We start from the raw sequence: 123,044 nt of genomic DNA, 5'->3' as shown, positions 1-123,044 counted from the left end.
GTGTGTGTGTGTGTGTGTGTGTTTTGTGTGTGTGTGTGTGTGTGTGTGTGTGTTGGAGCTCATGTACGTTTATATATATTTGACTGTGCTTTCATATCTGTGAAACTGCGTTTTTGGGGCATATCTGTTATGCATGTGTGGGTGTATGTGTGAGTGTGTGTCTTCATGTTTTATATTTATTTGCTTATTTATCATCATTGTTGTTTTATTTATTTAATTATTTATTTATTGTTATTATTATTTTATCATTATTTTCATTACTACTATCTTTTTTTATATCATAATTATCATTTATTTATTTATGTATGTACGCTTATCTATCTTTTTTTTTTTTTTTTTTTCTCAAGGCCTGACTAAGCGCGTTGGGTTACGCTGCTGGTCAGGCATCTGCTTGGCAGATGTGGTGTAGCGTATATGGATTTGTCCGAACGCAGTGACGCCTCCTTGAGCTACTGAAACTGAAACTGAAACAACACAATACATGTCAACATTCGGATGGCTATGGGAACGCTATACAATACAATACAATACATGTCAACATTCGGATGGTTATGGGAACGCAATATAATACAATACAACACAATACAACACAGTGCAATCCAGTACAATACAACACAATATATGTCAACATACGGATGGAAACGCGAACCCATCCAGCATGCACAACCCGGAAAATGAAGTCTGGTTGCCTAAACGGCGGAGTAAAAACTATCGTAAACGTAAAAGCGCAATCCCAGATTCGGGTGAACGTGTCAGCGGTAGCTAATTCGTGAAATGACAATGAGAACAAGAAGAAGTAGAACAACAAAAACAGAAAAAAGAAGAGGAAGAAAAAGAAGACAAATTGAAAAGAAGAAGATTGTCACAAGCCCACAATGAGTGTTTCTGTGATGTGACCAACTGATGGTTACGCCAATTTTTAAATTGATCGTTTTTCTTGTTGCTACGTTTGACATTTTTACGGATCGTTGATTCCGCTGCTCTAGTTTATCCTTTGTCTTCTTTACATCCCCCTTCAGCCTCAGTCCCCTCCCTCAAACCCCCAATCCCCCAACCCCACCCCCAAACACATACATGACACGTCTGTTATCGTTCAAAGTGAAAAAGGCGTTAACTAACTCAGTACGGCCAGTCCTCTCTTCTCCACTACACAGACCCCTCGTATGTCATGCGGGTGTCTGAATGACCCAATCTTTAGCTTCCGTCGTCAGACTTGTGGTATTCTTTGTCAACATTCACCTCTTCAGTATAAGAGCCTTCCGCTTGCAATATTTTGATGATGGTAATTGGGCTGAAACGCTGTTAACGTCGTCTCTTTCGCCGTTCGTATGGAGAGAGTTAACGAAAGAAAAGGAGAGGCGTGGCAAAAGAAAAAGAACAGATCAGGGAGATCACCTATGACAAACGTGACCCCCGAGCTTTGAGGCAGGCGAGGTGGGGGTATATTGCTGTCCCTGGTGACATCAGCGAACAGGTCAGGGTGAGGGGGGGGGGGTAACCACTGCTGTTTACACAGTGCTGTAAGGCTGCGTGCTGCACACCTTCCTTCTCCTGTCTCCTTTTGTCATTTGTCTCTTTTTTTTCTTTCTTTCTCTTTACCTTTTTTTGTCATCCTTTTTGGCTCTCTCTCTCTCTCTCTCTCTCTCTCTCTCTCTCTTTGTGTCTGTTTCTTTCTCTTAGTCTCTTTGTCACTGTCTCCCTCTCTTTCTTTCACTTTATCTTCCCCCCCCCCTCTCTCTCTCTTGCTGTCTGTTCTATTCTTTCATTCTCTCTGTTCAGAGGAGATGGTGCAGAAAGGAAGAGAAGGGTGTGTGTGTGTGTGTGCCCCTGTGGGTGTGAAAGAGTGTGTTGTGTTGGGCTGACCGTGTGGACAGTGGAGAATTAAAACGCACGTGAGCAAACACCCGGACACCACGTACACTTCACAGACATTCTATCTGTTGGTTGACAGTAAAGTACTTTTCCACTTACACCGCTCGTTGCTTTTGCGTTACCAGCAAGCCTGTCGGCTCATTCATTTCCCTCAATACCTGCATGTCTGGGGAATCTATGTAATCCATGTAAGCTTTTGCATCCAGATGCAGTGCATTGCCTCCTGCCACTCTGGGCTCCCCATTCCTCTCTCAAAAATTGTCGCAAACTCTTGATACTTTAAAAAAAAAAAAGGTCTTGTTCATCATTTGTCACAAAATGACCAACCATTTTGACCTTGCGATCATATCCACAGCTTTACTGAACAGTTATTCAAACCACTTTTTTTTATATAATTTGTTCATGATTATTGTGACCATAGAAACGTGACACACATAAGCAGATATTCTTCAAAACTGTTTAACAGAGTAAAATGAAATGAAGGTGGAAGAGCGAGAAAAGGCATAGCAGACTTCACACTCACTCACTCACTCACTCATTCCCTTGACCGTTGGGGTCGTTGGGGGTACATGATGAAGATGTCATAGCTCGCCACGCCGTTCTGTTGGCAGCTGTCGTGAGGAGATCTGGCATCGTCATTTTGGTCCATTCCTTGACGTTGTCGGACCAGCTCTTTCTCTGCCGCCCCCGTCTGCGCCCTCCCTCTACAGTCTCTTGCAGGATGGTTTTGGAGAGGGTGTTATGTCGTATGACATGACCAAACCATGCCATCTTCCGTCGTTTGACAGTCGCCAGCAGTGGTTCTTGGGGCCCAACAAGCAGACTTCACCACCCTTCATTTCTCAGGGTTTTTTTCCCCCGAGACAGCAAAGTGAATATTTCCAGAGCCGGAAAATAGACAACAAATAAAAACATCTGGGTTGACTGTGTGTGTAGGAAGGAGAGGGGGGTTCAGAATGTTTGAAGCGTACTTGAATATGAAATGTCTTTGGAAATTATGTATGGCTTGTCCTTCCTGTTAATATGACGTCGAGGCTGAATGTAGCTTTAAAATATCCTTCCTTTTAACGTGGACGAGGCTGTAAGGTTGGTTGTGTAGCTTTAAAATGTCCTTCCATTTAACATGGACGAGGCTGTAAGATTGGTTGTGTAGCTTTAAAATGTCCTTCCATTTAACATGGACGAGGCTGTCAGGTTGATTGTGTAGCTTTAAAATGTCCTTCCATTTAACATGGACGAGGCTGTAAGATTGGTCTCCTGAGATGCTTCCCGGATGTACCCAGAATAAAGTCAGTTTCACTGGCTAACTACACAGGATACAGCTTTGGGGTGAGGCAATGATTAAATGACTGTAGCACCTGAACATACATGCCCTCTCTGTCGCTCTCTCTTTCTGTCTCTATCAATCTCTGTATACCTATCTGTCTATTTGTATGTGTGTGCGTGGGGGTTGGGAGTCATCTATTTCTGTTTCTAGCTGGTCTGCGTGCACTTTTGTTGACCTGAGAAGTGGGTAAAATCCCCATCCTTCACTGACCCATTAAAGTGAATCGAACCTAAAAGTGAAGGATTCGAACTGTCGACCTCAACAAACTTGGGAATAAAAAAAAAATATGAGGCGCCGTGACCAACTTGGCTATCATGTCCGTAACGGCCATCCTCCATGTTGCCACTTGACCTCGACTGGTGGAAAATCGAGGTCCCGTGTACAACAAACACTTAGCGCACGTAAAACTACCCTCGACAACAAAAGGGTTGTTCCTGGGGAAACTGTGCAGAAAAATCCACTTTGATATGGGTGGCGCTGTACTGTGGCAACGCGCTCTCCCCGCGGAGAGCAGCTCAACTTTCACACAGAGAAATGTGTTGTGACAAAAACTTAAAAAAATTATTAAAAAATAAAAAATTGTATATACATAGACACAGTACATTACATGAAATCAGATACTTTACAGATATAACACATGAAAGACACATGTCATTATTTTTGTTTGAACGTTTGTTTATTAGTTGTTTATTCTTCTGTTTCTCCTAACACCAAGGCTCGATCGAAGGCGTTCCATGAAGTGTGTGTGTGTGTGTGTGTGTGTGTGTGTGTGTGTGTGTGTTCGTTCTTTGATTCAACGTCTTTTCTCACTTTGAGTGATATTAGACGTGTAGGGGGGGAGCGACTGGGACTTGGTGGGGGTGTGGGGGTGGGGGGTAGGCGTGTATGCCGTGTCAGTGCGTCCTTGCGTGTATGTTTGTCTGTGGCTATATCTGTGTACGTGAGTACGTGCGAAAGTGCTTGCTTTGTTGCTTAAACTTTGTTTCTGTTTCTGAAATTAATCATTTTTACCAGCCGTTTCTAATATATATATATATATATATATATATATATATATATATATATATATATATATATGGATAGATAGATATTACTACACATTATGTTCTTGTCTTTAAATGAATATCGAGCCATTGCATGTTTGTGTCAATCATTTTACAATGTTGATTTCAATGGAATGAATGTAGTGTGAAGTTTTAGCATTCATGTCTTCAACGTTAATAAAACTTTACTCCATATAGAATAGCCCTTTTTTTTCTTTTTTTTTTTCTCAGTCCTTGGCTATTTCTGTGTTATTGCTCTGACCTGACATAATTTTTTCTGCATGGAGTGATAAAACACAAATTTTATTGTTTCCTTATGACCCGTACGGTAAACGATTTCCTCACACACACACACACACACACACACACACACACACACACACACACACACACACATGTTGAAAGGACAGGTACTACGTTTCTTCCCGGACCCAGAACACGAAAAACCCACAAACTGTGACGCAGAGAAAACGGGGCGTGTTGGGTGAATGGATGCTTGCGGAAGCAGACGGCAACCTACCAGCCCACGGTCAGGATAAAAACGGGCTCTCCTGTCCTCTAACTCACAACACAACACTGACCGCTCGCTTGTTGTTTATTCAGCGTAACTTTCCAACATTTCTGACTTGTCCATTTTTCTTTCCCCTCGGCAGTTCGTGTCAACCATGGGCAGAGTTACCTACCTTTGCGAACTGACTGTTTTCCTGTTGGTTGTCGTCTGCTCAGTAAATTCTCTCAGTCGATGTGAGTTTGTTGTTATTGTAAACAGTTGTTGTGGTGGTGATTTTGTAGCTGTAAAAGGTGATCGTTCGTTTGTCAAGTTGGGTAAATTCCAGATATTGCATCCTGAATTATTGCACCTATTTTACCGGCAATTTTTGTGCATGTATGAAACGATATTACCATTAGCAGACATTGTAACCCATTTTTGGTGACACCACATTTGTAAAATTTCTGTAAAATGAGAATACTCACTTTGTGTAAGTTGTGAAAAACACAGGGTTTTTTTTCCAAAATATCATAAATCAGTCAGTCATGCTAAAGTGAGTGCTTTGAAACTTTGCCAAGTCTATCCAGTCTATTCATCATGTCAACAAAAATTTCACAGCTGAATGTACTTGCATTTTTTTAAATAGGTATTTTTCTTATAGCATAAACAAACGGCCAGTACAGGGACTGTAAAGACGGAAGTCATCGGGCAGTATAGAATGAGTTATGGTGACATTGTTGTCAGCCGTTACGTCGAAAAAGATATATCAACATCGTTCTATTATAATTGTGTCCTGCTCAAGGTGACATTGATGTTAGCCGTTACGGACACGATAACCAAGTGGTCCTGTTGCCCCCATATTTCCATCCTTGAGGTCGGAGTTCGAATCCTCGACTGAAACAGCTTAATGGGTAAGGGAAGGATGGGGAACTCCCCCCCTTTCCCAGTGTCATTAACCCTTTCCATACGAACGGCGAAAGAGACGACGTTAACAGCGTTTCAGCCCAATTACCATCATCAAAATATTGCAAGCGGAAGGCTCTTATACTGAAGAGGTGAATGTTGACAAAGAATACCACAATTCTGACGACGGACGCTAAAGGTTGGGTCATTCAGACACCCACTGGACATCCGAGGGGTCTGCAAGCCATATGTGGAGGCTCAGAGCTTCCCCACAGAAAGTCAGATTGCTAATCTCTTGTTTGTCTCAGATAAATTCATATCTTTTTTTTCCCCCTCAAATTAGAACTGTGTAGAGGAGAAGAGAGGACTGGCCGTACTGAGTGAGTTAAACGATGGTGGTGAAAGTGAAAGTAAGCCCACATTTGATTATTTTTCTTCCCAGCAGCAAGTTAGCGCCTTGAGCACGTGCACAAACACTGAGACTGTTGGTGTATAATAACAACAGCTGCGTTGCCACTTACGTATCGCAACTAACATGTAAAAATGTAAGGATTGCACATTTATAAACTCAGTCACGTACTGTTTTCCGGATAATGATTTTTCGGAATGGATGGCCTTTCATCTGTTTGTGTGTAATCATAGCACAAATGTCAACGTAAGTGCATGCAGGCCTGCTATAGACAGAAATAGATAACACCCCCATTACCCATCCACCACACTCAACACAAACACATACACACAGAGAGACATGAAGACTGACAGAGACAGAGAGCAGGTATAGACGTGGATGCTAAATATGCGACTGACGACTGGTGTGAAGCTAGTTATGTGACTGATAACTGTTGTTGTAAAGCTAGGTATGTGACTGATGCCTGCTTTTGTGAAGCTAGGCATGTGAATGATGACTGGTGTTGTGAAGCTAGGTATGTGACTGATGCCTGCTTTTGTGAAACTAGGTATGTAAATGATGAGTGGTGTTGTGAAGCTAGGTATGTGAACGATGACTGGTGGTGTGAAGCTAGGCATGTGAATGATGACTGGTGTTGTGGAGCTAGGTATGTGAATGATGCCTGGTGTTGTGAAGCTAGGCATGTGAATGATGACTGCTTTTGTGAAGCTAGGCATGTGAATGATGACTGGTGTTGTGAAGCTAGGCATGTGAATGATGAGTGGTGTTGTGAAGCTAGGCATGTGAATGATGAGTGGTGTTGTGAAGCTAGGCATGTGAATGATGACTGGTGTTGTGAAGCTAGGCATGTGAATGATGAGTAGTGGTGTGAAGCTAGGCATGTGAATGATGACTGGTGTTGTGAAGCTAGGCATGTGAATGATGACTGGTGGTGTGAAGCTAGGCATGTGAATGATGACTGGTGTTGTGAAGCTAGGCATGTGAATGATGACTGGTGGTGTGAAGCTAGGCATGTGAATGATGACTGGTGGTGTGAAGCTAGCCATGTGAATGATGACTGGTGGTGTGAAGCTAGGTATGTGAATGATGACTGGTGGTGTGAAGCTAGGTATGTGAATGATGACTGGTGTTGTGTGGTCCTGTGCACGGAACAGACCCCCCGGACAGACCTGTGCAGTGTGGGAACGTGTGCCGAAGGTACTGTCCTAACGGCTTCCAGACCGACTCCAGAGGCTGCCCCGTCTGTAGATGCAGTGAGTTGGCAATGTCCGTCATGATAACAGTACTGTGATAGCATTGACAACAACAACAACAACAACAACAGCAACAACAACAACAGCAGCAACAACAACAACAACAACAATAATAATAATAATAATAAGTTTAGTTCAGTTCATTTACTCAAGGAGGCGTCACTGCCTTCGGACAAATCCGTATGCGATATACCACATCTGCTAAGCACATGCCTGACCAGCAGCGTAACCCAACGCCCTTAGCCAGTCCTTGAGGAGAAAAATAAAAAGCACAAGCAAATAAATGGTTACATCATTGAATTAATGAATAAGTAATTAAACAAATAAAGAAATGAAAATGAGCAGATAGATAATGAATATGCGGAAAAAATGAATAAATAAAAATAATGATAAAAATGAAATAAATAGATATTATAGTAAAGACAATAATTGATAACAGTAATCATCATCATCATCATCATCAAGTCTCTTCGCTGTGACAGAAACAGAAAAAAAAATGAATAAAAATAATGATAAAATTAGAATAAAAAGACATTATGATAAAGACAATAATTGATAACAATAATCATCATCATCATCAAGTCTCTTCACTGTGACAGAAACAGAAAAAAAAGAATGAATAAAAATAATGATAAAATTAGAATAAAAAGACATTATGATAAAGACAATAATTGATAACAATAATCATCATCATCATCATCAAGTCTCTTCACTGTGACAGAAACAGAAAAAAAAAAGAATGAATAAAAATAATGATAAAATTAGAATAAAAAGACATTATAATAAAGACAATAATTGATAACAATCATCATCATCATCATCATCATCATCAAGTCTCTTCACTGTGACAGAAACAGAGCCCGTCAGACCGCCGTGTGGGGGCATCTGCAAAAGGTTCTGTCCCAACGGGTTTCTGAAGGACGGGCGTGGCTGCCCTGTCTGCCAGTGCAGTGAGTTCAGACTTTAAATCGCAATTCTGTTGACGTTTACGGGGAGATGGGTGGGTGGGGTGGGGTGGGGTGGGGGCGTCTGGGGGCCCCGTGGCAAGATCTGTCGGGTGTTGTTGGCCTTGTGATTCAGTGTTCGCCAGTGGAGTGATGGCCTAGAGGTAACGCGTCCGCCTAGGAAGCGAGAGAGAATCTGAGCGCGCTGGTTCGAATCACGGCTCAGCCACCGATATTTTCTCCCCCTCCACTGGACCTTGAGTGGTGGTCTGGACGCTAGTCATTCGGATGAGACGATAAACCGAGGTCCCGTGTGCAGCATGCACTTAGCGCACGTAAAAGAACCCACGGCAACAAAAAGGCTGTTCCTGGCAAAATTCTGTAGAAAAATCCACTTCGATAGGAAAAACAAATAAAACTGCACGCAGGAAAAAATACAAAAAAAAATGGGTGGCGCTGTAGTATAGCGACGCGCTCTCCCTGGGGAGAGCAGCCCAAATTTCACACAGAGACATCTGTTGTGATAAAAAGAAATACAAATACAAACAAATCAGGGTTCAAGGCCCCGTTTCGACATGGTGTTGTGTCCTTGGTAAAGGTGCTTTCCTCCGATTTTCCTCACTCCAGCCAGGTGCGAAATACACGTGAGAGCATGGGGGCGATTGTTTGTGTAGCTTATATGCAGGGGGTGGGTTGTAGGGGTGGTGGGAAGGGTATGCAACGAAATGGGTGAGACTGAGTGAAAGTGAAAGTTGAGTGCAATGCATTACCTGATTGAAGATACGTGTGTGTGCATGTGTGTGTATGTAGTGTGTGTGTGTGTGTGTGTGTGTGTGTGTGTGTGTGTGTGTGTGTGTGTGTGTGTGTGTGTGTGTGTGTGCATTCTGTGAATGATCTCAGCTCCGCGCTATGGACAGTGTGTTCAGCATTGAAAACATCAAATTGCCAGACGCTTTGTGATGACATGATTGTTGGATCACTTGCAGGGCCATGTCCACTGGTCAGGTGTTCCAGGCACTGTCCCCATGGTTACCAGACTGTCAGAGGATGTCAGACGTGCCAGTGCAAACGTAAGGACCCATCTCTTTGTTGAAATCTCTCTGTTCAGAAAACTCATTGCACATGTAGGGCTACACATTAACAGCAAAGCAACAACAAGCTCATATCGTGCTCAAGCACGTGAAAGATTGTTTTGCTTGGTTTCGTTTGACGGCTGATGAAAGTCACACAAATGTAGTCATGTTGAAATGCATGTTTTCCAAGTGTACAGGAATGACAGTCATTGACGTTAGTGTTTCTTTCTGTGAGCGATATTTTTGCTGGAGCGAAAAATGACTATTTCTATTATTTACCACCCCCGCCAACCTCCCCTCCCCTCCCGAAACAAACTCCACATCTATTTGTATTTACAAAATAAGAATCACTCTGCAGAAATATTACTTCCCATGTCTGAGGGTGTCAGACTTGACCTGACCATTGCCCCAGACACAGAGTCTCAAATAGGTACCTGCAAAGTTAACACACATCGATTTCATTTTTGAAGTAACCCTTTACATTTGTTTCTGCAAGAATACCAAAGAGGTAAGAATCTTACTGTTGCAGGAAAGTGGACGATTGTATGACAGTCAGTCGTGTACCACAATGACCACCAGAACAGCAGAGAAGGCATCTGCTATCCTGACTGTCTGGGCTAGAATTTGAATTGGTGGAGTGTCTTCCCCATGTCACAACACACACCACGTCACAACACAACACACACACCAATCCTCAGTTCCAGGATTCCTACAGAAGTGTGACAGTCATGTCCAACTGTGACCACCAGACCGGCAGAAGAGGCAACTGTCCTGACTGTCTGGGCTAGAATTTGAATTGGTGGAGTGTCTTGCCCAAGTTATACCCCCACTCTCTCGGCCAAGAGGATTTGATGACAGTTGGCGTTGGGATGGTTCCCAAAGGCCAACTAGCCCTCAAGGCTGCAGCACAAAGAGCCAGTGCAGTCTTGCCTCCTAATTTCAGAGTCATAGTCCTTCACAAAAACACTAAGCTGTAAATGTCTTCCCATTGCAACGTATTTGTATTTGTATTTCTTTTTATCACAACAGATTTCTCTGTGTAAAATGTAGGAGCCATTGATCATAATTGTAGCTCTCAGTTTGTTGTTGGCCCAACTGTAAGCTTATGTCAATCTTTAAGCTTTATTATTTTCCAAATGGATGAATAAAGATGTATTGTAATCTGAAAATGGCTTTTGTAGAGAAAAGCGGTCTCGCTGGAGAAAGAGGAATAGCGAATCTTATTCTTTCCCATGGATACCTGACTTGAACTTCCAAAGGAAAGAAAGCTCAACTGGCAAACAAGAAAACCACATTTCAACAGTCAAACAACTTACACGCCTTTCTACGAATCATGACAAACATCGACGGGCGCAATAGCCGAGTTGTTAAAGCGTTGGACTGTCAATCTGAGGGTCCCGGGTTCGAATCACGGTGACGGCGCCTGGTGGGTAAAGGGCGGAGATTTTTACGATCTCCCAGGTCAACATATGTGCAGACCTGCTAGTGCCTGAACCCCCTTCGTGTGTATATGCAAGCAGAAGATCAAATACGCACGTTAAAGATCCTGTAATCCATGTCAGCGTTCGGTGGGTTATGGAAACAAGAACATACCCAGCATGCACACCCCCGAAAACGGAGTATGGCTGCCTACATGGCGGGGTAAAAACGGTCATACACGTAAAAGCCCACTCGTGTGCATACGAGTGAACGTGGGAGTTGCAGCCCACGAACGCAGATGATGATGATGATGATGACAAACGTGTAGGCTATACATCTCATTATAACCACGAGACAAAAGACCTATATCCTTTTGCCTGTATATCAGACTTGCACCTGTACTCAGAAAGGAAAGAACTGTATTGCGAGAGAGAAAAAATCCTATCAGTTGCCCAGGAGCTCGGTACTTCAAAATAAAGCAGAAACAGTTACCCCGGTTGTTAAAAAATACCAGAACTTCACTGACAAAAGCAAGCATGTCGGTACAGCCTTACCTCATCGTTAGTGCCAAACACGCACGTGTAAAAGGTCAGGTCCTTTTTTATTTGTTGATAGTTACGAAGAAGACCGTTGATAGGTTGTTGTCATTAGAGACTGTTGCTAGGTTGTTACCCTGACAGTTGACGTGAAGGTGCCAATGTGGCCATGAAGATCGTTGACGTGTTTTGTCGTTAGAGACTTTTACCAGATTGTTGAGGTTAGGCACGTTACTAGGTTGATACCTTACGAGTTGACGTGAGTGTGTCTGTGTGGCCATGAAGGTCGTTGACGTGTTTTGTCGTTAGAGACTTTTACCAGACTGTTGAGGTTAGACATGTTACTTGGTTGTTACCTTACGAGTTGACGTGAGTGTGTCTGTGTGGCCATGAAGGTCGTTGACGTGTTTTGTCGTTAGAGACTTTTACCAGACTGTTGAGGTTAGACATGTTACTTGGTTGTTACCTTTCGAGTTGACGTGAGTGGCTATGAAGATCGTTGACGTGTTTTGGCGTTAGAGACTGTTACTAGATTGTTGAGGTTCGAGACGTTGTTGGATCGTTACCCTGGGAGTTGACGTGAGTGTGTCCATGTCTCCAAGAAGGAGACAGTTGACGTGTTTTGTCGTTAGAGACTTTTACCAGACTGTTGAGGTTAGACACGTTACTAGGTTGTTGCACTGATAGTTGACGTGAGTGTGTCTATGTGGCCAGCCCGTCCTGTGTGTGGTGGCCCCACCTGCCGCAGACACTGTCCTCACGGCTTTGTCAAGGATTTCCGCGGATGTTCCCTTTGTAGGTGTAAGCCTTCCCCAGGTGAGTTTGAAGAGTCTGGGCTGTTGGGTATGGCTGTTGCATCCCATGATAACTGTCTGTGTCTCTCTCTCTCTCTCTCTCTCTCTCTCTCTCTCTCTCTCTCTCTCTCAATCAATCAAAGAGTAGGGTGTTGAAAATGGTATCGTTGATGACAGTAAACATAAAATCAAACAAGTTTACAAAATAAGTCTTTGGACTGTTGTCAGTTTGCGGAGAGAGTATTACCTTGACAGTCCAGGGCTGCCCAGGCATCTGCTTCACAGAAGTGGTGTAGGGTATGTGGTTTGTCCGAACGCAGTGAAGCCTCTTACTGAAGCTGAACCAGGACTGCAGGGTTGACTTAAGCGATCTCAGCGACGCTAAGTTTGTTTAGCTTTAGGAGATTTCCTAAAGGTGCCATTCCCACAGATCTAGGAACATTCCTGATGCTATGGAAACTTAGCGTCAGCTGAGATTGCTCGTGCAACCCGGCCCTGAAAGTCTGATCCTGAAAGCCTCTCGCAAACAAACGTGTACTCCACTTCTGTATAAGTTACACTGGCTTCCAACTGCTGAGAGAATCGAGTTCAAAATTGCTTGTATATGTTGGATCTGCACCGTCGTACCTTTCTGACCTGGTGAAAATGTGTTGTCCACGCCAACCTGGCTTGCGTTCTTCGTCTGATACACACTCATGTATGAAATCCCACGTTAGAGACCAAGCCCCCATGGTTTCTGAACATTAACACAGCATGGAACTTGGTTTTGGAAATTTCTACCACAAAATATCAGACACAGTTTTATTACCAAATCTGTGGAATCTGATCATAAAACATATTTATTCAAACAATGTTCTAAATTGTAGATCCTTCTCCATACAGACTCTTAGTGCTTGACTGAGTATGCGTCGATGTGTGGGTTAGGAGTGGGGGTAGGGGGGTGGTGGGGGTGAGAGGAGTGTTACGGTGTTGTGGGTCATGATACACTGCTTTTAGAATAGTGGTTTTTGTGAGCTTGTATCTTAGCAATGTCATTATCATTACAATTATTATATTCTTGTATCTTATTCATAGTACACGTTATGTTGAATGCGTTTAGAACCGCAAGGTAAACACTGTATAAATGCACATTAGTAGTAGTAGTAGTAGTCGTCTTCGTAGTAGCCGTTATTATCACGGTCATCATGACTGGAGGGACGGACAGCACGTGCAGTGCTGCAGACTGACGTGTCGCTGTGTCCTCCAGACCGGTAGTAGTAGTAGTAGTAGTAGTGTCATCATTATCGTCACTGTCATCATGACTGGAGGGACGGACAGCACGTGCAGTGCTGCTGCAGACTGACGTGTCGCTGTGTCCTCCAGACCGGTAGTAGTAGTGGTAGTAGTAGTGTCATCATTATCGTCACTGTCATCATGACTGGAGGGACGGACAGCACGTGCAGTGCTCAGTGCAGACTGACGTGTCGCTGTGTCTGTCCAACAGACCGATGCAGCCGCCGCCGCTGTTTGGTGTCCTGCCTCCTGCGAAGATCCGTTCCTGCCGGATGCAGTTGCCCCCCTTGCAGCATGTTCCCGCATGTCCGTAAGCCGTGATGACCTGCCCCTTCCTTTTCCCAAACCTTCCGTGAAAAGGACTCGGCTACTGTAAGTCACTCACACTCTGAAATCATTGTTGCTGTCGTTGATGGTAGTAGTGTTTGTTGTTGTAGTTTTTGTTGTTCTTGTTCTTGTTGGTAGTAGTAGTAGTAGTGGTAGTAGTAGTTGTTGTTGTTATTGTTGTTGTTGTTGTTGTTGATGGTAGTAGTCAGTAGAAGTAGTAGTAGTTGTTGTTGTTGGTTGTGGTGGTGGTGGTTGTGGTAGTGGTAGTAGTTGTTGTTGTTGTAGTAGTTGTAGTAGTAGTTGCTGTTGTTGGTAGTAGTAGTAGTTCTTCTTGTTGTTGTTATTGTTATTGTTGTTGTTGATAGCCGTCGTCATCGTAGGTGATGGTGGTGGTAGTGTGACTCGTCACGTGTAACTCCCTAACCTTCAGAAATTCTTGTTGTTACTGTTGTTAGTAATAGTTGTAGAACTAGTTGTTGTTGTTGTTGCAAATAGTTATGATTTTAATTGTTCCATATTATTATTACTTACTTTGATTATTGGCAAATATTTTTCGTCATTATTATTGATTAACAATATCAGTCATTATGGTGTCATTATTATTGATGATATCAATAAATTCGCACTGTGAGTTTACTCACGATGGTGTTAGTCAATGTACATATAATACCCGTCCATTGGCTTTGCTGTTTTCGTTGCCTTTTGATATGGATACCAGTCGTAACCATACCATATATTTGAATTTTTTCAATCAATGGATAAATAACACCAACAAAGGGGGACAAAAAACTCACCCACCACTGTCTTAATGGTAGAGGAGACAGGTACGGTCTGTTGAAAACATGTTTGCCTCTCATATGTAAACAACTAGTGTGTGTGTGTGTGTGTGTGTGTAATCGGCCAATGTATGTATTAAATGTGTGTTGCAGAACCTGGGTGTCAGAAAAGAACACATGAAAATCCACATCATTTGCTCCAGTCAGAAGACGTTTCTTTCTTTCTTTTTTTTTCCACAGCGACTTTTGTATCTACCTCGCTATTTTTCGTCATATATTTTGGACGAATTGAAAAAAATCTTTGTACCGGCCTATTTATACAGACGTTTTTAATACCAATTATTTGCAAATTTTGGCTCAGGAGCTCAGGCAGAAGGGTTAAAATTGCTCAGGAACTCAGGGCTCAAAGGGTTAAGTGAGCGTTTTTCGTTGTGTTACTTTGGAAAATAAAATAGAAGAAAAGTCCAGTGTTTGTTTGTTAGTCTTCTCTGCTAGTTTACGTTTTCTGCTTTGTATTTTTTCCACAACGTTGTGTTTTTTCCTTATTAACGTTAAACTATCGTCTATAATTTGTTTTATGCATCATTATATATTGACACATTATGCAAAAATTAATGAAAAAAAAAATTAACAGTCGAGTATACCATCTGTTTCTACGTTTTGTTCTGCTCAAAACAGAATTAAACTTTTTAATAATTTTGAGATTTGGATATAAAATAATTGCACAGTATAATATCTACACACACACACACACACACACACACACACACACACACACACACACACAGAGAGAGAGAGAGAGAGAGAGAGAGAGAGAGAGAGAGATCCAAGTAGATTCCAGATTAAATATAATAAACTGGAAACAACACAGGCAAAAAGATACAGCCAATTCATCCACATACATAAAGCAATGCGATTTACTTTTCACGGCATCGTACAACGGGTATCCTACAAGAGATTCGAAACAAAAATCAGTCACACGACGACCATGGATACAAACTGGCATCGACAGAACAACGTGAGCAGTGCTGTCAGTGACTGGTCACCACTAGACAGGGACTGTTTAGCTGTGAAGTCAGTGACTGGTCACCACTAGACAGAGACTGTTTAGCTGTGAAGTCAGTGACTGGTCCCCACTAGACAGGGACTGTTTAGCTGTGAAGTCAGTGACTGGTCACCACTAGACAGGGGCTGTTTAGCTGTGAAGTCAGTGACTGGTCATCACTAGACAGGGACTGTTTAGCTGTGAAGTCAGTGAGTCAGGGACTGGTCACCACTAGACAGGGACTGTTTAGCTGTGAAGTCAGTGACTGGTCACCACTAGACAGGGACTGTTTAGCTGTGAAGTCAGTGACTGGTCACCACTAGACAGGGACTGTTTAGCTGTGAAGTCAAGGACTGGTCATCACTAGACAGGGACTGTTTAGCTGTTAAGTCAGGAACTGGGCTCCAGACAAGCCAGGCACGGACTGACTGGTTCCTACACTCAGTCGTGTTTTTGAGGTGGCGTCAGTTCATGTGGTGCAATTCTCTGCATGCTTTAAAGACACCGCGAAGCAATGATATCTTTTTTTTTTCTTTTTTTCTTTTTTTTCGTATTTCCGGAATAACCCGCCTAACGCTGACATGGATGACGGGATCTTTAACGTGCGTGTTTCTTCTTGTGTACGCGTATTTACTCGAATTTTGCAGATTAAGGCATATATATCAGGCCTGCAAATGTTGACCTTTGGGGGGAGGGTGGGGCGTGTCTGTCATTAAATTTGGCACACCTGGGTCAGTCGGATTTGGAGCAAGGGAGTCAACTCTTACACCACCAGGACACAAGTCAGACGCTCTAACTCAGACTTCAGACCTCATCATGTCTTCATGAACTGAGGAAACTGTCACTGCAGGCACGACATAGCACAAAATACAAACACAGACATACCCATTGGTGCCCTGCCCTGTGGACTGAGGAAAATCAGGGTAAAGTGCTTTCCCCAAGGACACAAAGCTATGCCGAAACTTAGCCTCGAACCCCGATCACTGGTGGACACTGGATCAGAAGTAAAACGCCTAAGTAACTGATTCTGTCTCGGCGCCCCCTAAAATTAATGTGCACCTACGCACCATAACATCTGTCACTTGGTTTCTCTCTCTCTCTCTCTCTCTCTCTCTCTCTCTCTCACACACACACACACACACACACACACACACACACACACACAACATGGTTTATTCATATAATAGGACAAGGCCCCTTATGAAGAGGTATGTGAACACAATATGGCGGAAACACAATAATGCAACATGCATGGAAATATATAGCATCACTTCCAAACGTAAACTAGGCTTGCTATGAAACGTAATGCAGAATAATCCGGCGGTAATCTCATGACGTAATGGTTTCTCAGAATTTGAAAACTATATATAGATACAAAGAAAGGTTTCTAACAATTTCACAGGAGGTTGAAGACATTGATACGTTCAATTCAAACATTATTTGGTTGTCTATAATATTTAGGTTCAATAAATGTTTCTCGAATGTTCCTCAGATCTGGACAACAAAGAACAAAGTCCATTTCATTTTCTGTCGAATCTTTGCACAATGGACAAATCAGATCACTGTCATTACACGTTCTATATCTATAGTGGAGAGAGGGTGTTCTCCATTGTACAACAACGAAATCTATCAGTTCATTGCTTTTGTCATTGTGTGTATGGAAAGACAACACAGAACATCTCAAAGAAACACCAGGTTAGGTTCCAACATGAACTGATATATTCCGTCTTCCTGCGTGTATGCCAGTCATGGACATGGATTTAGACAGAAAAATCCAAGGAGTTGTTAACGCAAGGTACTGAACATCAGGTAAAACTGATCGCATCTCCAATGAACAAGTACGCCAATTCATCAAACAACACATTTGACCGAATGGTGATCTGCTGACATCAATAAAGAAAAGAAAACGATGCTCAGTTGTACGTAGTATGGCCACGTAACAGGATCCAATGGTAAGACGTAACAGGATCCAATGGTAAGACGTAGCAAGATCCAATGGCTGATCCAATGGTAAGACGTAACAAGATCCAATGGTAACTGAAGACGTAACAAGATCCAAATAGTAAGACGTAAAAAGATCCAATGGTAACTGAAGACGTAACAATATCCAATGGTAAGACGTAACAAGATCCAATGGCTGATCCAATGGTAAGACGTAAAAAGATCCAAATAGTAAGACGTAACAAGATCCAATGGTAACTGAAGACGTAACAAGATCCAAATAGTAAGACATAACAAGATCCAATGGTAAGACGTAACAAGATCCGAATAGTAAGACGTAACAAGATCCAATGGTAAGACGTAACAAGATCCAATGGTAACTGAAGACGTAACAAGATCCGAATAGTAAGACGTAACAAGATCCAATGGTAAGACGTAACAAGATCCAATGGTAACTGAAGACGTAACAAGATCCAAATAGTAAGACATAACAAGATCCATGGTAAGACGTTACAAGATCCAATGGCTGATCCAATGGTAAGACGTAACAAGATCCAATGGTAAGACGTTACAAGATCCAATGGCTGATCCAATGGTAAGACGTAACAAGATCCAAATAGTAAGACGTAACCAGATCCAATGGTAAGACGTTACAAGATCCAATGGCTGATCCAATGGTAAGACGTAACAAGATCCAATGGTAACTGAAGACGTAACAAGATCCAAATAGTAAGACGTAACAAGATCCAATGGTAAGACGTTACAGGATCCAATGGTAAGACGTTACAGGATCCAATGGCTGATCCAATGGTAAGACGGAAAACGATGGACTGTCGGAGACAACGTTGCAGAATGGACACGCTGAGGGAAGTTTGCAGAGAGACTCAGGCTTTGAAAGACAACGGCAAACCTGGAGGAGCTGCTCCTCCATCCCGGCAGTGCCCCAGTGAGTGAACCTTCACGGAGTTCAGCGAGAAGAAGACAAAAACAAGACGAACAGCAGCAGCAGTTTAACAATAATACTGATGATATCTGGTAAACAGTAACAGCATCAGGTGAGCCAGGAGCAGCAGTAGTAGGCTATAATTGTGGTTGTTGTTGTTGTTGTTGTGGTCGTTGTTGTTGTCCACGTTTTGGGTTTGTTTTTTTTTAAACATGTTTTATATTTCCATTTTTATAACACATAGACAGTTGACACAAATGTAAATGAAAGTGGAAAAATCACGACAAAAGGGACGCCGAAAACACGATGAAAGCAAAACATAATGACAAATATGTATAGTAATCTAAGCGATACAACTGTGAATAAGTGTATATATCATGTTCACAACCGGCTGAGTCATCGAATAAATAAAAGATATCCATACCACCCAAAATGTCTCAGTTTTACGTAGGTACATCTTAACGTGCGCACATGAAATAGGGGAGGGGGGCGGGTCATAATCAAGACATGTACTAGAAATCAAACATAAAAAATAAATCATCGTGTTGTTGTATGTTTTGGGTTTGTTTTTTTTTTGCTGCTGCAGAAAGCGAGAGCGCGCGCGCGTGTGTGTATGTATGTGTGTGTGTGTGTGTGTGTGTGTGTGCCGTGTGTGTGAGTGCGTCACTGCGCGCGCGTTTGTTGTGCTGGTGTTACTGATGTCAGTGTGTGTGTGTGAGTGCCACGGTGTGTGTGTGTGTGTGTGTGTGTGTGTGTGTGTGTGTGTGTGTGTGTGTGTGCCAGTGTGTGTGTGTGTGTGTGCCAGTGTGTGTGTGTGTGTGCCAGTGTGTGTGTGTGTGTGTGTTCGTCTTCAGTTTAACGTCTTTCCACTTGAAGTGATATCAGTGTGTGTGTGTGTGTGTGTGTGTGTGTGTGTAGCAATATCCACAATTTTCCAACTCAGTCATGAGTCACTGGAATAATTATTGTTCACAAGGCGTGTACGTTTACTCCGCCAGTCACACAGAGGAGTGGAGGGGAAGAAATGTGGATAAAAAAGCCGTGTGTGTGTGTGTGTGTGTGTGTGTGTGTGTGTTGACGGTGAGTGAGAGACTTGAATAAGAGGGGGAAGTCAGTCGTGTGTGCAGTATGTGTAAGGTGTACATTGATGGTGACTGGAGAAAAAGATGTGTGTGGAGTGTGTGTGTGTGTGTGTGTGTGTGTGGGGGGGGGGTTACAGTACAATACAGTATCACAATATTGATCTCTGCACAAGGGAATTTTTGTCTGGGCAAACACACAGGCTGACGTCGACCGCACGAAACACATGAAGTTTAAGGTGGGCTATCAGCACATGCTAAAATAGATGCAGTATATGTGTTCAGAGATAAAAGTATACGGGGTGTAAAGGTTCATGAGCTACTGATTACTAGATTAATACACTTTTGAGAAACTGAAACTGGATCACAGCTGGGTTTTACCACTGTCGTGTTCATTTTTGAAGTGCTAACTCCTCATAATCTGATAAGAAGTCATCATTAAGAGTAACCTCCCCTATCTTCGTTGGCACCACAGTTTGTGACTTTGTGGATATATGATCAGTGTCAACGTGCATTTCCTGGTATTTTTACGAGCACAGTGATGGTACGTTGTCAGTATTTTGCTTTCATTAACGTTTAATGCAGTATTATAATGTACAGTCAGTTTGTTATTGGTAGTTTAGACGAATAATGTCATTTTCAGCATCAGGTAGGGTTAGTGTGGGCTTTTGCGACAGTTATATTTTTGGTCTCTACGGGAAGACCGTTTGCTCAAAATAGATACGTTACTCCATTGGCTAGCGATTATCAGGTTCAACTGTAGCCTCTTCTGATTGGCTAGAGTGATGTCTGCGATCTCAAAAGCACGTTTGCTAGACAGTATAGGTGTTAAAACAGCCTTGGGGTGGGTATGTTCAAATACGATACTGTGTGTTCAAATACAACAGGGGTATGCTGGCAAATACGTCATGCATGTTCAAATGCGACAGTCTACCTTCTGGGTTTTATTTTACTTAGGCCTGGAGTATAAGGTAGGCCTATTTCGTCCCTTTTCGCAACCTACAGTCAGTATTCTAAACATATGCGCTGTCTGTCGCATCGAAAAAAAGTTGCATCGTTAAAAAAAAATCGCAACAAGTACTGAGAGTTTTCATTTGCCACTTTGAACATGAACAAGTTTCAGATGTACTGTGGGATTAGGGTTAGAGGTTTAACCATAATTCTAACCCTAACCCACTGTCACTAAATCTGTTTTTTTGTTTTCGGTGCAGTTGATTTGGATGCGACGGTTCCTGCTGGGTGTGAGGGGGAGTTGAGAGAGAGAGAGAGAGAGAGACAGACAGACAGACAGACAGACAGACAGATGGTGCACAAATAGGATTAGGCTAAGCTGTTTCATACATACATACATTTCATACTGACGTACAGTTCTTGCAGTTGCACGCAATCACTCAAAAGATCGATTTCAGACTGGATAATTTTAATGTCTTTCAGTCATGACAAAAGTAGAGTGCACTTAGGGCCTATTTTTTAATAAGATGTTTGAGACTCTGTGTGTGTGTGTGTGTGTGTGTGTGTGTGCGGTGTGTGTGTGTGTGTGTGTTTGTGTGCGTGCTTGCGTGCGTGCATGCGTACCTCTGTTGTGTGTGTGTGTGTGTGTGTGTGTGTGTGCGTGCTTGCGTGCGTGCATGCGTACCTCTGTTGTGTGTGTGTGTGTGTGTGTGTGGTGAGGAAGGGGGAAAAGAAGAGAAGAGAGAGAGGTTCGAAGAAAAACTAACAGGGAGGCAGAGAGACAGAGAAATTTTCTCATTTCTTTTTGGATTTATTTGTTTGGGTCATCTTCTTCAGCATCCGTTGCTGCTTTCTTGCTTCCTTCTCTTCTGCTTTCCTTACTTTCTCCTCTTCTTTTCGTTTTTTCTCCATGATGACTTCATCACTGGTCATCAGTCGGTGCGTAGTTATGGCTTTTGACTTCCGTTTCGGGGTTGGTGTTGGCTTGGCAGATGGAGGTGATGCAGAGAACAGCTCAGCTACTGCAGCATCAGGATCTGGCACCACCTCAAAGTTGAGCTCGGTGTCAGACTGGGTGACCATGCTTAACAAATTGCTGATGTCGGAAGCTACTGGTACTGCCCCCAATTCCATGTTTTCTCTTTGGAGCACATCCTTGGAGCCAAGGTTATCAGGGTCAAGAGGAGAAGTTGAGAAGGACAAGGAAGAATCAAGGGTACAGACAAAATCCAAGACAGCTGGCGAAAGAAAGGGGTCTGAATCGGACATCTGGCTGGAGTGGCCAGATTCGGAGGCAGGAGTGATGTCTGCTGTTCCGATAGTGCTGTGTGGTGAGGAGGCATTCCAGTTAAGTGTTTCATCTGCTATCAGTGGAGCTGCAGTGATGGACGCCGTGGATGTTGATGGCAGAGGTACAGGCTGAGGAGCTGCAGTAATGGTCGCCGTGGGTATTGATGGCAGAGGTACAGGCTGAGGAGCTGCAGTGATGGTCGCCGTGGGTGTTGATGGCAGAGGTACAGGCTGAGGAGCTGCAGTGATGGTCGCCGTGGGTGTTGATGGCAGAGGTACAGGCTGAGGAGCTGCAGTGATGGTCGCCGTGGATGTTGATGGCAGAGGTACAGGCTGAGGAGCTGCAGTGATGGTCGCCGTGGATGTTGATGGCAGAGGTACAGGCTGAGGAGCTGCAGTGATGGTCGCCGTGGATGTTGATGGCAGAGGTATAGAAGATGAATCTTCAGCAAACATAGCTTCGCTGGGTGCAAATGCTTCCTTGGGAATGACCTCAGGTTTGAAGGGGTAAAGGCCTGTTGCAGCAAATGCGTTTGTGATCACCTCCTGCCTCATCGTGGCTGACCATGCCAGATTGAACAATTTTGGCCAGCTTGTTTTGTTCACAGCGTGAATGGTACTTTGTGACAGGAACTCTGTGCACTCTCGGTTGTAGTGCTTCTTTAAGGGGCCGAACACACCTCGATCGAGAGGCTGTAGAAAATGTGTGGTGTGGGGTGGCAGAGCCATGACGTGGATGTTTTCCTGTTGTGCCTTTTCCAAAAGGTCAATAACTTCATGCGAAGAATGGCCATCCAGCAGTAGCAACTGTGGTCGTTCCGGACCACAGAATTTCAGAAAAACATCATCAAACCATTTCTTGCTGATGTTCTCTGTCATCCAGCCACTAGCCTGGTACGTCCACACAGACTGATGTGGGGCATCGTATGTTGCAAATTTGTGCAGCGAGTTGGACGTTTTGCCTTTGGCAATGATCATAGGCGGCATTGCTTGGCCAGCAGCATTGATCGTGGCCATTATGGTTATGTTGTCCCTATTCTGGCTCGTCCCAGCACTCACTTTCGAGCCTGCTCCGGCGACCACCTTGACGGGATCATGCTGAAAGGTGATTCCAGACTCATCGGCATTCCAGATCCTCTCTGGATTTTTAGCAATGCCCAGCTTGTTTACCAGATCCCCATAGTCACGAAAGTAGTTTTCAACAACTACTCTGTTCATCATCCGCATCCTTGACACAGAGAGGGATTCTGCAGACCGCAGCCGTAGCTTAGGGAATCTTTCCTTCAGACCACGCCAATAGTCGTTGCCAGGAACACCCCGGAACTGAGTCTTCAGCTTCAGAGTTTTTGCTAGTGTTCCCATTCTTATGAGGACTTGTCGTTTTGTCAGGGGGAATCCACTTTCAGCAGCGGCCATTACCTTATCCACAACTTTCTTTTCAAGATGTAGAGGAATTGAGCATTTTCTACCCCTTTTTGGTGTGCTGGTACGTTTTCCCGTTTTCCTGTCAACAATTGTAGTTCTTGGGACACCAAAAACTTTGGCGGCTCTACTGGTGCTCATTGCACCAGATTTCACAGCTTCAACAGCTTCAACCAGTGCTTCAGGGGTGTATTTTCTTCTTCCTGGCATCCTACAAAACACACAAAACACATTAGATGAACTGAAAATACGGCTTTAATTTGAAGCAGAAAGAAAACATATAATACTGGTAAAAAAAGGGGGAAGACAACATGATTACAGGGTATTCATTCTGATGTCATCACACAACGTCTCCATCTCTTCCAATTCTTTCTCAAGGCCTTCCATCACTTGGTCCTTGAGTTCTATATTCTGAAAATTTTGACACACATGCTGTGCCAAACACACGACGCTCTTGACCAGGTCCGGATTGTCAGCCTCCTCGGCTTCATATCTGGCTGTTTCCATTAAAATGCAGTCACGAACTGCAGTGCATGTGCTGGCCAACTCCTTTAGCTTGGCACAGATGACCCCCAGGTACCCATGGTCAAAGTACCACTCGTCTCTCAACAGCTTGTCCAGTGTGGATTGGGCATGCAATGTGAGGGGGTTAGCCAGGCTGGAAACGGCACTATACTCCCGTTGGCGAAGCGCTTTCAATAATGACATGTCTGCACCTGAAATAATAGATGGAGCATTGAGAGGGGTAGGTAGGGGAAAAACTGGACAGAAAGATCAAGAACGCAACAAAGCAGAGGGGAAGGCAGAGTCAAAGAATAAGATTCAAGCTCAGAACTTTCAGAAGGAGGATTTATTTGTGCAACCTTGGGCCAGATTCACAAACGAGCACACACACACACACACACACACACACACACACACATACACACGAATTAAGCGCAAGATTCAATGAGATAAAATAAAATGAAAGTGGCTGTCGCAATTGCACACATTGGCTGAATGTGGTGTGTGCAATTGCGACAGTGTTTCAGACTTTAAATATAGAAAAACCTTGCATCAAAATCTCATGCATACTACATCAAATTAGACTTCAAAGCCTTAAGAATCGAAGACAACAGTTTATTACACATGCCAGTGAACTAAACTTACTTTTGATCCAAACTGGTGCAGGTTTTCAGGACCGTTGAATTTTTTTGCAAGTGGCTGCAGTAGCTCGTGTCACGTCGTGTGCAGTAGTCTAGTCGCAAAACACACGTGCTGCGAAAAGCGCGCAAAACTTTTGATAAACCTGATTGGTGGAAAGAAAAGATGATTTTATTGGCTACTAAAAGCTTCAACGCCTGGCACTGCTAGCCAAGGAGCATTACAGATACATTATGTTGAAAGTGAAAGTAGGGAGCTGGTGCCGCATTTGAACACATGTCGTATATGCCCACACTAACCCTAAATTGTTTCGTTGCCATTATTGCCTCGAGCACAGACATCACCCCGTCTTCTGCTAGACGTAATGTTTTCCGCTTTTAATCTGATTGAAAAATCTTCTCATTATGAACAGGATTAAAACATGTATTTTGTCTTCCCATGTCGCTACTCAGTGGCTGACAGTCTTTATTGCTGAAAAATTAGAACGTTAAGCAGATGTGTCGATCGACAATGGGATAGTTTTTGCTGACAGTGGCAGACAGCAGGATCTGCTCACAGCAGCTTCCTCCGACCTCTCTCGTTTACGACACACTGGCCTTTACTTCACCCCGCAGTTCCGTCTCATTTTCAGTACGCTGTTCTTGATAATGTGAGAATTGTTGCTTCACGTTGAACACAAAGGAAGTCGGGAATAGACCAAGCGGAACGGCAACTGACCTTGAAATGTTGTGTAGAAACATGCATCACTTCATACTTAGACTGTTATTAGTCATTGTTGTTCATCGGACTGGAAATTACAACAAGCCCTCTGGTATAAGGAATGGAACTCCCAAACTGACAATACTGAAATAAATTGTTATTGATTCAATGATTGATTTTAATTTTTATTATGGTGTTGTAATGATGATGGTGTAAATTGTAAATTATGTAATGATGGTGATGATAATTTAACAAAGCAGTTGTAGTCTGGTGGGTAATACTAGCAGTTGTAGTAATCAGGGTCTCAGTGAACTTGACCTGTGGTAATGATTGAATTAATTTTTGTCTTGAAATTAACTAATTCATACTGCTCGATAACTTCCTTAATTATACTCTGTGTCCTGGCAATAACTTCCTTAATTATACTCTCTGCCCTGGCCGTTTGTTTATGTTACAAGAAAAATATCTATAAACAAATGCAATTACATTCAGCTGTGAAATTTTGTGATGATATAAAGATTAGAATGGACTATCATATTTCGAAAAAAATCGGTATTTTTCACAACTGACATAAAGAGGTTGAGATTTTCTTATATTACAGAAATTTTACAAATGTAATCTTTTGTAGCCATAGACACTTCCTAATTGTGGCAAATGAATGGGCAAATGTGTATGCACAGTGGATATCCACTATAGAATCAGTTTGCATTCGACTTTGAGCCACAGTACTTGCCGAAGTTGACGGAGACGCCATCTTGTCAACTGAGCGAGCGAGCATGAATGGTGACTGTATGCTCGCATGTACTGTATTCAAACAAAGGCATTTTCAGCCACAATAAAAATACAGGTGCACTCTTGGGTGACTGTAGAACAGAGCTGTGCCATTTAGTTTCGCACAAAACTGTTAACCTGTGGAACTACAAATTTTTTAATTTGTGGTACGCTATAGCGTACCACAGTAACAAAGCATTGTGCACAAGAGGTATGCTACAGTGTAACTTAGTATAGAAAGAGTTAATGTGTTCACTATGCATTCTTTGATTGTGATGTATCCCAGCATTAACCAAGCTTGAGAGATAAGACACTTGCAGTGTTGGTATTGAAATTTGGATAATGCACCAATAGACACTTCCGTAAAGTGGGTGACCCTCAACTGTATTGCCTCAGTCTTCCAATTTAAGCCCATAGCACACTTAACTCTGGGTAGAAGCCGACCATGGGCCGAAAAAAACCACCCCCACCGAGAATCAAGCAGGTCTGCATCTTTCCAGCCATCAGTCTTCAACATTAACCACTTTGCCATGGCAGCTAGTGTTATTATTGTTATTATTTTAATGTGTTATGACAAGCCTATTACAGTATTAGTAGTAAACAAGATCTAAGCTTTTTTTCTTCAGTATTTTCCAAAGACAGTTCTGTGTAATTAAGCAGTTCTGATATATCTTTGTCCTCCACAGTTCCAAACTGCTTTTCATCCATGCCATCCAGTGAATGTTTCTGTGTATGACACTTCTGCATGTCACATCACCCATACACACACATACGCACACCCCCACCACCCCCCACCCCCACACACACATACGTTTACATACAAACACACACACACACACACACACACATGTGCACACGCACAGACACACACGCACACGCACACGTGCAGCTGAACAGGACTGTGGCTTGTAGTGGCAAAATGGCTGTACTGTGCATTGATTATGTGATGGACAAGTGTTTGAGACATGTTCACTGGGTGAGTGTGAAATGAAAGCTTCCAGGTAACAGGTCTGTATGAATGGACAGGTGTTGACAGCTGTGAATGAGTGACGGATGTGGCTTTGTAAGAATAGCCAGATAAGAATTAGTGATATTTTTTTCTTCCTTTACAACTAGACAGGCTGCATAACCACAAATATCAGACTGGTCCCATGACTATCTTTCTGTTGTTTTTATTATATTCACCACTGTGACTGCGTCTTTTGGATGGAAATTGAAGAATCTTGTCTGGGAAATCATGACCAAAATGGATTGAAACCGACAGCTGAAATGTTGTTATTTTCAGGTCTTCATTACTTCAGTTCATCTCCATTGCTCTTTGGACAACTTAGCTAGACTTCAATATATATTATTATTGATGAAATATTCATATTATTTAGCAGATATGCAGGTAGCATGGGTTTAAGCAGAGATGTTCCAGCCTGCAGATATGCAGGTAGCATGGGTTTAAGCAGAGATGTTCCAGCCTTCTGGTGTGCTGCTTGACAACATGGAAAGGGAAATTATAATCAGTAATTTAAAATTCTGAATTTGATCATGTATTTTAAACTTTTCTTTGCTTTCTGTCTATGTCTTTCTTTCCCTTTCAATGATTCAGTTGAACAGCACGGGTGAAAATGAAGTGCAGGTGAACAACTCTTTCTAACTTCAGGGTGAAAATTACTTTGCAGAGATCAACTTAAACTTGAAGATGGTTTGATTTTAGAATTTAGAAATGAATAGGGGCAGGAGTGGTGGTCAACTCAACGACAGGAGACCATTTGTTGCTGTCAGATGGAGAGAACCATTTTGTTGTCTGACATGATTCTGGTTTTTACCCTCCACGCCAGCTCCCCTCCTCCTCCTCCTATGGAGAATATCAATAATCAGAGATACTGCTACTACTATGACTAATAATGATAAAGATAATAAAAGTAAAATCAATGTATTTATAGCACTGAATCTTGGGCAGACATATGTATACATTTAGTGACTGAAACATATTTTAGTGGCAGAAAAAGGTCATTGTCTAGTGATGCTGCTGGCAAAGGGTGATAGAAAGAATAGGAAGATTTTTTTAATATAATTTAGAGATTTATCATTATGAATATGATATATATATATATATATATATATATATATATATATATATATATATATATATATATATATATATATATATAATCATGTTCAAAATAAACAATAATTCTTAGGAATTGAATATTGAAAAAACAAAAACAAATTGTTTAATCCTGCTCTTTGCACCATCTCTATGCTAGGGGTTCCAGAGGCCTGTAAAAGGTTGCAAGGGAGGTTAGAATATGTGTACAGCACAACTGGTACATGCATATCTGTATCTGAAGAGGCTGTGTGTGTGTCACAGAGTGTGTGTGTGGAAAGAGTAAGACTGACTTAAAGTTCACTCAAGACTGTGGCTTTGTGCTCTGGGCTGGCTTACAATAAACTGTTAAAAAAAAATATGCAAGGGGAAAATTGTGGTGGCATCATTCCAGAGTGTGCAAAGTGGGTGAAAAGATTTGCTCACTCCGACTCACTGGGTGGCTGGGCTGGAGGCCAGACAAGCAACCTGGCTGAAGTGATACTTCTACCAACTGTGCAGTCAGTCATATCTACATACTGGTTATACATGTATATATATATCTGTCTTCCAGACGACTGTACGGGGGCTGTGCAGCAGATAGTGTAGAACTAGAACAAGGTAATCAACACTCGAGGCCAGTGAAGTGGAGGAAGTAGCTGTGGTAACACTGACAAAATTCATGGAGCCTTTCTGCCCAACCAAATGCACACCCCTTTCATTGTTATCCGATTGTTTTATACAGTGTTCTGTTTTCAGGTGGTTTGGTTTCGATGAATGCACAATTTTTATCAGAAAATGTAGAAGTTATGCTCAGACATATAAAACACTCAAATATAGTGAGATTAAAAACAAGCAAAAAAAAAAAAGTCATTGTTGAGAAAGTCAACGTGGTGAAATTAGGTTCTATTAAAAAAAATATATGCATGTATTGGAAACGTGCATCCCAGTGCTATGCAAGTCTGTGACAATAGTTTGTGAATACCAGTAGCTGTGTTTGATAGAGAATTAGGAACTGCCGTTTCTGGTTTTGTTAAAGGTGCAATTTTAATTTGTGCTCATCAAGTCATGTTATTAGAATTTGTTACTATTATCATAACTTTGAATCAGATCTGGTCTCAGCCTCCAACCTTTCAAGCACGGCATTTAGGAGATGTATTAGGGGCAGGTGGAGAGCGTTGTGTGAACGGTCACAGGCCCGGCCTGTTGCACACCGAAACTTCCAATCGCCAAGCCTGAACGAGTTTGTGACACTTCGCGACCTTGCCCTTGGCAGGGCGGAAATTCAGTCAAGGTCGTTTGTGTGTGAGGAGTGCACAGGGCGGGTGATGTTGGGGTCGGGGGACTGTGGAAGATGGTGGATCCTTGGTGGCGCACGGGGCATGTGGGTACAGTACGTTTATGTAGTACTGTAGTATTACTGGTAGTGGTTGTAGTATTACCAGTAGTAGTTGTAGAAGTCATTTTCGGCTTTAGGTAGCAGAATGGGAGTGGGGTTTTTTTGTTTTGTTTTTTTTTGGGAGGGGGGTTGGGGGGGGGGGGGGGGAATATGTCACTGCTGTGCATGTGTGCATGTGTCACTGAGTGTGTGCCTGTGTATATGTCTGTGTCTGTCACTGTGTGTGAAAGTTAAATGCATTTTGGCCATAGGCATGTACACATTAGGAGTTTGGGGAAGGGTTTATAAGCAACTAGCAAATGATAATCTGCATAAAGACAACAAACACAGTTCACTAAATAACATCAGATTCACATACACGATAAGAAGCAATTCAGAGAGAGAGACGTTGCATGTGGTACTCTCCTGTCGTGTTACAGTGTATACATAATGGCTGAGAGACTGCCTGAGCGGGTTTGTTTCAACTTTTCCCCTTTCTATTTTTCTGAGAAAAACAACAGCATTGCCTTGGTTTCCATGTCAAAGAGATTCATGTCTCGTTTGGCCACTGTACATGTACATGTGGTGCTGCAGTGTCATATTTTATAGGCCATACCATTTTGTGTGGGTTTTCAGTGGTGATGAACTTGGTTTGTTTTCTTCCCTGTCCATCTCAGTTGTCTGTCTCTTTCCCTGTCTTTCTCTCACCTCCTCCCTCACCACTTCTTCTCCACCATCCCTCTGTGTGTGTGTGTGTGTGTGTGTGTTTATGTGAATCATACTGATACTCAGACTTCATTTGTCACGCAACCCATCAAATGAATTCTTTACAGTGTGTGTGTGTGCTGCATGCAGTCTCTCTGTAATATTCCATTGTCTGATTTCAGCAGGATGGGTGTTTTTCTCTCTTTCTGAGCCTGTAACAATTTGTTTATATTCCTGGTGTCTGGGGCTATGTCTGTTCTTTTTAGGAGAGAATATTGGAGGTAGGGGGAGGGAAGTTGTCTGTGTTTGTCTATCAGTATGAGAGAGAGAGAGTGTGTGTGTGTTCCTTTGTGTAAAACATGTATATATATATATATAGTATGCACGTATGCACAGTCACTCCACTATCATCCACCACAACAAGACAACACACACAGTGACAGAGACCACACACACACACACACACACACACACACACACACACACACACACACACACACATTGAACTCAAACTCAAGTTGGGGGGAAGTAGAGAGAGAGAGAGAGAGACTCAGAGAGAGAGGGAAGCTTTGATTGTGGCCATGTGAATGTCGGTGAGTGGGTGACTGACTTTCAGCTGTTTGCCCCCTGCTCTGAATTAGGTGGGTGAATCAATAGACACAGATCCTGGGCTGTTGCTCCCTGGGAAAGGGAGACTGTGGTATTGGGGGGCTCAAGGCTGCATTCCTGTCTCTAAGTAGTGTTGTACTGTAGTCTGGCCAGCCAGACATATTGTGTACAAGTGCATGAAAGGTGTGTTTACTGAAGTTTGCTGCTTCAGTTGTTCCCAGCACAGTGTGTGTGTGTGTGTGTTTGAGGGTGAGTGTGTGAGAGAGGAGGGGAAAGGTTTGGAAGAGAGCCCACAGGCTAGTATCACAGAATCAGAGTATGATAATGTCCAACACAAGTCACAAGTTGGAACCATTCAGCCATTCCTATACATAGCTGGAGTATGTATCACTTTTACTATCCCATGCCCTTTGTCATGATTAGTATTATTATTTGTAAAGGACTTTTCTTCAGCGCATGTCATTATTATCATTAATATTGATGATGGAGTCTCCCGTCGGTCCGACGGATGAGTAGGCAGGCAGGCTTAGCTGTCGGTGTGTGTCCTCATGTGGGAGACGAGGCCGATTGTGTATGCACAGCACTTCCTAAAGGTGCATCATTAATATTATCATTGTCAATAAAGGATATTTCTATTGTGCACATCATTATTTGTATTGTCATATTTATTGAAAGATGCTTTACTTCTAGAGCACATTACAACACAGCACTGCACACTTCACAATGATACAAAGAAGATTTTTTTTTTAATATACAAGCATAAAACCTGCTGTAAAAATAAAAGGATACTCAATACACACCCAACTCCATCTTTGAAATACCCATGTACACACACAATTTGAACCAATCAGAAGGTGTATGACTGTCCGTCGCAGGTATGGGCGTGAGGGGAGTGGAGCAGGCCAACAGAGTGGTGGTGGTGGCAGTGTGGTGAGTGCGGGGCCCCTGGTGGATGGACGTGAATGGTAACCCAGCAGACATCGGTGGAGAGGTGAACCCCACTGACTTCAACAGCAGCGCATCTCACTTCCCTCCCCCCTCCTCCCAGCCCCTGGCAGGGGAGAGCACTAACACCAACTTCTCAGCGACACCCCCCAGCATGACGAAGGACGCACCAGACTCGGACCTGCCGTCGCAGGACCAGGCCAAGGAGTTCTACGCCAAGTATGAGCCCCGCGACATCCTGGGCAAGTGAGTGCTCCCTGGCTGGCTCTGTCTGTCACATTGTTTTCTTTAAAAAATCTATTTTTGGTGTCCTATACTGTACCATGTCAAACTGATCCAACAAGGCCTATTGGTTTGCTCTGCTTGACCAAATTTCACACTGCTACTTTTTTTTTTACATATATATATATATTATATATATAATGATGATAATAATTAGTATTTATATAGTGCTAAATTTGGTGCAGAGACAAATCAAAGTGCTTTCACACCAGTCAGTCACAGGCATACATAACTCTAAACTGGAAAAAAAAAAAAACCCAACTTATTATGAATTATATATAGATAGATGGTCTATTCATGTCTGTGATATCAAATGAAATGAGATGTGCTTGTATGACTGCCTGTTTCAAGTTCCTTGTTTTGGTTTATTGATAGACTTCAGTACATTCCGCTAGATAATTACATAGCAGGGATTCATCTGAGTACCACTATCAATCATCAGATGCTGGACTGATCTTGAAAATGACCGAAACGTTTTCAATCAAATTGGCACCTGGTCAGAATGATTTTATGCCAAGTCAGACACGGCAGCCAGTGTTTTAAAGTCTAGTCCATACCAGTTGATCAAGCCAGTAATCTGAGGTTCTTTTTAAGTTTGATGTCTAACTCTTAAGTTAGAAGAAAAACTTTGAAAAATTGTCTATATTTCAGTTCAGTGAAATGTACCGGTTACAATCTACATTGTTGGAGGATTTAAAAATTTTTTTTTTAATGTATGTGAAAAGTGTTAAAAAATAAATGGCAAGAAAAAGATTTTTCCAAGGCATCTGGACACTTTGTCCTGCAGAATTCCGACTTGTCCTGTTGATTTTCCTTGAGCTAGGACATGTCCTAAGCCTTAGAATTTTCAGATGAAACCCAGATTATATTTGAACTTTTTTTTTTTTTTTTTTTTTTTTTTTTTTTAGATATAGTCTAAATCAAACAATATTAATTCTTGAATTTTTTAATCACTGATTATTAGAATGAGTAGAAGACACATTTTTTTTTTTTTTTTATGTTAAAAAACCCAAACAAGTCTTGTCTCACATTTTGTATTTAACATTTTAAGTTAATTCCATGCAATCACTGCAAATGCTCCTTTTGCATTCATTCTGTCTGTCTCTATGTCTATCTAACCTGTCTGTCTTTCTGTCCCCTCTCTCTTATTCACACACACACACGCACGCACGCACGCATGCACGCACACACACACATACACACACACACACACCTTTTCCCTGTGACATTGTTTCCAAGTTTAAAAAAACAAAACAAAAAAAAACAAAACTTTCATTTCTCCGATTATTTTTTCTGCTTCTTTTTTAATCAATCATCAGAGCAAGTGACCCACAGAGAGAGAGAGAGATGATGTCAGCAGATAAAGCAGGAGGGAGCATGATGTCATGACAGTAACCTTTGGGATCAGGACTGCTACTGTTACCAAAACAAACTTTGATTTAGACTGTGTGTGTAGGTAGATAGGGTCATCAAGCGAAAACAAAGAGAGGAAGGAATGTCAGATATTTGCTGTGACAACAACCCCAGATGACTTTTATATGGTGTTTTTGGTTGGTGATTTTTTGTTGTGTTTTTTTCAAGTTGAAGTTCTCGTATACAGCTGTCAAGCTGCTGTGTCAAATTGCATAGGGCGACGTGTGGTGTCAGTGAAAGTTGTTGTGTTGAAGGACATGTTGGCTTGTGCCATGAAAGTCATCAAGTTCGTTCAGTCATGGACACTTACATCTCATTCTAGTGTCTGATTCAGTGTTTGAGACCTGGTTTTGTGAAGGTTTCGAGGGAGTGGGGGGAGGGGAGTCCTAAGTATATATCATGATGGGAGGGCCCAAAGTACAAGAACTATTGTTTTCTTTCAGAGTCCAGAGTTGGCATCCTGTCACATTCACAGGGTAGAATTGTTTTGTCAACTTTCTTTATCACCCCACCCCCACCTTTCTCTCTCTCTCTCTCTCCCTTCGTCTCCCACACATACCCCAGAAATATTACTCTCAGCCTTCTATGTTTAAAATAGTTTTGCTTATGACGTCACGTCGTGAAGAAGAAGTCAGACAGTTTGCAACCTATCTACACAAAGCATTCAAAATCCGGTCATTTAGTTGTTCCTGATTATCAGTCTAGGTATTGTTTTGTTTTTATTGTATCATATACTGTATGTCATGCTTTCGAAATAAGTCTACACACCACCCCTAAGGCCTTTTTGAATAAACCATCCGAATCCGAATCCGAATCCTTCGTCTCCCACACAGCTGTCCGGCCCCCTACCTCCCCAACCCTCCACCCCCATCGGCCAAAAATAAGGGTTCAAAGTAAGCGTCCCGTGTGCCGCCCTGCTTTCATTGGTTGGTCTCGGCCGCTGTTGAACCAACCAGAACGTGTTGGTGGGGCGCACACCACCTCTTCTCGCGGGCTGACCCAAGATGTTTTGTTTGTGTTGACGCCCGGGGGGACAACAGCTGTGGCTTGGCTTCACTCGCCACATGGCCGCCAGCTGTGGATCGGACCGTTACGTCATGGTCACTGCTTGGACTGGAAAGTGGGTCAGTCGCGCGCGCAGGCAGACTGGACTGCCGGACGGTGCGCGGTCCTCTCTGTTGTGTGTACAGTGTAGTAGTCCTGTGTGTCCGTGTGTGGGCGGCTCGCCGTGGCGTTTCATTCACTCAGCAGATCCGGTTTGGGGGCAAGTTACTATGCAGACCACCAAGGAGAGGCCTTCCGTTCAGCTGTGTTGTGTGACGAACATGCGGCTGTGGGGATGTTTGTGTGTGGGGAATCCATCTTCCAGTTTTCGGTGACGGGAACCAGTTGTGTGTGTGGAGGAGTTTGGACTTGTGTGTATGTGTGTGTCTTTCATTGACAAATCAGTGAGGCGAAATGGATATAATTATATCCTCGTGTGAAATAGTTGAAGAAATGTATTGTATTAATAGATCGAAAACAGACCGTAGAGAGGGACCACAGGTGCCAGCTCTGTGTTAGGGTGTGGACAGAAAAGGCAGTCACACTGACAGTGAAGCTGACAACGAAAAGAAAAAAAAATCATTCACAATGAAATTATCAGCAAAAAGAAAAGAGAGTCATTCACTCCAAAACTGAAAGCAGGACAATGTTAGAATATTAGAATATTTAGATTGTTTATTGTTTTTTTCTTTCTCGGGGTTGTCCCTTATCAGAACAGTACCGAAACAACAGTCAGTGAAGGCTTACAGCCATGTAACTGAATCACTCTCTGATTAGATTGTGCTGATCCTCTTTGTCACACTGTCCACATCTGAAGTAGGGATTAAACATCCAAGAAGCAGTCCCCCCAAGTCCCCCCCCCCCTCCTCCTCTCAAGACCCCAACCAGAGGGTTCACTCTGGTTGTATTGGATTGTGTGCTTTTGTGCTGACTCCATCATGGGGTCATGGGGAGTGAATCAAATGGATGATCAACAAGATCTGTCCGATGATGAGAACCAGAGGGAAATTGACCGGATCAGCTCTGAACCACTGCTCACCCAGAAATTCTTTCTGAGGGAGAGACTGGGGAGGTGCGTGAATATATACTATAATATATATATGTGTGTGTGTGTGTGTGTTTTTGTGATGAACTGAAAGTGCATTATACTGTATAAATGATTTACATAAAAAAAAATAGACCTAGTCTAGTGTATCAACTGTTGCGGACGTTTTGGATGAGAGGAGACCAGACAGATAGTTGACAAGACTGGGCTGTCTGTGTTAAGTGGAGACTGCTAGCAGATTTTGGAAAAAAGGTTGTGATCACATGAGTGGATCAGGGGAAACAAGAGAGATGACACTGGAGGACATAAAAAAAAAAACAACACGAAAGACAGCAGCAGCTTGGGCATTTGAATTCTGTGTATGAAAGATAATCTATTGAGTTAAAATTGTATGCCTAATATGATTTTTATAAAATAGATATTTTTTATATATATATAAAAAAAAAATGCCAGTTCCTGTTTTTCTTTTTCTTTTCTATTCTGTTCTTCTTTTGTTGTTGTTGTTGTTGTTGCTATGTTTTGTTTTTGTATGGAAAGCTGAACATTCCTGTTTGTCATGTTGACTGCACCCCTGCCTGCCTTCATGTTAGTTATAATTATACGCCGCGCGAAATTTGGCCAAACAGAGCAAACCATAGGCCTAGTTTGCATCAGTTTGACATGGTACAGTATATGACACCAAACATGGAGTATAATACAAACTCCTCCTTTTGCAAATATATAATGTATATATATAGATATATATTATACAAACTACATTTCAGAACTTGGTGAAAAACCTGAGCCTGGCTGAGGCAACCATGACGACCATGTGTCAGTTTTCTCAAAACAAATCCATTTGAAGTTCACACTTCTTAGTGTCCAAAACTGATGATGAGATCAGTAGATGTATTAATGAGTTTATGATTTTTCTTTCCTCCTTTAATTTTTTCATCAGAAGTGACTTAGGGTAAATACACTTCCGGGGCTGGAAAAGTCTTGGAAGTTTCTAATGTAATAAAAGCCTTTGATCAGTTTCATTCAAACAAAGAACTTATTGCATTCATTGCATTGTATTAAAAAAAAAATAATAATAATAATAAAAAAGACAGAAAGAAAGAAAAAAAGAAAAGAAAGAAAGAAAAAAAAAGTGGTAAAAGAGAATATTGAAATTTTGAATGTTTGAAACTCTTTCGTCAGAGGTGAAGCAGATGAATTTTTGATTCCATTTGGCTTTGTGTTTGTCATGGAAAAAGTTTCAGTGTGGTATGAAAAAGGTCTGGAAAAAACTTTAGAAAAAGTATTGAATTTTGTCACATCAAATGGGCCAACAGCAGCGTGAGAGCTGCATGATCAGTGGTTAGACTGAACTATGCAATAGCAGTTTATTTACAGCTTAGTCTTTTGCGAAGGACGATGACTATCAAATTTAGAGGCAAGATTGCACTGGCTCTTAGTGCCGCAACCTTGGGGACTAGTTGGCCTTTGGGGATCATCCCAACACCCGACTGTCCAAAAGCCCTCTTGGCCAAGAGAGTGGGGATGTAACTTGGGCAAGACACTCCTCTATAATCAAACTCTAGCCCAGACAGTCAGGACAGTTGCCTTCCTCTGCCGTTCTGCTGGTCACAGTGGGACATGACTATCACACTTCTGTAGGAATCCTGGAACTGAGGATTGGTGTGTGTGTTGTGTTGTGACATGGTGTGTGTTGTGTTGTGATATGGTGTGTGTGTGTTGTGACATGGTGTGTGTGTTGTGACATGGTGTGTGTGTTGTGTTGTGACATGGTGTATGTTGTGTTGTGACATGGTGTGTGTGTTGTGTTGTGACATGGTGTGTGTTGTGTTGTGACATGGTGTGTGTTGTGTTGTGACATGGTGTGTGTGTTGTGTTGTGACATGGTGTGTGTTGTGTTGTGACATGGTGTTTGTGTTGTGTTGTGACATGGTGTGTGTGTTGTGTTGTGACATGGTGTGTGTTGTGTGGTGACATGCTGTGTGTGTTGTGACATGCTGTGTGTTGTGTTGTGACATGTTGTGTGTGTTGTGACATGGTGTGTGTGTTGTGTTGTGACATGGTCACAATGGTGTGTGTGTGTGTGTGTGTTGTGGCATGGTCACAATGGTGTGTTTATTGTGACATGGTGTGTGTGTGTTGTGACATGCTGTGTGTTGTGTTGTGACATTGTGTGTTGTGTTGTGACATGGTGTGTGTGTTGTGTTGTGACATGGTCACAATGGTGTGTGCGTGTTGTGGCATGGTCACAATGGTGTGTTTTTTGTGACATGGTGTGTGTGTGTGGGAGTGTGGGTGTGCTGTAACATGGTGTGTTGTGTGTGGTGACAGAGGCATCAGCAGCACGGTGCGGCGTGTGATAGAGAAGGGCACAGGGCGGGAGTACGCCGTGAAGATCGTGGACATCAGCGGAGAACGTGTGGACGATGCTGTCGCTGTCCATCAGACCAAGGTGGAGACTAGGCGTGAGGTCAACATCCTGCACATGTGTGCCGGCCACCCCAACATCAGTGAGTGCTGTAGTGTGGTGTGGTGCTGTGTAGTGATGTGATGTGTTGTGTGAGGTCAACACCCTGCACATGTGTGCTGGCAACCACAATATCAGTGAGTGCTTTGGTGTGGTGGGGTGTGGTGCTGTGCTGTGTTGTGATGTGATGTGATGTGTTGTGTTGTGATGTGATGTGTTGTGTTCTGTGAGGTCAACATCATGCACATGTGTACCGGCAACCCCAACATCAGTGAGTGCTGTGCTGTGCTGTGCTGTGTTGTGCTGTGTCATATTGTAATGTGTTGTGTTCTGTGAGGTCAACATCCTGCACATGTGCCGGCCACCCCAGCATTAATGAGTAGTGTGTTGTGTTGTGTCATATTGTAATGTGTTGTGTTCTGTGAGGTGAGCATCCTACACATGTGTGCCAGCCACCCCAACATCAGTGAGTGGTGTGTTGTGTTGTGTGGTGTATTATGTTGTATTATGTAGTGTGTTGTGTTGTGTGAAGTCATCATCCTCCACATGTCTGCCGGTCACCCAACATCAGTGAGTGGTGTGATGTTGTGGTGCTGTGTTGTTTTGTGTTGTGTTCTGTGAGGTCAACATCCCCTGCACTTATATATGTGCCAGCCACCCCAACATCAGTGAGTGCTTTGGTGTGGTGTGGTGTGGTTGGCAGTGCTGTGTTGTGATGTGATGTGATGTGCTGTGCTGTGTTGTGTTGTGTTCTGTGAGGTCAACATCATGCACATGTGTGCCAGACTCCCCAACATCAGTGAGTGGTGTAGTGTGCTGTGCTGTGTTGTGTGGTGTTGTAGTGTGCTGTGTCATATTGTAATGTGATGTGTTGTGTTCTGTGACAGTGTGAAGTCAACATCCTGTCGGCCGCCCCAACATCAGTTAGTGGTGTGTTGTGTTGTGTCGTGCTGTGTTGTGTGGCGCATTGTTATGTTGTATTATGTAGTGTGCTGTGTTGTGTTGTGCATTGTTATGTTGTATTATGTAGTGTGTTGTGTTGTGTGGTGTATTGTGTTATGTTGTATTATGTAGTGTGCTGTGTTGTGTGGTGTATTGTGTTATGTTGTATTATGTAGTGTGCTGTGTTGTGTTGTGTGGTGTATTGTGTTATGTTGTATTATGTAGTGTGCTGTGTTGTGTTGTGTGGTGTATTGTGTTATGTTGTATTATGTAGTGTGCTGTGTTGTGTTGTGTGGTGTATTGAACAAACACCATCAACCCACCCCTTCTGCCTGTCAGCAGTAGTGTACTATAGGTCGGCTCTTGCTTGCTTTCTTTTTTTCTTTTTTTTATGAATGTTATTATTATTTTAATGTATTGACTTCTTGCTGTGTTCAGAGCTTTTGTGTTGTCTGTCTCTTCCCGCCTCTCTCTCTCTCTGTCGCTCTCTCTCCCTCCCTCCCTCCATCCCATCCCTCCCTCTGTCTCTCTCTCTCCCTCCCTCCCTCCATCTCTCCCTCCCTCCCTCTCTCTCTCTCCCTCCCTCCCTCCATCTCTCCCTCCCTCCCTCCCCCTCTCTCTGTGTCTCTCTGTCCCTCCCTCCATCCCTCTGTCTCTCTCCCTCCCTCCATCCATCCCTCCCTCTCTCTCTCTCTCTCTCTGTCTCTCTATCCCTCCCTCCATCCCTCTCTCTCTCTCTGTCTCTCTGTCTCTCTCTCTCCCTCCATCTCTCCCTCCCTCCCTCCCTCCCTCTCTGTCTCTCTCCCTCCCTCCCTCCCCTCTCTCTCTCTCTCTCTCTCTCTGTCTCTTGGCCTTCCCTCACTCCATCTTCCTGTCTCTTTCTCTCTCATGTCAGGAGTTGAATTCGACCCACTTCCCTTCCAACCTGCACTAAACACTCGCCACTGTCTGTCTGTCTGTCTGTCTGTCTCAGTGTCTGTGCATCAGGTAGACCTACTTCCCCCTTCCATAGCTTTCCCCACGACTGTTCTTTTCCACATACACTGAAACACACAAGTCCCGATATTCATCAGTTCTGCCCATTTTGCCAGAGAGGTTTGTGCTGGCTCTGTGTGTGTGTGTGTGTCCTTTCTGACTCCCTGTCTCTATATAAATTGTCTATGTCTCTGCCCCCCCCCCTCTCTCTCTCTCTCTCCCTCACCTCCCCCTCTCTCTCCACCCTCTTTCCATCCTTTATTTTCCCCACCCCTTCTCTCTCTCTCTATTTCTTTTTCTCTCTCCCTCCCCTCATGGTTTTTTCTCCTCTCTCTTTCCCAACATCCCCCCTCTCTCTTTCTAATCAGATCAGCACGGACAGACTGTAAGCACAGACCAAGACTCGAAATTCAGAGGCTAGCGCCCTGTTGCTCTCTCTCTCTCTCTCTCTCTCTCTGCCATTTCAGTGTCCATCAAAACTTCACTTCTTTTTAGTTGTGGCTGGGGTCTCTTTCCCTCCCAAACCTCTCTTATGCTTCTCGTCTCGTCGTGTGCGCACATGTGAATGAATACATGTGTGCGCGCGTGGGTGTGTGGGTGTGTGAATGTGGAGTTTAAGTGAATAAATATATATAAATGAACACACACACACACATATATACATGTATGTATATATATATATATATATATATATATATATATATTTATATATATTCATGCAAATTACATGAGATAAGTTTAGTCACCAGTTTGTTTCGCTCTTTCTCACCCTCTTGTCAGTTGGGCGTTTTCTCTCGAACGTTTTCACTGTCGTACACACACACACACACACACACAAGGAAACAAAAACAACAATAAACACACAAACACACACATACACACAGAACAGACCACCGAAACACACACACACACACACACACACACACACTGCTGATCTCAGCCAACCACCACCGCCACTCCTCCCATCCCCTCCGCCCCCCCATCCCCTCTCTTCCTATCCCCACCCTCACCACACACCACACCATTCCGCTGGTCCAACAGCTTGGCCTCCAGCAAAAACTCCGAGATAAGAAACTGGCTGGTAGGATTGAACTCTGAACCCTCCAAACAAAAGGGTGAGGTGGGGTAGGGGGTAGAACAGCTGACAGGGGCGGCGTCATGATCAGGAATGTGCTGGCACAGTTCGAACTTGAAGACTGTACACAGTTGATAGGTCATGACTACTTGCTTTCCTTTACTACATACCTCTGTGTGTGTGTGTGTGTGTGTGTGTTCGTATGTGTGTGTCACTGTACGTGTGTGTGTGTTTGTGTTCCGGTGGTCAGTTTCTTGTGTATGTCTTTTTATAGTTGTTTTTGTTTACTTCCTTTTGGAAGGGATAGTGTGGTTCTCGTTTAATGTTGTTTGTTTGCTTGTTTGTTTGTTTTTTTGTTTTGTTTTGTTTTTGTTTTTGGGTTTTTTTGTTTTGTTTTGTTTTTGTTTTTGGGTTGTTGGTTTTTTTTTGGTTTTTTTTTGTTGTTTTTTCACAGTGACCTAACTGTAAAATGAAAAAAAAGGCAGCTGTGCTTACCTCACTGTCTCGTCAAACGAATATTCGTTTAGTTTGCCCCTATGCTGCAGCTGTAACATTAGCGGGTGGATGCTGCCCCTTGCTTATACTTTGTTTTATAGTATACATACATGTATACATGTTTGGACCTGAGGACGTGCTCAGCACTCCACTGACGTGACCTCCTCCACCCTCCACCCCACCCATCCATCCACCCCTGCACCAACTGTTGTCGTTTGGGATGAGGGTGAGCCAAGCTGTATAACTTTGACTGTTTGTACGGTCGTGCAGAGGAATGAACTGTGTTGTGTTCGTCAGTGGTCCCTCCTTCCTCACAGTCACTTCTGCACATAGAACACACACACACACACACACACACACACACACACACACTACGCTTGCAAGGCAACTTTGACCTGTAGCGCTAATGTGTTGTGTCCAGCCGGCCGAGAGAGCATAATGTAGGACGTAGCGGCCTTGAGTGTGAAATACAGATCATTCTATCGTGTCTCTGCGAGGGTTTCATAACATGCACACGTGCCTGTGTCCGGGAAAAAAAAAAGGAAAAAAAAAAGAAAAAAAAAGTCGTGACCTCAAGAGAAGAACGACCTTATGGGCAGTGGTGGAGCCAGCAAGGCCAGTAATAAAACACTACGCATATACTACACGGGAGTGGAGTGACAGACTCGGTTCATGGCGGACGATCCCACTGCTTCACAGGCCAAGGTCGCCGGGACACGGCAATGGCCTCCCTTCCCTTTCCTCACGGTGCACGCCCCTGGGAGAGAGACCATCGAGCTCAATAATAGTACATTTCAGCTCTGTGAGAGAGACAGTCCCCTTGACTTGAAGTGTCCAGGGGCAGGCGCTTGTAGCACTGAGTTAAGTTCACGGACTTAATAAAGTTATAATGTTGTATAGTCCGCACACACACGCGCGCGCGCGCGCACACACACACACACACACACACACACACACACACACACACACACACACACACACACACGAGCCGGGATATTTGCTGTCCCTCCCACCCCCAGTGACTGGTGGTCTGGGTGCTTGTCTTTTGGATGAGACACATTGCAGCTCAGTTGAATTTCGCCAACGTAAAAGAACAGCAACAAAAAGCATGGCAACAAAAGGGTTGCCCCTGACAAATGTCTTAAAGAGAAGTCTTGTCTGTATGGTTGAAACAAATACACTTACAAACAGAAAAAAACAAAACATATTGGTGACTCTATACTGTGGTGGTGTGTTCCCCCCCCCCTCCCCCCCCCCACCCCCCCCACCCCACCCCCGGGGAGAGCAGCCCAAATTTTACACAGACTACTCTGTTTTGATAAAAAAAAAAAAAATAAATAAATAAATAAAATAACACGTTACAACAACACAACACAACAGGAAACGTTTGTGTTCTTCACGATCCTTTTGCTATGACTGCTTCTTCTTTGTCATTGGTCTTGTGTCTTCATGTTATACGTCCTTGGTCATTGCCGTCAGCATCATCAGCATCATCATCATCATCATCATCATCAGCATCATCATCATCATCAGCAGCAGCAGCAGCATCATCATCATTATATGGAACCAACACTTCTCCCCACCACCATCCCCCCCACCACCCATGCCCTCCACCTCTTCTTTCTCTCCATCAAAAAATAGAAAAATAAAGAAAGTTAGTGCCTGTTAACATGCACACACACAATACTCTGTGTGCATGTTCGGCGCACGTGTGTGTTGTGTGTGTGTGTGCATTGAATGTTGTGTGTTTGAGAGAGAAAGAGGGGGGGGGGGGAGAAGCCTGGGGCCAGGGGTGGTGGTAGGCTGAATAGGTGAAACAGGAATGATGACTTGGGGGGGAAAATAGACACACTCTCAAGAGGCCATTAATGAGGGTGGCACAATCAAAAAGTTGGCGAAAACGTGGATAGGCGAATGGGACCTGCTCCCATCATTAATGGTGTGTGTGTGTGTGTGTGTGTGTGTGTAGGCATACATGTATTGTACTTGTATACATAGCACATGTATAGTATCAGTCATTGTGTGAAGTTGGTCCCGTGTCCATCCGTTTGCAGTCTGTCCTGTCTTTTTCACTCTGCCTGTCTGCAGCCCCCTGTCCTTTCCCCACTCTCTCCACCCCTTTCACCCCAGCTCCACCCCCCACACTCTCCCCCCCCCCCCCTGCTACCCCCCCAGGTAGACAGACTTGTTACACTCTCACTGATCTTGCATGTGCAGAGTGCAGACACCTTGGTCATGATGAAAAATATTTCACAGTCTGAACGCGTATCTGTGTCTGTCTGTTTCAGTTGAGCTGCATGATTTCTTCCAGACTGAAACCTACATGTTCCTGGTTTTCGAACTGTAAGTATGCTTGTACATGTGTGTTTTGTTGTTGTTGTCATTTGTTTTTGTTTTTTGCTGCCTCATCATCGGCATCGTTTCATTAGCGTTACTCCTGCATCTCATTCCGGGTTGTCCCATACCTACACCTGGGTTGGTCTGCCGCATTCACAGCCCACAGGGAACTGTCGTTGTCAGGTGTACAGGAGGCCACTTGCCTTTTTGGGATATTGCTAGAAGTGAAGGAGATCGGGTTGAACATGCTAGACTGCCTGAACAGCCTTTCCCAGGACCCCCAAGGAAGAGCACATGGACCTCCCATCCGGACAGACACCCACGACTGGGGAGCCAGTGGGCACGGGGTCAGCTCCCATATAAGGACAGGATTTTTTCACACACACGCTCCCCTCCTTCCTCTCTTTCTCCACAAGACCTATGGTGGTCTGGGCGCTGTCTTTCAAATGAGATGATAAACTGTTTCTGTTTGCAGCAGCATGCACTTGGTGCACATAAAAGAACCCACAGCAACGGATGGGTTGCCCCTGCAAAATTCAGTGGAAAAATCCACTCGCATGACTGTAAAACAAATTACACTTGCCGACAGAAAACTGTTGGGTGGCGCTGCAGTGTGGTGACACACACTCCTGAGAACGGCCTGAATTTATTGCGGAGAAATCTGTTGAGACAAGAAGTAAGAGCGCAACAGTACCATACCACAAGACACCAAGGAGAACAACAAAACCATCAGCACTGAACGACGGTCATTGACGATCATGGACAGTCAGTGTGTTGTGCATTGACCACCCCCACCGTCCAGACCTAAAAGAGACCCTCCCTTCGGGGCTGAAGAACAGAAAGGAGGAGTCTGTGCTGTGCAGACTGCGTGCGGGGCACACATTTTCTTTACTCACTTGTTGAAGGGGGAAGAGGCCCCTCGATGTATTCCCTGTGATGAGCCTCTCACCGTGAAACACGTGCTCCTTGACTGTTGGGATCTGCATGACGTTAGACACAGACATTACACGGCGGTTTCTTTGAAGACTTTGTTTCGTGATGTCCCTCCTGGGCGCTGATGGACTTCTGAAAAGAAGTGAACATTTTTAACCAGATTTGAAGGTTTTGAACTATGGAAGTTTTTTTTAAACTTTGGAGTGGAAAGTTTGACTCGTTTTAATTGTTTTTTGGGGTTTGTTTTTTTTTATCCTTGTAGTAGTTATTAACGCGGCGATAGCCTTGAGATGGCCTTAGTGGTCGGCGAGGCTCCAAGCACCATAATTTCATTTCATTTCACCACCCCCACCCCCTCACCTGGCCTGCCCTTTTCCTCTGGTCATCATCAGTCTGTCCCCGTCTGGTGTGTGTGTGTGTGTGTGTGCATGTGTGCAGGGGGTTGCTCACGGCAAATGCTCAGTTGCCGTCTTGTGTATTTGAATACTTGCATAACGGATGAAACTTATTTGAATACTCACATACTGGATGAAACTTTCAAAATTGTGTTTTGATCAACTGCTGACCATTGCTCTCTCTCTCTCTCTCTCTCTCACACACACACACACACACACACACACGTGGGCTTACGCACGCACGCAACACACGTGGGGAAGCACGTGTCTGCACGTTGCCTTGAGCACAGCTCACACCGTCAGCAGTACAGTACAGTCCGAGCACTGTTCTGTAGTGTGGTGAGTGTATGTCGGCCGCTGACCGACTTAGCCCCGTTCCCCACCCTTCCTGCACCAGCTGTCACAGCCAACAGCCTTGACCTCTCCTCGCACTCTTTGCGTCAGGAGATTGTGGCCACTGTTTGTGGGGGGAAACGGTGTGTGTGTGTGTGTGCGTGCGTGCGCGCGCGCTTGAGTTGAGAAAGTGTGTGTGTGTGTGCGTGTGTGTGCTTGAGTTGAATAAGTGTGTGTGTGTTTGAGAAGAGAAATTGTGTGTCTGTGTGAGTGTGAAAGGGAGACCTGTGGGTCGGGGTTAGGGAGGAGTGGGTGTTGGTGATAATGATCATGGTGCACAGTACTGAGACAGTCCTCAGTCAGTTCATGTGGTGATGGAGAGAACCAACCGCCCAGCGTGGTTGTAAAGCAGTGTTTGTTTTGTTTTGTTTCCAAGGACTGGGGAAGTTTGGGGGTCATCAGTCTCTCCCCCCCCACCCCCCACAACCCTTTGGCCTCCTCCCCCCCCTCCCCCTCCCAGAGCTGTGTTTCCCCCCACATTTTGTTTTCTGGGTCAGTGTTTGTCCAGGTCTGTGGCCACTTGTGACCGCAACGTGACTGTGCTCAGATTGTGTTAGGCTGTGCATTATTTATCATCATGTCTTGGTGAAGAAAAAAAAAAAAGACACTTCCCCCCCCCCCCCCCCCTCGCTCTGTTCTCTTTCTTTCTCTCTCTCGCACTGTATCTTTTCCTGTCTCACTTTGTGTTCTTCCTCTCGCCAGCTCTCCTGCTCACCCTCCCCTCCGCCCCCCCCCCCCCCCCCCCCCCCTTAACCCTCCCTGAAGTGTTTCAACAGAAACTGACACTGGCTTGTGTAGAGAACACTGACATCAAGTACACTGGCACCTACATACACTGTAACACACACACACACACACAACACACACACACAGATCTTTAGGATTTGCCAAGTCTCCTCCACACCACACAACACACACATACACATAATTGTGAACCAAGTGTGTCGCTGTCGGTGGGTGTGTGGGTGGGGGGGGGGGGGGGAGCAAGCATGAGTGTTTGGAAGAGAGAGAGCGAGCTTCCGTCAGCCACTCCAGTCTGACTTTGATTCTAATTAATGTTAATCATAATGATAATGTTAATGATAATAATAAAAGGACATTTGGTATGCCCAGTCTAATGATACAAAAGCCCTGGACAATTACAATGAACAATACGGTGATGCATGCATACTAAAAAAAAAAAAAAAAAAACCCACACGGATACACCCACACGCACAAATCATCCCGCTCCAACTCCAACCCACAAACCCACACCCACTCCACACAAGATGTAGAAGAGACACACACATGCACACACAAGCACCTCCACATAAATATGCATATAATTATGCATATTATTACACACACATCACACAGGCTTGTCACTGTCAGTATGTGTGTGTGTGCGTGAGTTTATGTAAGTTTGTGCCTGCCCATGTGTGCGTATGTGTTAGGGTAGCTGTTGGATACACATGTATTGTTAAAATGTATGTATGCAGTGTGTGTGTGTGTATGTGTGTGTGTGTAGTCACATTTTGGTGTGTGTATGTAACATAGATGTAATGTTTTATGTTAACAAAGCGTTTTTGTAAAGCACCTAGAGCAGATTTCTGGATAGTGTGCTATATAAGTATCCATTATTATTATTATTAGATGAGAGCAATCATGTAGGTTTGGAAGAGAGAAAGAGAACCTCCACTACTCCCGTCTCGAATGCTAGTCATGCGGATTTCACACACAAACAAGCTGACCAACACATTCACATCAACACTGAGAGAGAGAGAGAGAGATGGCGGACACACACTATGACAGAACCTGCATTGACATCTCTCCAGCAGGCCTTTCAGGTGTGTCTGTGAGTCTGCAAAGTGATGTGTGAGTGTGTGTGTGTGAGTGTGTGCATGTGTGTTTCAGTGTGTGTGAGCACTTGTATGTGTATGTAATTGTATACATGTTTATTCTTGTTTTATTTCTATCATTTGCCTTTTATTCATTTCAGTCATTTGCCTTTTATAATTGTCTTTCTTTTTATATATTTTTCATGCATTTACTTATAAAAAAATTGCTTGGGTTTGTTTTTTGGGTTGTTTTTTTTTTGTCATTTTAGGTGAAAGTTTACAAAACATGCTACAGTAGGCCCTCAAGGCCTGACCAGTGTGTTGGGTTTATGTGAAGGTCGGGCAGTTGTTCTTTTTATTTTTTTATTTTTTTCTTTAAAGCAGATGTGCTGTAGTGTACGTGGATCAGTTGACAGCTGTGACACCTCCATGAAACTGAAACTGAAACTGAAAGCTGTGAGGGAGACAGTGGGGAAGAAATGCACGGTCTGCACCCAGCGCCCTGCCGTGGTGACTGTAGGAAGGCAGGTCACGACATGTCAAGTGTAGTGGCTCATGTCTGGTTTACACTCCACTCTATGGGCGTAACAAGCTGAGTGGTTAAAAACCTTGGACTTTCTGTCTGAGGTTGCTGGGTTTGATCCCGGTTAATGAAATCCTTTTTTTCTTTCTTCTTCTTCTTCTTTTTTTTTTTATCTGTAAATCAAAAGGTCTGATGTTTCAAGTCTGGAGATTTTTCTGTGATCTGTAATAGTGTAAAGTGCAAGGTCTTGTGTCCCAGGTCTGGAGATTTTTTGGTGATCTGTAATTGTGTAAAGTGCAAGGTCTGATGTCTCAAGCCTGGAGATTTTTTGGTGATCTGTAATAGTGTAAAGTGTAAGGTCTCGTGTCTCAGGTCTGGAGATTTTTCTGTGATCTGTAATAGTGTAAAGTGCAAGGTCTCGGTTCTCATGTCTGGAGATTTTTTGGTGATCTGTAATAGTGTAAAGTGCAAGGTCTGATGTCTCAAGTCTGGAGATTTTTTGGTGATCTGTAATAGTGTAAAGTGCAAGGTCTCGTGTCTCAGGTCTGGAGATTTTTCTGTGATCTGTAATAGTGTAAAGTGCAAGGTCTCGTGTCTCAAGTCTGGAGATTTTTCTGTGATCTGTAATAGTGTAAAGTGCAAGGTCTGATGTTTCAAGTCTGGAGATTTTTCTGTGATCTGTAATAGTGTAAAGTGCAAGGTCTCGTGTCTCAGGTCTGGAGATTTTTCTGTGATCTGTAATAGTGTAAAGTGCAAGGTCTCGGTTCTCATGTCTGGAGATTTTTTGGTGATCTGTAATAGTGTAAAGTGCAAGGTCTGATGTCTCAAGTCTGGAGATTTTTTGGTGATCTGTAATAGTGTAAAGTGCAAGGTCTCATGTCTCAGGTCTGGAGATTTTTCTGTGATCTGTAATAGTGTAAAGTGCAGGGTCTGATGTCTCAAGTCTGGAGATTTTTCTGTGATCTGTAATAGTGTAAAGTGCAAGGTCTGATGTCTCAAGTCTGGAGATTTTTTTGGTGGCCTGTAATAGTGTAAAGTGCAAGGTCTGATGTCTCAAGTCTGGAGATTTTTTGATGATCTGTAATAGTGTAAAGTGCAAGGTCTCTTGTCTCTTGTTTTCATATAATGTCTGGAACTGCACCTCGGTATGTCCTTTTATTATTATTTTATCATGTTCCTTCAAAAGTCCCTCTGCTCTTCTGCTGATGACATCTTTTTTTGTGTGTGTTCCTAAGTGTAACAGAGAAACAAAGCGGGAAAGCTGATAGTTGGTCAGCTGTACAAAACTTGAAATCCACTACCTTTTTCAGTCCTTCACAGTCCCTCACTCACATCCTTTGAAAGAAAACTGAAAAACAGTGCCTTTTGTAGCAGTCTCTGCATGATTAATTCACTCCATATTATCTATTATCTGTCACTCTGTGGATCCACATTTATTTCTACCATGTATATGTGTGTGTGCATGGGTGTGGTGGCAGTTGTGTGCGACTGCTGTAGTATTATAAAGTGCTTGGAGATGTCGGAATGATGCAGTATGAATGTACTGTTATTAACATCACCTCCCAGGTCAGTCAACTGCAAAACTGCAAATGCCTTTATAACCAACACATGTGATACATATTTCAAAGATGCCAAAACCTGTGTCAGTGTGTGATAACATGTGTTACATAACACATGTCAGATACCCCAAGACGCATATTAGTATGTGATAACATGTGTTAAAGATCCCAAAACCTAGTGTGTGATGATGACACGTGTCAGAGATCCCCAAACCTACATCACTATCAGTGTGTGATAACACATGTCAAAGATCCCTAAACAGTTGACAAAGGTTTTAGGTGAGTGAAGGATGGGGTGTTGCCTGTTACAGGTGCAGGAATGGTGAGCTGTTTGACTACCTCACCAGAGAGGTGTCCCTCTCTGAGAAAAGAACCAGGTGAGTCATTAGGGAGATGTGGGGGGGGAGGGGGGGGCGGTGTTTGTGTGTGTGTTTGGCATGTGTGTGGTGTGTGTTAGTGTGTGAGATGTGTGTGTGTGTGTTGGGGGGGGGTGTAGTGTAGTTGTTTGTCTTTATAAGTGGGGAGGTGTTGGGGTGTATAATTTTGTGGCGTGTTATGTTTGAGTGTGTGTGTGTTTGGTGTGTCGCTGTTTGGGGTTGTTCATGTAATAAGGAATGGAAGGCAAACTTGAAACTCGTAGTCAGAATGTTATTTATGATTGATAAATTTGTATCTACATTACCTGTATTTATGGCTGTACCTGTTTGAGGTGTAGCAGATGTACATCATGATGCCTGTAGGACCTTGAAGTGACTCGTAGGTGCCAACAGCACTGACAGTGGTGTGTTCTGTCCTTGAAGTGACGGTGCCGACAGCACTGGAAGTGACGGTGCCGACAGCACTGACAGTGGTGTGTTCTGTCCTTGAAGTGACGGTGCCGACAGCACTGACAGTGGTGTGTTCTGTCCTTGAAGTGACGGTGCCGACAGCACTGACAGTGGTGTGTTCTGTCCTTGAAGTGACGGTGCCAACAGCACTGACATTGGTGTGTTCTGTCCTTGGAAGTGATGTTGCCGACAGCACTGACAGTGGTGTGTTCTGTCCTTGAAGTGACGGTGCCGACAGCACTGACAGTGGTGTGTTCTGTCCTTGAAGTGACGGTGCCGACAGCACTGACAGTGGTGTGTTCTGTCCTTGAAGTGACGGTGCCGACAGCACTGACAGTGGTGTGTTGTGTTCTGTCCTTGAAGTGACGGTGCCTGACAGCACTGACAGTGGTGTGTTCTGTCCTTGAAGTGACGGTGCCGACAGCACTGACAGTGGTGTGTTCTGTCCTTGAAGTGACGGTGCCGACAGCACTGACAGTGGTGTGTTCTGTCCTTGAAGTGATGGTGCCGACAGCACTGACATGTTGGTGCCGACAGCACTGACAGTGGTGTGTTCTGTCCTTGAAGTGACGGTGCCGACAGCACTGACAGTGGTGTGTTGGTGCCGACAGCACTGACAGTGGTGTGTTCTGTCCTTGAATTGATGGTGCTGACAGCACTGACATGTTGGTGCCGACAGCACTGACAGTGGTGTGTTCTGTCCTTGAAGTGATGGTGCCAACAGCACTGACAGTGGTGTGTTCTGTCCTACAGGTTCTTCATGCACCAGCTGCTGGAGGTGGTGAAAACCCTGCACAGCCGTAACATCGTGCACAGAGATCTTAAGGTGGGTACATGCTGAATCTGTACTGTCTTAAGGTGGATACACACTGAACCTCTACCATCTCACTCTCAGGGTGGGTACACACTGAACCTATACCATCTCAAGTGGGGGTATACACTGAATCTGTACTGTCTTAAGGTGGGTACACATTGAACCTGTACCATCTCAAGTGGGTAAACACTTAATCTACACCCTCTCAAGGTGGGTTCATTCTGAAAATGTACCATCTTAAGATGGGTACACACTGAACCTGTACCATCTCAAAGTTGGTGCACTCTGATCCTGTAGCTTCTCAGTGTGAGTACACTCTGAAACTATATCATCTTAAGTTGGTTACACTCTGAACCTGTATGGTGTACCATCTCAAGCTGGGTACACACTAAACATGTACCATCTCAAGGTGGGTACACACTGAACCTATACCATCTTAAGGTGGGTACACACTGAACCTATACCAACTTAAGATGGGTAAACACTTAACCTGTACCACTCAAGGTGGGTACACACTGAACCTATACCATCTTACGGTGGGTACACACTGAATCTATACCAACTTAAGGTGGGTACACACATAACCTGTACCAGCTCAAGTGGGTACACACTGTACCTATGCCTTCTCAGTGTGGGTTTATACTGAAGCCAGGGGTATTAGATTTGGGTGCTGTCTCTCTCAGATGGTCTGTTATGGTTTTGATTCAACCTTGTGTTGAATGCCTGAGGAAGCTCCTTCAAATTCCCTGGATCGAGCACAGGACCAATGAACATGTACGGAGCAGAATTGAAAACCTTGCTGGACCTCAGGAACCTCTCCTTTCAACTGTGAAGAGATGCAAGCAGATATGGTTTGGACACAATGCTCAACACACCAGCTTGCCCAAAACAATCATGCAAGGCACCATCGAGGGCGGGAGAAGAAGAGGAAGACAGCGGAAGAACTGGCATGAGAACATCAAACAATGGACCGGACTCCACACACGTGAGCTGCTGCCGGCGGCTGCCGACAGAGACAGATGGAGAAGGGAGGTTGCGTCTGCGGTCCTCAGGCTTCCCCCAACAACTACTTTGTAGTTATGGGCCTGAGATGGAGATGGAGATGTGTTGCCTGGGCTGGTCTGTCTTAATGAAGCCTGAGCCTTGTTTCTACCCTTGGCGCTTTGGACACAGCTTTGCCTCTGATGTGGTGCTAGTCGTACATCATGATGATGAATATGATGAATGGTTGATGGTTGTGATGAATGATGATGATTGATGAATGATAATGAATGTTGGACTGACGATGACTTAAAACTAAACCATTCAGTTTATTTGTATAGTGCTTCCAATCAGCTTTGAGTACTTTGCAATATGTCAAGACACAAATCTCACCGCACACACGCTCACACATCTTTCCCTTCTCTACCCGCCTTCATCATTGTGAAGATTCTGTAGATTGAAGTGCACACGCACAGGCACACACATTAGTGTTGCGACTACAACACAATGACGATGACATCACAGAAGACAGTATAGTAGGTATTGTGACGATGATGACACGTGTCTTGCAGCCAGAAAACATCCTCCTGGACGACGGACTCAACGTCAAGGTGTCGGACTTTGGCTTTGCCACCGTTCTGGGCCCCAACGAACAGCTGACAGGTGAGTGATGCTTTTCACCTGTGTTGTGTTGCTACAGCTGCACACCTTTGTGGACAGTGTTGTGTTGTGTACAGTTACACACCTGTGTGGACAGTGTTGTGTTGCTACTGCTACACACCTGTGTGGACAGTGTTGTGTTGGTACAGCTACACACCTGTGTGGACAGTGTTGTGTAGGTACAGCTACACACCTGTGTGGACAGTGTTGTGTTGGTACAGCTACACACCTGTGTGGACAGTGTTGTGTAGGTACAGCTACACACCTGTGTGGAGAGTGTTGAGTTGGTACAGCTACACACCTGGGTGGACAGTGTTGTGTTGGTACAGCTACACACCTGGGTGGACAGTGTTGTGCTGGTACAACTACACACCTGTGTGGACAGTGTTGTGCTGGTACAACTACACACTTGCCAACCAATACGACTTTCGTGATCAAGTTCAGCGGTAGTTATTAGTAAAGTAACACTGACTGTGTTGTATTATAGTGAAGGGCAGAGAGAAATAAAGTAATAAATGTTTCTTGATTTTATTTACTGTTCACAGTTTGTTTGTTTTTTCTTTTTCTCAGACCTTTAGCACTTTTATCTTACAGACTGGCACATTGATTGACAGCACTTGATTTATCATTTTTAAGGAAACTGTTTGGTCTGCTTAGTATGGAAGTTACACTGATGCACCCATCTGCCAGGGACAGGAAAGTTCTGTCAAGTAATGGGATATCAGTTTGGATTTATATTTTGTTAGATTTTTTTTTTTTTTTTACACAGATCTGTTGTGTTTTATACTGTGACTTCATAAAGAGCTGTTGTGTTTTATACTGTGACTTCATAAACAGCTGTTGTGTTTTATACTGTGACTTCTTAAACATGTGTTGTGTTTTACACTGTGATTTCATAAAGAGCTGTTGTGTTTTACACTGTGACTTCATAAAGAGCTGTTGTGTTTTACACTGTGACTTCATAAACAGCTGTTGTGTTTTATACTGTGACTTCTTAAACAGGTGTTGTGTTTTACACTGTGATTTCATAAAGAGCTGTTGTGTTTTATACTGTGACTTCATAAAGAGCTGTTGTGTTTTACACTGTGACTTCATTAACAGCTGTTGTGTTTTATACTGTGACTTCATTAACAGCTGTTGTGTTTTATACTGTGACTTCATAAACAGATGTTGTGTTTTATACTGTGACTTCTTAAACAGGTGTTGTGTTGTACACTGTGACTTCATTAACAGCTGTTGTGTTTTATACTGTGACTTCATTAACAGCTGTTGTGTTTTATACTGTGACTTCATTAACAGCTGTTGTGTTTTATACTGTGACTTCTTAAACAGATGTTGTGTTTTACACTGTGACTTCATAAACAGATGTGTTTTACACTGTGACTTCATTAACAGCTGTTGTGTTTTATACTGTGACTTCATAAACAGCTGTTGTGTTTTATACTGTGACTTCTTAAACATGTGTTGTGTTTTACACTGTGATTTCATAAAGAGCTGTTGTGTTTTACACTGTAACTTCATAAAGAGCTGTTGTGTTTTACACTGTGACTTCATAAAGAGCTGTTGTGTTTTATACTGTGACTTCTTAAACAGTTGTTGTGTTCTACACTGTGATTTCATAAAGAGCTGTTGTGTTTTATACTGTGACTTCATAAAGAGCTGTTGTGTTTTACACTGTGACTTCATTAACAGCTGTTGTGTTTTATACTGTGACTTCATTAACAGCTGTTGTGTTTTATACTGTGACTTCATAAACAGCTGTTGTGTTTTATACTGTGACTTCTTAAACAGGTGTTGTGTTTTACACTGTGATTTCATAAAGAGCTGTTGTGTTTTATACTGTGACTTCATAAAGAGCTGTTGTGTTTTACACTGTGACTTCATAAACAGCTGTTGTGTTTTATACTGTGACTTCATTAACAGCTGTTGTGTTTTATACTGTGACTTCATAAACAGGTGTTGTGTTTTACACTGTGATTTCATAAAGAGCTGTTGTGTTTTATACTGTGACTTCATTAACAGCTGTTGTGTTTTATACTGTGACTTCATTAACAGCTGTTGTGTTTTATACTGTGACTTCTTAAACAGGTGTTGTGTTTTACACTGTGATTTCATAAAGAGCTGTTGTGTTTTATACTGTGACTTCATAAACAGCTGTTGTGTTTTATACTGTGACTTCTTAAACATGTGTTGTGTTTTACACTGTGATTTCATAAAGAGCTGTTGTGTTTTATACTGTGACTTCATAAACAGATGTTGTGTTTTATACTGTGACTTCATTAACAGCTGTTGTGTTTTACACTGTGACTTCATAAACAGCTGTTGTGTTTTATACTGTGACTTCTTAAACAGGTGTTGTGTTTTATACTGTGACTTCATAAACAGATGTTGTGTTTTATACTGTGACTTCTTAAACATGTGTTGTGTTTTACACTGTGACTTCATAAAGAGCTGTTGTGTTTTATACTGTGACTTCATAAAGAGCTGTTGTGTTTTATACTGTGACTACTAGGAGGAAGGTGGCAGAATGGTTAAGACGCTCAGCTGCCAATACAGAGAGTCCGTGAGGGTGTGGGTTCGAATCCCGCTCTCGCCCTTTCTCCTAAGTTTGACTGAAAAATCAAACTGAGCGTCTAGTCTTTCGGATGAGACGATAAACCGAGGTCCCGTGTGCAGCACGCACTTAGCGCACTGAAAAAGAACCCATGGCAACGAGAGTGTTGTCCTCTGGCGAAATTACGTAAAATGAAATCCACCTTCATAGGTACACAAATATGTAAGCATGCACTCAAGGCCTGACTAAGCGCGTTGGGTTATGCTGCTGGTCAGGCATCTGCTCAACAGATGTGGTGTAGCGTGTATGGATTTGTCCGAACGCAGTGACGCCTCCTTGAGAAAGTGAAACTGAAACTGAAACTGAAACTGTGACTTCATAAAGAGCTGTTGTGTTTTACACTGTGACTGTGACTTCATTAACAGATGTTGTGTTTTATACTGTGACTTCATTAACAGCTGTTGTGTTTTATACTGTGACTTCATAAACAGATGTTGTGTTTTATACTGTGACTTCTTAAACAGTTGTTGTGTTTTACACTGTGACTTCATTAACAGCTGTTGTGTTTTATACTGTGACTTCTTAAACAGTTGTTGTGTTCTACACTGTGACTTCATTAATAGCTGTTGTGTTTTATACTGCAAACCAATAAGCACCAATGGCAAATTAAGTTCTTGGATAAAAAATCAGGATGTGGATTGTATTGTTGGTTTGTGAGAATAAGTAACAGAAAAGCCGGGAATCAGAATGCAACTGAAGTTTATAAACAGAGTGCTTTGTGCAAAGGCCTCATCACTTTGTGGGTAACATTTAGAAAAGACCACCTTTTTTCCTTTTCTTTTTTAACCCTTTGAGCCCTGACCACCACTTTACCGGTGGTGGGGAGGGGTAGCATAATGCCTGGCCACCGGTTGAGTGGTGCGTAAACACTTGTGTCGTGTTTTGCTATTGGTTGACTTATATTGAAGAGCCATTCAGAAAAACCGTAATATTCTGACGTCAGCGAACATAGTACCAACATGGCCGCTCCTTTTCACTGTGTTTTGTGCATGTGCTTTGGATAAAAAAAAGATCGATTTCTACCATGAAGCGTGCAGAGTCTCAACCTGACACGCCTCCTTTGATCAACTGATTCTGCATGCTCAGATTCATTTTCAACATCACTATCTGTAGCAAAATCATCCGATTCGAATTCCACCTCACTATCAGAGTAATCATTGTCATACTCTACTTCCGATAAATCATCAAGCATATCAATTACTTGCTGCATTGTGTACAGTTGTTTTCTCACACGTTTTGTCCCTGATTTCTGCCCTGACGGGCCAGGTTGAGACTCTGCACGCTTCAAGTGTTTACGCACCGCTCAACCGGTGGCTGGGCATTATGTCATTTTTCTCTGCCACCGGCAAAGCGGTGGTCAGGGCTCAAAGGGTTTAATACCAATTATTTGCAAATTTTGGCTCAGGAGCTCAGGCAGAAGGGTTAAAATTGCTCAGGAACTCAGGGCTCAAAGGGTTAAAAACACATCTACTTACCTTGCATCATAGTGAATGATCCAGTGTGGGTGTGTGTTTGTGCCTGTGTGTGTGTGTGTGTGTGTGTGCAGAGCTGCTGGGCACGCCTGGCTACCTGGCACCAGAGACGCTGAAAGCAGCCACTGATGAGTCCAACACTGAAGGCTATGGCATGGAGGTGGACCTGTAAGTTGGGTTGGGGGGTGGGGTGGGCGGGGGGAGGGAGAGGGGGGGAGGGCTGGGGGGTGTCAGTACCTGCTCTGCTCTACTCTACTGTGTTATTCACTTCCTTTTTTTTTTCCCCTCCACAAGGTCTGACTAACCACATTATATGTGTTGTGTGTGTGTATGTGTTTGTGTGTTGTTTGTTTGTGTGGGGGGGTGGAGGTATCATGGTTAAACATTTTTTATTCACGCACAAGTATACGTTGATGGGTTTTTTGTTGCTGTTTTTTGTTGTTGTTTCTTTAATTCCTGCTTCTTTTGATTTTTTTAATGTAACCAAGCGCTCTGCTTGGTCTATTCTTTTAATACAGTAAATCCTCCTTTAGTTAGATCTTTTGTACCATCCCCTATTAGAACCACTCGGTTCAGTACACGGCTACAAAAGTGGCATCGCTGACAGGATTAAGATCCTTCAAATTATCTTTATGACAGGATTTTGATCCTTGAAAATATTCTTACTGTCCCATATTAGAACCACTCGGTTCAGTACACGGCTACATTCAAATGTAGACATGGAGATAAGGCTGTTTTGTATTTTTTACACTATGTGGACATGCATTGTTTTGCTTGATAATTTCATGAGTGCAGTTTGTTCTGTTACAAAATGCAATATGTATACATACATTATTTTTACTTGATAATTACTTGAGTACAACTTTATTAAAGGGAGTATGTATTCCATAAAGAATTATTACTTCCAGACTGAAAAAAAAAAAGCAACAACGACCAAACTTCTGAAAACTTGTCAAATGATTTTATTACAATAGCTGTGAGAAAGTTGATGGAAGACGAATGTACAATTTCCGTTTGGGGTGGGTGTTCCCTGATGGTGTTGCTTTGTTGAGTTTTGTAACTTGAAATGTGTTTCTTGCTGACTTGCTGTGATGACGGGGGTGTACATATTTCCTCCTGTGTTTCAGGTGGGCTTGTGGCGTCATAATGTACACTCTGTGAGTACCACTGTTCATTCTCATCACAAGTAGTTTGTTTACCTGGGAATACTATATTTTTATGTCGTCATGTTTTGTTTTGTTTTTTGACTCACTTGTGTAAACAAAGTGAGTCTATGTTTTAACCTGGTGTTCGGTTGTCTGTGTGTGTGTGTCTGTGTGTCCATGGTAAACTTTAACATTGACATTTTCTCTGCAAATACTTTGTCAGTTGACACCAAATTTGGCATAAAAATAGGAAAAATTCAGTTCTTTCCAGTCATCTTGTTTAAAACAATATTGCACCTCTGGGATGGGCACAAACTTTTTTTTTAAAAAGAAGCCTAATTATATGCAAAGTGCATTTACTGTTATATTTATATTTTTTGTATTCTCTAAACTTGGCACTTTGATCTGATATTCTGACCCAACAACAAGAGCAGTCATTATTATCATTTTTTGTTCAAACAGGAACTTCTTTTGCTAAGCATGGAAGTTTTTATTTTGCAAACGTTTTGGTGCATATAGTAAAAAAGGGAAATTACTCTGTAATTAATGCTAGGGGACTTAATTCGAATCTGGTTAGGACTTTTTTTTTTTTCTTTTTTTTAACGTGAAGCTTTATAATAACAAATACAGAACACATTTTAATGATTAGATTTTTTTTTTTAAAGTGTATCACAAGTGAGTCTTGAAGGCCTTGCCTCTTTTGTTATGTATTTGTCGGCTTTTTTTCCCCCTTTTTTTCCTGTTGGTGTTGCAGGCTGTGATGTGGGTGTTGCAGGCTGTGTGCTGTTGGTGTGGGTGTTGCAGGCTGTGTGATGTGGGTGTTGCAGGCTGTGATGTGGGTGTTGCAGGCTGTGATATGGGTGTTGCCGGTTGTGGTGTGGGTGTTGCAGGCTGTGTGATGTGGGTGTTGCAGGCTGTGATGTGGGTGTTGCAGGCTGTGATATGGGTGTTGTCGGTTGTGGTATGGGTGTTGCAGGCTGTGATGTGGGTGTTGCAGGCTGTGTGGTGTGGGTGCTGCAGGCTGTGTGGTGTGGGTGTTGCAGGCTGTGATGTGGGTGTTGCAGGCTGTGATGTGGGTGTTGCAGGCTGTGTGCTGTTGGTGTGGGTGTTGCAGGCTGTGATGTGGGTGTTGCAGGCTGTGTGGTGTGGGTGTTGCAGGTTGTGTGGTGTGGGTGTTGCAGGCTGTGATGTGGGTGTTGCAGGCTGTGTGCTGTTGGTGTGGGTGTTGCAGGCTGTGTGATGTTGGTGTGGGTGTTGCAGGCTGTGTGGTGTGGGTGTTGCAGGCTGTGATGTGGGTGTTGCAGGCTGTGTGCTGTTGGTGTGGGTGTTGCAGGCTGTGTGCTGTTGGTGTTGCAGGCTGTGATATGGGTGTTGCCGGTTGTGGTGTGGGTGTTGCAGGCTGTGTTGTGGGTGTTGCAGGCTGTGTGATGTGGGTGTTGCAGGCTGTGATGTGGGTGTTGCAGGCTGTGATGTGGGTGTTGCCGGTTGTGGTGTGGGTGTTGCAGGCTGTGATGTGGGTGTTGCCGGTTGTGGTGTGGGTGTTGCAGGCTGTGATGTGGGTGTTGCAGGCTGTGTGGTGTGGGTGTTGGAGGCTGTGATGTGGGTGTTGCAGGCTGTGATGTGGGTGTTGCAGGTTGTCATGTGGGTGTTGCAGGCTGTGTGGTGTGGGTGTTGCAGGCTGTGTGGTGTGGGTGTTGCAGGCTGTGATGTGGGTGTTGCAGGCTGTGATGTGGGTGTGGGTGTTGCAGGCTGTGTGATGTGGGTGTTGCAGGCTGTGATGTGGGTGTGGGTGTTGCAGGCTGTGATGTGGGTGTGGGTGTTGCAGGCTGTGTGGAAGCCCCCCTTTCTGGCACCGCAAACAGATGCTGATGCTGAGAGCCATCATGGACGGCCGCTACTCCTTCGCCTCTCCCCTCTGGATGGACGTGTCGGAAACCGCCAAGGACCTGGTGAGTGCTTATAGTGCTGTAAACCTCTCAGCAGCCTGGTGAGTGTTTATAGTGCTGTAAACCTCCACAGACCTGGTCAGTGCTTATAGTGCTGTAAACCTCTCAGCAACCTGGTGAGTGCTTATAGTGCTGTAAACCTCCACAGACCTGGTGAGTGCTTATAGTGCTGTAAACCTCTCAGCAACCTGGTGAGTGCTTATGGTGCTGTAAACCTCCACAGGTCTGGTCAGTACTTATGGTGCTGTAAACCGCTCAGCAGCCTGGTGAGTGCTTATAGTGCTGTAAACCTCTCAGCAACCTGGTGAGTGCTTATAGTGCTGTAAACCTCTCAGCAGCTTGGTGAGTGCTTATAGTGCTGTAAACCTCTCAGCAGCCTGGTGAGTGCTTATAGTGCTGTAAACCTCCCAGCAGCCTGGTCAGTGCTTATAGTGCTATAAACCTCCCAGCAACCTGGTGAGTGCTTATAGTGCTGTAAACCTCTCCACAGACCTGGTGAGTGCTTATAGTGCTGTAAACCTCCACAGACCTGGTGAGTGCTTATAGTGCTGTAAACCTCTCAGCAGCCTGGTGAGTGCTTATAGTGCTGTAAACCTCCCAGCGACCTGGTGAGTGCTTATAGTGATGTAAACCTCTCAGCGACCTGGTGAGTGCTTATAGTGTTGTAAACCTCTCCACAGACCTGGTGAGTGCTTATAGTGAAGTAAACCTCTCAGCAGCCTGGTCAGTGCTTATAGTGCTGTAAACCTCTCAGCAACCTGGTCAGTGCTTATAGTGCTGTAAACCTCTCAGCAGCCTGGTCAGTGCTTATAGTGCTGTAAACCTGTCAGCAACCTGGTCAGTGCTTATAGTGCTGTAAACCTCTCAGCAGCCTGGTCAGTGCTTATAGTGCTGTAAACCTCTCAGCAACCTGGTCAGTGCTTATAGTGTTGTAAACCTGTCAGCAACCTGGTCAGTGCTTATAGTGCTGTAAACCTCTCAGCAACCTGGTGAGTGCTTATAGTGCTGTAAACCTCTCAGCAACCTGGTCAGTGCTTATAGTGCTGTAAACCTCTCAGCAACCTGGTGAGTGCTTATAGTGCTGTAAACCTCTCAGCAGCCTGGTGAGTGCTTATAGTGCTGTAAACCTCTCAGCAGCCTGGTGAGTGCTTATAGTGCTGTAAACCTCTCAGCAGCCTGGTGAGTGCTTATAGTGCTGTAAACCTCTCCACAGACCTGGTCAGTGCTTATAGTGCTGTAAACCTCTCAGCAACCTGGTCAGTGCTTATAGTGCTGTAAACCTCTCAGCAGCCTGGTCAGTGCTTATAGTGCTGTAAACCTCTCAGCAACCTGGTGAGTGCTTATAGTGCTGTAAACCTCTCAGCAACCTGGTCAGTGGTTATAGTGCTGTAAACCTCTCAGCAGCCTGGTGAGTGCTTATAGTGCTGTAAACCTCTCAGCAACCTGGTCAGTGCTTATAGTGCTGTAAACCTCTCAGCAACCTGGTCAGTGCTTATAGTGCTGTAAACCTCCACAGGTCTGGTGAGTGCTTATAGTGCTGTAAACCTCCACAGGTCTGGTGAGTGCTTATAGTGCTGTAAACCTCTCAGCAGCCTGGTCAGTGCTTATAGTGCTGTAAACCTCTCAGCAACCTGGTCAGTGCTTATAGTGCTGTAAACCTCCACAGACCTGGTGAGTGCTTATAGTGCTGTAAACCTCTCAGCAACCTGGTCAGTGCTTATAGTGCTGTAAACCTCTCAGCAACCTGGTGAGTGCTTATAGTGCTGTAAACCTCTCAGCAGCCTGGTGAGTGCATATAGTGCTGTAAACCTCTCAGCAGCCTGGTGAGTGCTTATAGTGCTGTAAACCTCTCAGCAGCCTGGTCAGTGTTATAGTGCTGTAAACCTCTCAGCAGCCTGGTCAGTGCTTATAGTGCTGTAAACCTCTCAGCAGCCTGGTCAGTGCTTATAGTGCTGTAAACCTCTCAGCAGCCTGGTCAGTGCTTATAGTGCTGTAAACCTCTCAGCAGCCTGGTCAGTGCTTATAGTGCTGTAAACCTCTCAGCAACCTGGTCAGTGCTTATAGTGCTGTAAACCTCTCAGCAACCTGGTCAGTGCTTATAGTGTTGTAAACCTCCACAGACCTGGTGAGTGCTTATAGTGCTGTAAACCTCCACAGACCTGGTGAGTGCTTATAGTGCTGTAAACCTCTCAGCAACCTGGTCAGTGCTTATAGTGTTGTAAACCTCTCAGCAACCTGGTCAGTGCTTATAGTGCTGTAAACCTCTCAGCAACCTGGTGAGTGCTTATAGTGCTGTAAACCTCTCAGCAGCCTGGTGAGTGCTTATAGTGCTGTAAACCTCTCAGCAGCCTGGTGAGTGCTTATAGTGCTGTAAACCTCTCAGCAGCCTGGTCAGTGCTTATAGTGCTGTAAACCTCTCCACAGACCTGGTGAGTGCTTATAGTGCTGTAAACCTCTCAGCAACCTGGTCAGTGCTTATAGTGCTGTAAACCTCTCAGCAACCTGGTCAGTGCTTATAGTGCTGTAAACCTCTCAGCAACCTGGTGAGTGCTTATAGTGCTGTAAACCTCTCAGCAACCTGGTGAGTGCTTATAGTGCTGTAAACCTCTCAGCAACCTGGTGAGTGCTTATAGTGCTGTAAACCTCTCAGCAGCCTGTTGAGTGCTTATAGTGCTGTAAACCTCTCAGCAACCTGGTCAGTGCTTATAGTGCTGTAAACCTCTCAGCAACCTGGTCAGTGCTTATAGTGCTGTAAACCTCCACAGGTCTGGTCAGTGCTTATAGTGCTGTAAACCTCCACAGGTCTGGTGAGTGCTTATAGTGCTGTAAACCTCTCAGCAGCCTGGTGAGTGCTTATAGTGCTGTAAATCTCTCAGCAACCTGGTCAGTGCTTATAGTGTTGTAAACCTCCACAGACCTGGTGAGTGCTTATAGTGCTGTAAACCTCTCAGCAACCTGGTCAGTGTTTATAGTGCTGTAAACCTCTCAGCAGCCTGGTCAGTGCTTATAGTGCTGTAAACCTCTCAGCAGCCTGGTCAGTGCTTATAGTGCTGTAAACCTCTCAGCAGCCTGGTCAGTGCTTATAGTGTTGTAAACCTCTCAGCAACCTGGTGAGTGCTTATAGTGCTGTAAACCTCTCAGCAGCCTGGTCAGTGCTTATAGTGTTGTAAACCTCTCAGCAGCCTGGTCAGTGCTTATAGTGCTGTAAACCTCTCAGCAGCCTGGTCAGTGCTTATAGTGCTGTAAACCTCCCAGCAGCCTGGTCAGTGCTTATAGTGCTGTAAACCTCTCAGCAACCTGGTCAGTGCTTATAGTGCTGTAAACCTCTCAGCAACCTGGTCAGTGCTTATAGTGCTGTAAACCTCTCAGCAACCTGGTCAGTGCTTATAGTGCTGTAAACCTCTCAGCAACCTGGTCAGTGCTTATAGTGCTGTAAACCTCTCAGCAACCTGGTCAGTGCTTATAGTGCTGTAAACCTCTCAGCAACCTGGTCAGTGCTTATAGTGCTGTAAACCTCTCAGCAACCTGGTCAGTGCTTATAGTGCTGTAAAACTCTCAGCAACCTGGTCAGTGCTTATAGTGCTGTAAACCTCTCAGCAGCCTGGTCAGTGCTTATAGTGCTGTAAACCTCTCAGCAGCCTGGTCAGTGCTTATAGTGCTGTAAACCTCTCAGCAGCCTGGTCAGTGCTTATAGTGCTGTAAACCTCTCAGCAACCTGGTCAGTGCTTATAGTGCTGTAAACCTCTCAGCAACCTGGTCAGTGCTTATAGTGCTGTAAACCTCCACAGACCTGGTGAGTGCTTATAGTGCTGTAAACCTCCACAGACCTGGTGAGTGCTTATAGTGCTGTAAACCTCTCAGCAACCTGGTGAGTGCTTATAGTGCTGTAAACCTCTCAGCAACCCGGTCAGTGCTTATAGTGCTGTAAACCTCCACAGGTCTGGTCAGTGCTTATAGTGCTGTAAACCTCCACAGGTCTGGTCAGTGCTTATAGTGCTGTAAACCTCCACAGGTCTGGTCAGTGCTTATAGTGCTGTAAACCTCCACAGATCTGATCAGTGTTTATAGTGCTGTAAACCTCCACAGGTCTGGTCAGTGCTCATGGTGCTGTAAACCTCCACAGGTCTGGTCAGTGCTTATAGTGCTGTAAACCTCCACAGATCTGGTCAGTGATTGTGGTGCTGTAAACCTCCACAGATCTGGTCAGTGTTTATAGTGCTGTAAACCACAATAGGTCTGGTCAGTGATTGTGGTGCTGTAAACCTCCACAGATCTGGTCAGTGATTGTGGTGCTGTAAACCTCCACAGATCTGGTCAGTGATTGTGGTGCTGTAAACCTCCACAGGTCTGGTCAGTGATTGTGGTGCTGTAAACCTCCACAGATCTGGTCAGTGTTTATAGTGCTGTAAACCTCCACAGACCTGGTCAGTGCTTATGGTGCTGTAAACCTCCATAGGTCTGGTCAGTGCTTATGGTGCTGTAAACCTCCACAGACCTGGTCAGTGCTTATGGTGCTGTAAACCTCCACAGGTCTGGTCAGTGTTTATAGTGCTGTAAACCTCCACAGATCTGGTCAGTGTTCATAGTGCTGTAAACCTCCACAGATCTGGTCAGTGTTTATAGTGCTGTAAACCACAATAGGTCTGGTCAGTGATTGTGGTGCTGTAAACCTCCACAGATCTGGTCAGTGATTGTGGTGCTGTAAACCTCCACAGATCTGGTCAGTGATTGTGGTGCTGTAAACCTCCACAGGTCTGGTCAGTGATTGTGGTGCTGTAAACCTCCACAGGTCTGGTCAGTGATTGTGGTGCTGTAAACCTCCACAGATCTGGTCAGTGGTGGTGTTGCTGTATATGGTCAGTGGTGGGGACGCTGTATATGGTCAGTGGTGGTGTTGCTGTATATGGTCAGTAGTGGGGGCTGTTGCCTGTTGGCTTCTGTTAAAACTGCCACCCCAAACCTACACTTCAGCTTGTTAGTTTTCCACCAGTGGATTTGATGAGCTGGCCACGTGTGTGTGTGTGGCTGAGACAGTGGCATGGTGGGCCTCGAGCCCCTGTCTCTCTCTCCTCTTACAAGTGTGTGGACATTCTCTTTTCTTTTTTTTTCCTGTCTATTTATTTGTATTTGTATTTCTTTTTATCACAACAGATTTCTCTGTGTGAAATTCAGGCTGCTCTCCCCAGGGAAAGCGCGTCGCTACACTACATACAGCGCCACCCTTTTTTTTTTTTTTTGATTTTTTCCTGCCTGCAGTTTTATTTGTTTTTCCTATCGCAGTGGATTTTTCTACAGAATTTTGCCAGGAACAACCCTTTTGTTGCTGTGGGTTCTTTTATGTGCGCTAAGTGCATGCTGCACACGGGACCTCGGTTTATCGTCTCATCCGAAAGACTAGCGTCCAGACCACCACTCAAGGTCTAGTGGAGGGGGAGAAAATATCGGCGGCTGAGCCGTGATTCGAACCAGCGCGCTCAGATTCTCTCTCGCTTCCTAGGCGGATGCGTTACCTCTAGGCCATCACTCCACATATTTATGTTATGTTGTTTTATTTTATTTCATGTTGTTTTATTTTTTGGCTCCTAATTTGAATGCCTCTGAAATCACCAGTGGTTGTTGTTTCTTCAGGGGGTGTGTCATAGCACCACTGAGGAGCTCAGTGACGTCAGTCCTAGGTGTGCTCAGACTGAGGGGCCAGTGTGATTATGATGCATGAAGAAGGAAAGAAAAAAAAACAAACATTTTATTGCTTTGTCTTGGACTGGTTTTTGAGAGTGTCTTTGTCATGGGCTGGTTTTGAGAGTGTCTTTGTCACGGGCTGGTTTTGAGAGTGGCTTTGTCTTGGACTGGTTTTGAGAGTGTCTTTGTCTTGGACTGGTTTTGAGGGTGGCTTTGTCTTGGACTGGTTTTGAGAGTGTCTTTGTCATGGGCTGGTTTTGAGAGTGTCTTTGTCTTGGACTGGTTTTGAGAATGTCTTTGTCATGGGCTGGTTTTGAGAGTGGCTTTGTCTTGGACTGGTTGACTCGCTTGTGTAAACAAAGTGAGTCTATGTTTTAACCCGGTGTTCGGTTGTCTGTGTGTGTGTGTGTGTGTGTGTGTGTGTGTGTGTCCGTGTGTCTGTATGTCCGTGGTAAACTTTAACATTGACATTTTCTCTGCAAATACTTTGTCACTTGACACCAAATTTGGCATAAAAAAACGAAAAATTCAGTTCTTTCCAGTCATCTTGTTTAAAACAATATTCCACCTCTGGGATGGGCAAAAAAAAAGAAAAAAAAAAGAAGCCTAATTATATGCAAACTGCATTTACTGTTATATTGATATTTTTTGTATTCTCTAAACTCGGCACTTTGACCTCTTATTCTGACACAACAAGAGGAGTCATTATTATCATTTTTTGTTCAAACAGGAACTTCTTTTGCTAAGCATGGAATTTTTATTTATTTTGCAAACGTTTTGGTGCAGATAGTAAAAAAAGGGAAATTACTCTGTAATTAATGCTAGGGGACTTAATTTATCACAAGTGAGTCTTGAAGGCCTTGCCTCTCTTGTTTTGAGAGTGTCTTTGTCTTGGACTGGTTTTGAGAGTGTCTTTGACATGGGCTGGTTTTGAGAGTGTCTTTGTCATGGGCTGGTTTTGAGAGTGGCTTTGTCTTGGACTGGTTTTGAGAGTGTCTTTGTCATGGGCTGGACCACAAGGAGAGTGACCCAAGGCTTCTGATCAGTTCAAATTGTGGGGTGGGCCCTAGACTGTCTTCACAAGGTCACTCTAACGCTGCACATTCTGATCCAATCTGCATCATTGCTATGTGGAGTGTTGGCCTAGAGGTAACTCGTCCACCCAGGAAGCGAGAGAATCTGAGCGCACTGGTTCCAGCCGCCAGTATTTTCTCCCCCTCCACTAGACCTTGAGTGGTGGTCTGGACGCTAATCATTTGGATGAGACGATAAACCGAGAATCTGTGTGCAGCATACGCTTAGTGCAAGTAAAAGAACCCGCGGCAACAAAAGGGTTGTCCCTGGGGAGAGCAGCCAGAATTTCACAGAGAGAAATCTGTTGTGACAAAAAAGTAGAAATACAATATAAAAAGACAGCATACCTTCTGGTCATAATCATCCAGAGATCAAGGGAAACAACTCTTGTTTGTAGTACAGACGATTGTGGCCCCCGAGAGTGAAGTTCCACACAGGCCATTCTCAGTTTTCCTGCACTGGTTGCAGACAGGTTCAGAACCTTCTCCGGGGGGCCTGCTGCATGCTCATGGTCACTGTGTGCACCCTGCCCCTGTTCACAGCGTCTGGGTCATCACCAGTTCTGACGGCTGCAGGGTTGTGGGTGTGTGTGACTGGTTGTGAAGTGAATGATGTGGTATGATGCGAAGTGACTTGGTGCAACGTCATGTGTTGCAGTGTAATGCGATGTGCTGTGATGTAATGTAATATGATGCGATGTGATGCAGATTGATGTGGTGTAACGCAGTGTGGTGCAGATTGATGTGATGTGATGCGATATAATGCAATATGATGCAGTGTGATGCAGATTGATGTGGTGTAACACAGTGTGATGCAGACTGATGTGATGTAATGCAATATGATGCAGATTGATGTGGTGTAATGCAGTGTCATGCAGATTGATGTGATGCGATGCGACGTAATGCAATATGATGCAGTGTGATGCAGATTGATGTGATGCAATGTAATGCAATATGATGCAATGTGATGCAGATTGATGTGGTGTAACGCAGTGTGATGCAGATTGATGTGATGCGATGTAATGCAATATGATGCAGTGTGATGCAGATTGATGTGGTGTAACGCAGTGTGATGCAGATTGATGCGATGCGATGTAATGCAATATGATGCAATGTGATGCAATGCGCTGTGAGGTGATGTGAGGGCTGTGTGTGTGCGACAGATCTCCAAGCTGCTGGTGGTGGACCCAGCCAGTCGACTGACTGCGATGCAAGCTCTGCTGCACCCCTTCTTTGAGAGAGATGTGAGTGCTGCAAGTTGGACACTGTCTTGTTGTCCTGTGGTTTGTCTCTGGCGTCATGAGTGCTGTATGCTGGAACCGTCTTGTCCTGTGGCATGCTTGTGTTTGTCTCTGGCGTCGAGAGTGCTGTAAGCTGAACCGTCTTGTCCTGTGGCATGCTTGTGTTTGTCTCTGGCGTCGAGAGTGCTGTAAGCTGAACCGTCTTGTCCTGTGGCATGCTTGTGTTTGTCTCTGGCGTCAAGAGTGCTGTAAGCAGAACCGTCTTGTCCTGTGGTATGCTTGTGTTTGTCTCTGGCGTCGTGAGTGCTGTAAGCTGAACCGTCTTGTCCTGTGGCATGCTTGTGTTTGTCTCTGGCGTCGAGAGTGCTGTAAGCTGAACCGTCTTGTTCTGTGGCATGCTTGTGTTTGTCTCTGGTGTCGAGAGTGCTGTAAGCTGAACCGTCTTGTCCTGTGGCATGCTTGTGTTTGTCTCTGGCGTCGAGAGTGCTGTAAGCTGAACCGTCTTGTCCTGTGGCATGCTTGTGTTTGTCTCTGGCGTCGAGAGTGCTGTAAGCTGAACCGTCTTGTCCTGTGGCATGCTTGTGTTTGTCTCTGGCGTTGAGAGTGCTGTAAGCTGAACCGTCTTGTCCTGTGGCATGCTTGTGTTTGTCTCTGGCGTCGAGAGTGCTGTAAGCTGAACCGTCTTGTTCTGTGGCATGCTTGTGTTTGTCTCTGGCGTCGTGAGTACTGTACGCTGGAACTGTCTTGTCCTGTGGCATGCTTGTGTTTGTCTCTGGCGTCGTGAGTGCTGTACGCTGGAACTGTCTTGTCCTGTGGCATGCTTGTGTTTGTCTCTGGCATCGAGAGTGCTGTAAGCTGAACCGTCTTGTCCTGTGGCATGCTTGTGTTTGTCTCTGGCGTCGAGAGTGCTGTAAGCTGAACCGTCTTGTCCTGTGGCATGCTTGTGTTTGTCTCTGGCGTCGAGAGTGCTGTAAGCTGAACTGTCTTGTCCTGTGGCATGCTTGTGTTTGTCTCTGGCGTCGAGAGTGCTTTAAGCTGAACTGTCTTGTCCTGTGGCATGCTTGTGTTTGTCTCTGGCATCGAGAGTGCTGTAAGCTGAACCGTCTTGTCCTGTGGCATGCTTGTGTTTGTCTCTGGCATCGAGAGTGCTGTAAGCTGAACCGTCTTGTCCTGTGGCATGCTTGTGTTTGTCTCTGGCGTCGAGAGTGCTGTAAGCTGAACCGTCTTGTCCTGTGGCATGCTTGTGTTTGTCTCTGGCGTCGAGAGTGCTGTAAGCTGAACCGTCTTGTTCTGTGGCATGCTTGTGTTTGTCTCTGGCGTCGAGAGTGCTGTACGCTGGAACTGTCTTGTCCTGTGGCATGCTTGTGTTTGTCTCTGGCGTCGTGAGTGCTGTAAGCTGCACCGTCATGTCCTGTGGCATGCTTGTGTTTGTCTCTGGTGTCGAGAGTGCTGTAAGCTGAACCGTCTTGTCCTGTGGCATGCTTGTGTTTGTCTCTGGCGTCGAGAGTGCTGTAAGCTGAACCGTCTTGTCCTGTGGCATGCTTGTGTTTGTCTCTGGCGTCGAGAGTGCTGTAAGCTGAACCGTCTTGTCCTGTGGCATGCTTGTGTTTGTCTCTGGCGTCGTGAGTGCTGTAAGCTGAACTGTCTTGTCCTGTGGCATGCTTGTGTTTGTCTCTGGCGTCGAGAGTGCTGTAAGCTGAACCGTCTTGTCCTGTGGCATGCTTGTGTTTGTCTCTGGCGTCGTGAGTGCTGTAAGCTGAACCGTCTTGTCCTGTGGCATGCTTGTGTTTGTCTCTGGCGTCGAGAGTGCTGCAAGAGAGTCTAACAAAAGTCTTTGTCCTGTGGCATGCCTGTGGTTTGTCTTTGGGGTCCTTCCCGGACTATGGTGCACACAGTACTTAATGCAAATTGGGCACAGCACATTGGTTGGCTCATTTCATTCAGCACAGGCGTTGTATTATGTAAGGTTGTGCTCCTTTCAAAGTTTGTGTATGTCATATTTTTTCTGTTTGTAGTTAGGTTTTCTTTTCTCTTCTGTTTTTTTTTTCCCTCTGTTAACTTTGTGCATGTTTTTGCTCTCTTTTTTTTCCCCCTTTTTGTATTTTTCTCCCCATTTTCCATCTTTTTTTGTTTTAATGTTTAACCACTTGATTACTTACAAGTTTTACCATTCATCTATGTTGCTGTTGTTGGAGTGGTGGATAACATGCACCGGTGTTATTGTTTTTGGATAGGTAGATGATGGAAAGAGATGCACACGGCTGTGTTATTGGTGACCAGTGACAGTTGATTTGTTAGGTCTCCTGTCCATGACAGAGACATGTGTTATTGGTGACCAGTGACAGTTGATTTGTTAGGTCTCCTGTCCATGACAGAGACATGTGTTATTGGTGACCAGTGACAGTTGATTTGTTAGGTCTCCTGTCCCTGACAAAGACATGTTATTGGTGACCAGTGACAGTGACAGTTGATTTGTTTGGTCTCCTGTCCCTGACAAAGACATGTGTTGTTGGTGACCAGTGACAGTTGATTTGTTAGGTCTCCTGTCCCTGACAAAGACGTGTTGTTGGTGACCAGTGACAGTTGATTTGTTAGGTCTCCTGTCCATGACAAAGACATGTGTTATTGGTGACCAGTGACAGTTGATTTGTTAGGTCTCCAGTCCCTGACAAAGACATATGTTATTGGTGACCAGTGACAGTTGATTTGTTAGGTCTCCAGTCCCTGACAAAGACATATGTTATTGGTGACCAGTGACAGTTGATTTGTTAGGTCTCCAGTCCCTGACAAAGACATGTGTTATTGGTGACCAGTGACAGTTGATTTGTTAGGTATCCTGTCCCTGACAAAGATGTGTTATTGGTGACCAATGACAGTAACAGTTGATTTGTTAGGTCTCCTGTCCCTGACAAAGACATGTGTTGTTGGTGACCAGTGACAGTGACAGTTGATTTGTTAGGTCTCCTGTCCCTGACAAAGACATGTGTTATTGGTGACCAGTGACAGTGACAGTTGATTTATTAGGTCTCCTGTCCCTGACAAAGACATGTGTTGTTGGTGACCAGTGACAGTGACAGTTGATTTATAAGGTCTCCTGTCCATGACAAAGACGTGTTATTGGTGACAAGTGACAGTTGATTTGTTAGGTCTCCTGTCCATGACAAAGACATGTGTTGTTGGTGACCAGTGACAGTTGATTTATAAGGTCTCCTGTCCATGACAAAGACATGTGTTATTGGTGACCAGTGACAGTGACAGTTGATTTATAAGGTCTCCAGTTCATGACAGAGACATATGTTATTGGTGACCAGTGACAGTGACAGTTGATTTGTTAAGTCTCCTGTCCCAGACAAAGACGTGCTATTGGTGACCAGTGACAGTTGATTTGTTAGGTCTCCTGTCCCTGACAAAGACATGTGTTGTTGGTGACCAGTGACAGTGACAATTGATTTGTTAGGTCTCCTGTCCATGACAAAGACATGTGTTATTGGTGACCAGTGACAGTTGATTTGTTAGGTCTCCTGTCCCTGACAAAGACATGTTATTGGTGACCAGTGACAGTGACAGTTGATTTATAAGGTCTCCTGTCCATGAAAAAGATATGTGTTATTGGTGACCAGTGACAGTTGATTTGTTAGGTCTCCTGTCCCTGACAAAGACATGTGTTGTTGGTGACCAGTGACAGTGACAATTGATTTGTTAGGTCTCCTGTCCATGACAAAGACGTGTTATTGGTGACCGGTGACAGTGACAGTTGATTTGTTAGGTATCCTGTCCCTGACAAAGATGAGTTATTGGTGACCAATGACAGTGACAGTTGATTTGTTAGGTCTCCAGTCCCTGACAAAGACATATGTTATTGGTGACCAGTGACAGTTGATTTGTTAGGTCTCCAGTCCCTGACAAAGACATATTGGTGACCAGTGACAGTTGATTTGTTAGGTCTCCTGTCCCTGACAAAGACATGTGTTGTTGGTGACCAGTGACAGTGACAGTTGATTTGTTTGGTCTCAATATACACATTAACACACTCATCCCCCTCCCCTCCCCTTCACACACACACACACACACACACACACACACACATGTTGGTATCCAGTGTAGAGCTGCGTAATGGAGATGGGAGCATGCTTGTTTTAGAAGCAGTATATATATATATATATATATATATATGTATGTATGTATGTATTTGTATACAAAACATTTTTTTATATTTGTATACAAATAGTTTTGTATATTTTTATATTTGTATACCAGATAGTGTGAGGCACTGCTTGTTTTCAGTGTTAGAGGGTGCACTAATTGTGTTTGGGGAGTGTGTTGTTTAAACCCTTGACTGCTGTACCATGGTGGAGTCACATCAGTGTCACTGGCCTTTGATGCCAGTGCAATGAGGACTTGTAATATCTGTTTTAAGCGGGGAATTTGATTTTATTGAACAAAGTAATGTAGTCCTTTGAGGAGAAAGTCCAAATACAGAACAGGGACTGACACCCTGACCTGAAAGCTCTGTCTGATCAGAGTGAGGTGACAGCCCTTCACTGACATCCTGACCTGTAAGCTCTGTCTGATCTCAGTGAGGTGACAGCCCTTCAGTGACATCCTGACCTGTAAGCTCTGTCTGATCTCAGTAAGGTGACAGCCCTTCACTGACATCCTGACCTGTAAGCTCTGTCTGATCTCAGTGAGGTGACAGCCCTTCACTGACATCCTGACCTGTAAGCTCTGTCTGATCTCAGTGAGGTGACATCCCTTCACTGACATCCTGACCTGTAACTATGAGCTCTGTCTGATCTCAGTGAGGTGACATCCCTTCACTGACATCCTGACCTGTAAGCTCTGTCTGATCTCAGTAAGGTGACAGCCCTTCACTAACATCCTGACCTGTAAGCTCTGATCTCAGTGAGGTGACAGCCCTTCACTGACATCCTGACCTGTAGGCTCTGTCTGATCTCAGTAAGGTGACAGCCCTTCACTGAAGAGCATACTTAGCAGCAGTCAAGGGGTTAACACTAGTTGCACTGACTACTAAGGTCACTATGAACTACACGTGCACAGGGTGTGTGGTGCTGTAATATGCTGCATGGTGCCATGAAAGATTTGTGTACAGCTTTCAGCCTATGGCATCTGTGTACATATGACTAGGATTTTTAAGTGTATGACTGTTTTAACTGATGCTGTTTTAGTCATCCACACTGCTTTGTTTAGAGGAGGGGTAGGGGTGTGCAAAATGTTTCCAATTTCTTGAAGCTGCCCATGGTGAGATCTTTGAAAAGAGCTGAGTTTGAATAGGGTGAAGAGTTGAAAGGCAGAGGGAACCCCTGCAACACATCGCCAGATAATTCGTTTTCTTTCCATTCTTTCTTTCTCTCTCTTTTTTTTTTTTTTTTTTTATTTGTATATATTTTGTGTGTTGAAACATGTTTGGTTGTTTTTTGGGCTTGGTTGTGAATTAATTTGCTTGAGCATTGCTTCCTTTCAGGACGGTGGAATGGATTATTGCGTTAAGAGCCCAACCCAATTAGTTGGTCCTCCATCATTTCCGCAGCGTTCTTCTGTAAGGTCTTGCTCAGATAACCCCTCCCCTCCAGCCCCCCCCCCCCCCCCCCCCCCCCCCCACCCCTCCCTCCCACATCCCCAGGGACTTGTAGTTCTCCTGGTGTCTGAGGGTGTGGATTATGACGCTTGTGTATCGCACACTGCCTCTGCCTGCGCTTCTGGCCGCTTTCTGTGTGACTGTGGAAACTGAATACATGTGTGCAGGTCTGATGACTTGAGGATGTGTAGCCGCTTAGTCTGGATTCTGAAATGTGGGTGGAGGTAGCAAATTATTGATAGGTAGTGGAGAGTGTTTATTTGTGGCCAGGAAGTCTGGAATTAGTAGTTTGTTCAGAGGGAGTGGAGAGTGTTTATTTGTGGCTAGGAAGTCTGGAATTAGTAGTTTGTTCAGAGGGAGTGGAGAGTGTTTATTTGTGGCTAGGAAGTCTGGAATTAGTAGTTTGTTCAGAGGGAGTGGAGAGTGTTTATTTGTGGCTAGGAAGTCTGGAATTAGTAGTTTGTTCAGAGGGAGTGGAGATGTTTATTTGTGGCTAGGAAGTCTGGAATTAGTAGTTTGTTCAGAGGGAGTGGAGAGTGTTGTGGCTAGGAAGTCTGGAATTAGTAGTTTGTTCAGAGGGAGTGGAGAGTGTTTATTTGTGGCTAGGAAGTCTGGAATTAGTAGTTTGTTCAGAGGGAGTGGAGAGTGTTTATTTGTGGCTAGGAAGTCTGGAATTAGTAGTTTGTTCAGAGGGAGAGGAGAGTGTTTATTTGTGGCTAGGAAGTCTGGAATTAGTAGTTTGTTCAGAGGGAGTGGAGAGTGTTTATTTGTGGCTAGGAAGTCTGGAATTAGTAGTTTGTTCAGAGGGAGTGGAGAGTGTTTATTTGTGGCTAGGAAGTCTGGAATTAGTAGTTTGTTCAGAGGGAGTGGAGAGTGTTTATTTGTGGCTAGGAAGTCTGGAATTAGTAGTTTGTTCAGAGGGAGTGGAGATGTTTATTTGTGGCTAGGAAGTCTGGAATTAGTAGTTTGTTCAGAGGGAGTGGAGATGTTTATTTGTGGCTAGGAAGTCTGGAATTAGTAGTTTGTTCAGAGGGAGTGGAGAGTGTTGTGGCTAGGAAGTCTGGAATTAGTAGTTTGTTCAGAGGGAGTGGAGAGTGTTTATTTGTGGCTAGGAAGTCTGGAATTAGTAGTTTGTTCAGAGGGAGTGGAGACTGTTTATTTGTGGCTAGGAAGTCTGGAATTGGTAGTTTGTTCAGAGGGAGTGGAGAGTGTTTATTTGTGGCTAGGAAGTCTGGAATTAGTAGTTTGTTCAGAGGGAGTGAAGAGTGTTTATTTGTGGCTAGGAAGTCTGGAATTAGTAGTTTGTTCAGAGGGAGTGGAGAGTGTTTATCTGTGGCTAGGAAGTCTGGAATTAGTAGTTTGTTCAGAGGGAGTGGAGAGTGTTTATTTGTGGCTAGGAAGTCTGGAATTAGTAGTTTGTTCAGAGGGAGTGGAGAGTGTTTATTTGTGGCTAGGAAGTCTGGAATTAGTAGTTTGTTCAGAGGGAGTGGAGATGTTTATTTGTGGCTAGGAAGTCTGGAATTAGTAGTTTGTTCAGAGGGAGTGGAGAGTGTTGTGGCTAGGAAGTCTGGAATTAGTAGTTTGTTCAGAGGGAGTGGAGAGTGTTTATTTGTGGCTAGGAAGTCTGGAATTAGTAGTTTGTTCAGAGGGAGTGGAGACTGTTTATTTGTGGCTAGGAAGTCTGGAATTGGTAGTTTGTTCAGAGGGAGTGGAGAGTGTTTATTTGTGGCTAGGAAGTCTGGAATTAGTAGTTTGTTCAGAGGGAGTGAAGAGTGTTTATTTGTGGCTAGGAAGTCTGGAATTAGTAGTTTGTTCAGAGGGAGTGGAGAGTGTTTATCTGTGGCTAGGAAGTCTGGAATTAGTAGTTTGTTCAGAGGGAGTGGAGAGTGTTTATTTGTGGCTAGGAAGTCTGGAATTAGTAGTTTGTTCAGAGGGAGTGGAGAGTGTTTATTTGTGGCTAGGAAGTCTGGAATTAGTAGTTTGTTCAGAGGGAGTGGAGAGTGTTTATTTGTGGCTAGGAAGTCTGGAATTAGTAGTTTGTTCAGAGGGAGAGGAGAGTGTTTATTTGTGGCTAGGAAGTCTGGAATTAGTAGTTTGTTCAGAGGGAGTGGAGAGTGTTTATTTGTGGCTAGGAAGTCTGGAATTAGTAGTTTGTTCAGAGGGAGTGGAGAGTGTTTATTTGTGGCTAGGAAGTCTGGAATTAGTAGTTTGTTCAGAGGGAGTGGAGAGTGTTTATTTGTGGCTAGGAAGTCTGGAATTAGTAGTTTGTTCAGAGGGAGTGGAGATGTTTATTTGTGGCTAGGAAGTCTGGAATTAGTAGTTTGTTCAGAGGGAGTGGAGATGTTTATTTGTGGCTAGGAAGTCTGGAATTAGTAGTTTGTTCAGAGGGAGTGGAGAGTGTTGTGGCTAGGAAGTCTGGAATTAGTAGTTTGTTCAGAGGGAGTGGAGAGTGTTTATTTGTGGCTAGGAAGTCTGGAATTAGTAGTTTGTTCAGAGGGAGTGGAGACTGTTTATTTGTGGCTAGGAAGTCTGGAATTGGTAGTTTGTTCAGAGGGAGTGGAGAGTGTTTATTTGTGGCTAGGAAGTCTGGAATTAGTAGTTTGTTCAGAGGGAGTGAAGAGTGTTTATTTGTGGCTAGGAAGTCTGGAATTAGTAGTTTGTTCAGAGGGAGTGGAGAGTGTTTATCTGTGGCTAGGAAGTCTGGAATTAGTAGTTTGTTCAGAGGGAGTGGAGAGTGTTTATTTGTGGCTAGGAAGTCTGGAATTAGTAGTTTGTTCAGAGGGAGTGGAGAGTGTTTATTTGTGGCTAGGAAGTCTGGAATTAGTAGTTTGTTCAGAGGGAGTGGAGATGTTTATTTGTGGCTAGGAAGTCTGGAATTAGTAGTTTGTTCAGAGGGAGTGGAGAGTGTTGTGGCTAGGAAGTCTGGAATTAGTAGTTTGTTCAGAGGGAGTGGAGAGTGTTTATTTGTGGCTAGGAAGTCTGGAATTAGTAGTTTGTTCAGAGGGAGTGGAGACTGTTTATTTGTGGCTAGGAAGTCTGGAATTGGTAGTTTGTTCAGAGGGAGTGGAGAGTGTTTATTTGTGGCTAGGAAGTCTGGAATTAGTAGTTTGTTCAGAGGGAGTGAAGAGTGTTTATTTGTGGCTAGGAAGTCTGGAATTAGTAGTTTGTTCAGAGGGAGTGGAGAGTGTTTATCTGTGGCTAGGAAGTCTGGAATTAGTAGTTTGTTCAGAGGGAGTGGAGAGTGTTTATTTGTGGCTAGGAAGTCTGGAATTAGTAGTTTGTTCAGAGGGAGTGGAGAGTGTTTATTTGTGGCTAGGAAGTCTGGAATTAGTAGTTTGTTCAGAGGGAGTGGAGAGTGTTTATTGTGGCTAGGAAGTCTGGAATTAGTAGTTTGTTCAGAGGGAGTGGAGTCTGTTTATTGTGGCTAGGAAGTCTGGTGTGTGCATGCATGTGGAGCTAGTGGAGAAGTCAGAGGGGGTCAGAGTGATGTCACAGCAGAACAGTGCATGTCCTGATCCTCCTTCTGCCTGACATCATTATGTCAGGTGTATACTTTTACAGTCACATGCAGAGATGTCATTGCTCTCACTCTCTCACTCTCTCTCTCTCTCTCTCTCTCTCTCTCTCTCTCTCTCTCTCTCTCTCTCTCTCTCTCTCTCTCTTCCCTCTCTAGAAGTAGACTTGTGGTGTAAAACACATAAACAGTGTACAAAAATCAAGGTTATTCACTGAATTACACAGAAGACATAAAAGCATGGAAAAGTGATTTCCACATACAATAAACACCATCACACAATGCAATAATCACAGTAGACATACAAGATATACAGAAGTCATAAAAGCTTGAATGTCGACTTAAAAGTAAATCCCACATACAATAAGCACAGTCACACACATGCAATTAGTATATATAAAATACTGAAGTTAACTGAGTAAACCACACATACAATAATCACAGCCATACACATGCAGCAATCACAGCCAAAGGTATACAGCATCATACTATGATTAAACATGGGCATTATTGTATGTTCAGTGAGAAAAAAGGACCATGACTGGTGGAGAGGGCAAGTTGTTAGAAGCCCATAAGATGAAGCATAGGATGACAGATGACTAGTGGAGAGGGCAAGTTGTTAGAAGTCCATAAGATGAAGCATAGGATGACAGATGACTGGTGGAGAGGGCAAGTTGTTAGAAGTCCATAAGATGAAGCATAGGATGACAGATGACTGGTGGAGAGGGCAAGTTGTCAGAAGTCCATAAGATGCAGCATAGGATGACAGATGACTAGTGGGGAGGGCAAGTTGTCAGAAGTCCATAAGATGAAGCATAGGATGACAGATGACTGAGTGGAGAGGGCAAGTTGTCAGAAGTCCATAAGATGAAGCATAGGATGACAGATGACTGAGTGGAGAGGGCAAGTTGTCAGAAGTCCATAAGATGAAGCATAGGATGACAGATGACTGAGTGGAGAGGGCAAGTTGTTAGAAGTCCATAAGATGAAGCATAGGATGACAGATGACTGAGTGGGGAGGGCAAGTTGTTAGAAGTCCATAAGATGAAGCATAGGATGACAGATGACTAGTGGAGAGGGCAGGTTGTTAGAAGTCCATAAGATGAAGCATAGGATGACAGATGACTAGTGGGGAGGGCAAGTTGTCAGAAGTCCATAAGATGAAGCATAGGATGACAGATGACTGAGTGGAGAGGGCAAGTTGTCAGAAGTCCATAAGATGAAGCATAGGATGACAGATGACTAGTGGGGAGGGCAAGTTGTCAGAAGTCCATAAGATGAAGCATAGGATGACAGATGACTAGTGGGGAGGGCAAGTTGTCAGAAGTCCATAAGATGAAGCATAGGATGACAGATGACTGGTGGAGAGGGCAAGTTGTTAGACTTAGGACCCTGACACTGCCTCACTCTTTCATTCTTCACTGTTGTCTTTTACTTTTATAATCTATTTTCTTTTAATCTATTGTTCGTTAACAAACAGTGTGCAGTCCAGAACTAATGTACTTATTTACAAACATTGCGCAGTCCAGAACTAATGTACTAATTAACAAATATTGCGCAATCCAGAACTAATGTACTAATTAACAAATATTGGGCAATCCAGAACTAATGTACTAATTAACAAACATTGCGCAATCCAGAACTAATGTACTAATTAACAAACATTGAGCCATCCAGAACTAATGGACTAATTATTAGATATTGTGCAGTCAGGAATTAATAGATGTTGTGCAGTCAAGAACTAATGGGCTCACTGATGGATGTTGTGCAGTCAAGAACTAATGGGCTCACTGATAGATGTTGTGCAGTCAAGAACTAATGGACTAACATGTTTGGATGGTCGACAGATAAAGATGTCCATTTCCCTGGCCGCCACTAGCTTCATGGCTCTGAGACGTTTATCCATGGTACCTGAATTGATCAGTTGATGGCACTTAGGTGCCCTTAGCTTCATGGTTGTACACAAGTTCATTACAGCATTGTTCATTGTTCATCGTTCTTTGTTCATTGTTTCTCTGCTGCTGTTCTGCATGTGGCTAGTTGGCTTCCATATGTTTGTTTTTTTTGTTGTTTTAGAATTGTATGCCCATGTTTGCTATATTTGAGTGAAAGAAAAGTACATTTTGATTATGTTCAACCATGACTGTTTTTCATTTCCTGTTGTTATGGTTGTGTGTGTGTGTGCAATTTTAATTTTGATTTTGTTATACCACATTTACAGATTACAAGGCACTTGGTAGAGTAAAGCATTTGACTTCTGATCCAGTGATCAGGGTTGGGTTCCCAGTTTTGGCGTGGTGTTGTGTCCTTGGGAAAGGCACTTTGTTTTCCTCACTCCACCCAGGTGTTAGTGGGTACCTGACTGGGTTGGGGAAGGTTAAAACAACGGAAGGAGAGGATTGGGCCCCGTCTTCCTGTGTTGATCCCTGGACACAGTGGATGTGAATTCACTGCCTTCCTACGTTGATCCCTTGACACAGTGGATGTGAATTCACTGCCTTCCTACGTTGATCCCTGGACACAGTGGATGTGAATTCATTGCCTTCCTATGTTGATCCCTGGACACAGTGCATGTGAATTCACTGCCTTCCTACGTTGATCCCTTGACACAGTGGATGTGAATTCATTGCTTTCCTATGTTGATCCCTGTACACAGTGGATGTGAATTCGCTGCCTTCCTACGTTGATCCCTTGACACAATGGATGTGAATTCACTGCCTTCCTACGTTGATCCCTTGACACAGTGGATGTGAATTCACTGCCTTCCTACGTTGATCCCTTGACACAGTGGATGTGAATTCACTGCCTTCCTATGTTGATCCCTTGACACAGTGGATGTGAATTCACTGCCTTCCTACGTTGATCCCTGGACACAGTGGATGTGAATTCACTGCCTTCCTACGTTGATCCCTGGACACAGTGGATGTGAATTCACTGCCTTTCTACGTTGATCCCTGGACACAGTGGATGTGAATTCACTGCCTTCCTACGTTGATCCCTTGACACAGTGGATGTGAATTCATTGCTTTCCTATGTTGATCCCTGTACACAGTGGATGTGAATTCGCTGCCTTCCTACGTTGATCCCTTGACACAATGGATGTGAATTCACTGCCTTCCTACGTTGATCCCTGGACACAGTGGATGTGAATTCACTGCCTTCCTACGTTGATCCATGGACACAGTGGATGTGAATTCACTGCCTTCCTACGTTGATCCATGGACACAGTGGATGTGAATTCACTGCCTTCCTACGTTGATCCCTGGACACAGTGGATGTGAATTCACTGCCTTCCTATGTTGATTCCTGGACACAGTGGATGTGAATTCACTGCCTTCCTACGTTGATCCCTTGACACAGTGGATGTGAATTCACTGCCTTCCTATGTTGATCCCTGGACACAGTGCATGTGAATTCACTGCCTTCCTACGTTGATCCCTTGACACAGTGGATGTGAATTCACTGCCTTCCTACGTTGATCCCTTGACACAGTGGATGTGAATTCATTGCCTTCCTATGTTGATCCCTGGACACAGTGCATGTGAATTCACTGCCTTCCTACGTTGATCCCTTGACACAGTGGATGTGAATTCATTGCTTTCCTATGTTGATCCCTGGACACAGTGGATGTGAATTCACTGCCTTCCTATGTTGATCCCTGGACACAGTGGATGTGAATTCACTACCTTCCTACGTTGATCCCTTGACACAGTGGATGTGAATTCACTGCCTTCCTACATTGATCCCAAGACACAGAGTATGTGAATTCACTGCCTTCCTACGTTGATCCCTGGACACAGAGTATGTGAATTCACTGCCTTCCTACGTTGATCCCTGGACACAGTGGATGTGAATTCACTGCCTTCCTACATTGATCCCTTGACACAGTGGATGTGAATTCACTGCCTTCCTACATTGATCCCTTGACACAGTGGATGTGAATTCACTGCCTTCCTACATTGATCCCTGGACACAGTGGATGTGAATTCACTGCCTTCCTACATTGATCCCTGGACACAGTGGATGTGAATTCACTGCCTTCCTACATTGATCCCTTGACACAGTGGATGTGAATTCACTGCCTTCCTACATTGATCCCTTGACACAGTGGATGTGAATTCACTGCCTTCCTATGTTGATCCCTGGACACAGTGGATGTGAATTCACTGCCTTCCTATGTTGATCCCTGGACACAGTGGATGTGAATTCACTGCCTTCCTACGTTGATCCCTGGACACAGAATATGTGAATTCACTGCCTTCCTACGTTGATCCCTGGACACAGAGTATGTGAATTCACTGCCTTCCTACGTTGATCCCTGGACACAGTGGATGTGAATTCACTGCCTTCCTACATTGATCCCTTGACACAGTGGATGTGAATTCACTGCCTTCCTACATTGATCCCTTGACACAGTGGATGTGAATTCACTGCCTTCCTACGTTGATCCCTGGACACAGTGGATGTGAATTCACTGCCTTCCTACATTGATCCCTGGACACAGTGGATGTGAATTCACTGCCTTCCTACATTGATCCCTTGACACAGTGGATGTGAATTCACTGCCTTCCTACATTGATCCCTGGACACAGTGGATGTGAATTCACTGCCTTCCTATGTTGATCCCTGGACACAGTGGATGTGAATTCACTGCCTTCCTACATTGATCCCTGGACACAGTGGATGTGAATTCACTGCCTTCCTACATTGATCCCTGGACACAGTGGATGTGAATTCACTGCCTTCCTACATTGATCCCTGGACACAGAGTATGTGACTTCACTGCCTTCCTACGTTGATCCCTGGACACAGAGTATGTGAATTCACTGCCTTCCTACGTTGATCCCTGGACACAGAGTATGTGAATTCACTGCCTTCCTACGTTGATCCCTGGACACAGTGGATGTGAATTCACTGCCCTGCTGGCCTTATAACTTTAGAGAGAAACTTTATTGTTCCACCAGGGATGATTGTCAGAACAATCATTCAGACTTTTGTTGTTCCACCAGGGTTGATGGTCAGAACAATCATTCAGACTTTTGTTGTTCCACCAGGGAGGATTGTCAGAACAATCATTCAGACTTTTGTTGTTCCACCAGGGAGGATTGTCAGAACAATCATTCAGACTTTTGTTGTTCCACCAGGGAGGATGGTCAGAACAATCATTCAGACTTTTGTTGTTCCACCAGGGAGGATTGTCAGAACAATCATTCAGACTTTTGTTGTTCCACCAGGGAGGATTGTCAGAACAATCATTCAGACTTTTGTTGTTCCACCAGGGAGGATTGTCAGAACAATCATTCAGACTTTTGTTGTTCCACCAGGGAGGATTGTCAGAACAACTATTCAAACATTTTACCTGCTTCTTTGACTCACCTTGTGATGTGCGCCCACATGCAGTTTGAAAGTGGATTGTTTGTGAGTTGTTTTGATTCTGATTCACGGCTTCCTTTCGAATCTCATACTTCAGGTTCAAATATCAACCTCGGTATGATTCGAATCATATTCACGACTTCAATCAGACTATATTTCAGTTACATATTATTAGACACAGTGTATTGTAAGACGCATGGATTGAAGTCAGGGGAAAAGTATCGCCTCATAGTCCATAGAATACTTTATATATACTTTAGTGCATTTTGGTAAAGTCATCTTTCAAAGTTCTGTCTGGCAGTTAAACTGTTTTCCTCTGCTACCTTGTTTTACATAATTATTGTTTAGGTCAACAAGTGTGTTTATAACATTTGATATTTTAAAAAAACACAAAAAAAAAAAGTTACACCACCTTTTTTGTTGTTATATATTTGAAAGTTTGTGTAGAACAACAGAAAATGGCTGACATGAATGTGCAATGAAAAAGCGTCAAAGATTCATAATTGATTATTTGTCATTTCCATATTTTGCTGATGGCTTTGTCTTTGTTTTTTATTTATTTTTGTTTTGTTTTGTTTTTTTTGTTGTTGTTGTTGTTGTTTTCTCTCTTTTTTTTTATTTTCCTAATGCCAACATGATTATCAGTTTGTTTTTGCTTGGCTTGCTTTGGACTTTGGTTTGTCGTTGGCTTACGTCCATTTAGCACTGGACTCTCTGCTGCTTTGTTAAGACATTTCTGGTTTGTGTTGGCTTGTGGAGATGAACCTGGTGTCCTTCTCCTTTTATTTTAGCCACAGTCGTGTAGCTGATTACAAGGTGAAGATGTATGTTATGTCAGTGATTGTGTGTGACTTGGATGATATATTGTGATAATTATACAGCTGTGCCTGCTGTGTCAAAAGAAGTTCTACAGCAGCTGTCTTCTTTCTCTCTGTCTCTGTTTCTGTTAGTCTCTCACCTCCCTCTCTCTCTCTCTCTCTGTCTGTCTGTCTCTGGTTCTGTCTCTGTCTCTCTCTCTATCCCCCCCCCTCTCTCTCTCTATCTCTGTCTGCCCCCCCTGTCTGTCTGTGTCTGTCTCTCTGTCTCTGTCTCTGTCTCTCTCTCTCTCTAAGCACGCACACACATACACACACATTTTTTGTTTCCCGGTACATCAGTCTACCCATAATCAAGGCAATAAAGTCAAAAGAATGGGACAGGTCTAAATTAATTGTTGGAGTCTTTGATATCAGCATCTATCGATCTAGATGGATAGATAGATACATACATAGATAGATATATAAATAGAGATTTATATTTATAATTTTATTCATATATGCTTGCCCCCCCCCCCCCCCCCCCCCCCCCCTAGCAATTTCTACATACTCCTTTTCTCAAAATTTCAACAACGAAACTTTTTAAACAAATTTTGACACTTACAAAAAAAACAAGTGCATGCTATTAGCATACATTGGACTTTCCATTGATAATCTGACAAAGATATATCAATCATTATGATATATGTTTTTTTTTTATTTCTCTGAACATTAGGTTTAGTGAAGCTTTAGATTGTTATTTTGCTGAGAGACATTGTTGGTGATCTGCCTGCATCAAGAACAGCTTGTATAGTGATGACGTGGCTTGAAATGTCTGAGGACTGTTTTTCATTAGATTTTGGTTGGGTTCATTTTGACTATTGTGACTGTGGTGTGTGTGTGTGTGTGTGAGTGAGTGTTTGTGTGTGTGTGTGTGTGTGTGAGTGTGTGTGTGTGTACATCACTACATGCACATGTTTGTGCATGCTTGCAAGTGTATGGCCTGCACTTATGAGTGGTAAGTTCCTGAATGCAAGTGAACACATGTGAAATTCTTGTGAGAGTGTGTACGTGTGTGTGTGCGTGTGTGTGTGTAAAGATATGCCATCATTTGTGTGTGTTGAATATTTTTTTATAAAATGTATTTTGTTTGACGTGACCATAGATGGTCCATTTTCTGTGCTACCTTTGTGTGGTGAGGCATGGCCAGGAGATTCTTCACTGACTGTACCATGTGTGTGTTGAGATCTATTAATAATAATAATAATAATAGTAATAATAATGGTATTTATATAGCGCTGAATCTTGTGCAGAGACAAATCAAAGCGCTTTGGCACCAGTCATTCGAACGCATGCATAACTCTAAAACTGGAGAAACTGAACACAAGGAAGAGGCAGGGAAGGGAGGCTGTTTTGGGAAGAGCACAGTGAATGGTGTGTGAACATCACCTACTGTCCCTCTTGTCTTTGGTTTCAGCTGGTGCCAGAGAAGAAGTTTGATGCCAAGAAGGTGTTCAGGGTAAGTACTCCTAAGCACTGCCTAAGTGGGATGCTTGTATTGCAGAGTGTCCAGAAACCTGCTCTTTGAAAATAGCTCTTCACATTAATGTTACATACACACACCAAAATGTCCCATGCAAACTGTACATGCACACACACACATAAGCACAGTGAATACATATATATTGAATTATACATGTGTGCATACCCACCCCCAGCCCATATACACTTGAATACTTACACCCACACCCACACCCACACACCCCACACCCCCACACACACCACACACATGTACACACTCACTCATTCAAACACACATTTGAACAGCATATGCATGTGTGTACACATACATATATTTACACACACACATAGTTAAGCATACAACACACACAGGAGTATACACTGTTTTGATGGACATGCCAGAAGTTGAGAAGGAGACTTATTGCTGAGAGAAGAGTTGAGTTTTGAGGTCTGATTTGAAAGAGGCGATTGTCAGAGTGGTGGAGGCTGTCAGAGAGTCTGTTCCACGCCCTTGTGGTGTGAAAAGAAAAAGATCTATGTCTGTAGGTCTTAGTTCTGACGTGAGGTAACCTTAGAAGTCGATTGGCGAGTTGTTTACTGATAATGTGATGAGTTGTTAGTTTCAGTCTGTAAAATAACGTGACATGTTGTTGGTTTCAGTCTGTAAAATAAAGGGACATGTTGTTGGTTTCAGTGGGATGCTTGTATTGCAGAGTGTCCAGAAACCTGCTCTTTGAAAATAGCTCTTCACATTAATGTTACATACACACACCAAAATGTCCCATGCAAACTGTACATGCACACACACACATAAGCACAGTGAATACATATATATTGAATTATACATGTGTGCATACCCACCCCCAGCCCATATACACTTGAATACTTACACCCACACCCACACCCACACACCCCACACCCCACACCCCCACACACACCACACACATGTACACACTCACTCATTCAAACACACATTTGAACAGCATATGCATGTGTGTACACATACATATATTTACACACACACATAGTTAAGCATACAACACACACAGGAGTATACACTGTTTTGATGGACATGCCAGAAGTTGAGAAGGAGACTTATTGCTGAGAGAAGAGTTGAGTTTTGAGGTCTGATTTGAAAGAGGCGATTGTCAGAGTGGTGGAGGCTGTCAGAGAGTCTGTTCCACGCCCTTGTGGTGTGAAAAGAAAAAGATCTATGTCTGTAGGTCTTAGTTCTGACGTGAGGTAACCTTAGAAGTCGATTGGCGAGTTGTTTACTGATAATGTGATGAGTTGTTAGTTTCAGTCTGTAAAATAACGTGACGTGTTGTTGGTTTCAGTCTGTAAAATAAAGGGACATGTTGTTGGTTTCAGTCTGTGAAACAAAGTGAAGCTTTACTGATAATGTGATGAGTTGTTAGTTTCAGTCTGTAAAATAACGTGACGTGTTGTTGGTTTCAGTCTGTAAAATAAAGGGACATGTTGTTGGTTTCAGTCTGTAAAATAACATAACGTGTTGTTGGTTTCAGTCTGTAAAATAAAGGGACATGTTGTTGGTTTCAGTCTGTAAAATAACATAACGTGTTGTTGGTTTCAGTCTGTAAAATAAAGGGACATGTTGTTGGTTTCAGTCTGTAAAATAACATAACGTGTTGTTGGTTTCAGTCTGTAAAATAAAGGGACATGTTGTTGGTTTCAGTCTGTAAAATATAATGTGTTGTTGGTTACAGTCCGTAAAATAAAATGATGCGTTGTTGGTTTCAGTCTGTAAAATAAAATGATGCGTTGTTGGTTATAGTCTGTAAAATAAAATGATGCGTTGTTGGTTATAGTCTAAAATAAAATGATGTGTTGTTGGTTTCAGTCTGTAAAATAAAATGATGCGTTGTTGGTTTCAGTCTGTAAAATAAAATGATGCATTGTTGGTTTCAGTCTGTAAAATAAAATGCGTTGTTGGTTTCAGTCTGTAAAATAGAATGATGCGTTGTTGGTTCAGTCTGCAGTACTGGCAATCTGCTTCTTCTTCCGCATGAAGATGTTCCACCAGCACCCGCCTCCCGTGGAGGTGGACACGGTCAAGAACAACCCCTACCAGGTTCGAATCTTCCGCCGCCTGATCGACGGCTGTGCGTTCGGCATGTACGCCCACTGGGTGAAGAGAGGGGAGAACCAGAACCGCGCCGCTCTCTTCGAACACACACTGCGTGACGACTGGAAACAGGAGACTGCTGACAACAGCCAGCCTTGGTCCATACAAGCTTGATGACGCATAGGCTGTAGGTCTTGCCCTGGGGTTCTGTCAGGGATAGGGCAAGGGGTTTGGGGTTCTTTGGGGTTTTTGTATTTTTTGCTTTTTTTTTTTTTTTTTTTTTTATGTGTCTTAATTTATTTTGTGTGTGGAACTGTCCCCATGGTTTGCTCTGCAGTGTGCTGTGGTGAATGCATGGCGTACATTTCACCAATAACTTGACGATGACGGCTTGTAGGTCTGTAAGGGAAATGGGAGTGGGGGTTCGGGGGGGTAACGTGTCTGTTTATTTATTTTGTGTGTGTGTGTGTGGAAATATCCTGATTTTTCTGTTAGGCAGTGAGTGCCCTGTGATGGATACATCATCAGGTACATTTCTGCAAGAAGCTGGTGGTGTGTGGTTAGGCTTCAACTCACACAAGTACTTCTTCTTTCTTTTTCCTTTCTTTTTTTTTTTTTTTCCTTTAATTTTCATTTTTGCATATATGTACATATATAACAACAAATTACAGAAAACGGTAGTTTATTATCTCAACAAGAGAAATAGACGTGTGATATATGGTACACAGTCAGTGCACACTGTAACAGTGCACATTACACTGATATTAGCGCAGTAAACTTTATTATTTCTAACAGTTTAGAAAACTCAAGGGAAGAAATATTGTACATAAACAGTTTTTGTTTGTTTGTTTTATTCCTGGTGTAGTTTGGATGGTTCAGAAAGTGGGGGAACGAGCATCCATTGTGATGGGGGACTTGCATGTGTGAGATGAGGCTGTTTGGGTCGGCCCATTCCCTTGTGCCGGGGACAGGCTGTTTGGGTCGGCCCATTCCCTTGTGCCGGGGACAGGCTGTTTGGGTCGGCCCATTCCCTTGTGCTGGGGACAGGCTGTTTGGGTCGGCCCATTCCCTTGTGCTGGGGACAGGCTGTTTGGGTCGGCCCATTCCCTTGTGCTGGGGACAGGCTGTTTGGGTCGGCCCATTCCCTTGTGCCATGGACAGGCTGGCTGGGTTTGACAAAGGTTAATTTTGAGAAACCTCTCAGTATCATGGAAAGAAAAGATGTGTATAGGAAAGTCCACACCATGCTTTTGTTTGTGTTCGGGTGTCTTAAAAAAAACAAACTATTTTAATTGAAATGCAGTTTTAGGAAAAAGAAAAAAAGTCAGTAGTGTGTGCGTTACAGTTTACGGGACATGACTTGGGATAACTGCAGAAACATGCTGTTACAGTATTGACATAGCAAATCAGACATGGCGTCAGACTTCACCTGTGGGCTGGGTGGGATGGACTGAACTCCCGTATTGCAATACCTGTCCAGCCACACCCGATGCTGTATCAATCACCAACCAGACCACAACTCCATAGTCTTCCAAGACTGACGGATGCCTGTATATCAGTATTAACATGTAGGGAATGTATGGAGAATAGATTTATTTTTCTTCTTTTTTTTTTTCATTTTCGACCAGGGTTTTCGTTTCTTTAAAGAGAAAAAAAAAAAAAAAAAAAAAACCCACCCAAACTTTACCCACTTGTGAACTGGCAGTGTTTAGGAGGAGGGCTGGCAGTGTTTAGGGTGTTGGTTGATAAGTAATGTGGCACCAACACTGGTTTGGTGTCATATACTGTACCATGTCAAACTGATGCAAACTAGGCCTATTGGTTTGCTCTGCTTGGCCAAATTTCGCGCGGCTAACAGTAAAAAGACGCCCCTCTTTGCCTGGTCCGCTCTTAGCCAATCAAACGCCTCTAACAGCTATAAGCGCTGAATCATTCCTTTAGCCAAGGCTCTCCACGCCATCTTGTCAGGTTTTCGCTCTGTCTCGTCTAACGCTTTTTTTGGCTATTAAGCGTGTTCATTTGGCCTTATTTTGTTGTATGCAGCTTGTCTGTATATTTTTCTTACATTAAGATAAGAATAACTTTATTATCTCCAACTGGAGAAATTTAGTCAGGTGCATCATCACAACATAGACAAGTAAACGACATGGGGACCATAACTGTAAAAGCCAACAACAGCCCCTACGAATATTACGAAGATACAAATGTAAAAAATATCACATACATCGTTTCATACATACATCCACACACAATGCAGGTAATAACTAGTATTCTTAATGTAAAAACAGAAAGAATTAAGAAACATTATTTGAATATAATTATAAACATAGCCTACTATACTGCACATTGATTATAATAGACAGATGAGATAAGAATAAAGATGAATTGCGGAAAACCACAACCAGATAATCAGCACACACCCTGCACCCCCCACGCCCCACCCACACACACACACACACACTGCGGATAACTTGATTAAACAAGAGTAATAAACATATGTTCTCAAATAAAAGCATTTCACATATTCGCTTTTAAAAACATTGCAAATAATTATTACATCGTAATTATTAAACAAATATATTTAGAATATGAACGTTGTACGGCACCAACACTGGATTGACGCCAGGCTTGTCTTGGGGTGCAGGTGTGTGTGTGTGTTTTTTGGTGATCAGAATTGGACCTGCTGGTGTCAGTTCCTGGACTCTGTTGGTGTGCAGCAGGCGCGTGTGTGGTGGGGAGGGTATTTTCTGGTGTTCAGAATTAGACTTGTTGATGTCCGTCCGTTCCTGGATGTGGGGCAGGCTCTCTGTGCATTTTGTTCTTTCTTATCCCCTCCATTTATTTATAGAGGAGATATGTGTGGTTTTAGACAGGGATATGATTGTAGGTGCCCTGTCAGAATCAGTCGGGTGTTGTTGGAGTTGTGGTCCGGTGTTGACCAGTGATCAGGGTTCGATGCTCTGTTTCATCATGGTGCTGTGTTCTTGGGAGTTTCAGTTTCAGTAGCTCAAGGAGGCGTCACTGCGTTCAGACAAATCCATATATGCTACACCACATCTGCCAAGCAGATGCCTGACCAGCGGCGTAGCCCAACACGCTTAGTCAGGCCTTGAGGAAAAAAAGAAAAAAAGAAAAAAAAAAGAAAGGTACTTTACTTCACTTTCTGTCCCTCCACCCAGGTGTCAATGGCTACCTGAATTTGCGTGGGGAAGGTTAAAACGGCGGAAGGAGAGGATTGGGCCTTGCCTTTCTGCGCTGATCCCTGGACACAGTGGATATGAATTCACTGCCCTGCTGGCTGTTAACAGCTCTGGGACCTTTAACTCACTCAGTACGGCCAGTCCTCTCTTCTCCTCTACACAGACCCTCGGATGTCCAGCGGATGTCTGAATGACCCAACCTTTAGCTTCCGTCGTCAGAATTGTGGTATTCTTTGTCACCATTCACCTCTTCAGTATAAGAGCCTTCCACTTGCAATATTTTGATGATGGTAATTGGGGTGAAACGCTGTTAACGTCATCTCTTTTGCCGTTCATATGGAGAGAGTTAACCTTTGCCTTTTTTTTAATATTATTAGAGATAGTGCCAGACATTTGCAGTCTAGTCTTTGATAAGTTTTGTGTTAGAATTGGTAGTGGCTGATCCTTTTGATTACAGGATAATTAGAGTGTGTTTTGTAGTCCTCAGACTGATGCTGTATTTGTGGTGAAAACCACACAGAAACAAGTTTTTGTCTTTATTGGAACTGAAGGAAAATTGATTGATAACACTGTGTGTGTGTGTGTGTGTGTGTGTGTGTGTTGTCAAAATGCAAGACTGATTTTAGTCAGTTTTAATTGATTAAATTTGAAGTCGTAGGTTTTTTAATTGATTTTTAGTTGTAGTCATCTGAGAGAATCTCACCTCCAAAGCAAAACCACAAATGAGTGTGTGTGTGTGTGTGTGTGTGTGTGTGTGTGTGCATCAACAAGTGTTGAAGTTTAGGAAGGGGCTTGTGTGATGCCTGTGGAAAGAAGGGTGGCCAGTCAGTACCTTGTCCAGACGTGGTCCTTCACAGAGCACTGTGATGATGATGATGATGATGATGATGTCACAGCCTGTGGTCAGTCAGTACCTTGTCCAGACATGGTCCTTCACAGAGCACTGTGATGATGATGATGATGATGATGTCACAGCCTGTGGTCAGTCAGTACCTTGTCCAGACGTGGTTCTTCACAGGGCACTGTGATGATGATGGTGATGATGATGATGATGTCACAGCCTGTGGTCGGTCAGTACCTTGTCCAGATGTGGTCCTTCACAAAGCACTGTGATGATGATGATGATGATGTCACAGCCTGTGGTCAGTCAGTACCTTGTCCAGACATGGTTCTTCACAGAGCACTGTGATGATGATGATGATGATGATGTCACAGCCTGTGGTCAGTCAGTACCTTGTCCAGACATGGTCCTTCACAGGGCACTGTGATGATGATGATGATGTCACAGCCTGTGGTCAGTCAGTACCTTGTCCAGACATGGTTCTTCACAGGGCACTGTGGTGATGATGATGATGATGTCACAGCCTGTGGTCGGTCAGTACCTTGTCCAGATGTGGTCCTTCACAGAGTACTGTGATGATGATGATGATGATGATGTCACAGCCTGTGGTCGGTCAGTACCTTGTCCAGACGTGCTCCTTCACAGGGCACTGTGGTGATGATGATGATGATGATGTCACAGCCTGTGGTCGGTCAGTACCTTGTCCAGACGTGGTTCTTCACAGGGCACTGTGGTGATGATGGTAAGGGCAGACTTGTTAGTGTGCTTCACTCTTCCACACAGTCTGCAACTCTAGGAAAGTGACGGAACCTTTTCTGGGGCTGGAAAAGTCTTTGGGGGGTTGGGGGGGGGGATGGACCTTTATATAATCAACAGTGTCAAATGTATGTATGTGTGTGTGTGTGTACGTGTGCTTGTTTATGTCTACATGTGTGGATGTGTGTGTGTGTGTGTGTGTGCACTTGCGTGTGTGTGTCTGTGAAGCTGTTGACATGGTGAAAGCTTCAGCTTCTTATTCTGTTTGTTTTTTGGGTTTGTTTTTTTTAATTTTATTTTATTTTTTTATTGAAGCTGCTTTTGTGTGTGGCCATGTGTTTATCAATAAAGGAATCATGAAGAAATTGACTGTCTGGAGTGATTAACCTTCTGTCTGAATTCATCCTCCCTCTCATGTACACCCCCTCCTAACACCGCTAATTGGTTGATGCTGGGTGTGAATTTTACTGATTGATGATCACCTGTGTGTATACACAGATCTGTGTGGAGCACAGTTATCTCTGTGTATATTATGTGCACAGCTGTGTGGAGCGTCATGCATTGTGTCATCTCTGTGTATATGCACAGGTCTGTGTGGAGCATCGTGTACTGTGTTATCTCTGTGTATATATACACAGGTCTGTGTCGAGCATCATATAATGTGTTATCTGTGTGTATATACACCAGGTCTGTGTGGAGCATCGTGTACTGTGTTATCTGTGTGTATATGCACAGGTCTGTGTGGAGCATCGTGTACTGTGTTATCTCTGTGTATATATACACAGGTCTGTGTCGAGCATCATATAATGTGTTATCTGTGTGTATATACACAGGTCTGTGTGGAGCATCGTGTACTGTGTTATCTCTGTGTGTATATACACAGGTCTGTGTCAAGCATCATATAATGTGTTATCTGTGTGTATATACACAGGTCTATGTGGAGCATCGTGTACTGTGTTATCTGTGTGTATATACACAGGTCTGTGTGGAGCATCGTGTACTGTGTTATCTCTGTGTATATACACAGGTCTGTGTGGAGCATTGTGTACTGTGTTATCTCTGTGTGTATATACACAGGTCTGTGTGGAGCATCATATAATGTGTTATCTGTGTGTATATACACAGGTCTATGTGGAGCATCGTGTACTGTGTTATCTCTGTGTATATACACAGCCCTGTGTGGAGCATGGTGTGTCTGTGTACAAGGGATGGACAAACCTTTTCTGTGCAGTTTGTGCACTCTTCTTCCTCGTTTGCATTCCCCCTTCACAGTTGTGTGTGTGTGTGTGTGTGACATGGTTGCTGGTGGGTTTTTATCGTGTTGGTTTTCAGTGCAGTTTTCTTTTACAACGAAGTGAGCTATGACCTTCGTGACCGGTTTTTGTTTTTTTTCCTCACAACTGGATTGAAGGAGCACAGATTTTGGTGTACGAGGGTTTAGCTTTCCTATGCATGTTTCACTTTGTTTTCTCTCCTTTTCTCCACCTGTATTTGGTTCAATGATGTTCCTGCATTTGTGACCCAACGACGTTGGATTTATGACTTAGTGTGTGTGCTCTGTGTGTGTGATGCCTTGACATTGTAGTTACTGAAGTCAAGATTTGATGATATGATTAAAAGAAAAGAGTTGTTTTTTGGTGTGTTTTTTAATTAAAAAAAAGAAAATGACTGCTCATTGCAGGAAAATGAGCGATGACATGTTAGGGAGAGTGCTGTAACAGAGAGGTGGGAGAGACTAGTTGGAATTTTCCAAAGACTGTTGACCGAGTTACCACAACCCTACATTATCACACCTACCAACTTCTGTGTTTTGGGCATAGTATACACGTTATCACACCTACCAACTTCTGTGTTTTGGGCATAGCATACACATCACACCTACCAACTGCTGTGTTTTGGGCATAGCATACACGTTATCACACCTACCAACTTCTGTGTTTTGGGCATAGCATACACGTTATCACACCTACCAACTTCTGTGTTTTGGGCATAGCATACACGTTATCACACCTACCAACTTCTGTGTTTTGGGCATAGCATACATGTTATCACACCTGCCAACTTCTGTGTTTTGGGCATAGCATACACGTTATCACACCTACCAACTTCTGTGTTTTGGTCTGTGTTTTGGGCATAGCATACACGTTATCACACCTACCAACTTCTGTGTTTTGGGCATAGCATACACGTTATCACACCTACCAACTGTTGTGTTTTGGGCATAGCATACACGTTATCACACCTACCAACTTCTGTGTTTTGGGCATAGCTTACATGTTATCACACCTGCCAACTTCTGTGTTTTGGGCATAGCATACACGTTATCACACCTACCAACTTCTGTGTTCTGGGCATAGCATACATGTTATCACACCTGCCAACTTCTGTGTTTTGGGCATAGCATACACGTTATCATACCTACCAACTGCTGTGTTTTGGGCATAGCATACACGTTATCACACCTACCAACTGCTGTGTTTTTGGCATAGCATACACGTTATCACACCTACCAACTGTGTTTTGGGCAGAGCGTACACATTATCACACCTACCAACTGCTGTGTTTTTGGCATAGCATACACGTTATTACACCCACCAACTTCTGTGTTTTGGGCAGAGCGTACACATTATCACACCTACCAACTTCTGTGTTTTGGGCATAGCATACACGTTAGCACACTTACCAAATTCTTTGTTTTGGGCACATCATACACGTTTTCATGCTTACTAACTGTGTTTTGGGCAGGGCACACTCTGCCAGTGTCATAGCCGAATCAAAGTCAGGTGTTGGACTTCTGACCCAGTGTCAGTTATTGTTCAGTCTGTAAGATCCTGTGTTGTATAGTGGGACTGCCCTCCATCTTTATCTCAGCCCTTGGGGACTTTGGAGCCAGTGTGAAATCTGTTCCATCATTTTGTAACTGCTACAACTTTGGTCTTGCTCGTATGCTTTGGGACTGGAGACATTTGAAGAACTCTGAACGTACACTAGTTGGAGACATTTGAACAGTGGACATACAGGAGTTGGAGACATTTGAAGCACTCTTGATGTATTGAAGTTGGAAACATTTGAACTGTGAACAAAAAACATGTTGTCAGAAATTGGAGACATTTTAAATAACTGTGAATATACTGGAGTGTTGTCAGAAATAAGATACATTTAAATAACGGTGAACATGCTGGATTGTTGTTAGAAAGTGGAGACGTTTAAATAACTGTGAACATCCTGGATTGTTGTCAGAAAGTGGAGACATTTAAATAACTGAATATACTGGGGTGTTGTTAGAAAGTGGAGACATTTAGATAACTGTGAACGTACTGGAGTGTTGTTAGATTCTAAAGTGGAGACATTTAAATAACTGAACATACTGTTGGAGCCTTTTTGCTTCTGTTGGATGCACAGTCAAAAGAATGAATTCAGCTAATCTTAGGAGCAAGTGGATAAAGCTTGAATGAATAAAAAAATATATATATATATAAAGAAAAGAAGAAAGATTTAGCTCAGTGATATACTCAGTTTGCAAATGGAAAATGCAAGCACAAATTGTCAGCTATTAATTGTAAAATGCTAACATTTGTTTTTTCAAAAACTAAAAACTGCATTTTACAGTACTTGCTATGTTGGGTGAAGTTAACATGCTTTTTATTGTTTTGGGGTGTTTTTGTTGTTGTTGTTGTTGTTTTTAAATGGTGAAAAGATTGGTTCAGCCAAGGGTGTTTCAGCTTTGAACTCCATTTATATCGGCTGTGAATGTATATGTGCGTGTGAGGTTGTCTTGATATTTGATGGATTGTGTTGGGTGTGCATGTGTCTTTTTGGGGGGAGGTTGGGAGGGGGGGGAGGTGAGGGGGGGTTGACTTAATCACACTGTTTTGTAAGCTGATGAAAGTGTCATGGGAAAGAAGTGTCACCTTCACATATGCACTAACTGCATTTTTTTTTGTTCTTGCACAAACGATAAGAAAAACAGTACATGGAGTGGAATGGGTGCCAGAAAATGATGTGAAAATACACCACCTGTTGTTCTGTTTGCCCTGTCATGCGGTGCTAAACTGTTCCGTGGCTGAATAATGATTAATGTATATAATTATCAGTTTGTGTGAAGTGAGTGCATCATTTTATATGTATTGTGTGTTCAAAACAGCAGGTACTGAGTATTCCAGGGTATTGGAGGTGGTTCTGATGACTGAATTGAAAGGGGAAAATACATCGTCGTAAGTGTGGATACTAAATGAAATAAAATAAATGAACTTTGTTTTAAGTGTAATCATTTTTCAGAATCCCATCTCTCTATTGTGGTCTTACAATATTTGGACAGTTTTTGTTGTTGTTGTTTTTAATTTTCAAGATGAGAGTTATTAGAAGTTGTTTTTAGTTAGTTTTAATCTACTTCAGAGTTCTATTCAGAGGAGAATGTTTTGTATTTCTGTATCTATATATATATTTACTTACCCTTGTGAAGTTATTTACTCCTCTTTATATATATATATATAGATGGTTATTTGGAAGAAATTATGGACTAGAGCCCTGAACAGTCACTGAAGTGGATGTATATTCAGCATAAGGATTACATTCACAGACAGATTTTTTGTATAACCTTTTTTTATGGTCAGCTGAAGGGTAAAGAACCAGGTTACAAACTATTCATTTTCTTTTAGTTAAAGTCTGACACAAAATATGTTCTCTTGATGTCGTCACTATTGTTCACCAAGATATCAGTCTGGTCTTCATTAGCTCAAGTCTACAGATTTACCGTAGGTGTAGGACAATTTTTCAACACAAAGCAAATTTAGCGCTGTTAATGTCTCTTAAGCGCCTTAGCCCATTTAACACACACACACACTCACACACACACACTCTCTCTCTCTCTAATGTTTCATCTGATATCACTTAAAGTGGAAAGACGTTAAACTGAAGACTACACACACACACACACACACACACACACACACACGTGTAAGGAATGGGGGGTAAGAAGTGAAATCTCTCCGATTCGTTACTTGTACTGTACTGATCTCACTGGCCACATTAACTGTTCTTGAGCTGTCAGCTTTGTACCCCGGGGCACCATGATAACCACATGACAATCTGTGCTGCACTCTGTGTAGTCTGCTGTATGGATGCACATTGTTTGTTCACTCTGCCCGAGAAAGTCCTTCATTGTTGCAAATACCACCTGTGTTTGTGTATGAACTTTTTTTTTTTTTTAATCTGGGACTGAGATATTTTTCGGTTGTGCCCCCCCTGTGGTGTGCATGCAAGAAAGTGCTGACTGCACATTTTTTCTACCAGTAATAATACGACTTGGTGTGTCTTTCTCTGTGTTTTGCTCCCCTCCTTGATGTCAGCCATACGTTTCAGCCTGTTGAACAGCAGGAGACGGAGAAGGGAAGGCAGGCTGTGGACAAAGTGGTGTTTGATAATACCTGTTCCCTGAAATCCTTCAGTGCGTTCTGTATAGAAATGTGTGGACGGATTGATAAACTGATACCATATTTTGTGATGCTCTTTTTTTCAATAAAGTTTGTTTGATGGTTTTCTGCTGTTGAGAGATGACTTTATGGTTGGATGGTTTGCTGATGTTGAGAGATAACTTTATGGTTGGATGGTTTTCTGCTGTTGAGAGATGACTTTATGGTTTGATGGTTTTCTGCTGTTGAGAGATGACTTTATGGTTTGCTGCTATTGAGAGATGACTTTATGGTTTGATGGTTTTCTGCTGTTGAGAGATGACTTTATGGTTTGATGGTTTTCTGCCGTCGAGAGATGACTTTATGGTTAGATGGTTTTCTGCTGTCGAGAGATGACTTTATGGTTGGATGGTTTTATCCTGCAGTGAGATGATGTGACTGGTTTAATCCACCAGACAGAGACCAGGTTGTACAAGCAATGTTTGCAGCGCTGTAAAGTTTGCATAGTGTCAAGATCTGTCCTTAATCTAAGGAGATACATAGACATAGGAAAGTTCTCCATGCTAGGCAAACTTGATCACTGCAAAGTTGCTCGTCAACCCAATCCAGGGGTTGTGTGTCTGTAAACATGTGTGTATGTTTGCATGGATAATCTGTTTCTGTACACGCGCGCGCACACACACACACACACACACACACACACAATTTCCATCTCACTGTCCAGCCCCAAATTCATGATCACATCAGGCTGACCCAAGATGTCTATGACTGTTAGAAAGTGTGTGTGTGCATGTGCATGTGCACATCATAATGTGTGTTTCAGTGCAGGGGATGATAGAGATAATGTGGAAGAAGAGAGGAAGTTAAAGAGAACTATCATGCTTGCAAGTACAAAAATGCAGGAATTTTTTTTTAATTACAATAAGGTAAAATAAAAAAAGTAAAACGACCATAAAAACATTCTCAACAAAGAAAACAGATCAATCTATTGTAAACTAAGAAAATACAGTTTACTGATTTACCTTCAAGGCAAGAAAGTGGTACATGGTACAATAAGTGGATACAAATGTGAATAACATACACGTCTCATGCAATTCCTGCTGTACAACAAACACCAAACCAAAAACTGATTGGGGGGGGGGGGGTGGGGGGGGGAGAGATTGTGTCAACATGTGATGGACTAAACAAATGAAAGCGAGAAAGGGACAAAACAGTCCTGTATGGCGGGCTGAGATCAGAGACAACATTCCACATGTTCCATGTGTCAAATTTACAGTGGCCATCCACCATGCCATGCCACACCACACACACCTCCCATACCACACACACCTCACCACACACACCTCCCATACCACACCACACACACCTCCAACACCACACACCTCCAACACCACACCACTTACCACACCACACACACCTCCAACACCACACCACAACACACACCTCCAACACCACACCACTTACCACACCACACCACACACACCTCCAACACCACACCACACACACCTCCAACACCACACCACACACACCTCCAACACCACACTTCCCACACCTCCACACCACACACACCTCCCAGTAGCTTCCAAGAATGCCAAACCTTTCACATACACAAGGAATATCAACTTAAGTTGCCATGAATGTCAAACGTTACAGTTACACATACACATGTGTATGGAATCTCAACCATTGCTCTAAAATAGATGGATAGCTCACTGGCCAGGAAAGCTGTAGCGAACTGGACGTCATCCGGCTGTCAGTCCGTTGAGAAGTCGTCTGCTAACTGGTGGTAGTTTCTGAACTGTAACCGTGTATCTTCAATGAAATCGTATTATGCTTGCCTCCACCACATGTTATTTATTGATTGATATCTGCCAATGGTTTATTTACCAAAGTTACGACAGGAAAACTCTGCATTGACACGTAGCGCCAACTTGCTGTGGAGGCACACATAGAAATGTCAGCTCAACTCACGCCGCGTGCAAGTGAAAGCTTGCCGTGAAGCAGTCATCGTTGCCAGCTGAACGCTCGGCTACACATATAAAGTTACCACTTCGCGCTGTACCGACTGGAGTAGCAAAATGACTGATTGAACACTTCCGCTGGCTTCGGTTTGCAAAGGGGCTCAACTGGAAAAGGCATGCGCTATCCACCTATTTTTAGACCAGTGATTCTCAACTCCATGAATCTCAGACAAAACCAGCATAAAAAAATTAAACAAAACCAGCATAAAAACTAAACAAAACCAAATTCTAAAATCAGTTACAGTCAAAACAAATCAAACTTCAACACATCGACATAGATTTAGATTGCATAAACCAAATGTTGACGGATCGTCACCTCATGCATCATCGGCAGAATTCTCATGTTCAAAGGGAGCACACTCGTACGTGACATAGTTCTTGCATCTGTAAAATGAAACACTTCTTTTTTCTTTCTTTCTTTTTTTAATTTAAAAATTGCACCTATCGTTCCTGAAATTCTGACCAGAAAATACGTATCATTCAGTCATCCTGTACGATGACGTGAAGTCCAATAAACGTCACAGAAATCAGACGTCAAAATGACAAGGAACCAATTAATTACGATTTCACCGAGTATGACCTCAAACAGAAACCAAAAAGAACTAAACTCAGGCTGATTACAGACAGTGATACTCTTAAAAGTGACACCAGTCAAATGTACTTTCAGTTTCATTTTTAATTTCTCAAGGAAATGTCACTGCGTTCAGACAAATCCATTTATGTTACACCACATCTGCTGGGCAGATGCCTGAACAGCAGCATAACCCAATGCGCTTAGTCAGGCCTTGAGTGCATGTGTGCACCAATCAGAGTGGATTTCTTCAACATAATTTTGCCAGATGATAACACTCGCTGCCACGGGTTCTTTTCGTGTGCGCCAATTGCTCGATGCATACGGAACTATAACCGGTTTATCGTCTCATCGGAACGACTAGTCACTCAGTTTGATATTTCCCAGTCAAACTTGGGAGAAAGGGCGAGAGCAGGATTCGATAACCCAGACCCTCACAGGCTCACTGTATTAGATGAGTGTCTTTACCATTCCCGGCTGCCTCCCCCCCTCCTCCTTAAATGTCTGCAAAGAAAGGTATGTTGTCACGTCGGTCTGGGAGATGAGCTGACAGCAAGTGATGTGCACGATTGTCCCGGACAGCAGGCGGCCCAGTCATCACCCACCTACCCACCTACACACCCACACAGGGACGTACACTTTCGCCTCAAATTTCTATCATTTCTGTGCCGTTGACGATGATACAAGGCGACGCAGTGCAGCGAACGGAATACAGCGCTAGGTTCTTCATCACGTCCTGGTAGGGAGGCGGCGGCAGTGTGTCCTCCTCCCCCGGTGACTCCCCCACAGGGAGCGTGTGGCCCCCCTGTCCCCCCCTCACCACGCTCCAGTAAGGGGGCGGGTCGCTGTCCAGCCTGGCCAAACACAGCGGGTCCCTGCGGAACCTGCAGGTACAGGGCGGCCTCACGTACACACCGTCCTCCCTGCCATCCCTCACATCAACCATCATGGCATCCACCACAGCGGGGAGGTCGCTGGCTCCGGGTGGCTCGTAGCGGCTGGTGGCAGGCGCTGGGGGGGGAGGGTGGGGGGAGGGCGCGGTCCTGAACATGATGTAGCAGCAGACGCCGATGAGACAGCTCGCCGCACACAGGGTGTAGAAGAAGGGCGTCATCCTCAGCTGGACACAGGCCTCCCGGGTCAGCTCGTGGGTTGTGGCGGCGAAATAGAAAACGTATCCCAGGCCTCCCAGGGTAACTGGGCAGAGGACACACACACACACACACACACACACACACACACACACACACACTCATGCTGGTTATTGAGTCAGAGTGATATCGTGTGTATACGTAAGCAGAAGATCAAATACGCACGTTAAAGAACCTGTAATCCACGTCAGTGTTCGGTGAGATATGGAAATGAGACCCGAATACCCAGCAGGTACACCCCCGAAAAGTAATGGCTGCCTACATGGCTGGTTAAAAACGGTCATACACGTAAAAGCCCACTCGTGTACATACGTGGATGTTGCATCAGGAACGAATAAGGAAGAGTGATAAACTCTCACACAAATTCATACCATTCTCATACATATCCTGTGCGTTAAGCCATAAAACCCCCTCACACGAACGTACAAGCATCAGAACTACGACTCTCAAGCAGTGTAAACTCACACACACATGATTTCGGTAAGATGGTCAGTCAAGTCCGACTATGACCATCAGAATAGCATCGGAGGTAACTGCTGTCCCGACTGTATGGGCTAGAATTTGATTGTAGTGGAGAGTGCCCAAGTTACATCCCCACTCTCTCGGCCAAGAGGGTTTCAGGACAGTCGGCGTTGGGATGGTTCCCAAAGGCCAACTTGCCCCCAAGGCTGCAGTACTAAGAGCCAATGCAATCTTACCACCTAGTTTGAGAGACATAGTCCTCCACAAAAGACAAGCTTTAAATTATTTCTCATTGGTATGGAGAAACCATTGATCATACAGCTCTCACTTTAGTGTTGGCCCAGATGTTAACTTCATTGATCATACAGCTCTCACTTTAGTGTTGGCCCAGATGTTAACTTCATTGATCATACAGCTCTCACTTTAGTGTTGGCCCAGATGTTAACTTCATTGATCATACAGCTCTCACTGTAGTGTTGGCCCAGATGTTAACTTCATTGATCATACAGCTCTCACTGTAGTGTTGGCCCAGATGTTAACTTCATTGATCATACAGCTCTCACTTTAGTGTTGGCCCAGATGTTAACTTCATTGATCATACAGCACTCACTTCAGTGTTGGCCCAGATGTTAACTTCATTGATCATACAGCACTCACTTTAGTGTTGGCCCAGATGTTAACTTCATTGATCATACAGCACTCGCTTTAGTGTTGGCCCAGATGTTAACTTCATTGATCATACAGCTCTCACTTTAGTGTTGGCCCAGATGTTAACTTCATTGATCATACAGCACTCACTTTAGTGTTGGCCCAGATGTTAACTTCATTGATCATACAGCTCTCACTTTAGTGTTGGCCCAGATGTTAACTTCATTGATCATACAGCACTCACTTTAGTGTTGGCCCAGATGTTAACTTCATTGATCATACAGCTCTCACTTTCGTGTTGCCCCAGATGTTAACTTCATTGATCATACAGCACTCACTTCAGTGTTGGCCCAGATGTTAACTTCATTGATCATACAGCACTCACTTTAGTGTTGGCCCAGATGTTAACTTCATTGATCATACAGCACTCACTTTAGTGTTGGCCCAGATGTTAACTTCATTGATCATACAGCACTCACTTCAGTGTTGGCCCAGATGTTAACTTCATTGATCATGCAGCTCTCACTTTAGTGTTGGCCCAGATGTTAACTTCATTGATCATACAGCTCTCACTTCAGTGTTGGCCCAGATGTTAACTTCATTGATCATACAGCTCTCACTTCAGTGTTGGCCCAGATGTTAACTTCAGTCAATCTGTGATAGAAGATGATACACCATACAGACACGTGTAAGTATCACAAAGTGACAACCAGCCAGCCAGACCAGCATCAGTATCAGTCGTCATGGAGGCGTCACTGCGTTCGGACAAATCCATATACGCTATATAAATCGCTACAGCACATCTGCCAAGCAGATGCCTGACCAGCAGCGTAACCCAACGTTCTTTGTCTGGCCTTGAGAAAAACAGAAAGAAACAAGAGAGGCAAGTCCTTCAAGACTCACTTGTGATACACTTTTAAAAAAATTCTAATCATTAAAATGTGTTCTGTATTTGTTATTATAAAGCTTCGGGTTAAAAGAAAAAGAAAAAAAGTCCTAATATCAGATTCGAACCGGCCTGCGTGTTCGCGTGATAAGAAACTGTCTTACCCATTACACTATCATGGCTCCTTAAATGACGTCCAAAACTATAACATTTAAACATGCTTTTTTAAAGGGCGATAAATCGATTGCGGTATTCGCAGTGAGAACGCTGTTTAAATCATATTATTCTGGTGTATCTTGGGCATTCAAAAAATCTTTAAGGGGAATTAAAAATTCTTTTTAAGTCCGCGGTAAAGGAGACGTGGCTATTGCCGCAATCACACTGCAACATTTAGCTGTTTTCTCTGGATCTAGATATAATTATGTACAAGTTTAGTTACACCCGGTTGACACGGTCGATTCAATTTCTCTTTTATGTTCATTGTAGTTTTATAGTTTTAAAGTTGATATGAAAATTGAGTTAAACTAATAACATGTAGAGCCAAGTACAAGTACTTCTAAACGTCGACGAAGTGAAAAGGACTTCATTTTGAGAAAATTCAAGACTGGAAAATTCTACGTTATAATCCAGTAAGTGATGAGGCGTTCACAAATCTTTCTCTGAATAAACATTTAACGGTCTCCTTCTCGGCCAACTTTCCATCACATGTTATCATGTATTGTCCGACGATTGAATATAGGATTGAACGGGCAGGTCAACAACTTGAAACAAAATGGCTACGTATCTCAGTTTCCACGGAACACACACACACACACACACTCATTTATATTAGCACACACACATACGCCCATAACCCCCACCCCCCTCCTACACACACACACACACACACAGAAACACACCAAAAAAAATATATGCACACCCGCACGTTCCAATATTCCGTTGCTCCCACAATACAGACATGCATACACACACATCTGTTCCTCTACACACACACACACAAACACACACATACATACACGCACGTGCACAGAGCTCTCCTGACACATGTGTACACTTACACACTCACGCGCACACAGACACACACACAAACACACACCAGCATCATGACCGGACCAACACCTACATGACGTCAAGCCGAAGAGCAGTATGTGTGACTGCACAAAGCGACTCAGATTGTTGCAGTGTCCTGCCCCACACACCAACCACGTCACAATGGCCACCATGGCCACCACCATCGCTAGAGAGCAGCACAGCTGAGCCAGTAGTAAGAAGTTGTCTGCAACCAAAGCATGCATTGGGGGACAGTTAATCCACAGTGTGTGTGTGTGTGTGTGTGTGGGTGGGTGTGTAGAGGAGCAGATGTGTGTGGATGCATGTCTGTATTGTGGGAGCAACGGAATATTGGAACATGCGGGTGTGCATATATTTTTTTGGGCAGGGGAATGAGGTAGGGGAATGGGCGTTTGTGTGCATGCATGGATGTATGTAGGGAGAGGGTGGGGGAGACACGTATGTGAGTATGTGTGTGCGTTAGAATATTTTTTGAGATAATGATATTAATGAAATTTGGTAAATTGATTTGTTAAATATTTTCTTTTCAAAGCATACCTTCCCTCAAATCAGAATTTCCTTGTGTTGCTCAGTTAATATTTTATTCAAATGGTTGCAAAAATGTCAGTACAACAAACAGTTAATCTGACAATAAATGGTTTCAGTCAGTCAGTGTGTGTGTGTGTTTGTGTGTGCATGCGTGCGTATGTGTCCGTGCGTGCATGTGCGTGCGTGTGTGTGCGTGCGTGAGAGAGAGAGAGAGAGAGAGAGAGACATCCTGCATGCTGTGTCTTGTGTTGTGTGGTTTGGTGCAGTCTTGTGTTTAATGGTGTGGTGTGGTGTTATTTACGTCAGTGAAGCAAACTTCCCGATATAATGGGCTTTAAGTGCCTCAAATAACAACAACAATATTGTATTTATCTTTTTTGTCACAACAGATTTCTCTGTGTGAAATTCGGGCTGCTCTCCCCAGGGAGAGCGCGTCGCTACACTGAGAGCGCCACCCATTTTTATATATTTTTTCCTGCGTGCAGTCTGATTTGTTTTTCCTGTCGAAGTGGACTTTTCTACATAATTTTGCCAGGGACAACCCTTTTGTTGCCTTGGGTTCTTTTACGTGCGCTAATTGCATGCTGCACACGGGACTTCAGTTTATCGTCTCATCTGAATGACTAGCGTTCAGACCACCACTCAAGGTCTAGTGGAGGGGAATAAATATTGGCGACTGAGTCGTGATTTGAACCAGAGCGCTCAGATTCTCTCGCTTCGTAGGCGGACGCGATACCTCAAGGCCACAATATTGCATAATGATATAATAATATACCTCTGCACTTGAAAAAATCATGTGACACATGTTTGCAGATCATGAACAATCACACAGACACACACACGCTCTCTCTCTCTTTTTCTTTCACGCGCGCACACGCACACACATACACACACATACGCGCGCGCGCGTTACAAAATATGCCCTACACATGCACAGAACACACACACACACACACACAAAATACATTTAGCATTGTGATCATAATCAGTAGCAATGGCGAAAGCAACTGGTCTGTTGGTGGTGGGAAATCCATTGAATTCCTTTCAAGGAAAAACCCCAACAAAACTGCATCTGTTATGCAACAGGTAAAAAAATTATTGCACACATGCTTAGGATGCTAGAAGTGAGTATAAATAAAGCATGATTATTCACCAAGACAATGTGTAAATAAGTGGTCTCAGACTCAGACTCAGATATGCACTTTATGGATGTAAATCAGAATGTATTCATTATGATAATCATAAAATAATCAAAGGAGTCAAGGGACGTAACTTTGTTTTGAAGTACTCATGAATAATGAAGAAATTCAAAACATTTGGTTGTTTTCGGATTTTGTTGTTGGTTTTTTGTTGTTGTTGGTTTGGAAACTGCGTGTTTGGTGCATATCTGTTATGCATGTGTGGGTGTATGTGTGAATGTGTGTCTTCATGTTTTACATTTATTTGCTTATTTATCATCATTGTTGTCTTTTTTTCTTTCTTTTTTTAATTTATTTATTATTATTATTATTTTATCATTATTTTCATTACCACTACCTTTTTTATACCATAATTATTATTTATTTATTTATGTAAGCTTACCTATAATTTAATCACCTTTTTTCTTCTTTTTTTTTTTCTCAAGGCCTGACTAAGCGCGTTGGGTTACGCTGCTGGTCAGGCATCTGCTTGGCAGATGTGGTGTAGCGTATATGAAGTTGTCCGAACGCAGTGACGCCTCCTTGAGCTACTGAAACTGAAACTGTTTGTTTGGGTTGTTTTTTTGTTTTTTGTTGGGTTTTTTTTTGGGGGGTGGGGGGTGGGGGTGGGGGTGAGGGGCTGTTGGGGGGGGGGGTTGGGGGGGGGGGGGGTTGAGGGGTAACCAATTTGGAAGTAACTTTTTCTCCTTGTTTAAAGGTTGGACAATGAAAAGGTAATGGAGCTATGCACCCCAAAAGACCCTCAGGGTCTGTACGACACACTTCGTACAATGTCGGTCTTTATGGGGGATGTTTGATGCACTGTGGTGGTAAACACTGTTCCGTTGCTGCTACTTCCAGTCACTACGTCACTCCCACACAGACTGGAGTGGAGTGATGGCCTAGAGGTAACGCGTCCGCCTAGGAAGCGAGAGAATCTGAGCGCGCTGCTTCGAATCACGGCTCAGCCGCCGATATTTTCTCCCCCTCCACTAGACCTTGAGTGGTGGTCTGGGCGCTAGTCATTCGGATGAGACGATAAACCGAGGTCCCGTGTGCAGCATGTACTTAGCGCACTTAAAAGAACCCAAGGCAACAAAAGGGTTGTTCCTGGCAAAATTCTTTAGAAAAATCCACTTCGATAGGAAAAACAGATAAAACTGCACGCAGGAAAAAATACCAAAAAATGGGTGGCGCTGTAGTGTAGCGACGTGCTCTCCCTGGGGAGAGCAGTCCGAATTTCACACAGAGAAATCTGTTGTGATAAAAAGAACTACAAATACAAATACTGAAAGGACACGCCACCAGAAACCAAGATGTATTTCTTTGAATGAAGAAAATGGTATTCCTTCCTGGTCTCTATTGAACTGTAGTTTAGTGGGTAGTCTGTAGGCCTATATCTATTAACTGTAGTTTAGTGGGTAGTCTGTAGGCCTATATCTGCCTACGAACTGTAGTTTAGTGGGTAGTCTGTAGGCCTATATCTATGAACTGTAGTTTAGTAGGCAGTCTGTAGGCCTATGTCTATGAACTGTAGTTTTGTGGGTTACTAGTATGTAGGCCTATATCTATGAACTGTAGTTTAGTGGGTAGTCTGTAGGCCTATATCTATCTATGAACTCTAGTTTAGTGGGTAGTCTGTAGGCCTATATCTATCTATGAACTCTAGTTTAGTGGGTAGTCTGTAGGCCTATATCTATGAACTGTAGTTTAGTGGGTAGTCTGTAGGCCTATATCTATCTATGAACTGTAGTTTAGTGGGTAGTCTGTAGGCCTATATCTATCTATGAACTGTAGTTTAGTGGGTAGTCTGTAGGCCTATATCTATCTATGCCTGTCTTCCCATCCATCTGTTCATCTGTCTGTCCGTCTGCCTGTCGTTTATGTCTGTCCGCCTCACTGTCTGTCCACATTCCTGTGAGTCTGTCTCTGTTGTGTTGATTGGTCAGTTTGTTTCCGTTGTGTTGATTGGTCACTTTGTTTCCATTGTGTTGATTGGTCAGTTTGTTTCCGTTGTGTTCATTGGTCAGTTTGTTCCCGTTGTGTCCATTGGTCAGTTTGTTTCCGTTGTGTTCATTGGTCAGTTTTTCTCTGTTGTGTTCATTGGTCAGTTTGTGTCCGTTGTGTCCATTGGTCAGTTTGTTTCTGTTGTGTTCATTGGTCAGTTTGTTTCTATTGTGTTCATTGGTCAGTTTGTTTCCGTTGTGTTCATTGGTCAGTTTTTCTCTGTTGTGTCCATTGGTCAGTTTGTGTCCATTGCAGTTTGTCTCTATTGTGTCCATTGGTCAGTATGTTTCTGTTGTGTTCATTGGTCAGTTTGTGTCCATTGTGTCCATTGCAGTTTGTCTCTATTGTGTTCATTGGTCAGTTTGTTTCCGTTGTGTTCATTGGTCAGTTTTTCTCTGTTGTGTCCATTGGTCAGTATGTTTCCGTTGTGTTCATTGGTCAGTTTGTCTCTGTTGTGTCCATTGGTCAGTTTGTCTCTGTTGTGTCCATTGGTCAGTTTGTTTCCGTTGTGTCCATTGGTCAGTTTGTCTCTATTATGTTCATTGGTCAGTTTGCCTCCATTACTCACCAGACCCAACCTCTCTCGGTGAGTGAACCGTTATAATCATAACACATGACGTTTTCTCTTTCACTTTGTCTGTCTCTGTGTCTCTCTGTCTGTGTCTCTGTCTCACTCACAAATTGAAAATGCAAGCTGATACACCCCCGCCTCAGCCCCAGCCCCCAGTCAGAATGGATTTTGTGAATAATTCAAGGGAAGTAATTTATGTTCTTTTTTTGGGGGGAAATTACGAACAGTTGATTTTTGTTATTTTCTCACACCACTTGGTGTGGTTTTCAAAACACGGCGTAACACGGTGTGATTGACAGGAGCAGAAATCATTACACGTCATGTTGTTTACACCCCAGCAGACTTCGGGGGCCACTTCAAGACAGAAACACTGTCAATACACAAAACCTCGACCTCATTTTTCGCAAAGCACTTTTATGGTAAGAAAATTTATCTTTTGTTATAAACCTGTGAGCAAGCAATACCCAGGATACCTTATGAAATGTTAAATATATGGTTCTCCAACCTGAACAAGCATCTAGGACACACTCCTACCAACAACGCAACCTTTCTGAAACTAAAACAGAAACCATGGCAAACAACTTGATCTAAAAGGTGCTAGTCAATAGATCAGATCGTTAAACTCTCTGTTATCACCACCCACACAGCTGCCACTACAGACACATGTATGTACAATACAACTTCCATTAGCCACCCCCCACTGCTAGACACAAACAACATACCAGTTCTTGGTAACTGACAAGAAGAACCATCTGTAACACCCTCACAAATGGCCCAGTAACGAAGGGAATTAACTATAGCGTCCCCTACGCCCCTTACAAACACCCTAACAAGCTCAGGTGACGGACAGCTGTTTGCAGCGTCCTCTCCACCTCTGGCACTTCTGAACGCAGAACAGAAGACAGAACTGTATTGTAGCACTCCCCTCACAAGGAACACTACAAACAGAAGTAACAAACTGTAGCGCCAACCCCTGGGGACAAATATCCTAACAATCCTTAATGCTGAAAACTTACCGCCGAGGATCCACGAGCAGTCAACAGCGGAAGATCGACAGGACAGCCACAGCCCCAACGACACATCCTGAAAGCAGGAGTTGTTGGACCGTGGGGTTGGTGTCGTCTCCCTGTCGTCATCATGCCACCCTAAAGGTGGGGCCGTGACATTGCGGGGCCATGGATCTGCTGCGGGGGCCGACGCATTGGCCCCTGTGACACCAGTGATGTCCGCGTTCCCCACACACCACAAGGGGAGCAAGAAGCCCAGTGAGCAGACCATTCCGCCCACTGTCAATCCCAGGAAGGCCAGTTTGTTCACCTTGGACCGCTCTTCCCAGTTTGTTTCCGCCATTTTTTTTTTTTTTTTTTTTTTAATTTTTTATATTAACCTGGCGAATCCGGGAGGTCCAGCACTCAATTCGATCTCTGAAAACGAAAAGAGGTTTTCTCGAATGTCAAAAAAACAACAACAAAAAACGCACCACTTCATGAACACATCTAAATGCTCATCCTTTTCTTACTACATTTGTTGCTTTGCCAATGAATCCAAAAACGAAAGTAAAACTCTAAACATTGGTTGTTGCCGATGGAAAAAATAAAATAAACAGATAAAACGGATGACGCGCTAAACAAGGTTCGTCGCATCAGATCAAAACCAACTTTCGAAAAAGTATAGAAGACATATTTGTTTCAACAATGCAAAGAACATGAACACCTTCCTCTTCATGTGACACATGCACACAAGTATGTGTCCTGTTTACTGAGACCATTGTTAAGGTTTTTTAAACCGTCGCTCGACACCCATTCTCAATCCAACTTTAACTTCTAGTGTTTTTTGCCTGCTGTGTGATGTGGAGTAATGACGTGCATATCTATGTATCTATCTATCTATCTATCTATATCTATCTATATATGTATCTATGTATCTATATCCGGATCATCCGGATGAGAAGAAAACCCGAGGTCCTATGTCTAACATGCACTTAGCTCACGTAAAACTCACTGGAAGAACCGGTGGCAATAAGAACTTGTCCATGACAAATTTTGTAGTAAAATCCACTTAGATATACGTGTGTCTGTGTCTGTGTGTTGTGTGTCTGTGTCTCTGACTGAACCCAGACTGACAGACACAGGGAACGAACGAATGAAGAGAGCCAACAGACAGCTGTCAATCGGCTTTGGAAAAGACTTTGGAATAGAGTATGTCTTTATTACCAAGTGTACTGGGGTCACAAGGAATATTTACACAGGTACTGAGGTAGACAGCCTGTTAAGCAAATATGTTTCCATGTTTCTACAGGGATTAGATTCAGTTCGTGCTAGTGGTCTCTGACCGAGGATAGGCGTTTTATAAACTTGTGTATCAATGGTGATTAATAGCAAGATGAACAGGCTTAAGTTCACGTAATATCTTTAATAACATTCTGGAACATTCTTCCTTACGAGCATGGTCAAAACCCTCCACAGACACTGACACGTGTTACTGTTAGCTGTCAACAAAGGCAGCTGGAAGTCAAGTGACGAGTCACAGTGTGTGTCAAACAAATCATCTTCAGCTGTCAGGGCGCCTGTTTCTTTCTTTTCTCATAACGATGCCTCTATTCTTCATCTCCCACTCACCATCTCTCTCGCTTTCTCTTAACAGCACGATGTGAAAAAAGAATAATTTTCAAAAAAATTGTGCGGCTTACTCCACTACCCTCGTGAATTAAAAATACGTTTCGCTTCCTTACCTCTCTCTCTCTCCCTCTCTCTCTCTCTCTGGTTGACTGAGAACCTTCCTACCTTCTATCCCCCATTCTGATGTGTAGTGCGGTGTGTGCTGTGTGTGTTTGTTTCTTTCATTTTGTCCTCTTTTTTTTTCCTATGGATTTTACTAACACCATGCTAGTGCCTGTATGCCATGTGTGTGTGTGTGTGTGTGTGTGTGTGTGTGTGTGTGGTTGTTGTTTTGTTTTATGTATATTTTCCCCTCTGTTATGTATCTCTACTAACACCATGCTTTCATTTTATTAAATATTGTGTAGTGTGTAGACCCTATTCAGGGCGGGGACTGGATGTAAAAAAAAAAAAAAGCACACCAGTGCTTATCTATTATCCTCGAAATAAAGAAATTGTCTTGTCTTCCGTGTGTGTGTGTGTGTGTGTGTGTGTGTGTGTGTGAGAGAGAGAGAGAGAGAGAGAGAGAGAGAGAGCTAGGCAGGTTTGTTTTACAGTTCACTTTTGTAGCAACGAACCTCGCTGGACACGAAGAGTTTTAAGTTGAACAGAACACACAGAACAATACTCTACTCACCGACACCGACCCAAGGGCAGTTCGAACAGCACGGCCGCTACACCCACCACAACTAAACAAGACGACACACGCTACCACTACACGCCACTACCACCCCAGGGAACTTCAACAGTGTGAAAACGAACTATTCAGTGAACGGGGCCACTGTGCCACTGGTGTGACGGTCAAGCGGCCAGCAGTGGTCATCAGCCAATGGAAGGCCGTGTTGGTCGTGGCGCGTGACGTCAAGAGGGTGTTGAGTCATTTGTTACGTCATCTGTGCTAGTTCCCCAACCCCCGCTGAGCGGGGAAACAAAGGGTGTAGTGTATAGTGGGGAATCCACCGGTACAGTGACAGCTGCCACTGCAGGTGTCCAGTCAAAAGCTGCTGGACAGTGGTACAGGTATAGACAGTAATAGCAACACAGTGGCTGTGTACTAGAACTGAAACTATGTACTAGGCCACACTGACGAAAGGGAAGCACTCTGTCGGCTTCAGAGTGTAGCGCGTGTACCACTGAACCCCTGCTTTTCTTTCTGTTGGGGGAGGAAAGTATACAGAGGGGAAAGAGAGAGAGTGTGTGTGTGTGAGAGAGAGAGAGAGACAAGAGAGAGTGAGAAAGAGAGCGTGTGTGTTTGTGTGTGAGAGAGAGAGAGAGAGAGAGATTGTGTGTGTGTGGCCTGGTGAGTGTATGTGTGTGAGCGCGTGTGCATGTGTGTGTGTGTGTGTGCCAGGGATGTGCCCTTTTGTTGTTGTGGGTACTTTTTTTACATGCGCCTGAAATGCATGCTGCGCACATTACCTCGGGTTTTTTTTTTGTTTTTGTTTTTTGTCTCAACTAGCACCTAGCTAGCACCCAGCTCAAAGTCCAGTGGAGGGGACAGTAGGAATCCTGGTTCGTGCTGATTGTGGTTATTCATAATTGAAGAAGAAGAAAAAGACCCCCCCCCTCCCCCTGCCCCCTCCCCATCCCACCCCCCACCCCCACGCCAACCCCGGCCCCCCTCACACTTCCCGGAGTGTGGCTGTCTGAACATCAGGTCTCATTCATGTAAAACCCCTCTCCTAGATTTTTTATTTATTTTTTAAACGAGCGAATAAGAGTTCCAGCCCACCATCATAGAAGAATAGAACTTTTCCAAGACAGATACAAGAATATAATCTCTACAAGGGAAATCGTTAACACGATTGCTGACAAAGCGGGAGAACTATGTAATAGCTTCCCACAACAAGTTTCACCATGATCCCACATTCAAACAAGAACGCTTGTCCATGCCAAATATATACTCAGCACAGAAAAGCTCATTACTATCCGTGTTCTGTGATGCTAGTGATCCTGATTATTTAGATATGTATGGATGTAGTGGGAAGTATGTAATTGTTGGGTATGTGTGTTGGGGTGCCAGTGTGTTGTATGTATGGTGGGGTAGGGTGGTGGTGGTGTGTGTCATTGTTGGACATGTGTGTTGTGTGGGGAGTGTGTAACTGTTGGACATGTGTGTAGAGTAACTGTTGGACATGTGTGTCGGACATGTGTGTAGAGTAACTGTTGGATATGTGTGTTGTGTGTAGAGTGTGTAACTATTGGACATGTGTGTTGTGTGTAGACTGTGTAACTACAGGACACGCATGTTGTGTCTAGAGTGTGTAACTATTGGACACGTGTGTTGTGTGTAGAGTATGCAATTGTTAGGCATGTGTGTAGAGTGTGTAACTATTGGACATGTGTGTTGTGTGTAGACTGTGTAACTATTGGACACACGTGTTGTGTGTAGAGTGTGCAACTATTGGACATGTGTTGTTTGTAGAATATGTAGTTGTTGGGCATGTGTGTAGAATGTGTAACTGTTGGACATGTGTGTTGTGTGGGGAGTGTGTGTGTAAGTCTAGGACACGTTCCATGTGCATGTTGCAAAAGGCAAAAAGCTCTGTTTATTTGTGTATCGCTACTTTTTGGTCTGTCCCTACAATGATCTGTTGGTCTAAAACCTTATCTTAACATTCTCTCTCATTCACACACACACACACAACCAATACACACATACTCATGCCAACATGCACACACAAAATCAAATGGACATCAAAGCTTGTGTTTTTCACCCTTTTTTCCCCTTTCTTTGTTTAATGTTGGAAAGTGGAAAACATTCCATACTATACATGTCCCCCAAACATACAAATACAAACAAAAAGAACCAACACACACATTCTCATGCAAAGACAAAAAACATCAAACTGACATCAGTGCTTGTATTTTACACTCATCTTCTTTTTGTTTAATGTTAATATGAGGAAAGCATTCCATAATACACATGTCACACACTCACACACCAAAACCAACACAAACAACAGTATTCTTCCCGTTCAGTATCACAGTGCTGACCTGATCAACAGTGACACTGACTATGGAGATTCACAGTTCACTGACATCACCAACACTGACACTGACTATGGAGATTCACAGCTGACATCACCAGGCACAGCAATTCCCTGCTACACTGTCACAGTCTTCATTCTTGTCAAACTTAGCACACAACTCTTTTTTTTTTTTTTACCTCACCATCAAACACGTTTGTATCTTACACAACCACAGAGAACACATGTCACATGTTTAGATTCGGTAAAACACGGATGGAAAGTAAAACAGAGAGAGAGAGAGAGAAAGAGAGGGAGAGATGGTCATATCTTAATTCATAAATAAATGTACTGTACAAGTGACCATGGCTAATGAAAGTATCAGCAAGAAAAAAGAACTGTATTGGTTAGCTATATCATATTGCCATCACTGCCATCAAGATGACAGCAACACTCAGGGTATGACATTAAGATGACACCAACACTCAGGGTATGACATCACTGCCATCAATAGACACCAACACTCAGGGTGTGACGTCACTGCCATCAATAGACACCAACACTCAGGGTGTGACGTCACTGCCATCAAGATGACACCAACACTCAGGGTATGACGTCACTGCCATCAAGATGACACCAACAATCAGGTTATGACATCCTGCCATCAATAGACACCAACACTCAGGGTGTGATGTCACTGCCATCAAGATGACACCAACACTCAGGGTATGACGTCACTGCCATCAAGATGACACCAACACTCAGGGTATGACGTCACTGCCATCAAGATGACACCAACACTCAGGGTGTGATGTCACTGCCATCAAGATGACACCAACAATCAGGTTATGACATCCTGCCATCAATAGACACCAACACTCAGGGTGTGATGTCACTGCCATCAAGATGACACCAACACTCAGGGTATGACGTCACTGCCATCAAGATGACACCAACACTCAGGGTATGACGTCACTGCCATCAAGATGACACCAACACTCAGGGTGTGATGTCACTGCCATCAAGATGACACCAACACTCAGGGTGTGATGTCACTGCCATCAAGATGACACCAACACTCAGGGTATGACGTCACTGCCATCAAGATGACACCAACACTCAGGGTATGACGTCACTGCCATCAAGATGACACCAACACTCAGGGTGTGACGTCACTGCCATCAAGATGACACCAACACTCAGGGTATGACGTCACTGCCATCAAGATGACACCAACACTCACGGTGTGATGTCACTGCCATCAAGATGACACCAACACTCAGGGTGTGACGTAACTGCCATCAAGATGACACCAACATTCTGGGTATGACATTAAGATGATACCAACACTCAGGGTATGACATCACTGCCATCAATAGACACCAACATTCAGGGTATGACATCACTGCCATCAAGATGACACCAACACTCAGGGTATGACATCACTGCCATCAAGATGACACCAACACTCAGGGTATGACATCACTGCCATCAAGATGACACCAACACTCAGGGTATGATATCACTGTCATCAAGATGACACCAACTCTCAGAGGCCCAGAGAGAGAGGGAGGGAGGGGGGCGGGGGGGACTGGGGTGGGGGTGGGGATTCTCACTCTCATACAGAGATGCTTTTTATAGACTTTAACACACACACACACACACAGTATACTTCCAGTATGCTGTGTCTGTGTGTGGAAATATTCATAGTGTAGTTCCTGTATCAGCCACGTCCCCCCCCCCTCCCCCCTCCTCCCACACACACACTTCCGTATGGCTGGATGTTTGAAACTTTCATCTTGCCTCAGACACCAACACAAAGCACTGTACTTTGTCCTGCATCATACGTCATCCAGGACAGACTTTTTCTGCATGAAATTTGACTATATGTGCGTGTAGCAGAGACATGCACTGTCACACACATTTGTGTACACACACACACACACACACAAGCATATCTCAAGAAACCTATGCATATTTCTGAATGGAAAGACATGATATTCAGATCAACTCTTGTTGACAAACTGCTCAGAGGAAAAAAGAAGAAAAAAAAAGTCTCAAAACCTCTGAGCCACTTTTTAACACTCTCTGCATAGACAAACAAGACATACGATGAAAAACTGAAATCTATCATTTGTGTTGAAGACAGAGGAGCCCCATGAAATCTATTGTTCATACTGCTGACAGCTGAACTGAGGAGGAAGATTTCAAGGCTGATTATTTAATAAACCTTTAAACCTCTATTGCAGTGTGGAGGATTATAATATTGTTTAACAAACACCATGCCCAACGTAGGATCACATGCAAATAGCAAAGTTACCAAAGTTGTCAAAACAAGAAAACAAAACAAAAACCCCAATTATATAAACCTGTTTAATTCAAAGTGCTTTTTTTTTTTTTTTTTTTTTTTTTTTTTTTGCCAACAGTTAGTACATAGCAGAAAATGAAGAGATTTTGAAGCAATATACATTTTCTATGGCTATTTACTTACGTAAGCCAGCATACTCTGGACATAACATAATTCACAGAAATTGCTCTCCAATGACTAAACGTATTACAGTCTTCGCAAAACTGGTATTCAAGAGGCATGCCACTTCACCTCCCAGACACACACCGTGCTATATCACAGGCTGTCACCCATACCTTTATCCTGTCCTGTGCCCCCCCACAACCCCCTCCCCCGCTGAAAGACATCACATCCCTCCTGTCCCAGACGCGAGGGGACAGGAACACCAGTCATGACCTCTCCCAACCAAGGCACCAAGATTGTCCCCGCTTCCCACCAGTACCACCACTGTCATGTTGAGCTGTTCCACTCAACTTGTCCCACTAGCACCACCACTGTCATGTTGAGCGCACAGCCCTGTCATGTTGAGCTGTACCACTCAACTTGTCCCACCACTGTCATGTTGAGCTGTACCACTCAACTTGTCCCAACAGCACCACCACTGTCATGTTGAGCTGTACCACTCAACTTGTCCCAACAGCACCACCACTGTCATGTTGAGCTGTACCACTCAACTTGTCCCAACACTGTCATGTTGAGCTGTTCCACTCAACTTGTCTCAACACTGTCATGTTGAGCTGTACCACTCAACTTGTCCACCAACTGTCATGTTGAGCTGTACCACTCAACTTGTCCCACCACTGTCATGTTGAGCTGTACCACTCAACTTGTCTCAACACTGTCATGTTGAGCTGTACCACTCAACTTGTCCACCAACTGTCATGTTGAGCTGTACCACTCAACTTGTCTCAACACTGTCATGTTGAGCTGTACCACTCAACTTGTCTCCCAACTGTCATGTTGAGCTGTACCACTCAACTTGTCTCAACACTGTCATGTTGAGCTGTACCACTCAACTTGTCTCCCAACTGTCATGTTGAGCTGTACCACTCAACTTGTCCACCAACTGTCATGTTGAGCTGTTCCACTCAACTTGTCCCAACAGCACCACCACTGTCATGTTGAGCTGTACCACTCAACTTGTCTCAACACTGTCATGTTGAGCTGTACCACTCAACTTGTCTCAACACTGTCATGTTGAGCTGTACCACTCAACTTGTCCACCAACTGTCATGTTGAGCTGTACCACTCAACTTGTCTCAACACTGTCATGTTGAGCTGTTCCACTCAACTTGTCTCAACACTGTCATGTTGAGCTGTTCCACTCAACTTGTCCACCAACTGTCATGTTGAGCTGTACCACTCAACTTGTCCACCAACTGTCATGTTGAGCTGTACCACTCAACTTGTCTCAACACTGTCATGTTGAGCTGTTCCACTCAACTTGTCCACCAACTGTCATGTTGAGCTGTACCACTCAACTTGTCCACCAACTGTCATGTTGAGCTGTTCCACTCAACTTGTCTCAACACTGTCATGTTGAGCTGTACCACTCAACTTGTCCCACCAACTGTCATGTTGAGCTGTTCCACTCAACTTGTCTCAACACTGTCATGTTGAGCTGTACCACTCAACTTGTCCCACCAACTGTCATGTTGAGCTGTTCCACTCAACTTGTCCCACCAGTACCACCACTGTCATGCTGAGCACCACACAAGTCTTCACACCACACAAGTCTTCACACCTTCACACTACACAAGTCTTCACACCTTCACACCACACAAGTCTTCACACCACACACATCTTCACACCACACAAGTCTTCACACCACACACATCTTCACACCACACAAGTCTTCACACCACACAAGTAGTCTTCACACCACACAAGTCTTCACACCACACACATCTTCACACCACACAAGTCTTCACACCACACACATCTTCACACCACACAAGTCTTCACACCACACAAGTAGTCTTCACACCACACAAGTCTTCACACCACACAAGTCTTCACACCACACAAGTAGTCTTCACACCACACAAGTCTTCACACCACACACATCTTCACACCACACAAGTCTTCACACCACACAAGTAGTCTTCACACCACACAAGTCTTCACACCACACACATCTTCACACCACACAAGTAGTCTTCACACCACACAAGTCTTCACACCACACACATCTTCACACCACACAAGAAGTCTTCACACCACACAAGTACAAGTCTTCACACCACACAAGTCTTCACACCACACAAGTCTTCACACCACACAAGAAGTCTTCACACCACACAAGTCTTCACACCACACAAGTCTTCACACCACACAAGTCTTCACACCACACAAGAAGTCTTCACACCACACAAGTCTTCACACCACACAAGTCTTCACACCACACAAGTCTTCACACCACACAAGTACAAGTCTTCACACTTTCACACCACACAAGTACAAGTCTTCACACCACACAAGTCTTCACACCACACAAGTCTTCACACCACACAAGTCTTCACAACACACACAAATCTTCACACCACACAAGTACAAGTCTTCACACTTTCACACCACACAAGTACAAGTCTTCACACCACACAAGTCTTCACACCACACAAGTCTTCACACCACACAAGTACAAGTCTTCACACCACACAAGTCTTCACACCACACAAGTACAAGTCTTCACACCACACAAGTCTTCACACCACACAAGTCTTCACACCACACAAGTCTTAACACCACACAAGTCTTCACACCACACAAGTACAAGTCTTCACACCACACAAGAAGTCTTCACACCACACAAGTCTTCACACCACACAAGTCTTAACACCACACAAGTCTTCACACCACACAAGTACAAGTCTTCACACTTTCACACCACACAAGTACAAGTCTTCACACCACACAAGTCTTCACACCACACAAGTCTTCACACCACACAAGTAGTCTTCACACTACACAAGTCTTCACACCACACAAGTACAAGTCTTCACACCTTCACACCACACAAGTAGTCTTCACACTACACAAGTAGTCTTCACACTACACAAGTCTTCACACAAGTACAAGTCTTCACACCACACAAGTCTTCACACAAGTACAAGTCTTCACACCACACAAGTCTTCACACCACACAAGTCTTCACAACACACACAAATCTTCACACCACACAAGTACAAGTCTTCACACCACACAAGTACAAGTCTTCACACCACACAAGTCTTCACACCACACAAGTCTTCACACCACACAAGTACAAGTCTTCACACCACACAAGAAGTCTTCACACCACACAAGTACAAGTCTTCACACCACACAAGTCTTCACACCACACAAGTCTTCACACCACACAAGTACAAGTCTTCACACCACACAAGTCTTCACACCACACAAGTCTTCACACCACACAAGTCTTCACACCACACAAGTACAAGTCTTCACACCACACAAGTACAAGTCTTCACACCACACAAGTACAAGTCTTCACACCACACAAGTCTTCACACCACACAAGAAGTCTTCACACCACACAAGTCTTCACACCACACACAAGTCTTCACACCACACACAAGTCTTCACACCACACACATCTTCACACCACACAAGTCTTCACACCATACAAGTCTTCACACCACAGACTTCACATCATGACCAAGTCACATCAGTCCTTACATGCAGGATTCTGTGAAACACAAATTAAAAAACAACACACACACACACAAAACAACAAAATTTCTGGGATTATTTGTCAGTAACAATACATAGTAACACTGACGAAACAAGCTTTATGAGAAAAAGAAATTATAAAAATGGTTCAAAAGACATGACTGAAATCATTAAAAAAAAAGTGGTTTGGTTAAGGGGAAGGTTGTACAATAAAGAAATAAACCGCATGACTCCAAGTCACCAGTGTTCAGGGCCACATCAGGACTGACAAGCCCACCACTGATGATCCAGTTGAACATGAACCCACCCCCTGCACCCTTCCAAAAAAACAGGAGCAAAATTTAGGCACAAAACAATTACAGTCACACGCATGCACACATGATACATCAGGGACGCGTTTCAGACATTGACCACTCCCGTCAGTTTTTCCACCAGAGGATTAAATACAAGTTCATCTGAACCTGAACAAAAATAACACAAAAAATTACATTGTAAAACAGGCATACAAAACCGAAAACAGTCGACAAATGAAATCAAATTATGGTGCTTACAGCCTCGCCAACCACTAAAGCCACCTCAAGGCAGTCACCAATTTGCATCAATTTCAAGCCAAGAGTAATCAAAACTAATCAACGCTTCAATCTTTTCAATCAAAATGTGAAAAAAACCTCTCAGAGTTTATAACATTCAAATCTGAATAATTTACTTCTTTCAAGAAGTCCACCAGCACCCACAGAGGGACATGTGGAAACGACTCCGCCATGTAATGTCAGTGTTCAGAGACTGCATGTAATGTCAGTGTTCAGAGACTCTGCTGTGTAATGTCAGTGTTCAGAGACTCTGCTGTGTAATGTCTGTGTTCAGAGACTCTGCATGTAATGTCAGTGTTCAGAGACTCTGCTGTCTGCTGTGTAATGTCTGTGTTCAGAGACTCTGCATGTAATGTCAGTGTTCAGAGACTCTGCTGTCTGCTGTGTAATGTCTGTGTTCAGAGACTCTGTTGTGTAATGTCTGTGTTCAGAGACTCTGCATGTAATGTCAGTGATCAGAGATTCTGCATGTAATGTCAGTGTTCTGAGACTCTCCCATGTAATGTCAGTGTTCAGAGACTCTGCTGTGTAATGTCAGTGTTCAGAGACTGCATGTAATGTCAGTGTTCAGAGACTCTGCTGTGTAATGTCAGTGATCAGAGATTCTGCATGTAGTGTCAGTGTTCAGAGACTCTGCCATGTAATGTCAGTGTTCAGAGACTCTGCCATGTAATGTCAGTGTTCAGAGACTCTGCTGTGTAATGTCAGTGTTCAGAGACTCTGCATGTAATGTCAGTGTTCAGAGACTCTGCTGTCTGCTGTGTAATGTCTGTGTTAAGAGACTCTGCATGTAATGTCAGTGTTTAAAGAATCTGCCATGTAATGTCAGTGATCAGAGACTACCGTGTAATGTCAGTGTTCAGAGACTCTGCATATAATGTCAGTGATCAGAGACTGATGTGTAATGTCAGTGTTCAGAGAATCTGCCATGTAATGTCAGTGTTCAGAGACTGCATGTAATGTCAGTGATCAGAGACACTGCTGTGTAATGTCTGTGTTCAGAGAATCTGCATGTAATGTCAGTGTTCAGAAACTCTGCTGTGAAATGTCTGTGTTCAGAGAATCTGCCGTGTAATGTCTGTGTTCAGAGAATCTGTCTGTGTTCAGAGAATCTGCCGTGTAATGTCTGTGTAACAGCAAACAGGCACGTCCCATGTCGCAAGGCACAGAAAAAATGCAGCACAGTCAGAATGCCTAGCTATCCAATCCTGTAAAAGACAAAAACTATTCAAGGCTGTGTGGAAAAAAAAACCCAGAGGGACCAGAAAGGCAGAAAATAAAAGAGACAACTTCAGAAAGAAAAGGAAAAAGGAAGAAAAAAAAAAAAGAAGAAAAAAAGTATTAAAAAATAAAAAAAGAAGAAATTTTGCACAATTTTTTTTTCTTCAAAAGGAGGGGACAAATCAGTTTTTAAAATCTGAACCATGCACTGACAATTAGAAAATGTATTTAATAATTAAAAAACAACTACTACTTTCGATTATGCATGCAACTTCTCTTGACAATATTTGAGCCCAGTTTGAGTCCTGCCTGAGCTGCTCAGCAATGATCAGTTCAACAAACCAGTGACCGACTGACACAGTGACTCTGATCCTGGAACGACAGACAGCACCTCATATCAAACAGACCACACCGTCACAGAAACACTGATGAGTCAGCTGTCCTGAACTCTTGACGCTCTTTCACCCCACACCCAAAACGAACTTCAAATGGCAAAGGTTAAAGGTCCCATCGCCTTTCGCAGCAATAGGGGCAGTGAATCCACTGTGGTCTGAAGCTCGGCACGGAAGATGGGGCCCAGTCCTCTTCTGCCTTCTGACTGAAGTCAGGTAGCCATTCACACCTGGGTGGAGTGAGGAAAATAAAGTGCCTTCTCCAAGGACACACCACCATGCTGAAAGGCGGCCTCGAACCCTCGTCACTGGTGAACACTGGATCATTAGATCTTCTTCTTCTGCGTTCACTCGTATGCACACCAGTGGGCTTTTACGTGTGTGACCGTTTTTACCCCGCCATGTAGGCAGCCATACTCCGTTTTCGGGGGTGTGCATGCTGGGTATGTTCTTGTTTCCATAACCCACCAAACGCTGACATGGATTACAGGATCTTTAACGTGCGTATTTGATCTTCTGCTTGCATAAACACATGAAGGGGGTTCAGGCACTAGCAGGTCTGCACATATGTGGACCTGGGAGATCATAAAAATCTCCACCCTTTACTCACCAGGCACCGTCACCGTGATTCGAACCCGGGACCCTCAGATTGACAGTCCAATGCTTTAACCACTCGGCTATTGCGCCCGTCGGTCATTAGATCAATGTGAAAGCCATTCTGCCACGGCACTTCGTGGACATGAACTGCACACAGCAAAACCCACCTCTTGGGTCCAAATGGGTTAAAGCACACAACGAACGTTTCGAGCCACTATCTGTGACCTGTTGACCGGAGAACACCACCGCACAATGGTGGGAATGAAAGGAGTGGGAATGACAAGGCAGCAACTGGTACCATCACCAACAAACAACAACAGTTGGTACCATCACCAACAAACAACAACAGCCGGTACCATCACCAACAACAACAGCCGGTACCAACACCGACAAACAACGTGAGAACGTTGAGTACCCTTAACCATGGGGAAGTGGTTAGCGTCATGGGCTGACATTGAATGGACACGGGTTCCATCCCCGAAACAGATAGGGATCTTTCAACCCATGACCCCCTCCTACCCACAGCTGAGAGCTGAGAATGCTCTGAGCTCGAACGGGAAGACCAGGACCACACAGTCCAGGGTCATCCACCTTTTTCTGAAATACAGAAACAAAAAACGAAACAGCCACACTTGGCAAAGGAGTTCATTCAAATCCACTGACTGTTAATTCAAAACAAAAAATGTGTATGGCTCGTAATGTGGCAAGTATGGCTAACAACAACAAGAGGCAAAGCCTTCAGGTCTCACGTGTGATTCCTGCTCAACAAGAGGCAATGCCTTCAGGTCTCACGTGTGATTCCTGCTCAACAGCAACAAAACCCAAAATGG

General features: G+C 43.7%; 3 protein-coding genes across 6 annotated transcripts; 2 read left to right on the top strand and 1 right to left on the bottom strand.

The window, feature by feature from the left end:
• Positions 1-4,812: 4,812 nt before the first annotated feature.
• LOC143302335 (antistasin-like) lies at positions 4,813-14,932 on the top strand. 2 transcript variants are annotated; one of them, XM_076616958.1, is made up of 7 exons: positions 4,813-4,986; positions 7,199-7,297; positions 8,149-8,247; positions 9,228-9,311; positions 11,984-12,085; positions 13,547-13,707; positions 14,592-14,932. In XM_076616958.1, the coding sequence occupies exons 1-6, from the start codon at positions 4,908-4,910 to the stop codon at positions 13,654-13,656; spliced, it is 573 nt and encodes a 190-aa protein (XP_076473073.1). In that variant the 5' UTR covers positions 4,813-4,907; the 3' UTR covers positions 13,657-13,707; positions 14,592-14,932. The 2 variants fall into 2 exon arrangements, with proteins under 2 accessions (XP_076473073.1, XP_076473074.1); XM_076616959.1 differs by lacking the exon at positions 11,984-12,085.
• Positions 14,933-19,892: 4,960 nt separating this feature from the next.
• On the top strand, positions 19,893-86,938 carry LOC143302241 (phosphorylase b kinase gamma catalytic chain, skeletal muscle/heart isoform-like). 3 transcript variants are annotated; one of them, XM_076616824.1, is made up of 14 exons: positions 19,893-19,990; positions 31,367-31,682; positions 37,549-37,727; positions 43,460-43,514; positions 49,440-49,505; positions 50,709-50,781; positions 52,323-52,413; positions 56,571-56,664; positions 57,624-57,653; positions 59,467-59,590; positions 67,503-67,583; positions 73,063-73,137; positions 84,335-84,376; positions 86,372-86,938. In XM_076616824.1, exons 2-14 carry the CDS (start codon positions 31,444-31,446, stop codon positions 86,636-86,638), a joined length of 1,416 nt encoding a protein of 471 aa, XP_076472939.1. In that variant the 5' UTR covers positions 19,893-19,990; positions 31,367-31,443; the 3' UTR covers positions 86,639-86,938. The 3 variants fall into 3 exon arrangements, with proteins under 3 accessions (XP_076472939.1, XP_076472940.1, XP_076472941.1); XM_076616825.1 differs by lacking the exon at positions 73,063-73,137; XM_076616826.1 differs by lacking the exons at positions 19,893-19,990; positions 31,367-31,682 and adding an exon at positions 35,048-35,247.
• Positions 20,101-24,552, bottom strand: LOC143274850 (uncharacterized). Its single transcript, XM_076578805.1, has one exon. The coding sequence runs from the start codon at positions 23,317-23,319 to the stop codon at positions 21,193-21,195; it is 2,127 nt and encodes a 708-aa protein (XP_076434920.1). The 5' UTR covers positions 23,320-24,552; the 3' UTR covers positions 20,101-21,192.
• Positions 86,939-123,044: the final 36,106 nt, after the last annotated feature.

The sequence above is a fragment of the Babylonia areolata genome, chromosome 29 (assembly GCF_041734735.1).
Source record: "Babylonia areolata isolate BAREFJ2019XMU chromosome 29, ASM4173473v1, whole genome shotgun sequence".
Lineage (NCBI taxonomy): Eukaryota > Metazoa > Mollusca > Gastropoda > Neogastropoda > Buccinidae > Babylonia > Babylonia areolata.
Note: the sequence above shows the minus strand (reverse complement) of the source record. Positions and strands in the feature narration are given on the sequence as shown.

Excerpts from the sequence above, each read along its gene's own strand:
- LOC143302335 (XM_076616958.1), top strand. The coding sequence starts at position 4,908 with ATGGGCAGAGTTACCTACCTTTGCGAACTGACTGTTTTCCTGTTGGTT. Across the intron at positions 7,298-8,148 it reads CTGCCCCGTCTGTAGATGCA|AAACAGAGCCCGTCAGACCG; the intron begins GTGAGTTGGCAA and ends TCACTGTGACAG. Across the intron at positions 12,086-13,546 it reads TAGGTGTAAGCCTTCCCCAG|ACCGATGCAGCCGCCGCCGC; the intron begins GTGAGTTTGAAG and ends TCTGTCCAACAG.
- LOC143274850 (XM_076578805.1), bottom strand. The coding sequence starts at position 23,319 with ATGCCAGGAAGAAGAAAATACACCCCTGAAGCACTGGTTGAAGCTGTT.
- LOC143302241 (XM_076616824.1), top strand. The coding sequence starts at position 31,444 with ATGGACGTGAATGGTAACCCAGCAGACATCGGTGGAGAGGTGAACCCC. Across the intron at positions 37,728-43,459 it reads TGCCGGCCACCCCAACATCA|TTGAGCTGCATGATTTCTTC; the intron begins GTGAGTGCTGTA and ends TGTCTGTTTCAG. Across the intron at positions 56,665-57,623 it reads TATGGCATGGAGGTGGACCT|GTGGGCTTGTGGCGTCATAA; the intron begins GTAAGTTGGGTT and ends CCTGTGTTTCAG.